Source organism: Emys orbicularis, chromosome 3 (genome assembly GCF_028017835.1).
Source record: "Emys orbicularis isolate rEmyOrb1 chromosome 3, rEmyOrb1.hap1, whole genome shotgun sequence".
NCBI lineage: Eukaryota > Metazoa > Chordata > Testudines > Emydidae > Emys > Emys orbicularis.
Window position 1 is genome coordinate 33,157,214 of NC_088685.1, and position 135,406 is coordinate 33,292,619.

General features: G+C 46.4%; 2 protein-coding genes across 4 annotated transcripts; one reads left to right on the forward strand and one right to left on the reverse strand.

Annotated features, from left to right (window-relative positions):
• Positions 1-24,724: 24,724 nt before the first annotated feature.
• CYS1 (cystin 1) lies at positions 24,725-66,245 on the forward strand. The gene is made up of 3 exons (XM_065400560.1): positions 24,725-25,126; positions 47,820-47,875; positions 66,140-66,245. Exons 1-3 carry the CDS (start codon positions 24,725-24,727, stop codon positions 66,243-66,245), a joined length of 564 nt encoding a protein of 187 aa, XP_065256632.1.
• A 5,151-nt stretch (positions 66,246-71,396) lies between these two features.
• Positions 71,397-90,128, reverse strand: KLF11 (KLF transcription factor 11). Of its 3 annotated transcripts, XR_010561299.1 has the most exons (5): positions 90,060-90,128; positions 86,908-87,168; positions 83,651-84,647; positions 80,694-81,122; positions 71,397-71,470 (listed from the first exon to the last, which is right to left on the reverse strand). XR_010561299.1 is itself a non-coding variant. In XM_065400987.1 (4 exons), the coding sequence occupies exons 1-4, from the start codon at positions 90,090-90,092 to the stop codon at positions 80,827-80,829; spliced, it is 1,587 nt and encodes a 528-aa protein (XP_065257059.1). In that variant the 5' UTR covers positions 90,093-90,128; the 3' UTR covers positions 80,642-80,826. The 3 variants fall into 3 exon arrangements, 2 of the variants coding, with proteins under 2 accessions (XP_065257059.1, XP_065257060.1); XM_065400987.1 differs by lacking the exon at positions 71,397-71,470 and having other exon boundaries at positions 80,642-81,122; XM_065400988.1 differs by lacking the exon at positions 71,397-71,470 and having other exon boundaries at positions 81,009-81,119; positions 83,647-84,647.
• Positions 90,129-135,406: the final 45,278 nt, after the last annotated feature.

A 135,406-nucleotide genomic window follows, 5' to 3' on the forward strand; every position in this document is an offset into this window, starting at 1 on the left:
AAGATGGCAGTTGTCTCTGTTACACACTCCCAGCTCAAAATGTAGTTATACCCTGTGTCTTCCAACATGTTTATGGAGATATGCCTATTTCATAGAACTGGAAGGAACCCTGAAAAGTCATCAAGTCCAGCCCCCTGCCTTCACTAGCAGGACCAAGTACTGATTTTGCCCCAGATCCCTCTAAGTTGCCCCCTCAAGGATTGAACTCACAACCCTGGGTTCAGCAAGCCAATGCTCAAACCACTGAGCCATCCCTCGCCCCATATACCCAGTGGGTTCCCCATCCTGACTGAGGACTCTGGGCACTACCTCAGTACTTCTGTTAATAATAAATGAACCATGGAATAAGAGAGCTACCCAGTGAGATTGCTTTGCTGTTTACATGTAAGAAAATGATGTCTATGTACAAGAGGTATTTTGGTCCTTTATGTGGAGTAAATGTAGCTTCCCCGTACCTGTTAAAATGTATTAGTCTTTTACTTACAAAAATTTCAATTCCTATTGTATATAAAGGTGACCTTAGCAGCATACATACCTAATAAAAGCACGCTGAGCAAAAATTATTACGTTATTCTTACACCTAAAATAATGAATTAAAATGACCTATTAAAAAAAGTCATTAATAATGGCAAGTAACATTTTTTTAAAATACATTATTTATTACGCATCGTGTGAAGAAGGCCAGATGCCAGTTTTAATTCAGATCAGTGGACAAGGTTATGCATTTAGAGAATACACACCCCTCAGATCTCACGTGGCATGCCCTTTGATGTCTTCTGGAGACTGATTATTGTTATCTACCCAAATCACTTTGCAGTTTGGTTCCGTCTTCCAGTGTGTTTACTTCTCTTCTAACTCCAGCCACATCAGCAAAATTGATCACCCTTTAATTTACATGAAAGAAACACCTCACAAAAGAAGACAAGTTAGCAGAGTTTGTTGTGCCGTAACCCAGACACATATTGTAGCCACATCCAATGGAGCCCTTCTTGAAGACTTACACCTGCTCAAGTGAAGGGGGGCGTCCATCTTTTGTTTCAATTGTATGTATCTCTCCATTGCAATGGAGGTAGCTCCATGGACCTGCTTGGTCACTGTATATGTTCTATGTGCTTTGGCCTCAACTTGAGAGGAGTGCTGTGTACACATTGCTTCTCGGCTCTCTATGAGCTGAGGGGTGAAAACATTAGTACTAAGTAACAACAATTGCTATTACTGAAATCTGGGGGAGCAGCAGAGAGTTAAAGATATCGTTAAACACAGAATTCATACAGCCACTTGTTTCTTGTGAGACATCTGATTGAGACTTTGTCTATCTAGAGCCGGATCTTCAGCAGGTGTAAAATGGTGTGGGTTCATTGACTTCAATGGAGCTATGCCAGTTTACACCAGCTATAGTTCTGTCCCCTGGATATTTATATCACATTCAGCACCCAGCTATCCATGTGAGAAAATGAACTCAGATCAAAACCTTTTTACTCAGGTACACGCCCATTAGACTTTTAGCAGCATAATTTTGATTTACAGTAAAGTATGGACGTTCTTTAATGCACATTCTTCAAATATTGAACATTCTGAAGAGTATGAACATTCTTCAGCATATGAACATTCCTCAAAGTCAGTGCATGAAACTGGTATCACAAAACTGTTGTGCTTGACTCCTACATCATTAAGATTATTAGCATTTTTATTTGTATGAAGGTAGCACTCAGAAGGCCCAGCTGAGACTGGGGCCTCACCATGCTAGGTGCTGTACACAAATATTCCTGCTCCAAAGAACTTACAAACAAAACAGATAAAAAATGGGGAAAAGAAATAGAGGTAAAGTGATTTGTCCAAGGTCACACACCAGGTCAGTGGCAGAGTAAGGAATAGAATCCAAGTCCTCTAACTCCCACTCCACTGGCTTATCCGTTAGACCATATTTCTTCTCAAATACCAATGACTATTCAGAAAAGTTTCTTTTAACCTATCTAACTATCCTATTCAGTTTAAAGCTGCCTGGGCATTAAATTGATTTATATTTATTACTTCATGTGTACAGGAGTACTAAATCACAACTTTTTACCTCAGTTATTATAATTATGTATCATAAACAAGATCATAAAGATTTAACAACAATTATACTATTATCTATTATCTTTACTAGTCTTCAGCTCTGCATCCTAATCTGCAAAAGTCTAATCACTCATCTCACCTGAAAGAACTAGATTTCTGTCCCCGTTTTAGCACTTCTTGATTAAATCACTGACTTTTTGTCTCTTGCTTGGTCCTCTGCATTTACTTTGCTTGAACTAAGGAGGTGCTGCATTTTTTGCACACATTTCCAGCCTGTCCCTCTTTCTTAGTTTTACTCCATAACCGTGGAATAAACACACTTGGTTGTTGAGGATCAACATTCTGTGAAACCGTTCCTTGTTCTATCGTAGGTTATATTGTAGACACATGCACATCTCCCATTAGCATTAAAGTGTTACATGTGGGCATTGAGACATTACCGCAATATCTATGAACCAAACCCTGTAGAAGGAGACAGTAATACTAGGACAATAATAATACATGGCATTTCTATAGGGTCTTTCATCTAAGGATCTCAAAGTGCTTTACAATCACTAATGAAGGCCTCACATGACCCCTATGAAGTGGTAAGACAAGAAGCTGAGTTCCCTTTATTCCTACTGCCTACCTACCAGGAGCCACCAAGTAATACTACACATTGCTACGCCCATCATGAGGAGAGACTGTCTCTCCCACACTGCCTTTGTGGCTATGGGAGTAAGACAAAGCCACTTCTGTGAAGTATAGTTTGATTAGAACAAGCTACAGGATTTCAGTTACTGTAAGCTCTTGGGGACAGAACCTGTGCTTACAAAGTACCTAGTAGCTTGTGGATGTGACCAGAAGTTTAATAATATAAGCACCATGAATGAGCAAAAATGAATTTTGGGCCAAAGCCAAATGTTTTCAGATAAAATGATACACTTGTTACAAAGAAGTGGAAATACTGCCTCTCACCCTGTATTCAGTCTATGGAATTCACAACCACAGGATTCCATATCAAATACTGTGTATGGAATTTAGGAAGGACATGATCGTTTTAGGCCCATTTTCATAATTGCAGCCACAGTGTGCAGGCAGTCTGATTACTATATTGCATGGTTCAGACCACATGTTGATCACCTGGCAGGGTTGGAAAGGAATTCTTCCACACAATGGAACTATGATAATTTACATCAACTGAGGATCTGCCCCAGGTCACACTGCAAGTCAGTGTCCTATATTACACCTAGTCAATTGCGCAATCATGTGCATGGGGTGACGTCAGTGGAGCCATCACAATTTACACCACCTGATGATCTACCCCTAAACGCTGTCTCTCACCACCTGTAAAATAGAGAGAAGACCTCACCTCCTGGGGTGTTGTGTGGATTAATTAGCTAATGTTTGAACAATGTTATTAATGAGTAAAGTGCTTTTAATGTTTATGGTTTATTTTTTGTAATTGATCAGAATGTCACGTACCAAGCTACAAAATGCTGTTGTCTCAGTTTGATAATATGTAAGCTGTAAATGGCACATCCAGAACTCATCAGATGAAACAATGAGGATGTTATGCCAACCTAATACTTGCACACTATGTTCCTACATATGAGTGTGCGTCTACAGCTCTTAGAAAAGGTTGCTGTGAAGTAACCATTTGAACACACACACACTGATCAGCAGGTAGCTTGCTGTTTGACAAATAAATGAACTACTATAATTCAAGAGATCAGCGGTCTGAATACAGGATTGGGTGCCGGGAACTACTACTTGTGTTTGAGGACAAATGATTAGCTGCCTTCTGAAGCTGAAATCAGTGTTTTTACAAGGATCGATCAACATGGTCAATGTTTCTATTATGTCATTTTAAATTACTTCTGTGATTCTCTCAGGGCCTGAACAAAAGACCACTGAAGTCAAGGGAAAGACTTCCCTTCACTTCAGAGGGTTTTAGAACAGGCCTTCTAGCTCCACCAGGTCATGGTAAATAAGTCAAAATGTCAGACTCAACCTAGGATCTCCTGAATGGCTTCCTGATATAAAGACCTCTCCACCATTTGAAATCCTCATCAAATAAATTTTAATCTAAGCTGTTTTATGGTGGATGGAAGGGAGAGGATGTTGGTTCTAAAGAACCTTAAATAGATTGTGTTTGAAAGGGCCAAATTCTTCCCAAATTCCAACCTATACTTTCTTCAAGTTACACCAGGAATGAATTTCAGCTTGTCAGAGGGCCAGCTGCCACCTGAGCTTTGACTCATGGCCTGGGATGGCTCTGTGGCACCCTGCCTCAGTTTCCCCCTTTGGACTCCTCAATGACTCACCAAAAGTCTTCTCTCTGTGCAGTAACAACCCTTCTTAGGATCTGGTTTTATTAGCAAGGAGTTAAAAATAAACACAAAATATCTTCCCCCTCAGCCTTAAGTTGGGCAGAGACCCTCCTCCTTGAGGTACTGTCCCAAAACTCCCTGCTGACTCAGGGTCTTCCCTGCAGGAGCCTTTCTCACTCTCCACCACAGCTTCCTCTTAAAGGGTCCAGTCCACCCTGTGACATAGCCCAATGTTATTATAGGTGGAGCATTAATCCCACCTGAGACTTTAGGGCACATTAGATAAAGAAATCTTCAGAACAAAAATTTGCTTTCTGTTGACTATTAGCTGACAGTTTGTTCAAGTGCCAACCTCTAGAAAGACTTGATGTTCATGTCCCATATTCCTGGAATTTGTTCCTAAATGTTAGGAGGGTTTATTCTGCAGACAACTCTTTAATTCAAAAGGTTGCAAGGGACTGATCCTCAGAGGCCCCATCCACACTATAGTTGAAACCATGCTAGCATCAGCTAAAGAATTACCAGGGTCCATGGTGAGAAGGGGCAAGGGCATGGATGAGGATTTTTGCAGAGCTGGAGTTGAGGCAGCATTGTCCATGGACAATGTTTCAGGGTTGGTGAGAGACAGATTTATACACATGGGACTTTGGGAGGAGAAAAGGGTTCGAAGTCAAGGATGACACCACAGTTCCGGAGAATGAAGACCCCCTGGAAGATGAGGGTCAAGGAGGAAGACAGAAGAGACGGAGCTGTGTCTGAGCATGAAGCTAAAGTAGAAAATGAGAAGGAAATCTGGCACATTTATTTTGCCACTACATTTTTCGGGGCGTCGGGGGGGGGGGGGGGAGGATCTTTTCTCCCTCTGATTCAATCCCAGTAGTAGTGCCTTATACCTTCTTTCCAGGGCTTTGCAACTGCATCTTTATTTGAAGGTAGCTGGGTACTCCAACTGCACCATTAAAGTCCATTCTTTGTATGCATCTCCTCCCCCAGATTTCAGACGCTATGTGCCACTGATCCCAAGACAGTTCGTTCTGTGCAGTTGACCCCCCTGGCAGCTGGAATTCTATCTGTATGAAGGCACCACATTCTTCCCCACTCAGGTTGCTATTTTCAGCACGGCCAGCCCTGACTTGCCCAATCAGTCTAGATCTCCTGCCAGACGTGAAACATCTTAATGATTATTCTTTGTGCTGGGACTGCCTCTTGCATCTGTCCTTCCTAATTTATGACAGCAGCAGAACATAGAGCCCAGTGATTGCACGCCCAGCTAGATCTGTGCTGGAGATTTAGCTGTTGGGTGGATGGCAGCCCGTTTGAAATTTGGCCAACAGTATAGTGCATACTAGGAGTGCTGGAAGGCTGGACTTCAACCTCCCCTGTAAATAAACATTACTTCCAGTAAGCTATTTTGTGATTCCTTCGTACATTCCTTTCAGGTTCCAGGATTTACAATCTGATTTGGAGAGTGGGTTCTGCACATTTTTGCTGTAATATTTTATTATTAACTAGCAATGGAGCTGAACCAGAATACAGAATTAAACTCCTTTGGGCTTGTAGGAAATTCAGATTAAGGCTCATCTCTGTTATTCATATAAGAAAAACAACTTACGGTTGTTACTCCTCCATCCTGCCCACACACCAATTGCAACCATCCTGGCAACAAGTGAGATTAATCCCCACTGATGCTAGCTTGGCCTCCCGGAATGGAGTGGGTAGGGTTTTGTCCTTGCATAACTAGTCTAAGGTGTTCGGATCCAGATCTGAACTTGAGGAGGTTTGGGTAGGCTGCCCTGGAGCTGGCCTCAGCCAAGACGTTTAGAGCTGCATCTGAACTTCCCCAGAGCTTGGGCCTGGTTTAGATCTAATGTATAGACGATGAGTCTGAGAAAAGTCGCATCCTGCCTGACACACGGGGCAGGGACTCTTTATTATTATTAAAAATACAGTAGTGCCTTACAGCCCAACCAAGATCCAGGCCCCATTGTGCTAGGCACTGTACACATACATAGTGAAAGACAGTCCCTGCCTTGATGAGCTTACAGTCTGAATAGGCAGACACAGAATTGCCCAAAGCCAAACAGCTGGTCAGTGGCAGACCTGGGAATAAACTGTAGGTCTTCTGACTCCCAGTCCAGTGCCCTATCCACTGGAGCACCTAGTTTCCCCTGTCTTCTCTGTTACGTTTCCATACAGTACCTGACCTTTAATCAGGGGCGCCAGAACAGGTGGGGTCAGGGGGCCATGGGCCTCCCACTTTTTACCAGCCGTAAGGGCGATCAATGGGGGGGCGTGGAGGCAGAGAGGAGTGAACAGGGGGCGGAGTCTTGGGGGAAGAGGCAGTGCAGGGGCGGGGCTGAGGGGGGAAGGGGTGGGGCCTGGGAGAAGGGGGCAGGAATGGGCCCGTGCCCCCCCCCCACACTTTTAGAGGGCTTCTGCCGCTCCTACCTTTGATTGGCATTGCTAAGTGGCACTGCGATTAAAAATACAAATAATAGTAACAATACAGATGTGAACATTCCCAAACTTGGAGGAGGCTCAAATTCTGTGCTCCAGTTCAGGCTCATCTCTGTCTATGCTTTCATAGCACACTCATGCCCATAGTATCTGAGTGCCACAGTGAGTGGACAGGGAAAACATACTGTTCCCCTATTGGCCAAAACCAGGCTTAAAAATGAGGTGTTGGTAGCACAATTTCTTCTGTAAGGCAGAAAGGGCCTTCCAGCCTGTAGGACCAAGACGTTGTAAAGAAAATATGTTCCTTTCACTTAAATCTTTGTCTAATAAAACTATTTTACCAATTATTTGTTTTTCACATCTGAAGACCAGCCTAGACAACAGCATGTCTGTTGGCATTTAGAGGAAATCACTCCTAGAGTTGCATGCTACTGCAAATCCAAAGGGCCAAACAGATTACTTCAATCAAATAGCTCGAGTCCATTACTGAGCTGAATAATGTATTGTAGTTTGCCTACAAGAAGATGCAAGTGATCCATTTGACAAGCCTCCTGGGAGAGATCTTACCCAAATGTTGTTAGTTAAACACATTGGGTATTAAAGTGAATAATTACCCAATTGCTATGGTGACAATCGTTTGCTTATTTAGCCACAGCGATTTGGCAGCAACTGCAAGGACGTGAAATGATTTTTATTTAAACTCACACACAGTGGGTAATACTTCTTAAATAGATACATGTTAAAGTGTAAAAGACATCTTGTGTGGCAACTGGTGAAATCCAGTGAATGTGTGAAATAGAGTAATTGATGGATTGCTGACATAATGATATTTTTATTAATACCTTACAATTAAGAGAAACATTGACTATTGCAGAAACATCTCCCAGTGTATGCAGTTAGTCTAGGTAACGGCATGCTCCTATCACTTTTACCCTTGTCCCTTCTCCATTTGTTTATTACACCTGCCTATTTTGTCTTGTCTTAAAAGAAGCCCACATCCTGCAGGCCCCAGGTTCCCACACAAGGACATCTTTGGGGCAAGGACCCAAAGAGTTTGTACTGAGTCCAACACAATGGGGTTAGAATTCTGAGGGGAGCCTTAGAACACTATGGGAATACAAATAGATAAGTGATCATTAAAACTGAAATATTTGGAATAATTCTGGGGGTGGGGGTGGGGGGAATCCCCTCTGTGTTCAGCACCTGAATGGTAGAAAAGCAAATATGTGCCCTTCAATATTAGGTTCAGCTGTGTTTCCAGTGGGCCAATACCTGTGGTGCTTGCTGTCTCTGTTGTTATTCAGGCAAACTCCCAGTTAGTTTTAGCTACACTGGCCAAAATGAGACCCCATAATTCACCAATGGTGCGGCTCCTCCAGCAGGAGCAAAAGTGGAAAATGTCATGTAGACAGGGCTTGGGCATTTTTACCACCATGTCGTCTAAGCCTGCACTGAATAGCATTAGATAATGTGGGGGTAGAAACACACAACAATCCATTGAGCTGTCTGCAACACAATACAGCTTCCACCATTTCTGCCACTGGTAGAGGTGTAGCGCGGTCAATTCCAGTTTCTATTTTTGTCAGTGCAGATGCAGCCATTGAGTTCAAAGGGGGACGCCTGAGTCAGGTCTGAGTATATAATAAAACCTAAGTAAGGACCTCAGAATCTGACCCATATTTAGGACATCAGCAGAGGAACAACCCATCTGCCCCCAATTTTTGGATCCAGCATTATGATGACAGCTGCACTACATGAGTGAGGTGTTTTAACCCTGCCTCTGTCAGCACAGAAATGAATGTGGTACAGGTCTCTATGCTCTGAAATCTCAGACTGTTCAGGAACAACTGGTGGATTGCTAAATACATGCTAAAAGGCCCATTTTACATGATAGTTTGTACACTGTGTAGATCAGACTTTACAAAAAAGTATTTCCTCTACACTTCTCTGTTATTAACCTGTACAGCAAGAGTTAATTCAGCCAGAAAAATGTGAAGCATTTCCCCTCAAGGAAAAGCCCGTGATTGCATGCTAAAAAGATGAATTCGATGCAACAGCTTCCCACTGCACCTGTTACTACAGATATGTAGTTCATTTCCCCCACACCCACCTCTTCCTTTGTAGTTAACAACATGATGGTAGTTCCTCCTTCACCCCAGTTTGAACTATTATTGGCTTATTGGACTGCCCCCAATCACCCAGCTCCTTCACATCCATTCCACCCAGGCATTTGCCTCCATCACAGAAGCTTCCTTTGCTTGTGCTTGAGGCCAGCTTGGCTCAGTTTATAACAAGGACCATACCTCTAAGCCTGCCATGGTCTGACTATGGACCAAAGACACAGGCCTTGTTTATACCAGAGAAGTGCACTGGTTTATTACATTGATTAAAAAGCCCATTGGTAAGTTACTAACACAAGTTAAACGTATCTAAGCAAGGGGTAAGTGCCTCCGTATTAGGGGTTTAACAAGATCCATTTCCCTAACATATACAAGACCTGATTCTGCTTCTGTAGACGTGGCAGGACTTTAACTGGAGCAGGCCCAAAATAAGGGACAAAAGAAAATCTAAGATCCCAGGAAGATTAAAGCTATTTGAAGTTACATTGTTAACACATTTACATTTCCCTCTAACCTCAGCTTCAGGACTCCATGGTAGCGAGGTAAATAATTTATAAGAACACCAAGTTTGCGATGAAGGTAAATGTAGGTATGAAACAAGAGGCTTCTCTCATAATGAAGAGACAATTGAGAAATGGGCTCAGCTTGCTTATGCTGTGACCTATAACAATCATTCATGTGACCACTTGACCTTTGGTCTCCTGCTAAACACAGCATCACAGAATCAATGGGGTCTGTCTAAATCAAGCTGGCGGAATCTGTGAGGTCATTTATTTGAGCCAGGTGGACTTGAGGTGATCAACAGGGATGTGGCATGCAAGGTTGAACTAACAAATGCGTACATAACTTCAGTCCAGTTCAAGAGATGGGAAATTAATTAGTACAGCTACTGTATGCAAAATCAGTGCTTCTGAAATTACCCTTAAAAAACAAACTCTCTCTAGCTACTTACAAGTTATCTAGCTAGCTACCCTCCTCAGAAAAATATCTGCATTCTTCCCAGTCGTTAATGGATGTTAAAATCACAACACTCCTGTGAGTATTATTCCCATTTTACAGATTAGGAACCACAACACAGGGTAGATTAAGTGACTTGCTCAGGGTCACACAATGAGTCTATGGTAGAGCCAGGAACTGAATGCAAGTCTCTGAAGTCATAGTTCAGGGCCTGATCCATTAGACCATGCTATGTAGCAGCCAGTAAAAGAGACGAGATGGAAAGAGATGAGGAAGTTGTATTCAAATCCAGTTAGGTTTAGAGCTTTAGGTTTATTCAAATCCAGATTTGACAGTGCTAAAATCTGTCTAAACTGTTCAACCCTAAATAGCTGAGATCTCATGAGATAACCTATTCCGATGACATTCTGGCCACCTTGAATAGTAAAAGTTTCATGAGATCAGCTGTTCTTGAGAGCTTTCAATCACTTCCAGCCTGGACCTGGGAAACAAACACCTTCCTCTCGGAGTGGGGGCTTGAATGGGGGGCACTTGGGTTCAAAGCTGCAGCTTTAGCCCATCTCTAAGTCCTGTTGATGTAAAATATGCCTGCATACAAGTCAGGCACCTAGAGTACTGTACAGTTTGTCTGCATTTCTCCAACTGTTTCTGAATTGTGCAGTGCTGACAGCTGTATGCTGGCAAGAGAGTCCAGCATCTCATAAAATGTGTAGTCTTAAGACCTCACACATAGAAGTGGCAATGAAAAGCCTTTATCTTACATTAGGAAAGGCCTATCATGTACTGTGCACCGCATCAGGGCTTTGTGCAGGGCCTTATTCACCATTTGGATATAATTTGTCAGACTTAAAAGGGAGACTCCGTGGAAAGTGTAGTCCAGCAGGACTAGATCAACTGCAGGGTCTGTTAGCACACAGCCTGATCATATGAGACATACCATATTCCGCCTACTTGAAAGCTGCCCGCCCAGTGCACTGTAAAGCTTGCCAAGGAGCCAGATGCTTTGCTGGCGGAAATACTTTCACAACTCGAGTCTTTGGGTCTTTCACAGCTCTCCCTCCCCTAGGAAGAAGGGAGAAAGAGATCGTGTTGAAGTGCATGAAATGTAAAACTCCACCTGGTTTGATTTTAGATCCCATCTTTTTAAACAAAACAAATCTCTTCTTTTAAAAAGCTGAGCCAAGGAAAAAATAAATGTTTAAAATGACATTGTGGGTGCAGTAATATCCAACCCATGCTGAAAGATACTGTAAAGACGATGCCTCAGCTGAATATCTGAAACTTCTCTGTACTAATTTATAAAGCAGTTTCTGCTGGAGTATTAAACCACAGCACTAGGTCAAATTCTAGCTCAAGTAATTATATTCTTAATCCTAGCTGTAGTTTTTCTTCACTTCCTGTTCTAAACCCTTTTGTAGGATTGCTTTTCAGTAAAAAAGACCTGATCTTGCAAGCTGCCAAGTGCCCTCAATTCCCATTGTCAATAAAAGATGGGAATGCTCAGCACCTTGCAGGATCAGACTCTAAGATTGCAGCACAAAAATATCAAAAGAAGTGCCGTAAATGTAATAATGATACTAACTCAAGAGTTCCTGGCTCCCAATCTTGTACTCACACCATTAGACCTCACACATCTCTCTCTCCCCCTACAGTTGTTTTTCTTGATTTAGCTCATAGCAATGAAGCCAACTCCTTTCCCTTTCTATAGCAGAATGATACTTGCTTTGCACTCAGGAACAGCTTTTTCTGTGCCTTGTATTTTATAACACAGCAGGTTGGGACAATGTTCAGAATCACAGGAAGTGAGAGATCATTGCATTCAGAGCGACATTCTAAAGTGCTTTGGAAATTACTGACTTACTTTAAAGGCAAAGTTGAATCTGATTTTCAGAAATACTTTGCACTCACAGCTTCAGCTGAAATCAACCGGATCTGAAAACCAGGCCCAAATGCCAAACCTCCTCCTTTTCTCAGGCAATCACTCCCTTATTTGAATGACGGTGAAGTTAGGGGCTGCCTTATGTACATACAAGTTAATACTAGAAAGGCAGATTAATAAATAAACCTTGGGCACTGAAGGATGACTCTAGTCGAGGCAGCTGGCAATAGGAAAGCCGAAGATTTTTCTGCTTACTCTGTGGGTTCTAAATCTTTTATTAAAGAACAGGGTGGGTGTTTGAGCTAAAAATGCCCCTTTTTAAAAATGACTATGTAAACTTTTTAATCTCTAATACCATTCAGTTGGCTATTTTCTATACTTATCTTTTAGTCTATGACAGCTAAACATTCTTGGTCAAATGACTCAGAAACTTGAAGAGAGGGGCATTTCAAGAAGAGAGTCTTAGGCCTTGGCTACACTTGCGAGTTACAGCGCTGTAAAGGCTCCCCCAGCGCTGTAACTCAATCCCCGTCCACACTGGCAAGGCATTTGCAGCGCTGTATCTCCGTGGTTGCAGCGCTGCATGTACTCCACCTCTCCGAGAGGAATAGCGTGTATTGCGCTGCCGCTGCAGCGCTGCGGCGCCAGTGTGGCCGCCCAATGCTCTGTGACTGGCCTCCAGAAGTATTCGGCAGTATCCCACAATGCCTGTTCTAGCCACTCTGTCATCAGTTCAAACTCTACTGCCCTGGCCTCAGGTAACCAACCATGTGACCCACCCTTTACATTCCCCGGGAATTTTAAAAATCCCCTTCCTGTTTGCTCAGCCAGGCGTGGCGTGGAGTGCTATCAGCAAATCTTTCCAGGTGACCATGCCTCCACGCGCCAAACGAGCCCCAGCATGGAGCAATGGCGAGTTGCTGGACCTCATCAGTGTTTGGGGGGAGGAAGCTGTACAGTCCCAGCTGCGCTCCAGCCGTAGGAATTACGATACCTTCGGGAAGGTATCAAAGGACATGATGGAAAGGGGCCATGACCAGGACGCCCTGCAGTGCAGGATTAAAGTGAAGGAGCTGCGGAGTGCCTACTGCAAAGCCCGCGACACAAACGGCCGCTTGGGTGCTCCCCCCGCGACCTGCCGATTCTACAAAGATGCGATACTTGGGGTTAACCCCACCTCCACTCCGAGCACCACCATGGACACTTCAGAGCCGGGGGGGGGGGATACGAGGAGGAAAACGGGAGTGAGGGTGATGGGCCGGATGGAGACACCCCGGAATCCCTGGAGCCATGCAGCCAGGAGCTCTTCTCGAGCCAGGAGGAAGGTAGCCAGTCGCAGCGGGCGGTACTTGGTGGAGGACAAACAGAAGAGCAGGTTCCCGGTAAGCGGGTTTTTTTTTCGGGAAGGAATTTTTTCAGTGTAGGCTCTTTGGGAGAGGAGGGTTAGGCATGCATGCCTAGATGCGGAATAGTGCATTGATGTGGTTTATCACATCGCGGTAATCGGCCTCGGTAATCTCCTCGAATGTCTCATCCAGAACGTGTGCAATGCGCTTGCGCAGGTTTATCGGGAGAGCCACCGTGGTCCTTGTCCCAGCCAGGCTAACGTGTCTGCGCCACTGTGCCGCGAGGGGCGGGGGGACCATTGCTGCACACAGGCAAGCTGCATATGGGCCAGGGCGGAAGCCGCATTGCAGTAGAAGACCCTCCCTTGCTTCCCAGGTCACCCTCAGCAGCGAGATATCGTCCAGGACAAACTCCTGTGGAAAATGTTGGGACAGTGTTCAGTGTAGGTGCCCCCTGAAGCTGTTGGCTCTCCCCAAGGCACAGGAACCCAGAGGACAGTGCAGCCCTGAAACAATCAGTCCCCCTTACTCACCATTTTGAGGCTCCCGTGGGATATGTGTGCTCTGTTTCGGACGGGAAAATTATGCTATTGTGTAGACCCTGTGTGTTTTCTACTCCTTAAGTGCGGGGGGAATCATTACTCTGTCTGGTATAAACAATGCTGCCTCTGTTAAATGTTGCATTTTGCCTATACAGCTGCATCAACCTTGAGACCTCAGCCGTCCCTCTTATCGCCTGCTCAGAGACTGCAAAGACTCAGGAAGAGACTGCGAAAAAGCAAAGAAGACATGCTGCAAGAAGTGATGCAGCAATCTATTAAAGAGAATGAGAAAGCACAGAACTGGAGGGAGAGAGAAAGCAGGATCCGCCAGGAAAACGCAGCGCACCAGCGGCAAAGCACGGAGCACCGGCAGCAAAGCACGGATCGGCTCATAAGCATCCTGGAGCGCCAAGCAGACGCTATCCAGGAGCTCGTAGCCATGCAGAAAGAGGAGCAGTACCGCAAACGCAAACGCCACCCCCCCCCCCCAGCCCTTATCCCAAAACTCTTTCCGTTGTGCCCCACTGTCACCTCCAACCCACTTTCCCCAACTTCCGTGTTCTTCACGCCACCCGCTGCCTCCAACACCAGTATCTTCACCACCCAGCCCTGAAAACCACGACCCTTACCCTCTGCACTCAACCCCCATCACCATGCAGTATAGCTGTCCTGAAGTGCAGCACTCACTGCACAGCACACCAGACAGGACATACGCGAATCTGTGATTGTACCGTTCCCCACTCTACCCCCTTGTTTCTTTTCAATAAATTTTTTTTTTCTTTTCAATAAATGGATTCTTTTGCTTTGAAAACATTCTTTATTATTGCATAAAGTAAAAGACTCCTTAGCCCAGGAAATAAACAGGCACTGCAAGTCTGCTTGTCTGCTTAGCAGACACTGATTCCTAAAGATTGGAACTACTGCACTTCACTCCCGTGCAGGGAACCAGATATCACTGCTGGTTTTCAGCCTCAAATTGCTCCCTCAAGGCATCCCTAATCCTTGCAACCCCGCGCTGGGCCCCTGTAACAGCCCTGCTCTCTGGCTGTGCAAATTCAGCCTCCAGGTGTTGAACCTCAGAGGTCCATGCCTGAGTGAAGCTTTCACCCTTCCCTTCACAAATATTATGGAGGGCACAGCACGCGGATATAACCGCGGGGATGCTGTTTTCGGCCAAGTCCAGCTTCCCATACAGAGATCGCCAGTGGGCCTTTAAACGGCCAAAGGCACACTCCACAGTCATTCGGCACCGGCTCAGCCTGCAGTTGAACCATTTCTTGCTGCTGTCAAGGCTCCCTGTGTAGGGTTTCATGAGCCACGGCATTAACGGGTAAGTGGGATCTCCAAGGATCACAATGGGCATTTCGACTTCCCCTACCGTGATCTTCCGCTCTGAGAAAAAAGTCCCGGCCTGCATCTTCCTGAACAGCCAAGTGTTCCGAAAGATGCGTGCGTCATGCACCTTTCCGGGACAGCCTGTGTTAATGTCAATGAAACGCCCACGGTGATCCACAAGCGCCTGGAGAACCATAGAGAAATACCCCTTCTGATTAACGTACTCGGGTCCTAGGTGGGGTGGTGCCACAATAGGAATGTGCGTCCCATCTATCGCCCCTCCACAGTTAGGGAACCCCATTTGTGCAAAGCCATCCACTATTTCCTGCACGTTACCCAGAGTCACGGTTCTTCTGAGTAGGATGCGATTAATGGCCTTGCAAACTTGCATCAACACGATTCCAACGGTCGACTTTCCCACTCCAAACTGGTTTGCAACCGACCGGTAGCTGTCTGGAGTTGCCAGCTTCCAGATTGCAATAGCCACCCGCTTCTCCACTGGCAGGGCAGCTCTCAATCTCGTGTCCTTGCGCCGCAGGGTGGGGGCGAGCTCCTCACACAGTCCCATGAAAGTGGCTTTTCTCATCCAAAAGTTCTGCAGCCACTGCTCGTCATCCCAGACTTCCATGACGATGTGATCCCACCACTCGGTACTTGTTTCCCAAGCCCAAAAGCGGCGTTCCACGGTGCTGAGCATGTCCGTGAATGCCAGAAGCAATTTCGTGTCATATGCGTTACGCGGCTCGATAGCATCGTCGGACTCCTCACCCTCACTCTCACTGTCACTTTGGATCTTAAGGAATAGTTCTACAGCCAAACGTGACGTGCTGGCGAGACTCATCAGCATACGCCTCAGCAGTTCGGACTCCATTTCCTGCAGACAGATCGCGCTGCACAGAAAACCTTGAAAGATGGCGCCAAAGGTGGACGGAAACAAAGGGATTTCTGGGATGCGAAGCGCTGCATCACAGGGCATTGGGACAGGGCCCAGAATCCCCCGCACCCATGCCCCCCTTCCCACAACCCAAGGCACCAGAATGGGAAAAGGTGCTCTGTGGGATAGCTGCCCATAATGCACCGCTCCCAATAGCGCTGCAATTGCCGCAAATGTGGCCACGACAGTGCACTGGGCAGCTGTCAGTGTGGACAGACTGCAGCGCTTTCCCTACTCGGCTGCACAAAGTCAGGTTTAACTCACAGCGCTGTACATCTGCAAGTGTAGCCAAGGCCTTAGTGAGCAACAAGAAGAGATTTCTTCTGAATCCTCTAATATCAAGGACATTTCCATTGTTTCCCAGTGTTGTTGATAAGAAAACCCCTTAACATTCCAGAGTTCCTGTACACTGATGGGCACCCAGAACTCATAAACCAGGCGTGCACAGTCTTTACTGGCATTCTGTTGAAAATACTGTAAGTAGCACAGAAGGAGAAGAATTTTACACTCACAAAGTGGCATTTCAGACTGAACTAGTTACCTGGGCACTGTCATGAGATAAGTCTCTTCCATGGATTGTCTGACTGAAAACATTCACCCTAGAAATCTTCTGGTGAAAACAAGTTCCTGAAAAAAACCCAGAATGGTGAATATTAACTTCCTTCCTAGCCTCTGACCTTGCCTGTGCAGAAGAGATCACACTTTACTGACAGACCCATTATGCTACTAAACAAGCAAACCCTTGTTACATTGTTCTGTGTTTGTGCAGCACCTAGCACAATGGGGTCCGGGTCCAGGACTGGGGCCTGTAGGTGCTATGATAATACAAATGATAATAGCGCGGTCCTGAGTGACATATCATTTTGGTGCCACAAACAGGTTGTGCTTTTTCCTTCTTCATGCTGCCAAAAGGCCAGCAGAGCTCAAAAGGTGCACCTGAGCCATGTGGTCCGGGACTCCTCAGGTGACAAAATCATGAGTGGTGTGGAGAAAGTGAATAAGGAAAAGTTATGTACTTGTTCCCATAATATAAGAACTAGGGGCCACCAAATGAAATTAATGGTCAGCAGGTTTAAAACAAATAAAAGGAAGTTCTTCTTCACACAGCGCACAGTCAATCTGTGGAACACCTTACCTGAGGAGGTTGTGAAGGCTAGGACTATAACAGGGTTTAAAAGAGAACTAGATAAATTCATGGAGGCTAAGTCCATTAATGGCTATTAGCCAGGATGGGTAAGGAATAGTGTCTCTAGCCTCTGTTTGTGAGAGGGTGGAGATGGATGGCAGGAGAGAGATCACTTGATCATTACCTGTTAGGTTCACTCCCTCTGGGGCACCTGGCATTGGCCACTGTTGGTAGACAGGATACTGGGCTGGATGGACCTTTGGTCTGACCCAGTATGGCCGTTCTTATGTTCTCATGATGTCTGCCTCTGAAAGCCCATGCCTGTCTTGCTTGCTCCCACCTGGCTTCCTTCCTTCCCTCCCGCCCCCACACACACTGGGAGAAGCTGCAGGGTCTGAGTAAAGTGCAGTGCTGCTGCAGACACAGCTGACCCTCATCCCTACTTTCTGCCTGGCCAGAGGGAGATCTGTGCAAAGAGGAGCCCCTCCAGGCATAGAGCCAAAGGCCATGATCTGTTGGAGTTAGAACTCCTGAATATGGCTCACAGGAAAGAGATGTGGGGCCAGATCCTGCTCCCCATACAAACCAATGGGAGTTTGACAACTGACTTCAATGGGGAGCAGGATCAAGCCCAAGAGATATCAATTTTATAGTCACCTTTTACTGCAACAGCACTTTATGCTTGGGATAGGGGATCTGATGCAGTCAGGACATCATTGGCCTAAGCAGTTGCCTTTTCTCTCTGCTCTCCTCACACCTGTCTGCAGGGAAACACTGGAAGCAGGGAGCTGAGGAGAGAGGAGGAGCAGCCAACCTGAGGGGAGCTGGTTATTATTTTAAAATAAAAACCCCCAGTCAGTGTTTTCCAATATGGAAGACTCCTATAACAGAGAGACGAGAGTCCTGCTGGCAGTCACAGTCCTCCGCTGCTCTGATAGGAGGTGTCTGGGGTAAATCCACCTTGTTTGACCCTCAAACCCTCTTACAAAACAATCCTGGCAATAAGATGGCACGGTGGCCATCTGTCCATCTGCTCATGTATTCTCCTTCATCATCTTGCTCTTCATTCCTGTAAGTCCAAAAGAGCCTGTTTGGCAAGTGCCACATTGACAATATAGTGGCGTTAGTGGTTTTGAGGAATCACAGCAAAATAAAACAGTCACTCCAAGGCTGATAGAAACTAGCTAGGTGCTTTGGGCACAAGGGAGTTAAGCGCTCACAGATATGGATATTGGGTTATAAGGGATTGTATTACTAGAAGAAACAAACATCAGATTTCAAGTGTGGCCTATAAGGTCAATCAATATATTAGCAATGGAATATAGGGAGAGATTTACAAAGGTGACTTAGATCAGTGGCTCTCAACCTTTCCAGACTCCTGTACCCCTTTCAGGAGTCTGATTTGTCTTGCATACCCCAAGTTTCACCTCACTTAAAAACTACTTTCTTACAACATCAGACATAAAAATACAATAGTGTCACAGCACACTATTACTGAAAATTGGTTACGTTCTCATTTTTACTGTATAATTATAAAATAAATCAATAGGAATATAAATATTGTACTTACATTTCAGTGTATAGTAGTATATAGAGCAGTATAAACAAGTCATTGTCTGTATGAAATTTTAGTTTGTACTGACCTCGCTAGTGAATTTTCTGTAGTCTGTTGTAAAACTAGGCAAATATCTAGATGAGTTGATGTACCCCCTGCAAGATCTCTGCGTACCCCTAGGGGTACACATATCCCTGTCTGAGAACCATTGACTTAGATGGTCAATTCTCATTGACTTTCACTGGCAGCTGGGTGCCCACCAGCCCTTTGTGCCTTTGAAAATCTACCCTTTAATTTTCAAGTCTTGGTAGAAAGAAAAAGAAAGTCTTTATGGAAAGGAACAGAGGGTCCTGTGGCACCTTTAAGACTAACAGAAGTATTGGGAGCATAAGCTTTCGTGGGTAAGAACCTCACCTCTTCAAGAGTTAGTCTTAAAGCTGCCACAGGACCCTCTGTTGCTTTTTACAGATTCAGACTAACACGGCTACCCCTCTGATACTTTATGGAAAGGAAATGTCACAGTATTCAGCAATTGCATGCAGCACTGCATTGAATTATTACTGTAGAATACTGAAATACTTTTTTGGCTGGAGCATTGTCATTTGCAACATAATAAGCAGCAAATGGATTCAAACTGTGACATATTTTAATCCCTTTTTACAGGTAGTTTACCTGCATAGGCATCCCATCCAAATGAATCTGAAAGCACTGCTCTAGAGTAAAGAGTAGGCTGTTTCCATAAGGGTAGCTAGGAAATGATCTGGGAGTTTTCAGTCTTTCAGAAAGCTGAGAAGGTCTCTAAATTAATAACTGCTGTGAGTTAGAAGATGCCTAATGTGAGTTTTACGAATGATCTGGGCCTGAACACAACGCCATTGCCAGCCTCAGAAGAGGAAGTTTAGCAGCGATCCCCTTTTTTGTGTGCCTATGTGTACATTCCAGCTGGAGAGAAAGAGAGAGAGTCAACAAACAGCAGCCCCGGCTTGGCGCGGCACTCACCCTGGCTGAAAAGATGGAGCAAAAGGAGGAATTTGCTCCCTTCTTCTTGTTAAAAGATTGAAAGACAGGTTTTGTCCCTGATCTCTGGGATGCCCTTCCACTCAGGGAGGAATGCACCCCGTTAGCACCACACAAAAAGAATTTCAATCCGCAGCCCTCAGGAGCCGGAGCAACAATTACGTTTGGAAAGGGACAGAAATGCTTCTTTACAGCAGGTCAATAAAATGGATCAAGAGAACACAGCTGAGCACAACATCCCAGCGAGTACACAGGGCAGGGGATCCTGGCAGTGTGTTTACGGAAGATAAAAGAACCAAGCAATGTCATTTACGGTATGTGTGGGCCCTGTCCTGCCTTTGGGCAGGGCATCCAAAACTCCCATGAGGCCAAATATCGGGTACTTTAATGACTCTTTACGCAGGTATAGGTGTCTTCCCTGAGAAAGGACTAAGTGAAAGTGGAGGGATGGATCCACAGCTAGTGTAAGTTGTCATGGTTCCACTGAAGTCAGTGAAGCTATGACAATGTTCATCAGACATCAGCTGGGGATCTGCCCCTGAGTAAGGACCTCAGGATTTGGCCCACTGACATTAACGGGAGGCCAGGCTGTTCAGCACCTCCCGGGATCAGAGCCCATGTGACTACAAACAAACACACACTGGTATTAAGCTATGAATTCACAATAACAGAGGAACAGGCCAATTGCATTATTTATTCATTCATTCACATTTGTGCTAGACTGTAGTGAAAAAGCACCCATCCATTGCGCTGGGTGCCCTTGAAAATCTTTTAAAAATACACTAGTAAACAAACAGCCATATCACTTACCCTAGATCAAACCAAGCGACGACATAAATTAATCCTCCTCCCTGCCCCAACAATGTTCAGCAGAGCCCCACACTACTATTATCTAGCCCACGTAATAGCCATCTTCCCATAGGCAAGGAGGGGAGGGAACCTGAATTTGGGTCCTGTAAAGCTGTGCTATGGAAAATCATGAATGTCAACGGAGAGTTCATACACCCCTGCTTATACTATTATAAAAGAAAGCTGTATTTACTATTTTCTGATGAAGTGGAGTAGCAGATCTGCTCTACGTCGTGACTTCAGATCATCTGTAGATCTTTTTCATCAACAGGAAGTTATATTCTTGAAGGACAGTTTAACTAGGAGCCCGATTCTTTAAAGCACAGCACAAATATAGTCTATTTATGTTACCTAGGATACTAAAAATTCTAAGCTTGACCTTGATCTGCCTGACTGGTAAGAGCTGGCCGTACTGGGTCAGACCAAAGGTCCATCCAGCCCAGTATCCTGTCTACCAACAGTGGCCAATGCCAGGTGCCCCAGAGGGAGTGAACCTAACAGGTAATGATCAAGTGATTTCTCTCCTGCCGTCCATCACCACCCTCTGACAGACAGAGGCTAGGGACACCATTCCTTACGCATCCTGGCTAATAGCCATCAATGGACTCATGGGAGTGGGTGGGTGAGGTTCTGTGGCCTGCAGTGTGCAGGTCAGATTCACTAGATGAACATGATGATCCTTCTTACCTTAAAGTCTATGAGTCTATGAGCAAAACACTCATGTGAGTCAATGGGTGTTTGGACAGAGGGAGAGCTGTAGGATTTGGCCACATAAATAGAGGTCTACTTTCTACAGCCTTATAATTTACACATTGACACAAGGTAGATCTTTCATTCTACTTCTATATTCTAAATAGAGATTTTATCAATGGAGATTAGCTATATTAGAGTTCCTTATGTTTGATCTCATGTGCAATGGATAATTTCATTTAAATTCATTTGGAGCTTCAGGTGCATAAAGATTGTAGAAACAAATCAAATTTAATTATAAGGAGGTTCAGTATTAGCTTTAACTATTCCATTATTGAATTTTCTTCTCCTTTTATGTTCCCTGCTACACCAGCATACATTCCAGATTACACTGGTTTCTATTTAGACTGATCTCCCTTATTCAGTTCTCTCCCACATTAGAGTATACATTGGGGGGAGGGAGGGCACTAAAAATAGTACCAAAAACTAATCTGAAGTTTTCAGTAACTAAACATCTACCTGATTATAAAAGACTTCCAAGACAGGAAGGCATCAATTAATACATGTTGCTGATAGTGCTTGGATGCTTATGTTTGTGTTATGAAGTCTATGTTTGGTTGTATGTGTTGTCTAATTAGACTGTAACTCTTCAGGGCAGGGATCAGCTTTTATTCTGTGGTTATAAACTGCCCAACACAATGGATCTCCAAGCCTGATTGGGGCTGGTAGGTGGTACTGGAATAATAATAATAATAACATGGAATTTTTTTCTTTTAATAATTAATGTTACTTACTGGTTTCTGATAATAGGATTTTGCTCAGGGTAAAGCTGTTTCAGGACAACAGTTTTCCTGAAAGTTCTACTATCAGATTTCTTAAATGGGATTTGTGACAGATTGCTGATGTGGCTGGGCCAAATTGTGAACTCCACTTTGGTTTTCTGAATGCCATTTTTGATTGAAGGACAGAGTGAAGGTTACACTTCGTATTGTAATCTCCAAGTTAGATTAAGACATCCAGTTTCAGTTGAAAACTAGGCTGATCCTGACAAGGTCAGTCTATTCCAGACACTGTTCTGATCACGCAGGGTTGTGGGACACCTCAGAGATAACAATGAGTGAGCTATCAACACTGAATGGCTCTTCACTACTGAAGCAGTGAGTTTTCTCCTGGTAGACCACTGACTTTGAATGACTTTCTACACAGAAGCCAATTGGCAGTGTCTCCGACAGCAGGGAAGCAGGGCTGGAGCCTGAAATTCCTCTCACTGAAGCACATGGGCAAAAACGGGACAGTGTTTTAAGAAGTGCGTGCATCTCTGAGCAAGGGATCAAACTATTACCACATGCAAGAAGATCAGACTAAGGAGAGAGAAGGTAGGAAGGGCTGCCCAGACTAAAGACACTGACCCAACCCAGGCCTCACAGCAGGGTCAGAACAGTTTAAGCAGAGTGAGTTCTGGATTTTGTTGTTTTTCAAAGATTCTGTAACTCTCTCATGTGTTTTATTAAGGCTATGTCTACACTAGCACTTTTGTCGGTAAAACTTTTTTCAGTCAGGGGTGTGTGAAAAAAACATAACCCTGACCAACATAAGTTTCACCAACAGAAGTGCAGGTGTGGACAGTGCTATATCGGTGAGAGACACTCTCCTGCTGACATAGTGACCACCGCTCACTGGGGTGGTTTAATTATGCCGACATGAAAACTCTCTCCCGCCAGCATAGAGCAGCTGCATGGGAGAATTTACAGTGGTGCAGCTGCAGCGGTTCAGCTCTGCCACTGTAAGGTCTGTAGTGTAGACATAGCCTAAGAGTAAAGTGTCTGTGGTTAAGAAATTCCTTTGCTAAGCCTGTGTTCCCTTGCTTTCCTGCCATGTTGGCCCTGAAGGGTTTAACTAGAAATCAGTTCCCAGAGCCAGGTGATCACTGGGAGGGAACATATCTAAATAATTGGGGATTCAGGAGAGCTGGGTCATTGGCCTGGAGGATAGAGGTAGCTGAACTGTGGGATCCCACTGCTCTTAAAGGGTGCCAAACTTGGGGTGTGCTCCTGGGAGTATGCCTGACAGACCCATAATGGGAACCATACCAGTCACTACCCAGACTCCGAGGGGCTTAGAAGCATGTGGGGCAGGATTTGGGTCTGTTTATTATGGACTGGTGTCCATCCAAAAGTGAGGATGGGGCCAGGTTGTAACAGGATTAGACATTGTTTTGTGTAGTGTAAGCCCATTTTTATACCAGTTCAGAGGAGCTGCTACTGAAAACCATTTTTCGTAATGGTCAATTTGCTAGGGCAGATCAGGCTTAAGAAGAATTTGTATGACTAGCCTATACACTATCCATCTGGAGATCTATAACAGCCATATGAAGCCAAAGTATGAGTTTTTGGCTAGATCGCATGCATCTGGGGTGTGAAACACAGCACATATTAAAAAAGGAGATAATATGAAACAATTTATTGTCCCCTTGAGAAATGTGAACCAAGGATCAATGCATATTTTGATTTGTAATTTATACTACATTCTTTTTATGAGTTACTGTGTGATCTTATTTTCTCAGCCTGTTTGGCTTTTTGGTAACTATCTGATTAACATTTTAGAAAGGGCCATTTCAAAAGAGCACAGTCCTTTCCTACAGTCCAAAATCCATAATTATTCTGAAATTAATCCGACCAGTGCCCTGGTTATGTTCAAGAGTCCAAATATGTTGTATAAATAGCTTGATTTTTGTCCTGCCCTTAAAGGAACTGAATTTGAAAGCATGAGAGAATATGAAAACATTGTGCTGGGGGAAGAGTGAAGAGGAAAGGGCTGTATTTCTCTGGACTAAACTGAAGTTTGAATCTAAAGGTTTTGCTTTGAGTTCTTCTCTCCTTTCACTTTACAGTCCAGGCTCGCTCTCTCTCTCTCTCTCTCTCACACACACACACACACACACGAAAATAAAAAAATAAAAATATCCATGTTTATTTGTCATAGTTTCCACCGACTAGACCCAACAGCAGATTGAAGTTGTGAGCACTGCTTTGTGGTATTTCCTTTTTTGAAGATTTTTTTTCCAGGCTGTTTTTGAACTGGCTCCATGTTCTCTCTCACTCACTCACACACACACACACACACACACACACACACTCACACACACACACACAAAATCCATGTTCAAACACACACAGACACACACACATTCACAGCGAGGTTACACCCAGTTGGTTCCTTCTCGAGGGTAAATTCTTGGGATTCGCAGCTTCCAAACAGCCGATTTCCTTTCCGTGCAGCTGGGAGGGCAGGTTCCCTGGCTGCTGCTCCTGTGCTCACTGGCTGCCACTACTGGACCTTCCCCAGGAGGAGTCAGTCGCTTCACTTCTAAGGAAAGGGGGAGGCAGAGAGGGGGGAGAGGGGATCCGGGATCAGCCTCTCCTGCCCCAGCAGCAGCCAGGATGCTCCGAGGCAGCGGCAGCAGCTGGCCTCTGGAATCCCGGCCAGGCGAGTCACCCCGTTAGGAGGCCCCGCCAGCACCCCGCGCCCGGGGGGCAGCAGCGGCAGCATGGGCAGCGGGAGCAGCAGGAGTAGGAGGAAGCGGAGCTGCAGCCCCGGCGCGGATCGTCCCGGCAGGTGGGGCAGAAGCAGCAGCGCCCCCAGCTGGCAGGGCGAGGAGGCCAAGGGGAGCCAGGCGCCCGCCCCCACGGAGCTGCCCAGCAGCAGCCTGCGGCGGCCGCAGCCGGGCGGGCCGGCGGAGGACTCGGACTGGGAGCTGCTGGAGGAGGTGCTGGCTGAGTGCGAGGAGCCGGGCGCGCTGCTCCCCACGGCCCGGGGTCCGGCTGCCCCCATCCCGGGCCCGCCCCGCCGGGGGCCCGCCGGGGACTCCTGGGCCGGCCACGACCGGCACCCAGGGGCGGTGGCAGCAGGGAGCGGCCGGGGCAGCGGTGCCGCCGGAGGGGACCAGCCGGTAAGTGACACCCCCACCCCGAAAGGGGGCGGGAGCGGAGCAGAGCGGAGCCCAGGCACCAAGAGGGAGGAGATACAGGGCCCAGCCAGCCCGGCCCCGGGCCCAAGTAACCCGTCCCGCTGGGGCCCATTGCCCAGGGATCCAGCCAGCCTGTCCCCCCGGGGCCCATCGCCCTGGGATCCAGCCAGCCCGTCCCCCCGGGGCCCATTGCCCAGGGATCCAGCCAGCCCGTCCCCCCGGGGCCCATCGCCCTGGGATCCAGCCAGCCCGTCCCCCCGGGGCCCATTGCCCAGGGATCCAGCCAGCCCGTCCCCCCGGGCCAAAGTAACCCATCCCGCCGGGACCCATCGCCCTGGGATCCAGCCAGCCAGCCTGTCCTCCCGGGGGCCCATTGCCCAGGGATCCAGCCAGCCCGTCCGCCTGGGGCCCATCGCCCTGGGATCCAGCCAGCCCGTCCACCTGGGGCCCATCGCCCTGGGATCCAGTCAGCCCGTCCCCCCGGGCCAAAGTAACCCATCCTGCCGGGGCCCATCGCCCTGGGATCCAGCCAGCCCGTCCACCTGGGGCCCATTGCCCAGGGATCCAGCCAGCCCGTCCCCCTGGGCCAAAGTAACCCATCCTGCCGGGGCCCATCGCCCTGGGATCCAGCCAGCCCGTCCCCCCGGGGCCCATTGCACAGGGATCCAGCCAGCCCGTCCGCCTGGGGCCCATCGCCCTGGGATCCAGCCAGCCCGTCCGCCTGGGGCCCATCGCCCTGGGATCCAGCCAGCCAGTCCCCCATCGCCCTGGGATCCAGCCAGCCCGTCCCCCAGGGGCCCATCGCCCTGGGATCCAGCCAGCCCATCCCCCAGGGGCCCATCACCCTGGGATCCAGCCACCCCATCCCTGGGCCAAAGTAACCCATCCCCCCAGGGGCACATCGCCCTGGGATCCAGCCAGTCCGTCTCCCAGGGGCCCATGGCCCTGGGATCCAGCCAGCCCGTCCACCTGGGGCCCATGGCCCTGGGATTCAGCCAGCCCGTCCCCGGGCCCAAGTAACCCATCCTGCCGGGGCTCAGCGCCCTGGGATCCAGCCAGCCCATCCCCCCGGGGGCCCATCGCCCTGGGATCCAGCCAGCCCGTCCGTTCCCCCGGGGGCCCATCGCCCTGGGATCCAGCAAGAGGTGCTAGAACAGTTTTTATAGTGGGGGTGCTGATGATGGAAACCATGGAAACCATAAGAACGTCCGTACTGGGTCAGACAAAAGGTCCATCTAGCCCAGTATCCTGTCTACGGACAGTGGCCAATGCCAGGTGCCCCAGAGGGAGTGGACCTAACAGGCACTGATCAAGTGATCTCTCTCCTGCCATCCATCTCCATCCTCTGACAAACAGAGGCTAGTGACACCATTCCTTACCCATCCTGGCTAATAGCCATTAATGGACTTAACCACCATTAATTTATCCAGTTCTCTTTTAAACGCTGTTATAGTCCTAGCCTTCACAACCTCCTCAGGCAAGGAGTTCCACAGGTTGACTGTGCACTGTGTGAAGAAGAACTTCCTTGTATTTGTTTTAAACCTGCTGCCTATTAATTTCATTTGGTGACCCCTAGTCTTGTATTATGGAAATAAGTAAATAACTTTTCCTTATCCACTTTCTCAACATCACTCATGATTTTATATACCTCTATCATATCCCCCCCTTAGTCTCCTCTTTTCCAAGCTGAAGAGTCCTAGCCTCTTTAATCTCTCCTCAGATGGGACCCATTCCAACCCCCTAATCATTTTAGTTGCCCTTTTCTGAACCTTTTCTAATGCCAGTATATCTTTTTTGAGATGAGGAGACCACATCTGTACGCAGTATTCAAGATGTGGGCGTACCATCGATTTATATAAGGGCAATAAGATATTCTCAGTCTTATTCTCTATCCCCTTTTTAATGATTCCTAACATCCTGTTTGCTTTTTTGACCGCCTCTGCACACTGCGTAGACATCTCCAGAGAACTATCCACGATGACTCCAAGGTCTTTTTCCTGACTTGTTGTAGCTAAATTAGCCCCCATCATATTGTATGTATAGTTGGGGTTATTTTTTCCAATGTGCATTACTTTACATTTATCCACATTAAATTTCATTTGCCATTTTGTTGCCCAATCACTTAGTTTTGTGAGATCTTTTTGAAGTTCGTCACAGTCTGCTTTGGTCTTAACTATCTTGAGCAGTTTAGTATCATCTACAAACTTTGACACCTCACTGTTTACCCCTTTCTCCAGATCATTTATTTATAACAAACCATGTATTTGGTGTTTGTTATATTATTTCAAAGCCAGGGGGTGCGGCAGCAGCCCTAGTTCCAGCACCATTGGATCCAGCCAGCCCGTCCATCCACGGCCCCAGGCAGCCAGAGCCAGTTCCTCCTGGGGCCCATCACCTTGGGGTCCAGCCAGCCTGTACCCACGGACCCCATGTAACCCATCCCCCTGGGATCCAGTCCCCAGTGCCCCAGCCAGCCCGTCTTCCCAGTTCCCCCTCTAACACGTCGTCCCAGGGTTCATGACCCTGGGATCCAGCCAGCCCAACTCCCCCAGGAGCTCACTCTACCCCACTGCCCTGGGGCCCATTGCCTGGGGGGAAAGCCAGCCCACCCCCCAGGCCCCAAGGCCGAAGGTTCCAGACAACCCATCCCGCCCCTGGTGTCCCCTCTGGCCCACCCCCCAGGGCCCCATCAACCCATGCCCTTGGGATCCAGTGAGCCCCATCCCTCCAGGATCCCATCTAACCCACTGCCCTGAGGATCCACCTAGCCCCATCCCTCACTTGGACTCCCATTCTAACCCAATGCCCTGGGATCCAGCCAACCTGCCCCCCTTGGAAGTCCCCCTATAACCTATCACCCAGCTAACCCATTTCCTTTGCAGGTCCCCTATCTATTTAATCTCTTCTGGGATTCCCAGCTAGCCTGCCTCCTTGGGAGGGGTGTCCCAGCCAGCCCAGTTCCCTGAGTTCAATGCAGAACCAGTTCCTATAACATCTGCAGATCAGCATCCCAAGCTATAGGGCTCTCCCCTTTCTATGGGGACATTTGCATAGCTTAATTCGCCCTTTCTTTTAATTTTATCCTTTTACTCCTAGTTGTAGCTCCTTCTCCATCTCTCTTAGGTGTTTATGCCCTTCCGCTAAAGTTGTGGGGTGAGCCCTTATATAGTTCTCTTTCCGTTGCCGGTTCTCTACTTAGGCCCTGTGTATGTTAGAAAAGTCTATCATTGTAATATCAGTCGATGTAGCCAGTGGTTTGCCAAGCTATAGCATAGTCGGTTCTTTTTATCTTTCCTGACAAATCATTCCCTGCAGCCCTTTTATCATTTCTGTTGCTCTTCCCCAAATTCCTTCTCTCTTTTAGGGGAAATATAATCATGAAAGGGTCATGCCAGTCTCAGTTTTCTGTGCTCCATTAAAAGGTTTTTTCCTCCTTCGATTAATTCCTTGTAAAAGAATCCCAGTGTCATTAAATAAAGCATACAGCACAGCTCACATTTTTTCCTTTGTTCAGTCATGTAAGCAATAGTTTTGAACCGGAACATATATATAGATACAGTACCTTTTAATGTTTGCCAGTTCACTGCAGTAACAATGGTACCATCTGAAAAAAACAGCAACCAACACCTCAGTCTTATTCTATACAGCAACTATTGAATTTTCTTGTGAATAGAGCTGAAATTAACTATCCTATCCAACAAAGACAACATTAACTTCAATTTCTGTATCACCTTAGTATGATACCAAGGGCACCAAGAACCGTGATCTGTTTGTTAGATGCTGCTCCTGCAGGAGGGACTACAAAAATTGTGGGAATACACTGATAGATTAAAAAATAGTAACAAATATTTAGAATTCAGAGGACTTTCCCCATCAGATGCCTAACAACTTTTAGGTTAGGCTAAATGGAAGCTTAAAGCCCTGACAGTCTCACTTTAAGATTATATTCGTATTTCCATTGTAAAACTCTATTTTTGCAAGGGATAATGATAACTTTGATATAATTTCCTAACAGAGTAATTATTTTGTCAACGATCACCGTGGGCACATTTAAAAACAAACAAACCTCAAAGCGAAGTCTTATTTAGACATCACGGAAAAATAGAGATTTAATATCCTTTCTTTGCTCTTATAACTCAAACACACTCAATTTTAAAATTAAGGCTTGATCCTAGAACCTTTACTCACATAAGTAATTCTCACTCATGAGCAATCCCATTGACTTCACTAATTAATCTTTACTCATGTAAGGGCTAGAGGATACGGCTCTCTATTTTTGTTCCAACATGTGCACTCAAATATTGGTGGTGGTGGTGTTTTTAAAAATAAGACAGCTCAGTTGAAATTTGGCTGTTATGTGTAGGCTTCTTTTTAAGTAACTACATTTTTAATATTCTGTATATTCTTATTTATAACATAAATTGGCAAACTACAGTAAGTCATGACAGGTAATGAACACGGTTACTTTTTTTATAAAAATAAACCAGAGAAAGTTAATCCATAAGAGTAGGTATTAGTAAAATGCTGAACTGACAAATCAATAAAGGTCCAAGAAATTAAGAATTAAGGCTGAAGTAGACATGTCTGAATTCATCTAATTAAGTGTAAGTGGATACAGCATATACTGATATGTGATACCATGCACTATTTTTAGCCTTTTACAAGATGCTGCTGAAACTCCTTGCAGGATTTATCTATCAAACCCAGTACCTTTCTGCCCTCTCCAACTCACTTTTGCCAGTACTCCTCTCCTTCACAGATATGCTCAAGTATTCTAAAGGTATTAGCCATTCACCTAATATCTTTTTCATATCTTTTCTATAATTTCTGGTATCCTGCCCTAGTGGCTATTCATATCAATTGGATATTTCACTTAAATATTAGTGAAGAATGTTGACATCTACACCATCATCATTAGGCTTCAGAGTTAGCACCACACTGAGATAAATCAGGGTCAGTTCACATCTCTCAAAGCACTAGTTTCAGGCTAACTCTTTACAGACTCACAATAGGCAAGATTCTGAGCCTCTGACTCATGATGAAACCTGCATGATGACAACACCTTGGAGAGTAAGGTGGTACTCAGGGTAGGAGAGGAGGGCACAGTCTGGCCCTAAGACAGGTCTGCATTGGTTCAAATGGAATACTTTTAAATTACAGCATACAGTCTGCAGAAAGTGAGGAGCCACAAGAAACATCCCAGTGGGTTGGAGGCACCCATGGACAGAGGCTTGTGCACCATTGGCTTAGAATAGTGGGGAGGCTAGGATACAACATGATCATCTACCATGACTTCAAAGATGTCAGCTTGTATCTACACCAGTGGAAAGAAGGGTTTTCAGTTATGTTAACCTAACTCAATTGAGCTAACACAATTGACAAAAGCACTCTCAACCCCCCCCCCCCCCCCCAGTCATTTGAAGAGAAACAAACAATTACAGGAACTTTGCAAAGAGAATTAACTCTCAGGTTAGGTCAGGGGTTTTTTCCTTTGCAACCTGGAGTGCTAAGCATTTTCATCTGAAATTTCAAAGCAGTTCTCATACATGGACTGGTATTATTCTGATTATAGAGATAGGGAAACTGAGGCTAGCAGCAGAGTTAGGAATAGAACCCAAATCTCCTGATTCTTATTCTTTTGGGACCCCTGGATCACTCTGACAGCAGTCACCATTCCTTTTTAAAAAAAACGAGGAGTCCTTGTGGCACCTTAGAGACTAATAAATTTGTTAGTCTCTGAGGTGCCACAAAGACTCCTCATTGTTTTTGCTGATACAGACTAACACGGCTTCCACTCTGAAACCATTCCTTTTTAAACTTCCATTTAATTTCAGCCACCCACTCACCCATCTAGAGCGTGAGTGATCACTCTTGTTTTTCTGTCTCACTTTTCTTTGCTCAGCTCAAAAAGAATATTTGTGGTTTTACAAAAGCTGCCATAGTACAGTACATGGTGGCAGCTCTCTATGGAAACCAGAAAGGACTGTGATGCCATGGCCTCATTAATCACGCTCCTGGCTTCCTAACATGGAAAATGTGCAAGCAATCTTTTTTTTTTTTAATAGCTTTCTGCAGTGTTATAGTAGCACCTACTTAATAGAGACATAAAGTGATTACATTACAGCACTGCATATGGGATGGTATAGTTAATGGTAGTATATAATACTTAGTAGTCATAGTCCAATGGATTGTAATGTACTTTTAGAAATCTGATTTGGTCCTTTTTACATTCAGATAAGTGCCCTTTCAGTAGATTTGTGTGAAACAGTGTCACCTTGTGGCTGGTTAGCTGAATCTTATTTATGCTCTGTATTTCGTATGGATAGTCCAAAGAGACCTTTTTCATTGCACACAGGTGTGTGCACACGTGTACACACACACTTTTTATAGCTACTTTTACATTGGCACTAAATAGTGTTCCTTTTCTTGTTGAAATACTTTTTAAAGTGGAAATAAACAATGTATTTTATTCAACACTATTAAATATCATTTTCAACATTTAAAAATTACTGTTAGTAGTCAAAAGTGCCCTCAAGTCAAGTCCTTCATTCCATGACCAATAGACTAGAAAACATACTGTAGGGAACAATCCTGCACTGGCAGGGAAATGGATTAGATGACCTAATAAATAGATCTTTTCCAGCTCTAACATCTGTGATTCTATTAACTCCTAGCTACAGCTGGGGGAATGATTGGATGGAAAATCCAAACAAACTGAGATTTTTTCAAACTGCGCAACTCCCCTTGTTAATTTCCAGAGTTGGATCTTGATGATCCCAAGCTGAACGTTTCACTTTTTTTGTGTGTGGATCACAAGCCACTAGTTTTAACACAAGTTTGCAGTTTGGCCAGTGGACAAGCAAACCGGCAGTTGTGTTATAATCTTAACTAAAAAGAACGCTGCTTTCAAAGAGCTTATGTCATCACAGCACAGCTGTGCTGCACTCAAACTGACAGCTGAGCAGAATGGCCACCAGGACGCAGAGGTGTTTTTTCTACCAACGTCACTTTCTGGTCTTTACAGAGAGTTTGGTTCACTTCGCTGCTTCTGTACTGTAAATGATTGCTGATCTAAAGCAAAAAAATGGAGGGTGGGGAGGAGGAGGTTTATCAGAAAAAGTTCTAGCTCTCAAACGTTTTAGAGGAAGGATTCTCTGGGAGCTCCCCATATTCTTCTTCATTTCCTAAGTGATGCTCCCGTCAGCATGTGTCGTAACACTCCTGGGTTGGCCACAGGATACTGCTGCAGACTGGTGAGATATGCCCCTCTCCAGGCCTTGAGTGCCTTACCTATTGCCTAGGATTCCATTCCACAATGTCACATCTGGTTACATACTAGGCCAAATTCGCCCCTGCAGTAACTATGCTGACTTCAGTGGAGTTTCACCGCAGGGATGAATCGGATCTACTGAGTTCTAATGATTTGTATCCCAGCCAAACTCAGCACCATGTGCCAAAACCTTCTTCCCAACTTGGAAATAGGATGGAAAGAAAACGAGGAGGAGGCTCTGCAGTCTGGCTGAGAATTAGAAAGAGGCTGAAAGCTGCATCACAAGATGCTGACATGACTTAATTTTTCACTTCACTGAAACAGGAGAGGTGCCAAACAACCCAGTGATTATTCATTTAGCTGCCGGACAGGGACCCACTGGTATTCAAGCCTTGTGCATCACATTAACCCACATAAAACATTAACGTAAGTTACCTGCTGCATGTGCACCATACAAATTACAACTAACATGAGCATACCTGGGGTGGAGTTAGATTTCATTCTATGTCTATTCCATGCCATACTCTGGGACATCTCATGCCGTGTGACCTGAACTACTGCTGAGATTGTTCCTTCTCCTGGTCACTCTGACCCTGTCATCTTGCCCATCTGGGATGAACTGAGAGCAGACAGAAGCATGGGCAGAGACCTGAAGGTGTAGACTATATTTTACCTTCCTCTCTTTTCTGTTTCCCAGAGCTTTTCTTGAGGCAGTAGATTACATAGTAGTAGATACCTATACTAATACGCATTTCTCTTCAGAAACAAGTGTTGCCGCTGAAAGAAGTCCTTACAGAAGGTAGCATAGGTGCTGGAACTAGGGGTGCTGGGGGAACTGCAGCACCCTCTGGCTTGAAGTGCTTTCCATTATATATACAGGGTTTACAGTTTGGTTCAATGGCTCTCAGCACCTCCACTATACAAATTGTTCCAGCACCCCTGGAAGGTAGGAGCTAATTTTGCATCGTGAAGCAGGTTTTACTAACCAGAGACAGTCCTGATGACTAATTAATTCTCTCTTCACGTACAGCTCGCAGTGTGGAGGAGTTAGCCACAGGGGGAAAAATCTGTTGTATAATTTAAACACACCCTTAAAACATCCAGCATCCTCCTGCCTAGAAAAGTGTTGGAAGCTGGGAATGTTGGCTACGTTCTCCCGGAGCTAAGAGCAGAGTCAAATGCCCCTAGAAGTGTATAGTCCCACTCAGTGCTCGTGATTGAGGCTATGCCTACACTGCACACCATACAGCTCTTCCACTATGGCAGGGAGCTCTCTTGCCAACAAAATAAAATCACCCCCCAACAAGGGGTGGTAGCTTTGTCTCCCACCGACAAAGCACTGTTCAGACTGGCACTTTTCATCGCTAAAGGGGGTTATTTTTTTCACACCCAAGTGACAAAAGTTTTACCAACGAAAGTGCAGTGTAGACATGGCCTAATACTGTCGTTGGAATGAAGTGCTCTTTGCCGCTTTACCACTGGGGGCGAGATTCATACCTGCTTGTGCAAGGAGCTGCACGCTCTCTGTCCACTGAGGGAGAGCAGGCTGCGTTTTCAGTACTGCCTTCTCACAGGCGTTACTGCATGGGATGCCAGCTTTGTGCTATTGTGGGGCAAGTCACAGGGTCCTTCTGCTCCCCATCCCTGAACAGTGCCGCCCATTCTTTGGGTGCTATGCTGGTCATCTGTAGTGGAGGGGATGATGTGATGTTAAGCACCCCTCTGGCAGAGTGTCTTCCTCCCGCCCTGCACCAGGAGTTCAGCGGGTGGCTCTGGCCCTTTGTCTCTAATGAGAATCTCCTGCACGCTAAGATCAGGGTATATTCCACAGCAGCAGAGACAGGAAAGGTTCTCCACTCTGAGACACAGCTTCCTGTCAGACCATGGGTGCCGACTCCATGGGTGCTCCGGGGCTCAAGCACCCACCAAAAAAAAATAGGAGGTGCTCAGCACCCGCAGGGCCAGATTAAACTTTTGTGGGCCCCTGTGCCTGGACTATGGCCCTGCCCCCAGCTCCACCCACACTCTGCCCTGAGGCCCCGCTTCTGCTCGGCCTCTTCCCCCCACCCGCCCAGAGGCCCTGCCTGTGCTCTGCCCTGAGGCCACACCCCCACTCGACCTCGACCTCTTCCACCCAAGGCCCCGCCCACTGCTCAAACTGGGGAGGCAGAGAGGAGAACCCACCAGCAAAAACAAAAGTCAGCACCTGGGTGTCTGACTGCTCCGTACACCATTCCCACCAATACCTTGTCCCTTTGGAGAGTCGGGGGGAGCAGGTTTCTCTTTTCTTCCATAAAATGTGTAGATGGTGCCAAAGTACCAGAGCAAATTCTCAATTTCTCCACACAACCCCGCCAATGGGCCTCTCGCTGACTCATGCGACTGCTTCGTATTAGTCTAAGAAGTCGTCTCAGGCCAAACAGAGCATTGCGAAAGAAAAATAAACAACCTTTCGGGCCTGTGTGAATGAAGCTGGGGCCAGATTTTTATAGATCTTTAGGCACTGAACTGCATCTTTAGGCACCTAAAAACCTTTACAAATCTAGTCCTTGGTTGCTAATGGACCAGTGCCACCATCACCCAATTGCCTACCTTGTAAACAGCCCTAACAGAGAGGCCAAGGATTTGCAAGGTCACAGGTACCAGACATCCAGCCCAGCCTTGAGGCAGTCATTACTCACAACTTGTCTGCACACACTTTTTTCACTAGCGTAACTAAATCAGTATAAAAAACAGCTGTCGTGAAGTCAGTGTAACCCCCTCGCATGGACACACCTATCAGTAGCGTAGCTGGGGGGGAGCAGGGCAGCGGCCGCTCCCCCACTGAGCACAAGTGGCGCCTTGTCAATTTCTTGGCGCCTTTTTAATTTTTACTCACCTGAAGGGAGCAGGGAGAGCGATCAAAAAAAAAAAAAAAAAAAAAAAGGCGCCACCCGCTGTGGCGCTTTTACTCACCCGGCGGCACTTCGGCGGCGGGACCTTCACTCGCTCCATGGGTCTTCGGCGGCGGGTCCTTCAGTGCCGCCGAAGACCCGGAGCGCCACCGGGTGAGTAAAAGCGCCGCAGCGGGTGGCGCCTTTTTTTTTTGATCGCTCCCCCTGTTCCCTCCACCTGGCTATGCCCCTGACAGCTATATCCACATAGAACTGCCTCCAGGCAAGGGGGATGCACAGATCTAACTGAATTGGGGTTGAGCTCAATTTAGTTAATTTGGTGCAAAACAGTATGTAGAGCAGCCCTTACTGAGCTGGAATTAAACAGGTGACTGAGGGTATTCTACACTACGGGATTAATCCGAATTTATATAATTCGAATTTGGAAAACAGATTGTATAAAGTCGAATGTATGCAACCACACTAAGCACATTAATTCGGCGGTGTGCGTCCATGTACCGGGGCTAGCGTCGATTTCTGGAGCGTTGCACTGTGGGTAGCTATCCCATAGCTATCCCATAGTTCCCGCAGTCTCCTCCGCCCATTGGAATTCTGGGTTGAGATCCCAATGCCTGATGGGGCCAAAAACATTGTCGCGGGTGGTTCTGGGTATATCCTCCCCCCTCTCCAGGAAGCAACGGCAGACAACTGTTTCGCGCCTTTTTCCTGGGTGAACAGTGCAGACGCCATACCACGGCAAGCATGGAGCCCGCTCAGCTCAAGACAGCAGTCATGAACATTGTAAATACCTCGCTCCTTATCGTGCAGTTTATGCTGAACAAGAACCTGCAAAACCAGGCGGCGAGGAGCAGGCTACGGCAGCGCGGCGGCAAGAGTGATGAGGATATGGACATGGAATTCTATCGAACCGCGGGACCCGGTGCTTTGGAGATCATGCTGTTAATGGGGCAGGTTATAGGCATGGAACGCCGATTCTGGGCCCGGGAAACAAGCACAGACTGGTGGGACCGCATAGTGTTGCAGGTGTGGGACGATTCCCAGTGGCTGCGAAACTTTCGCATGCGTAAGGGGACTTTCTTGGAACTTTGTGACTTGCTTTCCCCTGCCCTGAAGCGCCAGAATACCAAGATGAGAGCAGCCCTCACAGTTGAGAAGCGAGTGGCAATAGCCCTGTGGAAGCTTGCAACGCCATTCAGCTACCGGTCAGTCAGGAATCAATTTGGAGTGGGCAAATCTACTGTGGGGGCTGCTGTGATGCAAGTAGCCAAAGCAATCACTGAGGTGCTGCTACGAAAGCTAGTGACTCTGGGAGATGTGCAGGTCATAGTGGATGGCTTTGCTGCAATGGGATTCCCTAACGGTGGTGGGGCGATAGATGGAACCCACATCCCTATCTTGGCACCGGAGCACCAGGGTACCCAGTACATAAACCGCAAGGGGTACTTTTCAATGGTGCTGCAAGCACTTGTGGATCACAAGGGACGTTTCACCAACATCAACGTGGGCTGGCCGGGAAGGGTTCATGATGCTCGCGTCTTCAGGAACACTACTCTGTTTAAAGGGCTGCAGCAAGGGACTTACTTCCCAGACCAGAAAATAACCGTTGGGGATGTTGAAATGCCAATAGTTATTCTTGGGGACCCAGCCTACCCCTTAATGCCATGGCTCATGAAGCCATACACAGGCAGCCTGGACAGGAGTCAGGAGCTGTTTAACTACAGGCTGAGCAAGTGCAGAATGGTGGTAGAATGTGCATTTGGCCATTTAAAAGGTCGCTGGCGATCGTTACTGACTCGCTCAGACCTCAGCCAAACCAATCTCCCCATTGTTATTTCTGCTTGCTGTGTGCTCCACAATCTCTGTGAAAGTAAGGGGAGACCTTTATGGCAGGGTCGGAGGCTGAGGCAAATCGCCTGGCTGCTGATTACGCGCAGCCAGACACCAGGGCGATTAGAAGAGCACACCAGGAAGCGCTGTGCATCAGAGAAGCTTTGAAAACCAGTTTCATGACTGGCCAGGCTACAGTGTGAAATTTCTGTTTGTTTCTCCTTCATGAAAACCCGCCCCCTTTATTAACTCATTCATTCTCTATAAGGAACCCACCCTCCCCGTTCCCCCAGCTTTCTTTCAAAGGAAATAAAGTCACTATCGTTTAAAAATCATGTATTCTTTATTAAGTGATTATAAACATAGGGAGAGAACCAACAAGGTAATCTGGGTGAGGTTTGGGAGGAGGATAGGAGGGAAGTAAAAGGCCACTGAACAAATTCAATATAATGACAGCCTTTTGGTTGGGCTGTCCACTGGGGTGGAGTGGGAGGGTGCACGGAGCCTCCCCCCCCGCGTTCTTACACGTCTGGGTGAGGAGGATATGGAACATGGTGAGGGGGGAGGGAGGTTATACAGCGGCTGCAGCGGCACTCTGTCATCCTGCTGCCGTTCCTGAAGCTCCACCAGATGCCGGAGCATGTCCGTTTGCTCACGCAGCAGCCCCAGCGTTGCAGCCTGCCACCTCTCATCTCGAGCGTCCCTCATGACCTCACGTTCACTGGCATCTTTCCTAAATTTAGATACAGTGTCCTTCCACTCATTCAAATGAGCTCTTTCATTGCAGGTGCATTCCATTATTTCTGTGAACATGTCGTCTCGCGTCCTCTTTCTACGCCGCCTTATCTGAGATAGCCTTCGGGATGGAGGAGGGAGGCTTGAAAAATTTGCAGCTGCTGGAGGGAGGGTTGAAAGAAAGGAGAGAAGTTTTTAAAATGATACATTTTACAGAACAATGCTTATACTCTTTCATGGTGAAAAACGCTATTCACATTACATAGCACATGTGATTTCAGTACAAGGTCGCATTTTCCATCTTAATATTGAGTGCCTGTGGCTTTGGTGTTAGAGATCACAGACGCAGGTCCAGGCAACAGAATTCAGCTTGCATGCAGCCATGGTAAGCCATTGTCTTTCGGCTTCTGCGCCCTCCTTTCCCACATACCAAGCAAAGCCCGTTGACTGCTGCGGTTTTCCTGTTAACCTTCAGCAGCAGAAAACAAACTAACCCCCCCACCATCCAATTCTCTGGAATGATCGCTTTATCCCTCCCCCCACCGCGTGGCAGGTATCAGGGAAGATCCCTGCAGAAACCAAACTAACCCCCCCGTCCCCCCCCTCCCGCCATGAATTCTCTGGGATGATCGCTGTACCCCTCCCCCCACCGCGTGGCTGGTATCAGGGAAGATCCCTGCTAGCCAAACGCGAAAAGCTCAGGGCCAATTCCCCCCCTGCACTTGGCTAACTGCAGGGAAGGATTTCTTTTCAGCCACAGGCAAACAGCCCAGTAGGAACAGCCACCTCTGTCCCCTTAATTAAGTTCCCGTATTTCAACCAGGTTACCATGAGCGATATCACTCTCCTGAGGATTACACAGCAAGATAAAGAACGGATGTTGCTTGAATGCCAGCAAACACCGGGACCATATGCTGCCAGGCTTTGTCAGGCAATGATACCAGATTACTTGCTGCAAGCATGGCGTGGTCAAGTGTCCTACCATGGAGGACGAAATAAGGCTGCACTGCCCAGAAACCTTGTGGCAAGGCTTTTGGAGTACCTCCAGGAGAGCTTCATGGAGATGTCCCTGGAGGATTTCCGCTCCATCCCCGGACACCTTAACAGACTTTTCCAGTAGCTGTACTGGCCGCGAATGCATCCCAAGTCCTCAGGGCAAAGTAATAATTAAAAAACGCTTGCTTTTAAAACAAGTTTTATATTTTAAAAGGTAAACTCACCTGAGGTCCCTTCCATGGGGTCATGGTCTTGGATACTGGCTTGGGAGGGTTGGGAGGGTACTTCAGTCAGGTTGAGAAAAAGATCCTGGCTGTTGGGGAGAACGGAGTTCTGGGTGCTCTCTGCAAGCTCGTCCTCCTCCTCCTCTTCCCCATCCGCAGAATCCTCAGGTGTAGCTGATGAGACTATCCCTGACCCGGAATCCACGGTCACAGGTGGGGTAGTGGTGGCGGCCCCCCCCTAGAATTGCATGCAGCTCGGCGTAGAAGCGGCATGTCCGCGGCTCTGACCCGGAGCGACCGTTTGCCTCCTTTGTTTTTTGATAGGCTTGTCTGAGCTCCTTGACTTTCACGCGGCACTGATCTGAGTCTCTATTGTGGCCTCTCTCCATCATGCCCTTGGAGATTTTTTCAAAAGTTTTGGCATTTCGTCTTTTCGAACGAAGTTCTGCTAGCACTGAATCCTCTCCCCATATAGCGATCAGATCCAGTACCTCCCGTACGGTCCATGCTGGTGCTCTTTTTCGATTATCGGCCTGCATGGTTACCTGTGCTGATGAGCTGAGCTATCTGTGGTCACCTGTGCTCTCCACGCTGGGCAAACAGGAAATGAAATTCAAATTTTCCTGGGGCTTTTCCTGTCTACCTGGCCAGTGCATGCGAGTTCAGATTGCTGTCCAGAGCGGTCACAATGGTGCACTCTGGGACAGCTCCCGGAGGCCAATACCATCGAATTGCGGCCACACTAACCCTAATTCGAAATGACAAAATCGATTTTGGCGCTACTCCGCTCGTCGGGGTGGAGTACAGAAATCGATTTTAAGAGCCCTTTATTTCGAAATAAATGGCTCCGTTGTGTGGACGGGTACAGGGTTAATTCGATTAAACGCTGCTAAATCCGAATTAAAGTCATAGTGTAGACCAGGCCTGAGCGTATGTATGATTACACTGTAATCACGGCATGTGAGTGTAGCTCAAATAGCCATAATGCTAGCTGGGCTAATCTAGCTAGCTTGGGCACCGGAACAGTTGTGGCAGTGCCCGCTTCAGCGTGGGTTAGTCCTGTGAGTAAACTTCCCGTGCTTCTGTAGCTTCACTGTTCGGGTACCCAAGCTACCTAGATTAAGGGTATATCAACACTGCAAGTGCTGCAGTGTAGACACATACTACAGCGTGTCTACACTGCAGCACTGGGGGGAGGGATAGCTCAGTGGTTTGAGCATTGGCCTGCTAAACCCAGGGTTGTGAGTTCAATCCTTGAGGGGGCCACTTAGGGATCTGGGGCAAAAATCAGTACTTGGTCCTGCTAGTGAAGGCAGGGGGCTGGACTCGATGACCTTTCAAGGTCCCTTCCAGTTCTAGGAGATGGGATATCTCCATTAATTTATTTTAATTTATTATTTAGCGACAGAAAGGGTTGTTCCATCACTGTAGTAATTCCATCCCCTGGAGAGGTGGGCTCCCCTCGATCTAGCTGCATCTACAGAGGGGGTGAGTCGCCCTATGCCGCACAGGGCATGACATTTTTCACAGCCCTGAGCGATGTCGCTAGGTCAAGCTAATGTTTTAGGTGTAGACCAGGCCTAAAGCTAGCTCAGGTGTGTCTTCCTGCGCTGCAGTCACACCCACTGTAGGCATACGGCAATGTAAGGTGCTGCTCCCGATTAAGTAATCTCTCAAACTATCTGGGCCTGAAAAAGCCAAGCAAAGCTGAATTACAGGCTGTAAGCTGGGCAGGAGGCTTTAATGTTATGCTATTTCCCCCCCCCCCCCCCTTTGCAATTTCATTTTTCCAGGGAAAGTCTTTTCTTTTTCCTTCTCTGGAGACAAAGCTACTTTTTTCATTTTCCTGCCAAGAAAATGAAAGCCAAGGCCAAAGTCTGCTCACCTTATGCAGGTTTATCCATTTCGTGTCAGCTGGACCCTTCCCCTGAATCAGGTTAACTCCTGGGAATCAGGATTGGCCGATTCAGGACCATCATTTAAAAAATTTAAATTAAAAATTCAAATTGGCCTGGCTGGGTGTGAGTGTTATTGGAAGCCACCCTCCTGTGAGAGCAGGAAGACAGAAGGAATTGGGGGAAAGAAAGATGAAAAGGAAAACACTGGCCTTAGACATTGTTCTCAATAGCATAGCACATCTGGCGAGGCTGCTGAATTTTCATTTTATTACAAATCAGTGTCATTGAGCCTAAACAAACTCCCAGGTCTGATCATGCCTGAGTTTTAACTACATTCACATTTGACTGGCCTCTAACTCTGTGCTTTGTAAACCCCATGATTCAAACACCCCTGCCCCGCCCCCACTCACTCCATCCCCCCCTCCCTCCGTCGCTCACTCTCCCCCACTCTCACCGGGCTGGAGCAGGGGGTTGAGGTGTGGGAGGGGGGTGAGGGCTCTGGCTCGGGGTGCGGGCTCTGGCTCGGGGCTAGGGATGAGGGGTTTGGGGTGCAGGAAGGGGCTGTGGGCTGAGGCTGAGGGGTTCAAAGTGCGGTAGGGGGTGCAGGCTCCGGCTGGGGGTGTGGACTCTGGGGTGGGGCCAGGGATGAGGGATTTGGGGTGCAGGAAGGGGCTCTGGGCTGGGGCAGGGGGTTGCGGTGTGGGGACGGTGAGGGCTCCGGCTGGAGCTGTGGGCTCTGGGGTGGGGCCAGGGATGAGGGGTTTGGAGTGTAGGAGGGGGCTCAGGGTTGGGGAAAGGGCCTGGGGGGGGGGTGCAAGCTCCGAGAGGGAGTTTGGGTGCAGGAGGGGACTCTGGGCTGGGGCAGGGGGTTGGAATGCGGGAGGAGGTTCAGGATGCAGGGTCTTGGCAGCGCTTACCACAGGTCCCTTCAGCCCCTAGGTGCATGGGTGGCCAGGGAGGTTCTGCGCACTGCCCTCACACCTGCAGGTACTGCTCCTGCAGCTCCCATTGGTTGTGGTTCCCAGCCAATAGGAGCTGCAGAGCCAGTACTTGGGCAGGGGCAGTACGCGGAGCCTCCCTGGCCGCCCACGCATCTAGGGGCTGCAGGGACCTGGCAGCCGATTCCAGGAGCCATGCAGAGCTAAGGCAGGCAGGGAGCCTGCCTTAGCCCTGGGCCCCCGCTATGCTGCCGACCGGACTTCTAACGGCTGGCGCCGACCAGAGCCGCCACGGTCCCTTTTTGACTGGGTGTTCCAGTCAAAAAACAGACATCTGGCAACCCTAGGCCCGGGTGTTGTATTCCTGGGATCTGTGCATAGATAGGGCCCTTATGTGAAACAGTTGTGGGTCAGCTAGTTGTGTGGCAGCGCTTTCCTAGACCCCACAGAGATCTGCCTGGGGATAAAGAGCAGGTAGTGGGTGAGTAGGATCAGGGCAGGTGCAAGGAGGGTATTCATTGTCCCACTTGCCAGCCCTGCAGAGATTCTCCCAGATGGATACTACAGCCCAGTATTTCAGTGCCCACCCCCATCTCCTGGGGTGAGGGTCCCTCTTAAAGGCAGGGCTCAAGGAGCAGCTGCTAGTTTTGGAAGCCCTGTGCATTGATTGAAGTGACAACAGGGCACATGGGGAGGAATCACTAGAAACTCAGGCAGCTCAGAGAAACAGGGCCTCTGCTTCATTGGTTTTGACTCTCCCAGGATCCATGCAGATTCCTGGGGACCCCAGGATTTAGGTGCTGGCCCCACAGCCTGTTCCACAGGGGAACAAACCCTGCCCCGATCCATGCAGATTCCTGGGGACCCCAGGATTTAGGCGCTGGCCCCACAGCCTGTTCCACAGGGGAACAAACCCTGCCCCTTCCCACCCGACAGAACAAGTGGGAACCTTGTAGAGATTTCCTCCCCTTTGTCCTCTCTTGTAGGTTTCCTGTGGAGGGTGGGTCTCTAGTCCCTCTCTAATTAAAGAAAAGATGAACTGAGAATGGGAAACTCTCCCACACCCATTTTGTTTCTTGTCTCACTGAAAACATGAACATCAACGCAGCCTTCTTCCTGTAATCACTGTGCGATGAACACTCTGTAAGCAAATCTGCATAGTCAGTAACAAGGAAGGAAGTGCTTCCATTTAAAAAAAATAAATGAAAATGCACTGTAAGACCTTGGCTACACTTGCAGATGTACAGCGCTGTGAGTTAAACCTGACTTCGTGCAGCGGAGTAGGGAAAGCGCTGCAGTCTGTCCACACTGATAGCTGCCCAGAGCACTGTCTTGGCCACATTTGCGGCAATTGCAGCGCTATTGGGAGCTGTGCATTATGGGCACCTATCCCACAGAGCACCTCTTCCTATTCTGGCGCCGTGGGTTGTGGGAAGGGGGCGTGGGTGCCGGGCATTCTGGGTCCTGTCCCAATGCCCCGTGATGCATCGCTTCGCATCCCAGAAATCCCTTTGTTTCCGTCCACCTTTGGCGCCATCTTTCAATGGTTTCTGTGCAGCGCGATCTGTCTGCGGGAAATGGAGCCCGAACTGCTGAGGCGTATGCTGACTTATCTCGCCAGCACGTCACGTTTGGCTGTAGAACTATTCCTTAAGATCCAAAGTGACAGTGAGAGTGAGGAGTCCGAGTGGTGGGATCACATCGTCATGGAAGTCTGGGATGACGAGCAGTGGCTGCAGAACTTTTGGATGAGAAAAGCCACTTTCATGGGACTGTGTGAGGAGCTTGCCCCCACCCTGCGGTGCAAGGACACGAGATTGAGAGCTGCCCTGCTAGTGGAGAAGCGGATGGCTATTGCAGTCTGGAAGCTGGCAACTCCAGACATCTACCAGTCGGTCGCAAACCAGTTTGGAGTGGGAAAGTCAACCGTTGGAATCGTGTTGATGCAGGTTTGCAAGGCCATTAATCGCATCCTACTCAGAAGAACCGTGACTCTGGGTAACGTGCAGGACATAGTGGATGGCTTTGCACAAATGGGGTTCCCTAACTGTGGAGGGGCGATAGATGGGACGCACATTCCTATTCTGGCACCATCCCACCTAGGATCCGAGTACGTTAATCGGAAGGGGTATTTCTCTATGGTTCTCCAGGCGCTTGTGGATCACCGTGGGCGTTTCATTGACATTAACACAGGCTGGCCTGGAAAGGTGCATGACGCACGCATCTTTCGGAACACTTGGCTGTTCAGGACGATGCAGGCCGGGACTTTTTTCCCAGAGCGGAAGATCACGGTAGGGGAAGTTAAAATGCCCATTGTGATCCTTGGAGATCCCGCTTACCCGTTAATGCCGTGGCTCATGAAACCCTACACAGGAAGCCTTGACAGCAGCAAGGAACGGTTCAACTACAGGCTGAGCCGGTGCCGAATGACTGTGGAGTGTGCCTTTGGCCGTTTAAAGGCCCGCTGGCGATCTCTGTATGGGAAGCTGGACTTGGCCGAAAACAGCATCCCCGCGGTTATATCCGTGTGCTGTGCCCTCCATAATATTTGTGAAGGGAAGGGTGAAAGCTTCACTCAAGCATGGACCTCCGAGGTTCAACACCTGGAGGCTGAATTTGCACAGCCAGAGAGCAGGGCTGTTACAGGGGCCCAGCGCGGGGCTGCAAGGATTAGGGATGCCTTGAGGGAGCAATTTGAGGCTGAAAACCAGCAGTGATATCTGGTTCCCTGCACGGGAGTGAAGTGCAGTAGTTCCAATCTTTAGGAATCAATGTTTGCTAAGCAGACAAGCAGACTTGCAGTGCCTGTTTATTTCCTGGGCTAAGGAGTCTTTTACTTTATGCAATAATAAAGAATGTTTTCAAAGCAAAAGAATCCATTTATTGAAAAGAAAAAAAAATTATTTATTGAAAAGAAACAAGGGGGTGGAGTGGGGAACAGTACAATCACAGATTCGCGTATGTCCTGTCTGGTGTGCTGTGCAGTGAGTGCTGCACTTCAGGACAGCTATATTGCATGGTGATGGAGGTTGAGTGCAGAGGGTAAGGGTCGTGGTTTTCAGGGCTGGGTGGTGAAGATACTGGTGTTGGAGGCAGCGGGTGGCGTGAAGAACACGGAAGTTGGGGAAAGTGGGTTGGAGGTGACAGTGGGGCACAACGGAAAGAGTTTTGGGACAAGGGCTGTGGGGGGGGGGGTGGCGTTTGCGGTACTGCTCCTCTTTCTGCATGGCTACGAGCTCCTGGATAGCGTCTGCTTGGCGCTCCAGGATGCTTATGAGCCGATACGTGCTTTGCTGCCGGTGCTCCGTGCTTTGCCGCTGGTGCGCTGCGTTTTCCTGGCGGATCCTGCTTTCTCTCTCCCTCCAGTTCTGTGCTTTCTCATTCTCTTTAATAGATTGCCGCAACACTTCTTGCAGCATGTCTTCTTTGCTTTTTCGCGGTCTCTTCCTGAGTCTTTGCAGTCTCTGAGCAGGCGATAAGAGGGACGGCTGAGGTCTCAAGGTTGATGCAGCTGTATAGGCAAAATGCAACATTTAACAGAGGCAGCATTGTTTATACCAGACAGAGTAATGATTTCCCCCGCACTTAAGGAGTAGAAAACACACAGGGTCTACACAATAGCATAATTTTCCCGTCCGAAACAGAGCACACATATCCCACGGGAGCCTCAAAATGGTGAGTAAGGGGGACTGATTGTTTCAGGGCTGCACTGTCCTCTGGGTTTCTGTGCCTTGGGGAGAGCCAACATCTTCAGGGGGCACCTACACTGAACACTGTCCCAACATTTTCCACAGGAGTTTGTCCTGGACGATATCTCGCTGCTGAGGGTGACCTGGGAAGCAAGGGAGGGTCTTCTACTGCAATGCGGCTTCCGCCCTGGCCCATATGCAGCTTGCCTGTGTGCAGCAATGGTCCCCCCGCCCCTCGCGGCACAGTGGCGCGGACACGTTAGCCTGGCTGGGACAAGGACCACGGTGGCTCTCCCGATAAACCTGCGCAAGCGCATTGCACACGTTCTGGATGAGACATTCGAGGAGATTACCGAGGCCGATTACCGCGATGTGATAAACCACATCAATGCACTATTCCGCATCTAGGCATGCATGCCTAACCGTCCTCTCCCAAAGAGCCCGCACCGAAAAAATTCCTTCCCGAAAAAAATACCACTTACTGGGAACCTGCTCTTCTGTTTGTCCTCCACCAAGTACCGCCCGCTGCGACTGGCTACCTTCCTCCTGGCTCGAGAAGAGCTCCTGGCTGCATGGCTCCAGGGATTCTGGGGTGTCTCCATCCGGCCCACAACCATCACTCCCGTTTTCCTCCTCCTCCCCCCCCCCACCGGCTCTGAAGTGTCCATGGTGGTGCTTGGAGTGGAGGTGGGGTTAACCCCATGTATTGCATCCAGCTCTTTGTAGAATCGGCAGGTTGCAGGGGGAGCACCCGAGCGGCCGTTTGCGTCGCGGGCTTTGCGGTAGGCACTCCGCAGCTCCTTCACTTTAATCCTGCACTGCAGGGCATCCTGGTCATGGTCCCTTTCCATCATGTCTTTTGATACCTCCCCGAAGGTATCGTAATTCCTACGGCTGGAGTGCAGCTGGGACTGTACAGCTTCCTCCCCCCAAACACTGATGAGGTCCAGCAACTCGCCATTGCTCCATGCTGGGGCTTGCTTGGCGCGTGGAGGCATGGTCACCTGGAAAGATTCGCTGATAGCACTCCACACCACGCCGGGCTGAGCAAACAGGAAGGGGATTTTTAAAATTCCCGGGGAATGTAAAGGGTGGGTCACATGGTTGGTTACCTGAGGCCAGGGCAGTGGAGTTTGAACTGATGACCAGAGTAGCTAGAACAGGCATTGTGGGATACTGCCGAATACTTCTGGAGGCCAGTCACAGCACATGGGCGGCCACACCTGCGCCGCAGCGGCAGCGCAATACTCACTATTCCTCTCGGGGACGTGGAGTACATGCAGTGTTGCAACCACGGAGATACAGCACTGCAAATGCCTTGCCAGTGTGGACGGGGATTGAGTTACAGCGCTGGGGGCGGCTTTACAGCGCTGTAACTCGCAAGTGTAGCCAAGGCCTAAGACTGCAGCATTGCAGAGGGTGTTCTATACGACTCCTGCATTGCTTGGTTCCACCCTGCTCTCCACTTGCTCTTTGCAGTAACATCCCCAAAGCGTATATTAACCAGAGCTGGAAAACAAGGAGAAAAAATATTTGTAACTAGGATTTCCCCTCACTTGCATCCACTGTCCTTTTAAATTGCTTTTCATGAACATTTGTGTAAGTCAAGTTTCATCCTTTGACAGAAAATGAATGTTGGGCCTGGGCCAAGATTTCTAAGCGTCACAGATAAAGTCAGCTCTCAGCAAGACAGTCGGTGCCAGCAAGGGGCACAGCGATACCAACTCTCACTACAAGTGCCAGTTGTAGGAGCGATTCCTGGTTTGTACGTGGCCGGACGTGCTTCTCCTCAGGGACATGTTCAGACTAGTCAGCTGAGAAGAATCAGGGCAGCTTTCTTTTAACTTCTCTTTAATCACATCACCGCTCTAGGCCTCAATTTACCCATCTTTGAACTGGGCATTATAATGTTCACCTGTCTCACAGGGAAATTAGGAGGCTTAATTAGTTAATGTTTAATGATTTCAGATCTGCAGATCAAAGACACCCAGGCTCCTTAGATGCTGAAGGTGACCTAGTGAGACTTTTGTAACTTAAAAACAACAGGTCTGTTTCTTACACCTTGGGCACCTTGATTGCCTTTATTGAGGTTGCATAGAGTGCTAAGGCAGGGCCAATGTGGCTCTTCACATGCAAAGGTAGCTATATATTTGCAAATGTTTTATTTCATATATGACAACACTGCTCCGTTTATTCTTTTCTAGGCCTCCTTAACAAGAAGCACACAGGACCCAGAGAACAACAACTCCTCCGCCAGTGAGTAAGTAGCATATCAATGTGACGTTTGGCAGAAAGGCCCGTCTTCCTCTCACGTTACATCTTTAGCACCAGGGTGTGACAGTAGCAAATCACTTGATCACATATTGTGTGTCTCAGGGTAGAGAAGGCCCCTTCCTCTTCTGTACCCCACCACACGTCCCTTTGGAGCCCCCACACCTTCACTGCTGCTTCCCAAGTACCTCAGCTCTGAAGGAGCACAGATCTCAGAGTTTAAGGCCAGAAGGATACCAGATCATCTTGTCTGACCTCCTGTATGTCACAGGCCACCAACACCAGCCAGCACCTGCACACTAGATCCAACAAATGAAATGAGGCCAAAGTATCACAGCCCACAGGAGACTAGACTGTTGTGTGCCATAGGCAGAGAATAGGGTGGACCGAGGTGCACCAGTGCGCAAGGCCCTGCAATGGGAACCTCTGCAGGGAGGGCCTGAGGTGGGAGTAGAGGTTGTAATGGGTGCATGTGGAAGGGAGCAGAGATCAGCAGGAAGAGAAGACTATCCCTGCGTACCTCCTGGGTACACATGAGGAGGGCTCCTGTGCTGTGGATATCTGGAGGTCTGCAGGAAAGGGGAGTGGAGTCAGAAGAAATTCCATCCACACACTCGCCTGCACCCCCCAGGACACATTCCCTTAGGAGAGCCAGGCTTCAGCCGGAGCACAGCACGGAGTTTCAGTCCTGAACAGTCTTGGGTGCAGAGGAAGGGAGATGGGTCATGTGGACTTCAGAAGGTCCTCATCCTTAGGGCAGCAATCCATTGGACCTTCCAGCAGCTGGGCAGGGCTCTGGGGAGGAAGGGTGATCTAGGGAGTAGTGCACTAGACTGGGGCACAGGAGACGTGTTCAATTCCTGGCTCAATCACAGGCTTCCCATGTAATCGGAACAAGTCACTAAACCTCCAGTCTGTAAATGGGGTGATTATCACTGCTTTACACAGGAAAGGTTATGCTTCCAGACTTCCTGGATATATTCCATAAATGACTGGTTGTGAGGAGCTCAGATACTGCGATGACAAGGACCACACCAGTATCTGGCTAGAACAGGCCTAGGTACCCACAACACAGGTGCAGGAGTGCTGGGTGCCGCCATGCTACTCTTTTGTGCCCAGGGGGGATATTACTACTTGCACCAGTGCAGTCACACAGGGGCAAACTGCAGTGGCCCAGCTCTCTTGGGTTGATAAGGCTTGTGAGATAACTTCCCTTTCAACTGCACTCAGGTGAGCCGAGCTGCCCTCCTCTTCACGCTTCAGGGAGATTCCTTCCCTTTGGTTCACAGTCACACCGAGCAGACACAGAACGCAGTGGCCAATCAGCCTCTTCCATGGATTCGTGAAGGCTGGTTGATTAAAATGATGCATGTTTGTATAGCAGGAAAGGAAAGAAAATCTGAAACAGTATGTCCAGTAGCAAGAGCAATGGATCCCAGACTGCTCTCCTATGACTGCCTACAGGGAGGAGCACTGGGAACTGTAAGATTGACATGTGAATGGGGTACTGATGAAAGATTTTTAAAAAATCACCCTCTTACACCAAACAGTGACTCTCTTGTTTTTAAACAGCTTTGTCCCTCCAGAAGGAGGTGTAGATCAGTCTGAGTGAGAATTCTGGCGATCATGCTGTGACCTGTTAACCATAGACATCACTGATGGATGTGACATGAGAGCACACATGTTGGTGGCACAATCCTTCCTCCCTGCCAGCTCACTCCTTTGCTTTTGAGCCAGTAGGGAATTGAAATTGATGAGAATCCCACTTTCTGAGCAAGATGCTCATCAGCTCCAGTCCCTTGCCAGCTGACAAGAATGGTGGGCAGTGGTCATACAGGCAGGCACTTAGTGTAAAAAAAAAAAAAAAAAAAAACTCACCAACCCCTCTTCTGATATTTCCCAGCACCCTCATTGGCCTTTGCACCATGATTACAGTTATTCAGTTTTGTCCGGGAAGGGCTGCTGCTGAGCCTTTTGGTGAACTTGATCATGCCAAAAAGTGAGTCAAAAAATTCCCAAACAGACCAAAGCAGCTATAGGCTCTGGCTAATCCGCACCCCATCTTGAGCCTCTGTGAGGAACTTGCTTATCTTTGAAATGCAAAGGAACTAATTGAGATTCTAATATAGAAAGTGGGTCACCACTGGAAAATTCATACTCTCAAAGGAAAATCTGGAGAATATTTGGGAGGCCATCTGGATAAAAGTATCAGAGGGGTAGCCGTGTTCCTAGACACCACCGTACAAATAAGCGATGGCCACGTTAACACCACCCTATACGAAAACCCACCGACCGCTACGCCTACCTTCATGCCTCCAGCTTCCACCCCAGACACACCACACGATCCATCGTCTACAGCCAAGCACTGAGGTACAATCGCATCTGCTCCAACCCCTCAGACAGAGACCAACACCTACAAGATCTTCACCAAGCATTCTCAAAACTACGATACCCACACAAGGAAATAAAGAAACAAATCAACAGAGCCAGACGTGTACCCAGAAGCCTCCTGCTACAAGACAGGCCCCAAAAAGAAACCAACAGAACTCCACTGGCCATCACCTACAGTCCTCAGCTTAAACCTCTCCAACGCATCATCAGTGATCTACAACCCATCCTGGACAATGATCCCTCACTTTCACAGACCTTGGGAGGCAGGCCAGTCCTCGCCCACAGACAACCCGCCAACCTTAAGCATATTCTCACCAGCAACCACGCACCGCACCATAACAACTCTAACTCAGGAACCAACCCATGCAACAAACCTCGATGCCAACTCTGCCCACATATCTACACCAGCAACACCATCACAGGACCTAACCAGATCAGCTACAACATCACCGGCTCATTCACCTGCACGTCCACCAATGTTATATATGCCATCATATGCCAGCAATGCCCTTCTGCTATGTACATTGGCCAAACTGGACAGTCACTACGCAAGAGGATAAGTGGACACAAGTCAGATATCAGGAATGGCAATATACAAAAACCTGTAGGAGAACACTTCAACCTCCCTGGCCACACAATAGCAGATGTAAAGGTAGCCATCTTACAGCAAAAAAACTTCAGGACCAGACTACAAAGAGAAACTGCTGAGCTCCAGTTCATTTGCAAATTTGACACCATCAGATCAGGATTAAACAAAGACTGTGAATGGCTATCCAACTACAGAAGCAGTTTCTCCTCCCTTGGTGTTCACACCTCAACTACTAGCAGAGCACCTCACCCTCCCTGATTGAACTAACCTCGTTATCTCCATACTGATTTATACCTGCCTCTGGAGATTTCCATTACTTGCATCTGAAGAAGTGAGGTTCTTACCCACGAAAGCTTATGCTCCCAATACTTCTGTTAGTCTTAAAGGTGCCACAGGACCCTCTGTTGCTCATCTGGATAAAGGAGAGAGCAGGCTGGAGCCAGCTACAGGTCTACGATGAAGAACCAGAACCTTAAACTCATTTACACTAAGGCCACTTTGCTCTGCCAGTTTTAAGAGGTTTTAAAATGGGAGTAAATACAAACTTACTCCCACTTTACACTGTCTAAAGTGACCTTAGTGTAAATAACAGTCAGGACTATAGTCTTTAGCATCAAGAACTCTATGGGAACATCTACTAAACTAATCATTCTGACAACAGAATTTCAGTTTTTGGAAAAGTCAAACCAACTAAGTAATATTTAGTTCCTAGAGTGGTCTTATCTTTCACTGGATCAGATTCTGCTCCATCACACTGGTATAAATGGACCTTTGTGGAGTGACTCTGGATTTACATTGGTGTGCCTAAGAGCAGAATCAGCCCCAGGTGGACCGATTCAGGTCTATCACTGACAGAGCCAATCACTGAAGAAATAACAAAACCAATAAAACAAAAGGAGAAGAATGAAAAGAAGAAACAAGAAAAGTGGAAAAGCTAAAAAAAAAAAGAAAAAAAGAAGATGCAGCCTCATTTGCGGTATCCCTTCCTGAAAAGCAGCTCCACAAAGGCAGTAACTCTACTTTGGATGCTGTCCTGCATCACTCTGTACCCCATAACCACAGCTGTCAGAGATGAGATCCATCCAGATAGAGGCACATCCACAAAATAATGGAGTGAGTTGTGAGAACTTGTAGCCCTGGAGGCTTGAAGATCCAATCTTAACAGGGCAGACAACACCATAAGGCAGTCAGTGAAGAAGTGGACATTTCTTCTCCAGAGGGCCAGCAATGAACTGGTGTACATCTCACTCAGGCACGGCGGCACCAACATCCCTCAAATGGGTGATATATGTGACGTTGCGGTGATCACTCATGCCTTCCGACATGCCTGGACGCCATGGTGAGGAATATTGCAGCGAGTGCTATGCATGACGTCATCAGGAAGTGAATCACTAGGACCCCCTCCAACCAAGATGTTGCCACCTGCCTGAGCGGACCCCTGGAAGGCAACTTTGGAAGAGATGGGAGAGACTTTGCTTCACTTTGGACTCATGCCCGCAGTGCTACACAACGGCTGGAGAAGCATATTGGCTGCCACTGGACGTGGTGTGAAGAACGTTAGGAACTGGGAGTCCTGGTGCCACAGGTGAAGAATACAGAGCACACAATCATCACTCCGAGAGCTAGGTGATCTTGGATGGAATTGTAGTGCAGCTGCCAGGCTCTGGAATGGGACTTGCAACTACACAAGACATGAGGTAACATCTCATTGGCATAGCCGTACTTTTTGCATCACTTGTCCCGATTCCCATGGTGGATGGCTCCATGCAGCTGGATGCAGTTGAGCCAAGCCCTGTGGATGAATCTCCAGTCAGCAAATCGGGTGAAACTGTCCCTTGGGAGGTAGTGGTTGCTGGCATCCCACTTGCACGTCACTTTGAAGGCCCTGCCCTGGTCCGGCTTCTGTTTCAAGTTTTCCACATATTGGCAGCGGATGGCATCCTTCAGGGGAGGGACATCTATTTAGAACACATCACCGGACATTGGCAATACCAGGAGATGAGCTGGAGCGCCACTGAGAAGTGAAGTTGGGAAAGTAACTGAAATACTTTTCTGATGGATTGTATTTACTGAGGGTCAACCTAGCCTAAATTCTCAATTATTAAGGGACACTATACACTCATTGCTGTGTTTGCTTTCCACAAGCTACTCTTTACATAACTTTTTATGAGTGATGTACCTGAATATTTGGATGCTAATATTTTATCTGTATTGTTAAATTTATTAACCTTAATTTGGGATATTGCAGGTTATATACGATATGTATTTTATAACTTTTAAACCAAAAACTTTGTACTTTTGGATAATTTAAGCATTATGCCCAGATGTATAGGCACTCTTTCCTTAACCTGTGTATTAGATAATTTTAACATTAGCTTTAATAAAAATTTTAAATCAGTTTAGTATTTTAGACACCCTCTGTCAGGGCACTGTGACCTAGCAGCAGGATGGACCAGATGACCTAATATGTCTTTTCCTTTTCTAATTACTATGATCTTATGACCACCCCTAAAGCTTGTATTTCTAGTACAGTGTTTAAGCAAGGCATTGATTTGGTCCTGAGTCAGTAGTCACATTTGCTTTAAGAAGGAACTTTAATGATTTATTCTTTACTTTCCTATCCTCAGAAAAAGGATAAATCGGTCTTAAAAAATCCGAAGTTTCAATTCCAGATTTCCTGCTACGTCTTCTCTGCAGTGACCATCAACTCCGCACTGGACTGTGGCAAGGGTGTCACAGCAGGCAGTGACCCTCCTTAGTTCTGACAACACAAAGCAGAATCGTGGACGTTAAGGAAAAGGCCTTGTGGAGCCTCTAGTCCATCCCTCTGCTAGGGCAGGATTTCCCATGTTGTACATTGCCTAGCGCAGGGGTTGGCAACCTGCGGCACACGTGCCAAAGGCGGCACGCAAGCTGATTTTTACTGGCACATTGGCCGGGGTCCCGGCCGCCACCCCCACTCAGCCCGCTGCCGGCCTGGTGAATGGAACCCCAGGCGGCAGCGGGCTGAGTGGGGCCAGTAGCTGGGACCCCAACTAGCAGGAGCCGGCAGATGGAACCCCAGAACGGCGGCTGCTCAGCCCGCCGCCAGTCTGGGGTTCTGTCTGCCTGTAGTGTATTAAATTTCTCTCCGTAGGAATGTGCTACTTGCGGAGCACGAGGACTGACGGCCGTAAGTAGTACACCGTAGCACATTTCTATGGGGAGAAATTTAATACACTACACCCGGGTAGGGAAGGCTGTGCCTCCCCAAACAGCCCACCCCCTATCTGCCCCCTCCCACTTCCTGCCCTGCTCAGAACCCCCCACCCATCCAACCCCCCCTGCTCCTTGTCCCCTGACCGCCTCCTCCTGGGACCACCCCACCCCATCTGCCCCCCTGGGACCCCACCCCCCCCCAATCCAAGCCCCCCTGCTCCCTGTCCCCTGACTGCCCTGACCCCTATCCACACCCCCAAGCCCTGACAGGCCTCCCGGGACTCCCACGCCTATCCAACCACCCCTGTTCCCTTACCATGTCACTCAGAGCATCAGGACTGGCAGCCCTAAGTAGTACACCGTAAGTAGCACATTCCTATGGGGAGCAATTTAATACACTACACCCGGCCCCACTCAGCCCGCTGACGGTCTGGAGTTCTCAAAATACGTTCTTCCACCTCTTATCAAAAATTACTCTACAATTAACTTAAAAGCTTGGTTTGTATATTACAGTAATCGTTAAAAAAAATGTATAATGTTAATAAATACATAGGTTTGATGAAAGAGAGTAGTTGTACTTACGTGCCTGTGCTTAATTTGTGTTTTCGATGATTTACCTTCTAAAAAAAAAAAAAAAAAAAAAAAAAAAAATCTCACATGTCTCACACGCCCAGAAAGGGCATTTGCACCCCCAGGGGGTGCATTCATCCCAGGTTAAGAACCACTGCACTAAACTGATAAGATCTGCATTTTAATTTAATTTTAAATGAAGCTTCTTAAACATTTTAAAAACCTTGTTTACTTTACATACAACAATAGTTTAGTTATATAATATAGACTTAGAGAGAGAGGGACCTTCTAAAAACGTTAAAATGTATTACCGGCACGCGAAACCTTAAATTAGAGTGAATAAATGAAGACTCGGCACATCACTTCTGAAAGGTTGCCGACCCCTGACCTAGTGTGTTTCTCAAGCAGAGGAACTCCCGCCATTTTTCCTTGTGGGAGATTAATTCACAGCCTAATGCATCTTGATAACAGGAAATTTTCCTTGTTTTTAGTTTAACTTGTCCCGTCTCACATTGTATCCTATTTACTGTGTATCCTATGGCCTCTCCATAATTGTTCTTCCTCCTTGGCATTAACACCCTTAAAATAGATGTAGTCTCCTCTCCTGTTCCCCTTCTTCAGTTAAATTAAACATTTGCTTCTTTTCAGCTTCTCTCACTCAGTCAGTCCACTCTGCCCTGTAAGCATTTTTGTTGCTTTTCTCTAAACTCCCTCCATACTGTTAATATTTTCCTAGTAATGAGGTGGCTAGACATGAGCACAGTATTCCTGGTGGAGTTGCGCCTTTTTGTGCTGATCTGTTCCACTGCAAACTCCTATCTTGTATGTTGCACACTATTGGCCCTTTTCCTTTCTGCATTATTGCTTTCCAGTTTTCTCCCTCCCACTGAATAGCTGTGTTTTGAATTCTTTTCCCCCAGATGTGTTGACTTGCTATTTTCCAAATCAGTGGAGCCCACAGATGTTTGTACATTATGTACAGTGCATACCATTGGCAGGCGTGCCAATTGGAGGGGGGGAGGGAGGACACAGCTCCATGGGGGAGTGAAAAAGGGGTAGTTTGTCCCAGAGTGCCTGTTTGAGAGGGCCCCCAAGGTAAATGGCATTGTGACCTGGCACGGTTGTGAAGGAGGGCTGCAGGCCCAAGTTTCAGTGAGTGACTCCTGCCAGGCCAAAGCTGAGTGGCACTACGATCCCATTCGGCAGCTCACAATGCCTGGAGTGGTGAGCTGTGCCTGAGTTTGGGCTCAGGAGCCAAACCGTTGCTGAGGGGCAAATGTAGTTGTGTGTACCAGGTGAAACATTTCTGGTGCTTTCCCGTTCCAAGGCAGGAGGTATATTGGTTATCACTGCAACAAAATAGACTGAGCTCAGACAGTTACAATTCCTGATCCTCAGCCACCTAGCCCCAGGGTAAATTAGAGTAGCTGCACCACTAGTTACAGTTCGGGATCAACATAGTAGAGCTCTGCTTCAGCAGACCCAGTCCCACCCATGCCCTGCCCCCAAAATTCCCCTGACACCCCCCCTCTCTTGCTTAACATTGGGACTGGCTTAGGGTTACCATACGTCCGGTTTTTCCCGGACATGTCCGGCTTTTTGGTAATCAAACCCCCGTCCGGGGGGAATTGCCAAAAAGCCGAATATGTCCGGGAAAAATACCGCCGGCCGGGCACTTCCCCTCCCGCGGCTGCTGTGCTCCTCCCCTGACTCTTCGGCTCTGTTTAAGAGCCGAGCTGCCCGAGCGCTACCGGCTTCGGGCAGCCCCCTTGCCTCCGGACCCTGAGCCGCCGGCCGGGCACTTCCCCTCCCAGGCTCCGGGGGCGCAGGGTCCAGAGGCATGGGGGCTGCCCGAAGCCGGTAGCGCTCGGGCAGCTCGGCTCTTAAACAGAGCCAAAGAGTCAGGGGAGGAGCAGAGCAGCCGGAGCCCGGGAGGGGAAGTGCCCGGCCGGGGGCGCAGGGTCCGGAGGCATGGGGGCTGCCCGAAGCCCGAGCGCTACCGGCTTCACGGTTTGCCGGGCAGCCTCCAGACCCTGCGCCCCCGGCTGGGCGCTTCCCCTCCCAGGCTCCAGCTGTGCTGGGGAAGCGCCGGCCAGGGGCGCAGGGTCTGGAGGCTGCCCGGCAAACCGTGAAGCCGGTAGCGCTCGGGCAGCCCTTTTCGCGTGGCTGGGAGGGAGGAGGGGGAGTTAGGGCGGGGACTTTGGGGGAAGGGGCGGAGTTGGGGCCGGGAAGGGGCGGGGTTGGGGAGGGAAAGGGGCGGGGCCAGGGCCCCGTGGAGTGTCCTCTTTTTTTATTTTTTAAATATGGTAACCCTAGTAGCAGCCAGTCTAGGGTTGCCAGCTTTCTTCCACCCAAGAGTTCTCCTGTGCAGGGGGAATTCTCTACCAGCTAGCTCTGGCTATTTTAAGCAGCACAAAGTGGCCTTAGCAAACCAGAGAACTCAGACCTTTAGAGTAGAGTAATTTCTGAGGAACCATGTTCTATTTCTGCAGGACAGTATAGGTTTCATCCCTATTAAATTCTAGTGCACATTTCCATGAGAGTTGCGGGAAGAAAATAAAGGCTATGGGGCGGTTTGCTTTTTTCCAGCCATTGTCCTAGCCCATTAGCGTTACGCTCCGCCCTGTTCATTCATTCATGATTGTTTAAAAAGAAAAAGTTGACAGCTGATGTATTTTGCAGTATGTTGGATTTTTTATTTAGAGCGCCTCTCTCATCCTAAAGGTCACCGTGAAGACGAAGGCTGTGTCTACACTATCACTTATGGCAGCAAAACTTATGTTGCTCAGGGGTGTGAAAAAACACACCCTGAGCGACATATGTTTTGCTGGCATAAGTGGAAGCGTGCACAGCGCTATGTTGACAAGAGAGCTTCTACCACCGACGTAGCTATCGCCACTTGTTGGGGGTCAACAGGAGAGCTCTCTCCCATTGGCATAGAGCGGCTACATGAGAGACCTTCTAGTGGCGCAGCCTGCAGCGGTAGAGCTGGGCCGCTGTAAGGTCTCATGTAGATATAGCCTCAGACATCAGGAATAATTAGGAAAAAAAAGTTATGGAAACACTTATGGAAACAATGTTTTGTAGGTTTCGAAATGGAGTCTTGGAAATTTTGCCAAGGGCTGTTTCTTATCCATCATTCAACATTCCTATAAAACTAGCAGAGGGCTGGTCACATGATGAGCTATAATCAATAAATCAGATGCCAGTTGTGGGTTCAAGTCATATTTCTACATTTCCCTTTCCTATTATGAAGTATTTGGGCCCTGCACACTGCTTTTGAGTGTTACTCCCATCTCCTATTTACTATATGAAAAAAAAAAATCAAATCATTTCCTCTCTGTTAAAAGAAGGAAATTGAATGAAGGAATCAAGAGAAGATTCATTTGCTAAATACCTGTTGGTGCCAGTAGAACTTGCGGTTGAAGAAACTGTGCAAAGTAAATTAACTGCCTCTCAGGTAGGAAATTCACATGACATCTGCCACGCCAGTTGGCCTGTTTGAAAAAATAAAGCCATTGTTGACATCTGCAGTACCTGACATTTACACATCCAGATCAGGGCTTTTTTTTTTTTTTTTTTTTTTTTTCAAATGGACAACTAGACAGTGTGACAGACCCAGAGCAGTGGGGTACAGGAGTCTGGGAGAGGGCAAATATACTGGTCACTGGATGAGTAGTTTTCTGTTCCCTGAGTGACCAGAGCAGGGGCTGCACTAGAGTAATCAGGAACCTGCTAGAACCAGTTAAGGCAGGCAGGTTAATTAGGACACCTGGAGCCAATTAAGAAGAAGCTGCTAGAATCAATTAAGGCCGGCTAATCAGGGCACCTGGGTTTTAAAAGGAGCTCACTTCAGTTTGTGGTGTGAGTGTGAGGAGCTGGGAGCAAGAGGCGCAAGGAGCTGAGAGCGAGAGGGTGTGCTGCTGGAGGACTGAGGAGCACAAGCGTCATCAGACACCAGGAGGAAGGTCCTGTGGTGAGAATAAGGAAGGTGTTTGGAGGAGGCCATGGGGAAGTAGCCCAGGGAGTTGTAGCTGTCATGCAGCTGTTACAGGAGGCACTATAGACAGCTGCAGTCCACAGGGCCCTGGATGGAACCTGGAGTAGAGGGCGGGCCTGGGTTCCCCCAAAACCTCCCAATTGACCTGGACTGTGGGTTCTTCCAGAGGGGAAAGTCTCTGGGCTGTTCCCCAACCCACATGGTGAATCTCTGAGGCAAGAAAATCCGCCAGTAAGCGCAGGACCCACCAAGATAGAGGAGGAACTTTGTCACACTGGCATTAGAAGTGGGATCTTGGGGTGCACAGCGCGGCGGAAGGAGGGTGACTTAAAAAAAAAAGAGGGTTTATTTTTTTTTCACCACGATGGATGACGTAGTGCGGGCACTGATACAAGCTACGGCGGCCCAGCAGGAGGCTACCCGTGTCCAGGCAGCCGCCCAACAGGAGGCAGTGCGGCTGCAGCAAGAGACTAATCGCCTGCTGATGGACCAGGCTGCTCAAGACCGAGCTATGTTGCGGGAACTGGTAAACCAGATAAAGTCCCTTACAGAGCTGAATCGCGGCCATGATGGGACGCGGCTCATACGGGCCAGCCATTGGCTGCAGAAAATGACATGGGAGGATGATGTAGAGGCATACCTTCTGGCCTTTGAGAGGACAGCCCTACGGGAGGCCTGGCTTTGAGATCAGTGGTCTGGCATCCTTGCCCCATTCCTGTGTGGGGAGGCCCAGAAGGCCTACCATGATCTGCCTGAAGAGGCTGCGGCAGACTACCCCCAGCTGAAAGCAGAGATCCTGGCCAGATCTGGGGTAACGACAGCAGTGCGGGCCCAGCAGTATCACGGTTGGAGGTACCAGGAAGACAAAACCCCACGGTCCCAATTGTATGACTTCATCTATCTCGCACAAAAGTGGTTGCAAACAGAGTCCCGGAGTCCAGAAGAGATACTAGCGGTTCTGGTCATCGACCGATACATGAGGGGACTACCACCAGACCTTCGTGCCTGGGTAAGCCAGAACGAACCCTCCACCTATGACGAGGTTGTCGCCCTGGTAGAGAGGCAAAGGACAGCGAGGGAGCTGACCCGACCAGTTAAGGAAGAGGCACCCCGGGTTAAACTAGCAGCACCAAGCCCTAAAGTTCGGGTGACTGGGCCACCAGGAGGGCCCAGGTGGAAAAAGAGAGAGGCTGAAGGCCCATCAGAGGCCACAAAGAGTCGGAGCACTGAGGGAGAAGAGGATCGTGCTGTTAGACTGCCCAAACCAAGAGACCGGGGAACGCCTAGGGCTCCATACAGATGTTATGCCTGCGGGGAGTGGGGACACATAGCTGCACAGTGTCCCAATGTTGAGGCGCCTATGCAGTGTAACCTGGGGAACTGGGCAGATCCATGCTCCCTAATCCACCTTGTGGGGGGTCTCACTAACCCCACATATGTATACCAGACCAGTGAAACTAAATGGGGTAGGGACCACGGCACTGGTTGATTCGGGGAGTGCTATCATGCTTATCTCAGGGAAGCTCATGAAGCGTAGTCAGCTGCTGCAGGCTAAATGTACGGGGATAACATGTGTCCATGGGACAGTTAGTTACTACCCCACCATCCCAGTAAAAATTGAGATCCAAGGGAACACTACTGAGGTAGCAGCAGGTGTAGTCCCTAAACTCCCATACCCGGTACTCATAGAGAGGGACTTCCCAGGGTTTGGAAACTTATTCCCAGTAGGGGGATTGGAGAAAGATGGGGACCCTAAAATTGGTGAGGCATCCACAGCAGACTGTCAACCCCCAATCTTCTCTGAAATATCCCCAGATTTGTTCTCCACTCCCAGACAGGGTAGAAAGACAAAAAGGGAAAGAAGGGCAGCTAAGGCCTTGGGAACCCGAATACTGACCCAAAGCCAGAGGGTCGCTCTTGTAGGTAGGCGGACCCGCGCAGCGGAAAAGGAGGCCATGCAGGAGGGAGAAGCACCTGAGTCTGACCCCCACCCTAATGCTTCTGAACCAGTAGAGGCAACAGAGACTGGGCCCCTAGATCTTGGGCAGATTAGCCCCGGGAGAGGAAATTTTGGACGGGACCAGGCAGAAGACCCAAGGTACGACAACATTAGGAAGGAGGTGACTGAAATAGATGGGGTCCCCGTGGAAGGAAAAACCCAGGGACCAGGACCCTACTTCATAATGAAGAAGGATCTCTTATACCGGGTTGCACCAGTACAGGGGCAGAAGGTACAGCAGATCCTAGTACCTCAAAAACCAGAACGCTGTATTAAGTCTTGCTCATAGTCATCTTTTGGGGGGGCATTTGGGGGTAGAGAAGACCCTGGCATGAGTCCTACGACAGTTCTGGCCCGGAGTACATGAAGAAGTGCGGAGGTACTGTGCCTCCTGCCCGGAGTGTCAGCTGCACAGTCCCCGTCCCCACTTGAGGGCACCTTTAGTACCCCCTCCCATCATAGAGGTCCCCTTCGAGCGAATAGCCATGGACCTAGTGGGACCCCTGGAGAACACGGCTCGGGGTCACCAATATATACTTGTTGTTTTGGACTATGCTACTCGCTACCCAGAAGCCGTCCCCCTGCGGAACACGGCCTCTAAAACTATAGCCAAAGAGCTGGTGGGGATCTTTGCCCGAATGGGGCTACTGAAGGAGATATTAACCAACCAAGGAACCCCATTTATGTCGAAGCTAATGAAGGACCTCTGTACGCTGCTCCATATACAAACCCTGAGAACTTCAGTCTACCATCCGCAGACTGATGGGTTGGTAGAAAGGTTTAACCGAACCCTCAAGGCTATGATAAGGAAGGTGGTAAGTCGGGACGGGAAGGATTGGGACACGCTACTACCCTACCTTATGTTCGCTATCTGGGAGGTACCACAGGCCTCAACTGGGTTTTCCCCCTTCGAGTTATTATACGGGCGTCACCCCATGGCATACTAGATATCGCCAAAGAGATCTGGGAAGAGGAACCCAATGAGGGGAGAAATATAATAGAGCATGTAATGCAGATGCGAGACCGGATAGCCCGGGTTACCCCTATTGTACGGGAACATTTGGAGAAGGCACAGGAGGCCCAGCAAACCCATTACAATCGCCAGGCAAAAGTGCGACAGTTCCAACCAGGGGATCGGGTTATGGTATTGGTACCCACGGCAGAAAGCAAGCTTCTGGCCCAATGGCAGGGGCCCTATGAGGTGGTTGAACCCGTGGGGGAAGTAACCTACAAGGTGCAGCAGCCAGGACGCAGAAAACAAGAACAGATTTATCACGTTAACCTTCTGAAACCCTGGCATGCACAACGGTCCAAAAAGACCTAACCCAGGAAAACAAGCCTTCCAAACAGGTGAGAGTGTCTCCCGATTTAACACCAGACCAGAAGAATGAGGTGTCTGAGATGATCTTCCAGAACCAAGATGTGTTCTCGACAAAACCGGGTCGAACAACCGAGACATATCACCACATCGTCATGAACCCTGGGGCCAGAGTAACAATGAGGCCCTATCGGGTGCCAGTGGCAAAAAGGGAGGAAATAAAAGCAGAAGTAAAAAAAATGCTGGAGTTGGGGATCATCGAAGAATCCCACAGTCAGTGGTCCAGCCCAATCGTGCTGGTGCCCAAACCTGATGGCACCACAAGATTTTGCAACGACTTCCGGCGACTAAACGAAGTATCCCAGTTCGATGCGTACCCCATACCTCGCATAGATGAGCTAGTGGACCGTCTGGGTAATGCCCAGTACTTGACTACCCTATACCTGACAAAGGGGTACTGGCAGATTCCCCTTGCAGAAGACGCAAAGGAAAAAACTGCGTTCTCTACACCAGAGGGTCTTTTTCAATATACTGTCCTCCCTTTTGGACTACATGGGGCCCCAGCTACCTTCCAGCGCCTCATGGACAAGCTATTACGCCCACATAACAGTTATGCTGCTGCTTACTTGGACGATGTGGTCATTCATACCCCAGACTGGGAAACCCACCTGGAGAAGGTGGAGGCAGTCCTCGATACCTTCAGGCGAGCTGGCCTTACAGCAAACCCTGCCAAGTGTGCTGTAGGGTTTACAGAGGCCAAATATCTTGGCTATATTGTGGGAAAAGGTCTGGTAAAACCCCAAGTGAACAAGTTAGAGGCCATCCAAAATTGGCCCCGACCAAGTCGCAAGAAACAAGTCCAGGCGTTCCTAGGTGCGGTGGGGTATTACCGACGATTTATCCCCCACTTTGCAACAAGGGCAAGCCCCCTGACAGACCTAGTGAAAGCCCGTGGACCTGATCTGCTGAGATGGTCTGACGTAGCAGAGGAAGCATTCACAGACCTACGGACTGCCCTCTGCAGTAACCCCGTACTGATAGCCCCTGATTTCACCAAGGAGTTTATCCTGCAGACGGATGCACTGGAAGTAGGGTTGGGGGCCGTTCTATCACAGATGGTCGGGGAGGAGGAACACCCAATTCTATAACTCAGTCGGAAACTCCTTCCAAGGGAACAAAAATATGCAGTGGTGGAGAGAGAATGCCTCGCTGTAAAATGGGCCATGGAAACATTGCGCTACTACCTGCTCGGGTGCAGATTTGTCCTCGTGACCGACCATGCCCCTCTTCAACGGATGCAGCGGAACAAGGAGAAGAACACAAAGGTGACCAGATGGTTCTTATCCCTCCAACCTTTCCAGGTCCGTGTGCAACACAGAGCAGGGAGCCGTCATGGCAATGCCGATGGCTTGTCACGTGTGCGCTGTCTGGTGTCCCAAGCTGCCCAACCCCTTGGTGTTGAGCAGGGGGGAGGGATATGTGACAGACCCAGACCAGTGGGGTACAGGAGTCTGATAGAGGGCAAATATACTGGTCACTGGATGAGTAGTTTTCTGTTCCCTGAGTGACCAGAGCAGGGGCTGCACTAGAGTAATCAGGAACCTGCTAGAACCAGTTAAGGCAGGCAGGCTAATTAGGACACCTGGAGCCAATTAAGAAGAAGCTGCTAGAATCAATTAAGGCAGGCTAATCAGGGCACCTGGGTTTTAAAAAGGAGCTCACTTCAGTTTGTGGTGCGAGTGTGAGGAGCTGGGAGCAAGAGGCGCAAGGAGCTGAGAGCGAGAGGGTGTGCTGCTGGAGGACTGAGGAGCACAAGCGTCATCAGACACCAGGAGGAAGGTCCTGTGGTGAGAATAAGGAAGGTGTTTGGAGGAGGCCATGGGGAAGTAGCCCAGGGAGTTGTAGCGGTCATGCAGCTGTTACAGGAGGCACTATAGACAGCTGCAGTCCACAGGGCCCTGGGCTGGAACCTGGTGTAGAGGGCAGGCCCGGGTTCCCCCCAAACCTCCCAATTGACCTGGACTGTGGGTTCTTCCAGAGGGGAAGGTCTCTGGGCTGTTCCCCAACCCACATGGTGAATCTCTGAGGCAAGAAAATCCGCCAATAAGCGCAGGACCCACCAAGATAGAGGAGGAACTTTGTCACAACAGATAAGAATTTTTTATATTATAAGGACTGACCTACAATCAGTGCAATGCTGTGGGCAAAACTGCTCCAAAGCAATTACTGCAGGACTGTGATTGCCATCAGGTGTATGTCCCTTTCAGCGACACCAGGAATGAATTCTTGTACATAGCGAAGAACTCTGGTCTACCAATGAAAGCTATTGAAGTACGAAAACACTGAATCAGTAGAAGCTCCTGTTAGAGAAGAGTTCTCAGGGATCCTCACTTGCAGTTCCAATTCAGTTTGTTCCACACCTCTTCCTGTCCAGCATGTGAACTATCCGTATGGTTTCATCTGGCAAACATGCCCTCAGTTTTCCTCTGCAAAAGATGCTATCAGCAATGCAGGCCATTCGTCCCTGCTTTCACACCATTGACTTGGATTTACCAGTCCCACGTGTGTAAACTTATAGGCACTAGGTATCAAGTCCCATTTGCTGGGATGTAGTTGAAGCCTGGCTAGTTGGTATGAAAAACCTCTCTGCTTTCGTACCAAATACACAGGATATGAAGAAATCAGCTCTTTCCTGTTTGTTTTTTCTCCACAAACATCAAAAATAAACCCACTTCAGGGAAAGCGCTACAAAAACCCATTTCACTGAATGAAACACAGGGCCCAGCAATACCCACCTGCAGGTATTGTCAGAATTGGGAGCTCTGGAAAATTTTAGTTTAGTTTATTGAGAACAAAGTCTCTTGTGGATTAAACCATTTTACCCTTGTAGTGACATTCCTATGCAACACACCTCTGGCGGTAACGTAGGGTCACAGAAATAGTCGCTTCATACAGCATTGTACAAACATTTATGAACTAACATCCCCAGCACTGCTGTGGGCTAGGTACATATTATCCCTCATTGACAAATGAGAAAACTGAGGCACATAAGCAAATGGACTTGCCTGATGCCACAGAGGGAGATAATGTGAGAACAAGGATTAGAATACAGGATTTCTTGATTAATCCAGTATTGTTGACCCCAAGAGTTCAAAATCATGCAATTCTTTTTCAAAAGTCTTTTTATTTTACCACATGTGCACCGGCCCCCAGACAGCGTCCCACAGTACCTCCATGCCCCCAGGCCCCTAGCAAGTTCCTGTCTCTGGCCTGCAGGGAGGGGGCTCCCTGCGCTCTGGTAGGGGGCTGAGGCCACTACTCAGATAAAGAGGGCATGGGGGAAGAAGTTGTTTCTGCTGTGCTGAAACGTGCTCCTAGGCTCTGCCCCACACAGACACAAGCACCCATACTAGGGCCACAGGAATTGTGCCCCTGAATCATTGGGCTAACGCTGCATGCAATATTTGGGAAGACAGTTACTTCCGTATTCAATGATGTGTGTGCTGTTAAACACTATTAGCAAGATGGAGCTTCTTCTTTAGGGCCAAAGCTGGCCCCGTGTCCCCCTATGCTTTCTGGGGGCAAGAGGACACAGTGAGTACAAGATTGTGAGCACTCAAGAGAACACAAGCCTAGAGGCCCAGGGTCTTTCCCCTCCAACTCTCCATGGTTTCAAAAGTGTGTGTAGATCTGCAGCCTGGAGAAGCTCCAAGCTGCCTGCCCAACAGGCTGCTGTCTGCTCTGTGGAGTGGTAAAACAGGCCTACCTGGTAGAGTTAACTGTTTGTGGTAACTTTTGCAAGGTCAAAACCTCTCCACTGTTCTCCCACCCCTCCTAGCTCAGGCAGGAAAGGGCAGGAGTGAATTCTAGGATTGTCAGCGTACGTAACATGAACATTCCACTTCCGATTACACCAGCGAAAATCATTCCAGTTTCTTCTCGGTGCTTGTTTCAGAAATCACTGTTACCCAAAGCTCACTAATGAGCACCTCATGTCTTTGGTCAGAAAACTGAGGCCTGCTTACCATTATAGAATCCATGGTTCAGTAAGATGGGTGAGTTTGTTTTGACTTTTGCACACACAAATAATGCGGTTTCTCATTCCCTGTTAGAGATAAGGGGCTTACTATGTCTCACAGAGCTTGATTTTCCTTTACAGTAAAGATACTTTGTTGTCTCATCCTGCAGGTTTCCAGTCAGAAGTAACAAGAAGCCCGAGATGCAATCCCCCATATCGTACGATTACTCTGAAGAAGAGCTCATGGCGAGTATTGAACGAGAGTACTGCCGCTGAGAGCCAGTCCTGTACGATCATAGCTGACAGTGGCACATATGAGCAAGGGTTCTGCCAACAAAATAACCCCACACACAGTGAGATTGTTCTGAAGAAATGGAAAAGACAAGAATGAAATGAGAGAGAATGTTACCACTCAGGAGGCTGTTAGTATTGTAGGACTTCGAAGAACTCCTCTTTGGCAAGTGCTGAGCAAGAGCACTGATTAACGAAGGAACCCTCACTGACCAGTGAATAAAAGCAATGCGGTGGGGAAAAAATAAGATCTTATTACATTCCTCTTGTAAATTAATATTTAAAAGCCAGTTTCCAAGTAATACTTGTGTATGAAGTCTTAAATGTATTGTAAGGTTGAGATGTGCCATTCTGACAGAGTGATTTCAGTCAGAGAAGTGCAGCAAATCATTTGAATAAATACTTACTTGATAGGATATATCCAAAACGTACCTTTCCTGACACTTAGCTATGGGTCAAATTCAGACCTACGGTAAGCAGATTGCAACTCTATACACCAGGTCTGAATTTGCCCCCCCCCCCCATTTTTTTTTTTTTTTTTTTAAATATTCCACAATACAGAAAAAGGGAGGGAAGGGAATCAATCATTCCGAACTTAGGCTGCAGGATCTAACAGTTCAAATCCCAGTTCTCTGTCAAACAACAGGTGTGGGATCTGTTCTGATTGTGCATATGGCTCTGTTCCTTCTTGCTCCCCTTTTCCAAAGAGGCAGGGGATTGAAACTGTCAAGAGTCCGGTTGCCTTAAAGGGCAAGATTCTGGTCTAGTTCCTTACCTGCTGGCTTACAGAAATGGAAGCTACAGGGAAATCACAAGGACAGAATGACATGCACATACTGGTCCGTTGCCACATGTATGCGCCTGTTGGGTCACCCACTTTGAGATGGGCTTTAACATGATTGAAGAGCAGTAGTTCACAAATCAGCACTCCCGCATTGGAGTTAGATATAAAATACCACTTCTGGCTTACACAAGAATTTTCATTAGTGCTTAATTTAAAATTCACCACATTCATCACTAAGGATGGAAAAGTAAAACAAAAAATCCTATAAACCCGAAGACTTAGAGGTTTTCAGCATGATTGACGGTGAAGCCTTGTACTTTTAAATTAAGGTTTCTGTCTTTTTTGGGGGGGGGGGCGGCGGGGGGGAGCCTGATATCCTTGGAGTAGCTGCTTATTATCAGAATTAGAAAAAAATAACTTTTCTGTCCTCTGATGGAACATAACATGTCAGATGAAATCTCAAGGGCAAACGGATGAGGCACATGCTAATGGGAACTGTGGGATACACCTTAAGATTTCAAGGTTTGACTTTTCCTTTGTACTTTGGTGTATATTTCACAAATATCTATGTTCCACGTAATTCTCAATAAAAGGCAAAAGTATCAGTTTGAGAGAGACAGGGTGATCAATCCTCTGTCCCTCCAACTGTTATTTTTTCATGGAGATATCCAGTAGGATTTTTAATGAGTTATCACTGCATATGATTTTTTCTTCCTAATGAGGCATCTAGTTTTAGTTTTTCCTCCAGATTACATAATGAGGAACCTGTGGCTATCTCCAGGTTGTCATGTTCTCCTAGCCAATGTGGCAGAGCACAGATGTCTACATACTGGTTTATAGTCCTCCCCTGCTCAGTGCTTCTTCAGCACACTGATAGCCTTTTAATGAATCTTCCAAGAATATGAAGATAGTAGAGGCAAAGTGCATCTATAAGGGGATGTGCACAATTCTAGAAGGATGGAGAGGATCATGCAGATAGCACAAAACCCCCTACTGACCAGTTTGGATAAGAAACAGTGTTCCAAAAGACGTCCTGCTCATGTACTCAGATGGTGGGTATCATTGTGGTGTGAACCTTACATAGAGAAGGACAGAAAGGTTCCTGTTGGAGGTCTGGTGTGGTACCCAATCAGACGGAAGTTATACTTAGGGCATGTTTACATGGGGATGTTAGTGCTAATATGCTAAATAAGCTAAAATGTGACTTTAAAGTGCACTAGGTACTCAATTAGCTACTCCACACTAGCTCGCCATGTGGGGACACTGACTGCGCACTAAGAGAGCCCTCAGGCAGTTTAGCCAAAGTGCATTATGCTCCCGAGCACAAAGGCACTCAGTGCACAATATGAGTGCCTACACAGGGAGTTAATGAGTAGCTAGTGCGGGCTCCCCTCCACCCCCCACATGTCCGTACACCCTTAATAAGAGGGAAGGGGGGGATGAAAAAAAGAAAGGTAGCCTTTCAGAAAGCCATGTAAGTTTAAAGCCTAGGGCTCCCAGCACACTGGTTCTTGAATAGCTTGGTATATCCAGAAATATCCTGCTGTCAGTCAAAAGATATATGTGCAGTGGTTGGGGGAGGTAGTGTAACATTAGGAGTAGAACCACACACAAAAATAGAAAATATGGTAATAACTAGTGCTTGAGTAGAAACGACATATTCAATAATACTACCATGTCTGAAAATTACACAAAAGTAATTACATGAATTTATATGGCCAAGGTCAGTATTCTATTACATTGGCCAGAATTAAACAAAATTAATCTCCAATAACCTGCCATGATAGCAAGCAAAATTATATCAGAGTGAGAAGAATACATAGTGCATTTTTTGTAGAGAACAGAAAAAACATCTGAAAATTTCTAAATCTAGTAGCTGTACATACCCATGATGCTGCATGCATGGTGTGTCCCCTTTTTGTTCAGACACTAGCCAACTTTTAGATTTCTACGCTATCCAGGTTTCTTCCTTTAGATTGGGACTGTTCTTGGACACACAGGGCCAGATTCTAAGGGTGCCCAGTATGTGATAGGCACAGATGGGGGGAGGAAGGCACAGAGGAACTGGTTGTGGCTTTCTGGTTCTGGGGCCTGGCCTACTTTAGGATGATCACCAAGCTGCTTTAAACTATGGCAGCTGGCAGTGGCCTCCAGGGTTCATTTTACCAGCCATGAATAGCTGGATGAAAGTCCCCCTCTGGCCATACCCCAGTGTAACACTGGAGAGGCTGGAGAAGGGTGGCACCCCTGTCAGTTGGGCACCGCTCAGCTGGAATCCCAGGCTGGAGAAATCTACCAACTTTCCAGACCCTTTGAGCTGCCAGACCCTCCTGTTATACTGTGTAGGCAGGGAGATCACAGCCTCCTTCAGTATCTGAGACCTCCTCCTGTTCCAGGCTCTGCCTCGCTGAAGTCAGAGTTCAGTTTCTCTCCCTGCAGCTCTATTCAGTAACTGCTCCAGCTAAGAACGCTTTTCAGGTTGTCTTAAAGGAAAGACTGTGTTTTGGCAGTTTTATAGAAAGAGAAAATATTAAAATAAAAGGCACGAAAAAATAGACATCCCTGACTGATTATTAGGAAAAGTACCTGGAGGCTGGCAGTAGGCCTAAGGACTGAACATTGAAATCTAACCTGCCTGGCAAGAAGATTTATTTTCTCCCCATTAGCATTTGGGGGGACATCATACTTTAGTCCAGCCTGTTGTTCATAAGATGACAAAATTCATTCCTATTTTTAAAAAGCATCTAGTCTAGCCTGTTCCTAAACATATGGGACTGCACTGAGATACACCAGCTGAGTAGCCGGCCTGTCATTTCAGTCATTACCCTTCTACATGATATATACAGCCTAGTGTATTGGAGCAGGGCACGGTATTTAGTGCAAAAAAACTCTCAGTCCTCTCCAAACAAACAATAAAATATTTTCCACAATTTAGCATGGTATCTTCCCTCATCTAGAAGCAGCACGTAAATACTAAATTATACAAATACAGTATGTTCTGTACTTTGCACAAACTAACTACCTTATGTTTAGTGCCATGCTGGCTATTAGCCATTCTACAAACAGCCACTCCTTAAAAAACACCAAACCAAACCACTGTTGGTCAGAGGGTTAAGGAAAGGGTCACATTTTCCATGGTTACCACTTAAATAGATTACCAGCTCCAGCCACTTAGCTTTCACTGAGCGTGGTGTTAAAAAAAAAAAGTGAGCCTTCAGAGCATGCCATGCAAACTAAAAAAAAAAAAAATGATCATAAGAGATTTTTATATAAATATTAACCAAAAGGCAAATATCTTGGCTTCTGACCGACCATCTGTCTCGTGAAAAGCAGTCATGTGCAGAGGACAGCAGACCAAAAAAAAACTGAAGACATGGTCAGCAGCATGACAACCTAGCAGAAGGCAATTTGGAATTCACAAGATTTATTGGTTGGTCTGTAAAAAGATTAACACTGAAATGGGAAGAAATTTAAAAGCCTGAAAAGAATTCTTAGAAGTTAGTTAACTAGGCCAAAATCTTCCAAAAACAGAACAAAAGCCACTTTTATGCATACTCCATTTGCATCTACTCAACTCCTTATTTACGTGCAAATTGGGGTTTTGCAAATGCAGAACTGCACCTTTGAAGATATAATGCACAGAAATATTTTTTCTTAGCTGCTGATTGTTTTCCATGACATTACTACCATGATAGGAGCATACCTTGCCATTGAACAAGGAAAAGAAATAAAAAGGGTGTAGTCACAGTTGTAGCATTCTAGCCTTTCCTAGAGCATGCACGTACCTGTACAGAAAGGAGCACAAAGACAGCAAGACCTTCAGAGAGGAAACCACTGATTGCTTTATCTCCTGAAAACAACTAGAAAAAGTGGTTGCCTCTAGAGCAGTTTTAAGAAGGGAAACACCCTCTCATAGGCTGGCTATGGGCCAGCTGACCTTTTTACAGGGCTTTAAAAACTGGTTAGGGGGACAAACTCAGCTAGAAATTGAAGACTCAAAATGGGAGGAGCTGTGACTTAATGTGTGGGCAGGTGATGGGAAAGATTGATATGGAAATTGCCAAAAGCAAGCCATGAGGACCCACTTGCTTGTTACAAGCAGCAATATTTGCTCTGTATTTATCTATATGCTTGGTGCGGCAATAAACAGTCTTTGTTGGCAAACTAAAGTGTGTCTTCTGTACTCTGTTAATCAAGACTCACAGCTCTAATAATACAGCCTACAGTACAACCTCGCAGCTTTCACTCAGGTAGGTTAATCAGATGAAGGCTTTTCACAGCTAGTCTCCCTGTCCTCCCATCACCTGGTTCTCCACCTCAGAACTTCCAAAGCAGAAATAAGGATTATAATACCTGAGATGACTTCCTGACACAGACTCCTCAGGTGTGCCTGTCTCCATCAGGGTGGAACTCTGTCCTGGTGTTGCTATGTTACAGAAGACAATTAGAAAGTAGGAAAATTTTGTTTTTCACTGAAACCACTGCCACCAGTGTAGATCCAGCTTGAGTAGGAGTACCCTACCCAGGGGTGAGCCCATAGATGCCGACTCCATGGGTGCTCCAGAAAGCAATGGGTGTCTTAACTAGGCGCTCGGGTAGGATGTTGGTTTAGAGTGCAGTTATACTTTGAAGAGTTCATATGTAAAAAGTGACACCTTTACTCAGCAGATCTGCTTCCTGGGAGCCTTTTCATCTCTACTGACTACAGTAACAAAAGTAGGTTTTAACTGCTTTTTAATAACTGCTGTTATTCATAGAATCAACAGACCAGTAGAGAGGGAGCTAAATTCTATTCCTTCTTGTGCGGCATCACTGGAATTGCTGAGTAAACTCCCATCAGCTGCACTCTTATGGAAATCTATTTATGGCACAGGTGTCCTTGAAGGCGTAGGTCAAAGACAGTGGTCTGTCATGCTGACCTAACCTTTGTAACAGGTGATTATGTATGAGATAGAGAAAGCCCAATCAGGTTGAGTTTGCAGTTAAGAAAAAAATTATCATTCTACTTGTAAATTGAGCACATTTGATAGAGAGAAATTACTGACACACAACAAACATGGAAGGCCTCATGTAAAGAAAAAAAAAATGACCTCAGTTCAGCTTAGAGAGTAAATTTTCACTTTCAGGAACATATTCCCTGAGGGGCACTCCTCAAGTTGCAGCTCAGGGAGCCCAAGTTACTGAGGTCTGAAATCTGGACCCTTAGATAAGGGTCTAGATCAGAAAGTTGCAGATTTAATTAAAGGTATGATTTTATATTATTTAGTTAAACTAGTGCAAACCTTCTTTGCTTTAAAAGTCACTTATTCCAGTTCGAACTAATTCATTAGCTGCTTTAAACTAAACTGAAATAAGCCTGCTTTAAATCAAAGTAAGTGGCCAAGAGGGGTTTGCACCAGTTTCACTAAATCAGGAGGAGGACAATGAGGAGTTCTGTCAAACCTGTCAAAGAAGGCTTGAAATTGTACAAAAGCTCCTTGGGTCCCAATCCTTTTTCTCTCAGATCTGCTTAAGCTTCATCAGGGGACGTTTGAGTTCCAAGATTGAGGTCCCAGTTAAGCTAGAAACACCCTATGATATTGGACTATAACCTATGGACTAAATTCTAAAAGAACTCATTGCAACTACAAAGCTCACCATCTCTGCTATATATCTAAACCTCAAGAATTGAACTCATGTCTGTGTGTGTGTGTATATATATATATATTTTGATTGATCTTTTAAACCATACTCTCTTTTCTTTTTTAATAAATTTTAGTTTAGTTAATAAGAATTGGCTGTAAGCATGTGTTTGGGTAAGATCTGGAATATTCATTAACCTGAGAGGTAATGTGTCTGATCCTTTGAGAGTGGTAGAACCTTTTCTTTTATATGATGAAAAATATTTTCAGTAATCTTCATCATTCTTGACTTGGGTACCTGGGTGGAGGCCTGAGGCTGGGTTACTTTAAGGGAACTGTGTTGTTGACTTCTGGGCAACCAGTGAGGTACTATAGAAGCTGTTTTGTGCTGGTTTGGTAAATCTAAGTATTGAAAATATCCACCAGCTTTGGGGATTGTCTGCCCTATTCTTTGCAGTTAACCTAATTGAGTGACCTCAGCTGGCCCTCCTGGGACCCTGGTCACAGTATTTGTAAAACCTGGGGAAAAACAAAAACAAATAATCAAACAAGAAAACCCTGAACCCATAGAGGCTGTGCAGGGCATCAATTAAAGTGACCAAAATGATAAATGAGAACAACCTGCGAGTATTGGGGACTAATACATACTAAGCTGCAAAAGTTTGCAATGTATGACCAGACATCCTAATATTTTTTTCCAATCATTTCTATTAGACAGTCATTTTTTTCCATTAATGCAGTAGTAGAGAGTTCTCTAAGTCTGTCTGTGTATGAGGGAGGAATTGCAGATTTCCATTTTCTCAAAGTAACTTTTGGCCACTAAAATAGTGACTGCAATCCCATTTCTTAATCACTATAGGTTTTAACTGTAGACCAGGCTTTAGTTAAACTAGAGCAATTTTATGTGAAAATTTAAGATTATGAAGTCTGATTCTACACAAACATTGTGAAAACACAAGCCTTCCCCCCTTGTTAGAGGGAGCAGGCTTAGGGCAAGCTGTTACAAAGTCTGAGGAAAGAGTGGGAAGGTAGCTTCTTAAGGTCTAACCTGCCATTAAGACAATCCAGAAAGAAAAAAAGGGTGGGCACATTTGCCCAAGGGGAGTGTGATGGGGTGCCCACCCCTACAAGGCCTGGAGTGGTTAAAATGGCTAGGCAGGCCAATTAACTGCCCAGGCTACACCTGAGGAAGGAGACAGGGAGCAGGCCACAAACTGGAAATGGGCATAGCTGGGCAGGAACAGGAGGGGCCTGTATAAAGCCCAGGAGATGGGATACTGGGCTAGATGGACCATTGATCTGACCCAATATGGCCATTCTTACGTATGTGCACCACCCGACAGCAATCCCTCCCCCCCCAGCAAAAAGCAGCAAGAGGCTGCAAGGAAGTAGGCTGCAGCCACTCCCTGGGGGGAGAGAGCTTGTGCTGGCAGAAAGAGGGGGAAGCCAGATAAGTAGGAAGAAGCCCAGGGAAACACCAGCAAGGGGTAGGAGCATACAGACCTGGGCTGCTTGTTATAGGGTCACTGGGCTGGAACCCAGTGTAGAGGGCAAGTCTGGGTTCCCCTACCAGCCACTGGGAAGTGATGCAGGGCATTGGAGACACCTGCCAGACAGCTGATCCAGAAGGGTTTAGACTTCCCTGTAAGGGGAGGATCTCAGTGACTTGGCCTGAGGGCCAAACCACAAACAGGAAGCTGCAGGTCTGGGAAAGAGATGACAGGTAGACACACCGCCAAAGGCGGGCAGCACCTGGCAAGAGCTAATCCCCTGAGCTGCCCCGAGGAAGCACCATGTGCAATGAGTGGATCCGGTGACAGGAAGACTGAGAAAGGCATCAGGAAAAGCAGAAGAGTTCACACACACAAGAGGCTGAATTAATCATGGAGGAGACAGAGTTCTTGGGAAGGAGCCCTATTTCCATGAGATCTTTTCTTCTTCACGGTCTTCCTCCTCCAATGACTTGTGAGGAAAACCTGCTTTTTGCTGGGGGGGAGGGATTGCTGTCGGGTGGTGCACATACGTAAGAATGGCCATACTGGGTCAGATCAATGGTCCATCTAGCCTAGTATCCCATCTTCCAACAGGGGGGAGGTGCCAAATGCTTCAGAGGGAATGAACAGCACAGGACATTTTTATCAAGTGATCCATTCCCTGTCATCCAGGCCCAGCTTCTGGCAGTCAGAGGCTTAGGGACACCCAGAGCATGGGACTGTATCCCTGACTATTTTGGTTAATCGCCATTGATAGACTTATCCTCCATTAACTTATCTAATTCTTTTTTTAACCCAGTTATACTTTTGGCCTTCACAATAGCCCCTGCTGACAAGTTCCACAGGTTGACTGTGTGTTGTGGGAAAAAGTATTTCCTTATGTTTGTTTCAAACCAACTGCCTATTAATTTCATTGGGTGACCCCTGGTTCTTGTTATGTGAAGCGGAAAATAACACTTCCTTACTCACTTCCTCCACTTTATAGACTATCATATTCCACTTCCCCTCCCCTTACTTGTTCCTTTTCTAAGATGAACAGTCCGTCTTTTTAATCTCTCCTCATATAAAAGCTGTTCCATACCCCTAAATTGTTTTTGTTGCCGTTCTCTGTACTTTTTCCAGTTTTTGTTTTGTTTTTTTAGGTGGGGCAAGTAAAACAACACACAGTATTCAAGGTAAGGGCGTATCATGGAGTTATATAGTAGCATGATATTTGCGGTCTTATCTACCTACACAACAGTACAGCATTGCTCCTCTTCCCAAATTCAGGGCATGCTGCCAGCTGCAAGCGGCTAGGGCAATGGGTACAGACAGGTGTCATAGTAGAATGTTGCAGTGAAGAACTGAAGTAAGAACAAGGCCTCTATTTTCTTGCTTTAAACTTATTTTGTGGATTCTTGTTTGTTTCTACACTATTTGTTCTCTAGTCCAAGACAAAACCAGACTTTTTAAAGTGACTCAGCTAGAAATAAGTGTAGCTGCAATTTGGTTGGTGGGAAGGGCACAGTAGAGAAATAGCAGAAAAATTCTTCCACGATAGTGGACAACTCTTGCCTGACGGACCACTAAAGAAGATATGCCCAATTCAAGTTGCATCCATATCACAGAATAAGTGCATAGGGGAAGGAGAAACCAGTGACACTTCCGTACAGTCTTGGGATACTGGTTTCTTTCCACTGCTAAAGAAAATGGCACTAAAGTCCTTCTATTGGTTTAAATAGAAGAGCAACCTGCATCTAAATCTTTTGGACCAAATTTGGATATGTGCACTTACAGCAATGACCTCATGTGGAATTATGGAGGTGCACATTTTTTGTATCATTAGATTATCAGCATGACCCACACAAGGAGAATTTATTTATAAAAATCTAAGGGCTCCGATCAAATGGCTGTGGAGGGTCTTTCAAAACAGACACAATGACTAATTATGAACTGCACACCACTATACCAAGTGCACGAGAAGGGTTATGTAACAGTTAATAAATGGATGAAGCACTGGAAAAATCTAGAATAGGAAAAAGTAATCCTGTATTTGCAGAGAAATGCACTAGATGAACCAACACATCATCTGCCTAAATATATGCCAGATACCATTTTACTTTTACACATTCTTGAACAAGCTAAACGCTTTAAATACTTGTAAATCCGAAATTTGTGATTTAAAAATAAAGCCACATTACAGTTTTATTAAATAAGATAAAAAACAGTTACAAAAATGTGAAAATTTTAAAATTTATTTTGAAATATACTTATAGGCTCGCAGTAAAAAGACTGAACAAAATTGTGCAGGCATTAAAGTGCACTAGGACAGTTTACCTGGTCATGTTTAATCCACTAAGACTACTTCATTTTTCTGTTTCTACTCCCTTATACTGTGCAAGAAAAAGTTTCAAATTTTGACTTAGTTATTCAAGCACATTTACAAAAGTACTTTGCTTTCCTTGGGCCCAACAGTATGAGCACCCTCAAAACACCTCACAGGATATGTTCAGCCATAGCATTGGGTAAAATATTTCCGCTAATAGAAATTTCACCAAAAAATGCCTTTTTCAGATTGTCAAAAACTATTCCCGAATTTGGGTAAAATCTGACAAACAGTTTCAGCCAAAACACCTTGAAATTTGTGTGGGGAAAAGTCAAAACATTTCATTTCAATCATTTAGAAACATTTCTTTCTGACATTTTGCTTCAAAATGGCATTCCATTATCAAATTTGGCCAATTAAAAAAAAAAAAAAAAAAAAAAAAACACCAAAAGACCATCACTACAAAAGAGGGTGAAAAATACCCCAAAACTGCCAAATGAAAACAAAAACACTCATAACGAATATAAACACGAAAAGACTGTTCTGACTCTACCTGAAATGTTTCAGTCAATTGGAAATGAAAGTTTTCCAAGTTTCTGTTTGATTAAAAATTTCAAAAAATTGGCTTGGTTTGCCTCAAAAAAAAAAAAAAAAAAAAAAACTAACTTTTCAGTTCAGCACCCAAACCAAAAAAATCTATTATTTGCTCAGTTCTATTCAGCTATTTGCAGGCTCAGGTTCTAAATACTCACGGGTCTAATGCTCACACACAGTTCCTGCCAACTTCTAAGTGGCCCTAACTCCTAAGTAAATAGGAGATAGAGGTATTGCAAACAGGACGCAGGGACCATTGACAACTATGCTTGCACATTTATGGGCAGAATTTTATCCCATACTCTCCTGTGCATCTTTTTCTCTCTCTGACAAGCAAAAGAACAAGACCATCTACAAAATTACTTACAGGGTGTTTCAAAAACTGTTCTGCTACTGGGAAATATCAAAATATTCTGCCAAATTAAAAAAAATTAGTTTACCAAAATAGGTTTTGAAGTTGATATGTCATGTCTGGGTCAAGTAAAAAAGCCACACAGTCGCACTACAGTCCATAGGCAGATTTTTTTGCTCTTCTCTTCCCTAGAGCATGAAGAGCAGGGCTAATCTTTTTTTGCAATGGAATTAAGCTTGCATCCTAACTATCAGTACTCAAACACCACAAGAGTAACAGTCCAAGTATCCACTTTACCAAAAAGAGGAATTACAATGTAGCCCTTTGAAAAATAAATATTTGCATACATACAGCAATACACAAGATTACTCCTGGGGGAATTCTGCAAAATTTTGCATATTTTATTTGTCAAAGTATCATGCCGGGTGTTTTTTGAGCAGGGAGGGATTGTTAGGGAGCCTCCACCATGCAGACGCTGACTGACCCCCTAGCCCTTCTCAGTCAGACAGGCACATCTGCCCCCGTCCCCATGTGGCCCTGCGCCCCCACTCCATTCAGTCCTCGCCCCAATCTGTGCCCCCACTTGCCTTTCTGAACTCGTCTGTGACCTTTTCCCCAGCAGCCCATGCTGTCTGTCCCCCCATATCCTGTGCCTCCTGACCTGGCCCCACGGGCAGGACGCTGTGAGGAAGGCAGCCTCTCCTTCTTCCCTATCTGCAGCTGGGGCTGCTCCCGCACAGAAGCAGCTGCTCTCTGTTCTGGCGACACAACAGCCCCTTGTGGGCAAAAGGAGTAACTGCAGCACCTTCCCAGCATGTATTGTCTGCTGGAAAAAAATTCGGCAAAGCACATAAATTCTGTGCATGCACAGTGGGGCAGAATTCCCCCAGGAGTACCGATGATCAGCTGTGTCATAATAAATGTCAAATGAACAAGGATTGGACATTTTAAAGGATATGCACAAAAATTAAGTACACTGAGCGCAATGTTTCAATTTAGCATAATCTTAAAATTACCAATAACTATAACCAAAGGCATAAACACCTAGATATAGGAGTATATTCTGCTGTTACACATGCGCTTCACTGACTTCACATGAACTATAAACTGATTTCAGTGTGTTTGCACCAGTCCATATGTGCGCAGAATCAGACCAACATACTGCACCACAAAACAAAGTTTTCAGACTAATGAAGCAGTGCAACAAGCAGCACATTTCCAAATATTGATGTTTTATTCATCTGGAAATTTAGATATCTTCTCAAAAGCTCAATATTACTGACAGTTTCAATGTATTATTTGCTGGTAGTAGGAAAGTCCAATCATTTTACTTCAAATTGAAATACTGTTCCATATGGACACTCAGTGGATTTCAAAAAGTGTAATAGACTGAACTTAGCAAACCATTATTTTGCAAAATGGAAGAGAATCCAGCTCATGCTCCGTTAGTTGTGTTGACTGTGACAGGCTCATAAGAGCAAAGAGTAGCAAAAACATATTTTGTCAGTAAAGAGGGAGATGCAACTGAATGCACACACAAGAAGCAGATGACCTGGAGTATGAAAATGCCATTTTTATATTGTTACTTTTCAGATTACAACCACACTTTAAGGAGAAGGCTGTTCACGATAGGAAATTTAGACTCAAATGAAATAAATAAATAAGCTTAAGGCAAAGTCCTTATGAAGTTGTTAATGTTAAAAGATGTTTGCAATAGAAGCAGCCAAGTTGCACAAGGAATCAACCGACAGAACAGAAATATTTGGATTAAGGAAGGTACCACGCTAGTCAAAAGGCTATTTTTAATCTGTTCTATAGCCAATGATTCTGGGTACTAATGAAATGTCAGATGTTACACCAAGTCTGATCTCAGCACTACAGCAAACATCTTTGCTTGTTAATATATATAATGTGTGTGTGTGTGTGTGTTCTCTTCTTGACACAGAAGCTGAGTGATCTAGTTGTGCTACACACATTTAATTTTGTTAATCATACTATGCTACTAAAGAAAGTTACAACAGAGCAGTCCTGCAGCTGGCAATTTTGCAATTCATCTTAGTCATAACCTACTTTGATGGAAAAGAAAGTCCATTCAACAGGAAGAATATTTCATCTAATAGAGAAGAGTGGTTCTGCATGCAAAATAGCATGATGTATAAGGCCGTAAGAAGAGGCTCATCAGTTTAACAAAGTGGCTGTGTTTTAAATTAGACTTTGGGTGTGTGCTTTTGATACACAAACTGAAGTCTTGAATAGTTCATTACTAGGTGTGCAAGAGTCTAACCTAAACACTATATATAAAAAAAAAACTCTAACATTTTAAAAACAGAGAAATACAAATCAGAGATCCAGTTTACTACACGACAGCTGTTTTGTCACCATCTACCAGTTTTGTGTTTACAGTAGATTGCAACAGATTAGCATCAACAAGATTTAAGTAAAAATCTCTTAATGGTGGCAAAATTCTTCAGAAGCAGCTGTCCTTGTGCATCCACTTGAACAGTCTTGGCTCTCCAAACTTTGCTCAGTCAGAACAAAAACTAATCAGGAGTGTGTGTCTTTCAAGCTTCCACCTGAAGTCACAAGGATTTACCACAGCAAAGTTTATGAAACATGCTAAGTGCAATTTTTTCCTTCAAGGAACCTAATTCAATTAATTGTTGTGGATTTCAAGAAGCACACTTTTATTCCTGGAGTTTTCTTTTCTTTTTTTTTGTAAATGGCAACAGGCTTTTAAGTCCCACTCCTGCAATCTCATCTGAATGAAGGTCTGACTGTGCAAACTGATTGCTGGATCAGGGTCTAAATGTGTAGAGTTCCAAAACATTGTGAGTTAACCAAGTGTTTATATGTTTATAAAATGTTTTAATTAAGTTTCTTGCGGCTTAGTGAAAAGCAGTTTCCAAACAAAGGGTCTGATTTTGCATACTTTTACTTATGCAAGTAGTTTCAATGACGGCAGGCCAAGCCCTAGCTGAACAAATATAAAATATATTTTGTATAGAAAATACTAGTATATAAAACATTAAAAATCACTTGTTTTACCTTGTATCAAATATGAACAGCAATTGTTACTCAAATGAGTTTTGCTTTTAATACTCTAGTACCCAAATTGTTTCCAAAGAGTTCTGCTTTTCTGAAGTGCTGGTGACTGTGGATGCCCAAATGTCGAGGAAAAGAGGAACCGGAAAAAAAAAAAAAAAAGAGACACACACACACACACAATTGAATTCTCATATGATATCATCAGAACAGAGCCTAAACTGAATAAAATAATTACATACCTTTTTTCCGCCCTATTAAAGAGGCAAATATGAACAGAAATTAAGAAAACATCGTCAATTCGGTTTTAACCATTGTAGCTCTTCCTGACTTTTAGAAAGTTCAGAGAGCAGATTTTTTGTCCAACTAGCCCACTTAGGCAGAGGTTGGTATGGGTATGAGCATGTTCAATGCACCATCACTTTTAGGTTTCTCTGATGTAGCAATTCTGTTCAGTTTGTCAACCTGTGTCTGCCAACTGGGTATTTTCTTTGTAGTCATATGACGTCGGGCGTGTTTTGTCAAGTGATCACTGCGCATGAAACGACGGTCACACACGGGACAAGCAAACTTCTTCTCTCCAGTATGAGTTCTTCGGTGTCGAGAAAGTTCATCTGAGCGGGCAAACTTTTTGTCACAGCCTTCCCAGTTACAGCTGAAAGGTTTTTCTCCTGAATGGATATGGAGAAAAGCAAAACAAGGTTATTTTTACTGATAAAAAAGAAAATGGCTTTAAGAACTAATAATTTAGACTCCAGCCTTGCAGCCACTTAAGCACATATTTAACTTTAGGCCCACGAGTCCCATAAGATTAAGCATGAGCTTAAGTGGCTGCTGCATCGAGGTCTTAGACAATAGTACATTTATTGCTTTTGTTAGTTTTCTGATTCAACAACATTTTAAAAAAATGTTGCCAAACAATTCAGAGTTTAGGGGAGAATATTTTTGCATAAAGCTACAATATCTTTTGACCGTGAACTTTGAGAAATGAATCCCTCTACTAGAAGTCAGAGGCTGTGCCATGTCATTAGAAAGTACTATAATCTGAAAAAGTGTCTTGGATTTGATCTCAATGTCATAATAAAATGCTCAATTCTTCAAAAGAACACAGCAACTCAACTGCTAATAACAATTAAAAACATAATTACTAACATTTTGGATCATTTACTGAGTTATGTTTATCATTAGATTTGGCAGTTCATCAATTCCACCAAAAAGAAGTTACATTTTATTACTCATGTGGTGTGAAACAGAACTAATGTAAGGGATGATCCTGCATTCCTTTCACAAGCTAAAATTTCCAGTGGCTTCACAAGCATTTTGGATGCTCAAGGAACGTAAGCGTTTGCTCAGAGCTCTAACATCACCTTTGCTAGTTTCTGATTACTGTGTGTAATACTTACACAATTGTGCAATTTTAGAGCTATTCTAATAGCAAGTGATCTACTACCCACTTTTACCCAGCGATAAACATTTAATATCCAAAATATACTTACAGATAAATCTGAAAATGTGTGCTCCATTCCACAAGGAAGCACTAAAAAGAATTCTTACATATTAAGCGCTAAGTCCTTCCCCTATTGCACAAGTTAATCCACCTCTCTCTCAAAGCAGGAGTAACAGAGGGAAGGGTAGGTCAGCTATTGTTCCCCTGGCCTTCTGCAGGCTCTGTTCGCTAGTTAAGAATCACGGTTAGACCAGTGTGCTCCAGCTCCCCTGTACACATGCTGCAGTCATCATGTTAGAACGGATTCATACAGCTTCTTTTTGAACCAGAGGAAAGATGTTCTGTAAGATACACTGCCCTTATCCCTGGGCCATCCTGCACTGCACCAGGATAACTCAGGAATCCACTACACCAGCCATAATGGCTCTTCCACTCGCACACACACCCTAAAGAGCAACGAGGAAGGAGAGGATTCTACCTCTAGGTCAGAGATCCCAATCCTGTGGGGCGTGTTCCCCTGGGGGGCACCAAGAAACATTCAGGGGAGCACAGCTGGGACCAGGGTCAGCCCTGACGTGGGAGTGGGGTGGGGAATGGAGAGAGAGCACCACCCAGCTCCACACTTGGGCCTGGCCCCGGCTGCCAGCCCCGCGCCCGGGGCTCCGCTCCCAACCCCAGCTCCAGGGGCACAGACTGAGGTAAGGGGAGGACGCGAGGTAAAAAGTTTGGGACCACTGCTCTGGGTTCTAGTTTAGGGGAATATCTACTCCCTTAAAGTGTCTTTTTCAAAAAGTTATTCTTCCAATGAGGAATTTTAATAAAATAAATTGTCAGATTAAATGGAAATTAAAACCAGATTATGTGCTGAATATCCATAGAGTTAGACCAGGCTCAGGAGAGAATCAGGAAAGAAATACATCTTAAAATAATCTTCCCTGCCCCCTCCCTCCAAAATAAACAAATATAGCACTTTGACATCCTTCTAATAAGGACCCAGAATGCGTGACTTGCAGCAGACCAGGATTTCAGAAGGAAGAAAGGAATTATTAAAACATACTTGGTAAAAATATATTTCTGCCCTGATTGCTCCTCAAAGTCTGGTTAAAGACAGTCCACAAGTATTTGTTATGTTTAATTTTCATTTCAGTTTAACAATTCTATGCACATAGTGGTCACAAACTAAAGCCGATTGGTTTTATTTAACCAATAGTTAGTTCTATTATCCACCACAGTGGAACTCATTACAGCTCAGGACCTGGTGCTCATTCCTTTAGTGAAGTCAGAATGCTAAAAAACTGGGGGGAAAAATACATCTATCTTAACAGGTGTATAGAGTGGATTCTGTTATGTATAGCCTGATGAACCATAAAAAGACAAACACAAAAACTACCTGTAGGATGATGTGTCACAACACACCCTCCCCAAGAAAACTGGTTTATGTAATTCCTTCAGATCATATTAAATATAGCACAACTCAAGTTTAAAAAAAACATTTTGGACCAAGTTTTGCTTTAATTTACACTATGTGAAATTCTACTGATGTCAATGGAGTTAATCTGGGGTTTAAGTTACAGGGGGAAAAAATGGTCCCTTTTTTGTCTGTCCTCGAAGAATATCCTCTACTCTCCCACAATATATGGGAAGGTTTCTATGCCACCCACTTACCCCTCTCAGAATCAAAATGCAGAACAACATTCTTCCAACAATACAAGTGAATATTCTTGTAACAAAGGATTTGCCCTCCATACGCACCAGTGTGAGTACGAAGATGGGCTTTGAGGTGGGAACTTTTGAAGTAAGTTTTCCTACAGCCTGGGAAGTTGCAAACGTAATTTCTCCTTCTTGAGAAGTCCATTTGAGGTGCACAGCTTTGACCAGAAGCAATAAAAACTGGTGCAGGAGCAAGAGGCAATAACTTGGTGTTTCCAACAGTCATTACAGTTTGTTGGCACTGTGGTGTCTGTGCAACAGCAGTCTGTGGAAGAACCAACATAACAGTCCCCTGAGGCACAGAAGATCCCATGAGAACAGGCTGAGAAACTGGGGCTGTTTGGGGTAAAATAGGTTGGACAGTAGTTGCGACTGTCTGTGTAGGGGGTTTTATAAAGGCAGAAATCATACGTCTTTGCCTGTTAAAAGGGATCATTTGGCAGATGACTTGGGGGTTTGAAACAGGGGTAGGTAGCAGCTGGGTGGCTTTTTTCTGTAGGTAGTTGTCACAGTTCTTTGGTAAACAAGTCCGCGGTGAAACAGGCCGAATTGGCTGTTGCCCTTTATTGGTAGCATTACAACTGGAGTTGTGCAAATAAGGCTGATGTACTGGTGAAGTATCACTAATTAAACCATCAGCAGTATCCATGTCCTCTGAAACTCTGGAATGTCTTCGGTCTTGTGCTTCACACCAGTCTGTGGAAGTGCTGCAATTGCCTGAAGTTACCTTTGTTTTAACTTGCACAGCAGGAATGTGGGGGTAAGCAGAACTATCGCCCGTATGACGTATCACACTGGTTGCCATGGCCCTGCAAGCCTGAGGGGCAGGTGGCTCAGATATTGCTGACTTCCGACTGGACTGTCTCTCCATGTTTATGACAGATGGTTTGGCTATGGCAGACGCACAGTTTGTAGAGGTGACTACGCAAACAGATGTATTTGCCATGACTGTCCTTGGTTTGGAATAAGTGACTTGTGAAGAAAGGAGCATTGTAGTCGATGGCTCAACAAAATCAGGGCTGTGGGGTGGGGTCATACACTAGAAAAATAAAACAAAAATATACAAACATAAAAACCGTCAGGTGTTTTCACAGTGGTTATCAACCTTACTTTAAAAATAAAGAACATGTGATAAAGATCTAGAGTAGAATGAAGAGTCTAAAGAGCCGTATTTTAGGAAGCTCTGACTAAAACATTAACTTCTTATACAGTGGCTCTTCTGGAAAGTTCAAAAGCCCGCTAGTATCAAGTAAACAGTGACACAGCCGCAATACTGCATGTGTCAGCTCTTTAGGCTCCAACGCCCATTTTCACTCAGATAATGGCTGCGTCTATTAAAATGCTGTTCACTGTGCGCTGTTCTTAGAAAATAGGATAGCAATTCATAGTGACATTATACCTGCTTAATTGCAGGTTTGCAGAGACCTAAATCTTTTATTAATTATTATTCTGTCAGCTGGTAGCTCATCTTGGAATGGATATGTTTGGAACTGTTCTCCCCACTCTTCTTGAGCCACTTCTCCCTCTTCCCTCCACTGCTTCTGAGAATTTATGCCTCTTCCCTTCACTGCTCCAGAAGAGACCAGCCACTGTTGGGAGATGAGAATGTGACCTAAGAGGTCTATCAGCCAGTCATCACCCCTCTCAATCTTCCTCCTCCTTCTTCCTAGTTCATTTGCATAATAAAAGTCTATTGGGTAAAATGAATTCCTTAACATACTGAAAGAGTAAAACAAATTAGCTTTTCTTGGATATCAACTACAACAATACCTATATAAGAAACACAAGAACAGCTATACTGGGTCAGACCAAAGGTCCATCTAGCCCAGTATCCTATCTTCTGACTGTGGCCAATGCCAGGGGCTTCAGAGGGAACGAACAGAAAATCATCAAGTGATCCATTCCCAGGTACCTGAGAATCAACTGTCATCTGAAGTGGACCAGAACTTTGGAGAAATAATCAGCTGCACGTACAAACACACAGGCTATGGAAGTATCATTATGAAGCGACAAGTTTAATTTCAACTTGCTTTTATGCTTTATCACAGTGTCTAATAACATTTGTCCTACATTCCAAGGATTCTTTTTTGTATGATCTTTGCAGGTAAATCAATACAGAGTCTACTCCTAGGGGAATACTGCGCAATGCAGAATTTTGCAGAAATTAATGTTGTGCGCACAGAATTTCCTTTCCCCCCCCACAGAAATGGGCTGCAGTGCTGCTGGTCACCACTAGGCGTCACTGGACCCTGCAGAGCCCACCTCACACATAGAAAACACTGCCAGGGGAAGGAACGAGGGAGCTACAGGATTCCCGGCAGCTGCATTTCCCAGCATGCCCTAAGGGAAGGAGGCAGCGGAAACGCCACACAAGCCTGGGACTGAGCATCAGGCTGTTTCTCCCTCTGGATCCCTGGAGTCTGATGGGTAGGGGGGTGGCTGTCTGGGCTGGGGGAAGCCCTCAGCTGAGGTCTGGGGGGGGAGAGGGGCAGGTGTCTGGGCAAGGGCAGGCCCCGCAGCTGGTCTCTGGGGGGTAGGGGATTTGGGTGTATTGGCTGGGGCGAGGGGGTGCCGCAGCTGGGCTCTGGGTGGGAGGGGTAGTGGGTGTCTGGCCCCCCCAGCTGGGCGGGAAGAGGGGGCAGAGAAATAGGAACTGGGTTGTCATAGGGGTTTCTTTAACTCTCTACTGCTGGGGTAATTTTTTGTGTGCGTCTGTATTGTTACAGACATACTTGCTGACAGGTATTTTGAAATAAATTACCAAAGTAATTGAAACTGGCATGATTATGTAATGTTATTTTTGACAAATAAAACTGGCAGAATTTTGCAGAATTTTAAAATAGTGTGTGCAGAATTTTTATATTTCTAGTGCAGAATTCCCCCAAGAGTAAGAGTCACATGCAATCCTCTTACTCAAAGTACTAAGGAGAAACCTACAATAAACTATCCAAATAAGCTGCCCCTGGACATTAGTTAAAATGAACTCTTGATCAAAGTTTTTCTACTTGGATTTAAACAGGAAATCAAAACATTTTGTTTGTGTCATCACATCTATTACTGAAGAGATGACGGAATTATCCAAACTGAGAAATGTATACTTTACATGAAAATAGTAATTACATATATAGACAAGTTAGGGGGTAGACATTACTTTCGACAATAATCAGCATTTAAAAAACAAAGATACTGCTCTCTCCCCAAATACAACAAAATTATTCAATATAATGGGGATATAATAGTAATAATATAAAATTTATCTGTGGTCATACATATTCATTTTTAATTAGTTTTTTTCTTACCAGTGTAGACAAAAAGTGATAATCCTTTGGTAATTCAGAGGCAGCTTCTGCATGCATGGTGAAGTCACCTGAATCTGAGATGGGCGTAAGTGGCCTTATCTTTAATAGGTCACCTTTCTGTGATCTTTGACCCCAGGAGCTCATACAAACAAGCGCCTGGACTGCTTCTATGTCATTCTGCTCTAAGGTGCTACACGTAGACCTTTCGCTGTCATGACGCTGTCGTTCACGTATAGATTCATATATGTCCACAATGTCAACCTAAAGGCAATCGGATAATTAGCTGTTAGAACAAGTCGGAAAACAAAGTTACCACATATTGTTTGCTTATAATGAAGGTCACTTGAAACTCATCATATGCCCAATGCAAGATTTTTTTAAAAACCAATTCAGTTATTCAATATGCAAACCTTTCCCCTCCCCCTCCTATCAGAGTACATCTTATCTCCCCACTCCCAACCCAACTAGCCTTGCAGAAGAATGACTCACTGGAAAGGAATTGACACACGTAGCTTAAATTTCCAGACTAACTTTCTTGGATTATTGTTGTTCTGAGTAAACATGTTCTGCGCGCGCGCACACACACACACACACACACACACAAAGTGACTCCACACCCTGCTTTGTTTAGTGAGGGCCATTTTCTGGCTTGACCACAAGGGTTTTATTTAGCTTCAGTCTAATATTTACTGCCGTTTAGAAGAATGAGAAGGGCAGAGAGTCAAGGGTTCCCAAGTTCCAAACACAAGTCTGCTGCCTACTCCAGCTACGTCTACACTACAGCTTAGTAGGCATACCTTATGTTGCTCAGGGGTGTGAATGAATCACCAACCTGAGCGACATAAGTTACACCAACATAAGCACCAGTGTGGAGTTTCTCCCACCGATATAGCTTCTGCAGCTTGCAGGAGTGCTGGAGTAGTTAAGCCAAGGGCAGAGCTCTTTCCTGTTGGCTTAGAGCGGCTATACCTGCCTGTGCCATTGTAAACTCTCTAGTGTAGCCGTGCCCTCAGTGTATAAATTTGGCAAGTCATTTATCCCCCATATTACAGGTGGAGGAAATTGAGGCGGACAGATACATACATAGGAGGGCACTAAGAGCACCATATGAACATCCAGTTGTCAATGATAAAGCACTATGTAAGAGGTAGATACTATTATTAGGGCATTTGGGGATGGGAGAGGAACCCAAACATCAATTTGTTTTCATAAGCAAATATTGCATTATTGTACTTTTCGGGGGCTAAAAATTCTCATTTTTCCTTCAGTGAAAACGTACACAAGTTTTGCAAATGTTCAGTGTGTGTGCTGTAATGACCCCAGCAGCCACATGTTGTTGCTCTAACACTTATATTCACTTTCCCCCACATAAAATGAGTGATAACAAAAGGGTCCACTCCTCCACTTCTTGCACACCCAAAACTCTAAACAAAATCAATTAGAATTCCGAGTGTGTGAGGAAAGCAGAATCCGGCCTTTCTTTAGATTATAAACTGGTAGGGACAATGTTTAGATACTGCAGTGATAAGTCCTACTCAAAAAACCTAAAACAGATTAGATGGCATTGGGTGAAATTATGGCCCCACTGAAAGTCAATGAGACCTTGCCATTGACTTCACTAGGTCCATAGTGCCAAGCAGATATACAACTGTGTACATAATACATAGTATTTATTACACGTGTGTGGCAGATACATTAAGCACAATGGATCTGAAAAGCAGACATTTATCAAATCCATAGAGTATTCATCCACCTGACAAATCATCCCAGATTTAAAGGAAGCCTCAGGGTTAAAAAAAAAAATAATAATCCAATTTAAAGAGTCCTTAAATAGACTAACTGCTCTGAAAATTTTAGAAAAAAATCCCACAGGTCTTGAAAAATCATCTAATCACTTTATATAATCCTTTGATTACAATATGAACAGTAAAAACCACCAAGCAGAACCACTGTGCTGGGCACCGGGCAAACATATGAAGACACAGGAGCTGGTGACAGCGCCTTCCAAGTCTCCGCGCTCAATCCAATAAATAGCTTCCCAAAGTCCTCCATCAACACCAAAAAGAGGTTACGCTCCACGAGGGTGATTTCCTCGAAAAGGGCTGTGCTCATAAAATAAAGTCTGGGTGAAACTCACACCGGCGCCGAGAGGAGCCCGACAGCTTGTCCTGAGATCACCCCGCGCGCGGCGCACAGGCACTGCACAGGAAGTCGGCGCCTGCAAACAGCGGGCGAGCTGGCAGGCGGCCCCAGCTGCTGTGCGTCTGCCGGAGCAGCAGCAGCGCCACGGGACGGGAGATCCCCGGGGCCAGGCCCTGAGTGTTTATTTTCAGGTGGGGCCGATCCTCACCAGTCTCGTTTGCTCGCTCAACAGGCGAAGCGGGACTGCGGCCGCCTGCTCAGCGTGACGGAGCCCCGGAGCCGAGCCCAGCGGGTTGGGAGGAGGGAAAGCCCCACCCCCAGAGGGGAGGGGATGGCGGGGTTTCTCCCCACCCCGCGGGGCCCGCAGCCGCCGCCCACTCCCAATATAACTCCGGGGCAATGTGATGCATCAAAATAGCCCTGCGAACGCGCGCGGGCGCCGAGCTGCAGCGGAGCCCGGGCGGGAAGGAGGGGGCTGGGGGTGCACAGCGCAGACAGCGACCGAGCTGCCATGCCCGCCCCGCCCTGGGCCGGGCAGCTGCAGCGGGCCTCCCTCGGGTGCACGTACCGCGCCGTGGGTCAGCCTCGCCCCCTGCCCCACGCCGACGGCAGGGGGGCGACCACAGGGGGTGACCCCCGCCCGGCCAGGGCGCTGGGAAGGGGAGGCCGGGCTCACAGGAAACCCACGCGCACATTCGCTCCCGTGTCCCTCCCGGGGCCAGCAGCGCGGGCCACAGACGCCCCCACCCCAGGGCACGCACCGCCCGCCCCGGGGCCAAGCTATGGCGAGCGGGCTTAGCGCCCCTGGCAGCAGGTGCCCGGCTTGCTGCCTCCAGCGCCCCAAGGGGGGAGCCCCGCTTCTGGGGCGGGCGCCCATCACCCTGGCGTCTGGGCACGGGAAAGCCATGGGGGAGAGCGGCTGGGCAGCCGGCCCCTCAGTGCCCCCCTCTCCGCCAGCAGCCCCCCACCCCACAAAGCAGCCCAGGGCAGCGCCGGCCGGGGGTACTCACAGCGGGGGCATCTCCCCTCTCCGAGCCGGGCATGGCGAGGCTCCTGCAGGCAGCAGCGATGTGACAAAGGCAGCAGCCAGCGCCGCCTCCACCTCCCCCGCCCGCGGGGCCGGCCGCGCAGCAGCCCCGGCGCGGGCGGGGGGAAACACACCAGATACTCCGTGCACCAGGCGAACGGGGGAGGAAGGAGCGGGCAGCTCCCCACCAATCGCAGCCCGGCCTGGCCCGCGTCGGACCAATAGGCGGCCTCGGCCGGCGTGATCGGGGCGTGCAGCCTGCCTGATAGCAGGAAGGACTCAGCGTGGGCATGTTGGCGGCTGTGGCTCAGTCTGAGCCACCCGCTGGAAACTAGGGGAAAGGTCAGCACGGGAAAGGGGGGCGGGACCGCTTGTCACTGAGCGGCGGCCAGCCAGGGAATGCCTGCGCGCGGGGGTGTGTCTGAGAGCTGCTGCGAGCTCCAAATCCCTCCCGTCCCAGCCAGGGAACCAGGCTCCAGACAGTGAGTGTGAAAGGGACTACTTCTCCCCGAGCCAGCGCAGAGTACAGTCACCAGACATGCACAACTCACTGCACCCTCTCCCCAATCCAGCACACAGTGCACCCCCCAAAATATACACACCCTCACTGCACCCTCTCCCCAATCCAGCACAGAATGCACCCCCCAAATATGCACACCTCACTGCACCCTCTCCCCAATCCAGCACAGAATGCACCCCCCAAATATACACACCTCACTGCACCGTCTCCCCAATCCAGCACAGAATGCACCCCCCAAATATACACACCTCATTGCACCCTCTCCCCAATCCAGCACAGAATGCACCCCCAAATATACACAGCACATTGCACCCCTCAATCTCCCAAATGTACACAATACAATGCACCTTCTTCCCAAGCCAGGAGAGTGTACCCCCAAATATACACAGCAATATGCCCCCCAATATACACATCACAATGCACCATTCCCCTCCCCAGTCCAGCACAGTGCATCCCCAAATATACACAACACCACAATAGACCGTCTTTCCTCCCCAGTCCACCCCCTAAATATACACAGCAATGCACCCCACCCCTCTGCAATCTTGCACAGAATGCACCTCCCAAATATACACAACAGAATATAGACCTCCTCCCCTTCCCAATCCAGCACAGAAGGGACCCCCATCCTCAAACCCAGCAATCCTGAACAATGCATTTTAGCTCTTCCCCTCTCACTTCATAACAGTAGAAATCCCATGAAGGAAAGAATGCACCATGGAGCCCTGCTTTAGTTGGGGGCCTTTGGACGCTACTACAATATAAATAACAATATGAAAAATGCATATATCATCTAGGGCATCATGCCCCATATCTAGAACAGCATAGAAATACCACCTAGAAAAGAACTGCTAGAACATACATTCAACTTAGCAAGTGTCAAAATGGGCCAGGCTGTGTTGGGTCGGTGATCCACTACTCTTTTTGATACTCTCTTTTTTTGGGTACCATCTTATTCTCCAGAATTTCTGCTTTCATTTAAATAAAAAAAGTCTATCTTTAACCATTTATAGTTGCAAACTAAAGTAAAGTAAGTGACCCTGTCTCCCTGAATTTGTAGTCTGAAGTAATAGCTTCAGTGCCTGCAAATTGCCACTGTTCATTCATTCCCATAGGGCATCGGTTTAGATCTTAATTACAATAATTTAAATGTCAGTGTTAACTCTTTAGAGAGACAAGGTGGGTGAAGTAATAGCTGTTGTTAGACCAACTTCTGCTGGTGTGAGACACAAGCTTTTGAGCTTACACAGAGCTCTTCTTCAGGTCTGGGAAAGGTACAGTGTGTCACAGCAAAATATAAGATGGAACAGATTTCCCAGACCTAAACAAGAGCTCTGTCTGTGTAAGCTCAAAAGCTTCTCTCTCACCAACAGAAGTTGGTCCAATAACAGATGAGCTAAGATCAAGTGTAGGTAGTCTCTTGGTCTATCCAAGGCCGTGATCAAGTGTCTTGATGTTTTGGTCTTTTGGCCTCGAGATGAAAACCTTGCCTTTGTTTCAGGGACCTTGAAGTGAAAAAATTCTCTAAGTTACCTCACCCACTTTGTGTCTCTAATATTCTTGGATCCACACAGCTACAACAACAGTGCATACAATAGTAATAGTATTAACTCTTTCACAGCTGATCAAAGCATGTAATAAAGGAGAGGGAGGGTCATTTTCAGAACTGCCCTGTCTGCACTGAGTAACCCAAGCAGTTGGCACCAGGGACAGTACCACTACTTATTTTTAACCCTTCTCCAAGGGGACAGGTGGCAAGCATTGTTCCTCACAGCCCCTTGTTCCTGAAGGACAGCAAGGGCTCCCACTTTCCCCAGCACCCCAGAGGAAGCAGCAGTGCTGGCAAGGGGCCACCCAGTGGAGCTGGAAAGCCCCTTCTTCCCCCTGGATTGATGGCAGAGGTTCCATTGCCTCTACTGTGGGGTTTGGGAGACATGAGGGGACACCTAGCGCCAACGTTAGCTACTAGTTTGACTCAGCCACATTGATATCACTACAGTATTGCCAACCCCAAATGTTCAAAAGTCATGAGTCAGGCCCCACAAAAATCATGAAATTGGCTCAGAAATCATGAGATTTTCAAAATTAGTACATTGAGGGGTTTTTCTTTACCTTTGGATTTTTGAGCCCTTAGGGTATGTCTACACTGCAATTACACACCCACAGCTAGCCCATGCCAGCTGACTCAAGCTAAGGGGCTTGAGCTAAGGAGCTGTTTATTGTGGTGTAGATGCTCCCTCTTGGGCTGCAGCCCAGGCTCTGGGACTCTCCCACCTCACAGGGTTCTTGAGCCCAGGCCTCAACCTGAGCCCAAACATCTACACTGCAATTAAACAGCCCCACAGCCCAAGCCCCGCGTGCACAAGGCAGCTGGATGTCTAATTGCCATGTAGGCATACACACAGGGGTACATGTAGGTCACATTTTCAAGCTTTTCTTCACAGCCAAGAGGGCTAGAAACTTCCCACATTTTTACCTGCTTCTTCTATCACAACTTTTCAGAAATCTGGCCTTTCCTCTCCAAATGGCTTAAATGTTTGTCCACACCTTGGCCTCCAGTCTTGGTTACTGCAACCTCCTCCTCTCAAGCCTCCTTGATATCAATATCTCTTCCTTCCAGTCCAGCCAAAATACAAGTTAAAAGGATTTTCCTCACCATTTTATGAGACTGCACTACTTGCCTCTTTGAATCTCTCCCAACTGCCTGTTACATCAAATTTAACCTCTTCATTCTCATCTGAAGAATCTGTACAACTTTGCCCCAGCCTACACCTCAGATCTGATTATCTGTTATGTTTCCCCTTGTTTCCTTCTCTCTCCCAATGATTTCAGCTCTGTCATCCTTTCATTTCCTTCCCATCTCCATGCCTTCTTCTCTGCCATTTTATATGTAGGGAACAACTTCCTAGTCCCTGTGCATCAGCCTCTACATTTGCATTCATATGCCTAATGTCTTGGTTACAGGGCTAACTGCACCTTTGACCCCTTCTCTGGTCTTCCTGAAGTATCCCAGTATTGCTGGCACATTATGGCATATTCTAGCGACACCATCAGAGGACCTAACCACATCAGCCACACCATCAGGGATTCATTCACCTGCACATCTACTAAATGTGATATATGCCATCATGTGCCAGCAATGCCCCTCTGCCATGTACATTGGCCAAACTGGACAGTCTCTACGTAAAAGAATAAATGGACACAAATCGGACATCAGGAATGGTAACATACAAAAGCCAGTAGGAGAACACTTCAATCTTCCTGGACATTCTATAACAGATTTAAAAGTAGCCATACTTGAACAAAAAAAACTTCAGAAACAGACTTCAAACAGAAACTGCAGAACTAAAATTCATTTGCAAATTTAACACCATTAATTTGGGCTTGAATAGGGACAGGGAGTGGCTGGCTCACTACAAAAGCAACTTTGCCTCTCCTGGAATTGACACCTCCTCATCAATTATTGGGAGTGGATTACATCCACCCTGATTGAATTGGCCCTGTCAACACTGGTTCTCCACTTGTGGGGTAACTCCCTTCTCTTCAGGTGTCAGTATAATAATGCCTGCATCTGTAATTTTCACTCCATGCATCTGAAGAAGTGGTTTTTTTACCCACGAAAGTTTGTGCCCAAATAAATCTGTTAGTCTTTAAGGTGCCACCGGACTCCTTGTTGTTTTAGTAAGAACAAAGCATAACATGGGTAAAAAAGGGTTTTAAAATAACAAGAGGTCTATATGCACACGTATGTTGCCTGGGGAAGTTCTATGGCCTGTGTTATACAAGAGGTCAGACTAGATGATCATAATGGTCCCATCTGGCCTTAGAACCTATGAATCTATGAAACCTAAGGCCTTCCACCCCAGGGGGGAGCCTAGGAAGGCCTAGCTTCCTCAGACACCCCAGTGGGTTTCTGTGAGTGTCAAGCTGTCCCTTCTCTTTCCCCCCACCCCTACAAATCCTTTGTCTATTTTGTCAGGCTTTTTGGTTCTCTTTATAAGCTGGGATCCCCTCCCTTGACAAGCTAGTCCAGTGAGCTCAGCATCAGAGGTAGGACATCAAAGTGAATGGCTCTTGCATTGTCTCTTCAGTGTTGGCAGGGCTATCTGAAGCCATTGCACTCTTCCTTGCAATCAGCCTCTTCTTGAATTAACCCTTTCTTTCATACATTAAATTCCCTTACAACAATCATCTGAACATATAGTCGTCATACATTTTAATAGAGCAGACCCATGTCCTTCCCATCTCATAAAGCCTTGCTTCTTCTGCAAAGCCCACCTTTGCTAACGCACGTCAGCCATCTCCATCAGTTAAAAAAATGATGGTCAGAGACCAAGATAAAACTAAATAATAATAATAAAATAATTGTAATAATAATAATGAAAAAATAAATAAATTGCCACCTTCCTTTTAGTTTCCCAATGCGTTCAATCTTACTTGTGCCTCTTGAACTAAAAATGCCTTTGGTCAAGAACTGTCTTTTTATTTATATTTTGTACAGGCCAAATACATCAACCATGCTTAAAAACAATAAACAATAATATTAATACACACAAAAACTAAGTTAAAAGACCATTATTAAGATTGCAAAGTCAATCACTCAAAAGTTAGGACATGCCAAAATTAAAGCTGACTGTACAATCTTAATACAGCTCTCTGTGAAATTTTCCAAAAAAAGACAGTCTGAGGCATGGATAATTTCAGCCCAAATTGTTAAAGTTTGGCAAAGTTATAAGCAACTGAAAATAGAGTCTTATAATGCGCAGTGTCAGGCAATCTTAATAATAGTGTCTCTACCACCTGTAATAATTACTCACCTGATGAGATTTTGCAGGTGAAGTAGATTGGCAAAGTGTATCAAATGTCCTAAGAAAGACAGCAGAAGGAAGAATTTTGAGGCCAACAGTGCACAGGTACAGCGCTGAATCTGTTTTTATGCCCTCTGCCAGCCGTCCGGGCAATAAGCCTCCAGCCAGTATCCACTCCAGCCAGTATCCACACACTAACTCCGTTTTCACGACTGGCATTAACTGCTGATTCTTCTGATTCACAGCCCAAGGACGAACAAGTGAGAAATATTGGGAAAGTAAACCAAAAAGAGGAGTCTTTTAAAAAAAGAGAAAGAGAAAACAATGTGCTGCACTCTTGAATAAGTGTGGGTGGAACGCAATTAGAACTTATTTGGTGCTCTGATAACACAATCACTAGCCTTAAAGTCATTGGGGGTGGGGGTAGGGTGAACCAGATGTCCCGTTTTTAAAGGGACAGTCCCGTTTTTTGGGACTTTTTCTTATATAGGCGCCTATTACCCCGCACCCTCTGTCCCATTTTTTTACAGTTGCTATCGGGTAACCCTAGGTGGGGGGAAGTTAGCTATTAGGATATTTTTAACTGGAATTTTGTACATTAGTTTTATAATGTTTTATCTTCAGTGGTTCATGAACACCATTTGGATGTGTTCATCCTGGTATAAGCACAGTTGTATGGTGTAATAGTACACCATAGAACTGTGCTTATACCTGCAGATTCTGGGACTTCTGAAGCACCTATTCCATAATGCCCAGCATTGTTGCTGGAAGTGGGGTCTTTTGGGTAATTTTTAACTGCAAAGTATTGCATTTTGAGCGATGGAATTAGGAACCAGGATAGCTAACCGTCTGTGTCTTGCTACACTGTGGAGAAATTGTTGATTGCACTGGCTGTGCTAGAGATGATCTAAAGATGTTGGCTGAGTTTTTCAAAGCTGCCTAAAGAATTGCCATTAAAACTGCTGGGAATTTTGTGTCCAAATCCTTTAGGTGGCTTTGTTATAACCAGCTGAGCCAACGAATGCTGAAAAACACCTGACCGGATGTTTTGTGTGGATACTAGGAATGCATATGTGTTGCAATGCTTTGTTGCAACATCTCTTCACCTAGAGCAAACATATCCAGAGATCTGTAAGTGCAGTGGCAAAGACATATGTAATAAATTTATCTTAAAGGAACTCCTTGAACTTGAAATCTAGTCATTTAAAAAAATAGTTAAAAGTCATTTCAGGAACACTTGGTTCTGAGCCCTCCCCTGCCTCTGGCCAATTTTTGTGGTTTTAAATTTCAACATACCCATTTTTAAAAGAACATTTCTGTATCTCATGGTGTTATGTGAAAAATCCACACAAACAAAAAAGGAAAAGTAACTGAATAACTACATAGAGGATTGAGTGAAAAGTCCATAATGCACAAAATAAACTGGAAAAATAAAGAAAATAATTTCTCTAATGACTTTCATTTATAGTGAAATAGATTCAAACAGTAGTAGGGAAACATTTCAGATAAAAGTCTGATTAAGTTGGCAGCGTCGTTTAAATATGTTTTTGTGGTTTAATGATTACATTTTTTATTCTATTTGGCCAATACTTTACTTTCTACTCAATAGCTTTTACCTAAATACGTTTCATTGTAGGTCTTGGGATTTCACATGGGAGGGACTATTCAAGTAACATCTTACCAAAGGTTTGTCTCAAAGATACTAGTTGGGAATCAACTAGTGGTGGCTTAAATGACATTAATGAGAGCCTTGGAGGGAGAGGGAAATGGGAAGTTGGCAGCAGTTGTTGAGCATCATCATCTCTTCCATCTGTTATTGTAAGGGCTGGCAAAGGGAATTGGCTAAATGGTTAGATATGACTGGAACAAGGATAATTACATTGGTTTTGAGCAGAATACAAGATATGTTTCTCAAATGTAAACCTAATGGTATCTGTATATTGAACAGAGCATGAGGGAATCCCCAAATGTTCATGGTGACTTTTCACACTTGGGGTGAAATCCTGGCCCCACTGAAGTGTGGCTGGGGTTTCACGCCTAGATTTCAAGTGACTAAGTGTTAGGACCCACTGAGAGTGACACCAGCCCTATGGGGGTAACCTGGGTGCAGTGATCCACTGTCAGAAATTCCACTCCGGGCAGGCAGGGGCAGCGCCAGCCTCTTCATGGTGGGTGGCTGAGGTGAGCTAGACAGAAAATTGGGGGGGGGCTGCAGCCCCCTCAGCAGGAGGCCCTGCCCCTCTGAATGGCCTTGCCCCCTGCTCCTCCTCAGGTAAGTTCCAGCCCCATCTCCTTCCCTCCCACCCCCCAAGGCTCCACCCCATGGCCCGGGCTGTGGCTGACTGCTCCTCAGCTCCTCAGCTCCTCCCCACCCTTTTACTGCTCATAGCTGGTACAGCCACCAGGGTGGGGGGACCCGCCTCCGGGGCTGGCAGAGCCCTTGGGGAGCAGCAACCGTGGGTGGAGGGGATCAGAAGTCCGGGCAGGAGCAGGTCAGTCCAGGCTGCTGTGGGGAGCCCCTGGACCCTGCACCTGGGGGGCTGCTCTTGGACCTGCCAGCCCCCCACCTGGGCTTACTCCTGTGCTGCTGCTGACAGCAGCACTGCCACCTTCAGAGCTGGGCACCCAGCCAGCAGCCACCACTCTCTCTGCTCTGCCTTCACAGCTGGGTGGCTGCTACCAGGTGGCTGGGGGCAGGGGGTAAGGCAATTTTTGGGGTGGCTATAGCCCCTGCAAGCCCCCTCCAGTGCCGCCCCTGAGGGTAGGAGACTGAACTGGAGCTAAGTGGCTGCTCTACTGGAGGAGTCTAGCTGGGTACACGACTACCTAACACAATTTGAAACCACATCTATAGTCAGTGCTGTGTGTTGTTGCAGAACATGCCAACTAGCCTGACTGAAAAATAAAGCATCACTTTTTTCCTAGACTGGCCAAGGCCTTAGAGGGGAGTGGAACCCACTACTCTGACAGGAAGGGGATGTAGCTGGAGTGGCTAAGGGACTGCTGATACTGTGTAGCCCCTAATCAGCTACTACCAGTGGGGCAGCCTGTAAAGCCCCCTGTAAAGCCCCTGAATGATGGGTGGCAAACAGGGGATAGTCTTATTCATACATGAACTGCCTTTTTCACACCGATTTTTGGAAGAAAACAGCCATTCCTCAAGTTTTTGTGGGAACCAAAGCCCCATTGCTCAAATGTTTATGCATGGTCTGGTTTCTGTGAGCCTCATTTTCAACCCTATAAAGACTATAATGTAGAAAAGGTGGAGATGTTCAATAAATGTCTCTGTTCTGTATTTGGGGAAAAAAACCAAATGAGGCAGTCTCACCATATGGGCATCAGAGCACTCTTTCCATTCCACTAGTATCTCTGGAGGATGTTAAACAGAAGTTACTAAAGTTACACATTTTAAAATCAGCAGGTCCCGATAACTTGCATCTAAAAGTTTTTAAAGAGCTGGCTGAGGAATTCCCTGTTCATTTTCAATAAGTCTTGGAGCACTGGGGAAGTTCTAGAAGACTAGAAGAAAGATAATGTTGTACCAGTTTTTAAAAAGGGTAAGTGGGATGACTCGGGTAATTATTGGCCTGTTAGCCTAAGGCAAGATAATGGAGCAGATGATCCCAGGCAAGATAATGGAGCAGATGACACAGGACTTGATTAATAAAGAACAAAAGGAGGGTAATGTAATTAATGCAAATCAAAATGGGTTTATGGAAAATAGATCCTGTCACACTAACTTGATATATTTTTCTGATGAGATTACAAGCTTGGTTGATGAAGGAAATAGTGGTGATATAATATACTTAAACTTCTGTAAGGCATTTGAGTTGGTACGGTACAACATTTTGATTAAAAAACTAGAACAATATAAAATTAAATGGATGAAAACTGGCTAACTGATAGGTCTCAAAATGTAATTATAAACGGGGAATGGTCATCAAGCGGGTCAGTTTCCAGTGGAGTCCCACAGGGATCAGTTCTTGGTCCTACACGTTTAACATCTTTATCAATGACTTGGAAGAAAACATAAAATCACTAATAAAGGCTGCAGATGACAAAGATTGGGAGAGTGGTAAATAATGAAGAGGACAGGTGGCTGATTCAAAGCCATCTGCATCTCTTGGTAAACTGGACGCAAGCAAACAATATATGTTTTAATATGATCAAATGTAAATTTATACATCTGGGAACAAAAAAAACATTAGTCATACTTACAGGATGTGGGACTCTATCCTGGGAAGCAGTGACTTTGAAAAACATTTAAGGGTCATGGTAGCTAACCAGTTGATCGTGAGCTCCCAGCATGATGATGTGGCCAGAAGAGCTAACGTGATCCTGGGATGCATAAACAGGGAATCTGGAGTAGGAGCAAAGTGATCGTTTTACCTCTGTATTTGGCACTGGTGTGACTGCTGTGGGAATACTGTTTCCAGTTCTGGTTCCCACAATTCAAGAAGAATGGTAATAAATTGGAGAGAGTTCAAAGAAGTGCCATGGGAATGATTAAAGGATTTGAAAACATGCCTTATAGTGATAGACTCAAAGAGCTCATTCTATTTAATTTAACAAAGAGAAGGTTATGCAGTGACTTGATCACAGTCTATAAGTACCTACATGGGGAACAAATATTTAATAATGGGTTCTTCAGTCTAGCAGAGAAAGGTATAATGCAATCCAATGGCTGGAAGTTGAATCTAGACAAATTCAAACTGGAAATAAGGCATACATTTATAATGGTGAGTAATTAATCATTGAAACAACTTACCAAGGGTCATGATGGATTCTCCATACTGTTTGTCTCAAAGATCTGCTCCAGAAATTATTTTGGGAAAGTTCTATGGCCTGCATTATACAGAAGGTCAAACAAAATGATTACACTGGTTCCTTCTGGCCTTAGAATCAATGAATCTATGAAACCCAAAGTTAATTAATAAAAATAAAGTTTCCCCTCTTCCTCATCATTGCTTTAAACCGACAATTATCTATCGAGGTGCTTATATGACCCTCACCTGACTGGTATCAGAGCACTTTAAGTAATTTTTCTTCACAACGCCGGTAAGGAAGAATTATTATATTGATTGTATAGCTGGGGAAATTGAAGCATCAAGCGATTAAGTCACTTGCTCAAGGTCACACAGGAAGTCGGTGGCAGAACCAGCAACTGAACCCAGATAGCCTCAATCCAGTGCTTAACCACAACACCTCTGCAGTTTCCTGTCTCAATTCCCAATCTTCATATCCTCCTTCCAGGCTGTATTAAGACAAATGTTAAATAGCATTAATCTAAACTTGTTTCTCTTTACTTCTGCTTCTTCCTCCTGACTTTCACATTAGTATCAGCCCAACAAGTTCAGTGCCAAGTATCTCACGGCATTCCCTAAATTCAGGGGTTTCTCCAAATGACAGATAATTGCACTGGAACAGCAGAACAGGAGAAGTACAAAATCAAAAATCAAACTAGGATTTCTAAACCAGGCATTGATACATCACTTGCGATGAATCCTAATTTAACTCAAACTCTTGGCAAACATTTGGAAGCAAAGCTCTCTTTGTTAAAGATAGGCATTGTTTATCTTTGTTTAGAAACTGAAATAAATAAATAAAATATCCAGTCACTTCAGCTGAAGGTTGAGAAAGCTCACATTCCAGTTATCTAGCATTTTAGAAAGGCAGAGAAGACTATATGCTTGAATATTTTGAAGAAAAAATACAAATGAAGGGGGGGGGAATCAAAGAGCAAAAAAGTGCATGAACTCCCCCACCCTCTCCTTTTGCAGATCACTTTTAAGGGAACCCAAATAAGAAACAAAAACCAGAAGAAAGAGAGAGAGAGAGAGAGCGCGCGCGCTCTGGACTGAATGACAATAATGTTATACTGAAACTATTTGCATAATGTTTACCAGAAGTTAAAAATAGACAAAAGCAATTGTCTTGAGTATAACTCTAGGGTTAGGACATGCAAACTGACAGAAGCAGCTGGTCTACCAGCATACTGCATAAGGTCATCTACCTGCTGTAGCAATGTATTGCATGAAAGATTTAATCAACAATTAGATATTTAGATAAATTTGTGTACCTCTAATCATAAGCCATGTGCAACAGAGCTATCACTAGAGATTAAAAATATATCAAAAGTCAAGCAAAAGATTCTGATATAGATGTGGATGTTTCTGTTTGTTTATTGTCTCTTTGTATGCTGTAAGGATGGAGGAAGCTAAGAAAGTCATTGAAGTCTCTAGATTTGCAAGCAATACTAAGTTTTCTGGTCTGATACTGAAGCCAAATAAATAAATTCATAGATTCCAAGGCCAGAAGGGACCACTGTGATCATCAAGTCTGACCTCCTACATACACAGGCCATAGAACTCCCACAAAATAATTCCTATATTTTAGAAAAAAAAAACCAATCTTGATGTAATAATTGCTAGTGATAGAGAAGTTTCAGAGTAGCAGCCGTGTTAGTCTGTATCCGCAAAAATAACAGGAGTACTTGTGGCACCTTAGAGACTAACAAATTTATTAGAGCATAAGCTTTCGTGGGCTACAACCCACTTCTTCGGATGCATAAGTGGGTTGTAGCCCACGAAAGCTTATGCTCTAATAAATTTGTTAGTCTCTAAGGTGCCACAAGTACTCCTGTTATTTTAGTGATAGAGAATCCACCACAACCCTGGGTAAATTGTTCCAAGGGTTAATTACCCTCACTTAAAATTTTATGCCTTAATTTTCCAGTCTGAATTTTACTATCATCAACTTCGAGCCATTGGATCATGTTACACCTTTGCTAGATTAAACAGCCGGTTATCAAATATTTGTTCCCCATGTAGGTACTTAATAACATAAGAATGGACATACTGGGTCAGACCAATGGTACATCTAGCCCAGTATTCCGGCAGTGGCCAGTGCCAGATGCTTCAGAGGGAATTAACAGAACAGGGCAATTTACTGAGTGATCCATTCCCTGTCAGTCAATCCCAACTTCTGGCAATCAGCGATTTAGGGACACCCAGAGTATGGGGTGGCGTACCTTACAATAGTGGCTAATAGCTATTGATAGAGCTATCCTCCATGAATGTATCTAATTATTTTTTTAACCCAGTTATACTTTTGGCCTTTACAACAGCCCCTGCCAACAAGTTCCACAGGTTGAATATGCATTGTGGGAAGAAGTACTTCCTTATGTTTGTTTTAAGCCAACTGCCTATTAATTTCATTGTGTGACCTCTTGTTCTTGTGTTATATAATAAACTAACTTGGAGAAAGGTCATATAGATCAGGGGTCGGCAACCTTCAGCACATGGCCCATCAGGGTAATCCACTGGCAGGCCATGAGACATTTTGTTTATGTTGACCATCCGCAGGCACGGCCCCCCGCAGCTCCCAGTGGCTGCGGTTCACCGTGCCTAGCCAATGGGAGCTGCGGTAAGCGGTGGCCAGCACGTCCCTGCGGCCCGCACCACTTCCCGCAGCTCCCATTGGCCAGGAACGGCAAACTGCGGCAACTGGGAGCTGTGGGCGGCCGTGCCTGCAGACGGTCAATGTAAACAAAATGTCTTGCGGCCCGCCAGCGGATTACCCTGATGGGCTGTGTGCCGAAGGTTGTCGACCCCGATATAGATAATACCAAGACTAAATGTAAAGGTAGGATGAATCTGCTTAAAAGTATTACTGGGAACAATTGGAGTGCAGATACAAACGTTGTTAATGGTGCATAGGGCATTAATAAAACCAGTTATATATTATGGATGCCAAGCCTTTAAATTAGCTTCTAAATCAATATTTAAAAAAGTAGAGCTGATCCAAGCCTAAGCTCTGTGAATCTCATGTGGAGTAAATATTATGACTGTTATGTGTGCTGCAGGTAGCAACTGGAGAAATGCCTATAAATTTAAGGATGAAATTGTTAAACTTAACCTTTTGGGCAAAGGTTAATGGAAATAATTAAGATAAGTGCACACAGGTGCACTTCTGAGTCTGAACCCTAGGTCCTCACTGACCAAGGACAACCACTGTGGGGTATTATGAGGGAGCAGAGAGAGGCACAGTAAAGGAACTTTTGGTTGCAGAACATAAGGCAGAAAACACTGCCCCACACTCTGGGGTGGATGTCCTGCTCATGGTTTTATGTTTATGAATCCTGCTTATGGCATTTTCCCTAATTAATGTTTGGTGACTTCTCTCCTTTCATTAAAAGTTTCTTTCCTACACTCAAACTCTGTGTTTGGGAGAGGGGAAGTATTGCTTCTTAGAGGCGTCGAAGGGTGCTGTGTAATTTTCCCAGGTTACTAGGTAGGGGCTCAAGCCGGTTCTTTGTTGTATTGTTGAAAAGGAACCCCTAGATATTGAACCTGGTTGCTGCCAATTCCACCTGGCAGAAAGGTTACACTTAATAGCGATGATAGCAGAAGTGAAATAACTATATTTAGAGTGCTAACAGGTTACCATGACCTGAATGGTAATTTATATATACTAAACAAACAAAAGATGGGTTGTGTGACACATTCAAAGTCCAAGAAACAGTTGAGCATCTGCTGAGGCAATGCAGGGAGTATTACACAGAAAGAAAGATTCTTTATGAAGAAGTGAGACGCCTCAAGATGAAAGAATACAATCTGAAAGGATTGGTGAGAGTGCCAGGAAAGTGGGGTAGCATTAAGTAAGCATTACTGCACTTTCTTAAGGACACACGACGGGGTGAGAGGATACCGATTTTTGCTTATGCAAAAACTGTGGTAGGGTAGTCATCGCCTCAAAGAGGCTGCTGCACCATAAAACGACAGGGGGAAAAAGAAAGAAAAGAAGTATCCTGAGGGGGAAGTCTGTAGTCACTTCCTGGGAGATGGGAGGTGTGTTTGGGGCGATGGAGTCTGGCAAGAAGACAAAGAAAGGGATAGTCTATGGTTACTCCCTGGGAGGAGAGAGTTTGGGTTGTTAAACCCAGAGAAGGACGCCAGAGAATAGAGCAGGGGAATAGGAAGGAGTCCAGGGAAATAGCAGCAGGGTCTGGGAGCAAGCAGACCACAGTTGCTAGACAAAGTCCCTGGACTGGAACCCAGAGTAGTGGGTAGGCCTGGGTTCCCCTACCAGTTGCTTGGGATGTGGCATAGGACATGGCCTTGGAGCAGAAGACTGTCTGGAACTGCATGTGGACAGCTGACCCCTTGGGACTTTGATACCCCAGAGAGGGAGGACTGTACAGTGACCTGGCTGGAGGGCTGAATCACAAAGAAGGAGTTCCTGGAGGGCGAGGAGAGACGTGCTGTGAGCAACCACCAGAAGGGGGGCATCAGACCTGATTGGAGCTAGTCCCAAGACATGGTCACAAGGAGGCGCCGCAGTGGTGAGTGGACCCTGTTATACATCCCTTTCAGAAAGCAAAGGTTGAGATCGCTTTGGAAACCTTCCAATAAACTTCACCCTTGCTAGAGGGAGGGAGTCATAGAAACTGCAAGAAAGTGAGCAGTAGAGTGAAGATGGCTTTTGGGACATGGCAGCATCAGAGAAGAAAGGGAAGCTGGTCGTCGAAGAGAGTGAGAGGTGCAGGAATTAGGGCTGCAGAATGGGCTGGGCTGGGTGAGAAGGCTAAGGAAGCAGCTAAGAGGATCCCATGAGAAATATCAGAGAAGACCATGGGAGTAGTTGGGAAGGCATTGGGGAGCATCCCAGTCCTCCAGGGAATAGCCAGTGTCAGAGCGGTCTCTGAATTTAAAACCAGAGCCCAAGCCACAGAGTTCTGGTCTAACTTGAAGGTAAGGGCCTGTGCGGGCACAGCTCTGAGGGTTAATAAAGATAGATCCCAAAGGACCACTTTGCCTTCCCCTGTTCCTTAAATGTTCCTGTTTATATATACTATTCCACCCAGCAACATCCCGGAGAGGGAAATGCCATAGAAGTGCTGAGAGAGATAAATGGAGCAGCTGACAATAAATAAGAGGAAAAAGGAATTCAAACAATGTACACTCCACCCTCATTGTCATGTCATTTTTTGGAGCTCTGCTGAAAGGGAGCCCTTATTTATCATTTGGGGACATCAAATAACATAGTGAATGTTTCTGAATCCCAAGTCTGGCCTCAGACCACTAAACCCTCCTCCCTCTTCCCCCACCCCTTTGTGAGAAATATGTATGCCATTTCCTTAGGAGGAGAGTAGGGATGGACAGTGATGGATTAATCCTTTCTGTTGCCCTAGGACAGGAATGCTGTCCCTTCATCCCACCCCTCCTAAAATTAGAAAGTAAAAATATTGCCCCTCTTTTCCCTTCGCTATGGCCTCTGTCGGGTGGAAGCATTGAATTTAACAAACCAGCAAAATGGCAAGCGTAGAACAAATGAATTGAACACAGTGTCCAAGTGATCAGAATACAGCCAGTGTGTCATTGTGAAATATATGTCCAAGTCTCATAAAAATTCAAAGAGAAAAATGTTTTTAAAAGTCACCTGTATACCCCTGCTCCAGTTTATTTTGACCACTGGATTCTAGCAAAATAAACCTGTGCCACCATTTTTTTTCTTTTGTCCCCCCAGACATGCATGTTTCTTCTAACACCTGGAAAAGAAAGAGTGATTTAATTCAAAACCTTTCTGAAACCTAGTAATATCCAATGGCAATGGTCTCATTGCTCTTTACAGAGCATGGTGTATGCGCCAATGAGTTCTTTGATGGCTGCTGAGTCCGATGCGTGAGTGACAGTCCCATCCACAGGTAGGGCACACCCACAAACTAGCAGTGCTCTGTGTGACACCCTGGCACCCAATATTCACCACTGTTGTACAAAGTATGTTGTGTTGAGGCATCATTCTAGAAGTCTTGATCTGCTAGACATTAATATTTCGTTGAAATACAAGGTATTGTTGTATGTGAAGTTATGAAGTTTGGCTATGTATGTGTTACCGAAACATGTTGTGAGGTTGAAAACACCCACAAGCAGCCTTTCCGGTACAACAGTAAAAAGGCCAAACAATGTTAATGGCTTATTGAGGAAATGCACACAAGCACAAGGATTACCCCAGGAACTGTGTACAATAGAAACCTCTCAGAGATAGCACTACACAATGGGAACTGTTTGACCCAGGTCATGGCAAAAGAGCTTTCCAGCAGGTGGGAAGAAGATATAAAAGGGGGACAATGACATCATGAGGATACCTCACTCTCCCTGCAACAACACACCTGGAAACACCTGAGGGGCAAGGACTGAACTCTGGGAAGTGATGGTCCCAGGCTAGAAGGATCTTTAGCCTGTGTATGAAAACCTGGGAAAGCTAAGGCAGCTTGTGCCTTAAGAGTCTGCCAGCCTGTTTATCACTCAGGGTGAGAATTTGCTAGTTTATATCCTACCTCTCTAGTGTGTTAAGCTCAGTTTGCGGTTTTTGTTTATTTACTAAGGTAATCTGCTTTGATCTGTTTGCTATCACTTAAAATCTATCTTTTGTAGTTAAATAAACTTGTTTTTGTTTTCTCTAAAACCAGTTTGTGGAATTCATAACTGAGGGGCAAAAAGCTGTGTATATCTTCCTCCACATTGAGGGAGGGGGCAGATTTCATGAGCTTACGCTGTATAGTTCTCTGTGCAGCGCAAGACGATACAATTTGGGGTTTACACTCCAGACAGGGTGTGCACTTGGGTGCTGGGCAAATCTCTAGCTGAAGCGTTCCCATGCAGTGCTGATTTCAATGTCTGTGTCTTTCTGCAGCTGGGTGTGTCCCTACCTGCGTATGTGCGCTACAGGAGGCTTGAGGGCCTGGCTCAGCGAGACAGTGTAAGGGAGCCCAGGCTGGTGGAACAGGCGGGCTCACTGGTACCCCAGTACATCAGGTGGCACCCTAGGGTGGGGGGTTGAAATCCGTCATACTCTGAATCCGAGCAACAGATTCTTTCCTCCTCTAATGCCGGTCATAACAAAGCTTGATCCAGTCCACCTTACAATGCCTCGCTCCATCTACAAGCTGACTCCTCCAACAAGAGCAGTATTCTGCACTCCTTTCCCAATCATCCACAGAGTTTCCAAAGGATACTAAATCATCTTTGCACACATCCTGAAACCTGCACAGCAGTCTGCCTCTCTTTCTAGACCCTTCACGAGCTTCAGAGTACAGCACATTCTTTGGGATCCTGTAGTCCGGCATTCGATTGACATGTCCAAGCCACCTTTTCTTCCCATGAAAGTTCCCATGAATGACATACCAGCACAATTTAACACTTCCACATTTGTCACCCTGTCTTGCCATATTATTCGAAGAATTTTATGCAAGCATCGGATATGAAAACTGTTTAGTCTTTTGGTATGTTTGGCATAAGTCGTCCATGTTTCTGAGCCATATAGAAGAGTGGATAAAACACGTTTCATAAATATGGATTTTCACTTTAGTTGACAATTTGTTATTGTTCCAGGCTCTGTCTTGCAAAAGACCAAAGTTCCTGTTGCTTTACCGATTCTACTAGTAAGCTCAGCATCAGGAGCTACATTGCTGGTAACAGTAGAGCCAAGGTAGCAAAATTAGTCAACAACATTTAGACGAATACCATCTAAGGTGATATCTGGAACTGGTTTTGAAGAGTCTTGGTGCATGATAATAGATTTCTTCAAGTGTATTGCTTGCCCAAATATTTTGCATGAATCAGAGAACTTGGTAATAAGATGTTGTAGGGCATCAATGCTATGAGCCACAAGGGCTGCATCATCTGCAAACAACAGGTCCCTTATGATGATCTCCTTCACCTTCGTCTGAGCTCTGAACCTTCCAATGTTAAACAAACCTCCAGCATGTCTAGTGCTAAAATAGACACCATCTCGAACATCATGGAACACGTATTGAAGCAGGAATGAGAAGTAAATATTAAACAATGTAGGAGCCAGTACACAACCCTGCTTCACTCCATTGTTGATATTAAATGAGTCAGACTCTTGGTTTTCATACATTACAGTTGTCTTCATGCTATCGTGTAAGCATTTCACAAGCCTTTTCAGAACAATATAAAGCCCTGATGACTAACTGTGTCAAAGGCTTTTGTTAAGTCTATAAAAGCCATGTACAGTGGAATATGCTTCTCTCTGCATTTTTCCTGCAGTTGTCTTACAGAGAAGACCATGTCTATGGTGACCTTTGAGCAGAAGCCACATTGGCTCTTGGGATATATTCTCTCAGCTAAAGTTTGAAGTCTAGCTAAAGATTTTTCCCACTATGTGAAGAAGAGATATACCTCTGTGGTTATTACAATCACTTCTGTCTTTGTTTTAGTAAAGTAGGATGAAACAAGCATCCTTAAAATCTCGCAGAACAGTTTCTTCCTTCCAACAGAGTAGCAACACTTCATGCAATCTTTGCACCAAGTCTTTGAACATTTGTAGATTTCAGCAGGTAAACAGTCAGTCCTAAAGCTTTGTTGTTGGGAATCTTTTTGATGCTTTGTTCAAGTTCCTCCAGGGTAGGTTTGGCATCCAGCAAAGTCATAACTTCAAACCCAGGCAATCGTTGGTCTACTACAGACTCCCTTGAATATCTCATTCTATAGTGCTCAATCCACCTCTCCAGTTGCTTCCCTTTATCAGTTATAATATTGCCATCCAGAGCTTTCAGTGGAGCTGTTTCGTTCTTTATCGGCCCAATGGCTGTTCTGATGCCCTCACACAACCATCTACTGTTACATGCGTCAGCTGCCTGTTGGATGTTGTCACAGAGACACAGCCAAAATTCTTGAGCACACCTCCTGAAATCTATTTGAATGAACAATATTATAAAAACAAACAACTATAGACTTTGATTTCTCTATCAGAGAGCATGTGCATCTCATTGCTCAAAGAAGGATTAGAAAACTCTAAAAGCATCCGAAGAAGTGAGGTTTTTACCCACGAAAGCTTATGCCCAAATAAATCTGTTAGTCTTTAAGGTGCCACCAGACTCCTTGTTGTTTTTGTAGATACAGACTAACACGGCTACCCCCTGATTCTAAAAGTATTGATTCATCAAGGTAAGAAGCTACAGATGGGATGGACCACTGTTAGAATAGGCCACTTAGCCACAATTAGCCCATATCTCCAAATGTTCAAAGATGGTTGTCTCTAAAAAGCAACACCTGAATATAAAGTACTTCTCTCTTGTTTTGCCAGTTTGCCTGGCTCATTACACTTTAATTGTCCTTAATGTTGACAATATAAATAGAAATCAATTCATTAGTGCAACCAGCTGTTAAATTGTTTCTTTCAAGGCAGAATTTATTATTCAGCTTCTCAGCCCAAAATGAATTTCTCTTGAAAAGTTTCCCCCACCCATACAACATATCTCTATATACAGATTTAATGTTTAAGTGAATACTAGTGTGTATGAAAAACACAGTAGTGAGACTTCTGAAGGCTGAAGTTACTGTTGGCTGCAGCAGAGAAGTAACAATGTAATCTTCCATGTGCTGTCCTAACAATAGGTCTCAACCTCAGTCTGAGCACATGGTATTTCATTCTCCAAACAAATTCAGTTCTTGGCCTTTCAGGTTCCACTGCCAAAGCGGTTGTGATGCCAGAAGTTATCGGGTGGGTGTTTTTGAATGTGGACTTGTTTTCTAGGACTTGATCTGAAGCCACCAATTCATTTCACATAGCCCACCTAACAGCCACAACTATGGTAAGTAGCTTCTTGGGTTGGCTTTAGGGTGACCAGATAGCAAGTGTAAAAAATCAGGATGGGGGTAGGGGGTAATAGGTGCCTATATAAGAAAAAGCCCCAAAATCGGGACTGTCCCTATAAAATCGGGACACTGTCGTCAGGGCCGGCTCTGGCTTTTTTGCCGCCCAAAGCAAAAAACGCCCGGCTGGCTGGAGCAGCAAGGGGGGGGGGGAGAACAAACCAGCCGGCCGGAGCAGCAAAGGGGGGGGGGCGGGAAACAAACCTGCCCCCAGCCAGGGGGGTGGGGGAGACAACAAACCGGCCGGAGCGGCAAAAGGGGGGGTCGAGGGGGGCCCGGGAAACAAACCTGCCCCCGGCTGGAGTGGTGAAGGGGAAGCGGGGAGAACAAACCGGCTGGCTGGAGCAGCAAAGGGGGGGGTGGACAAACCGGCCGGCCGGAGCAGCAAAGGGGGGGGGAACAAACCTGCCCCCGGCCGGAGCGGCAGGCGGAGGGGACGACAAACTGGCCCGCCTGCCGGAGCGGCGAAGGAAAGAAAAAATAAAAACAAACAAAAAATACCTGCGGGGCGGTGGGAGCGTTGGTGCAGGAGGACTCCCAGCCCTGCAGACCCCGGGCAGCGGAGTGCGCACCCCGGCTAGCGGGAGGGGGGGGGGAGAGAAGGGGGGTGGCCAGGGCTTCCTTAAGTGGGGCACTTGCCACGCAGCCCCTCCCGCTGCGCCGCCTGCCGGGAGGGCTCCGCGCCGCTCCGTTCGGCAGGCAGGGAAGGACGCGGGTTGCCCTACCGGGCTTGATGCAGGGTGCTCCCCTCCTCCGCCCCCTACAGGGCAGCGGGAGCAGTAAACCAAAAAGAAAAAACCTGCAGGGGCGACCAAAGCGGTGAAGAACAAAACAAAACAAAAACAAAAACAAAAAAAGGGATTAGATGGAATGCCGCCCTTTGAAATCTGCCGCCCCAAGCACGAGCTTGCTCGGCTGGTGCCTGGAGCCGGCCCTGACTGTCGTTATATTCAAACCAGTGACCTAGGAGTGAAAAACCCTGAAATCCAGTATCAATTCCTTGTGTCATCCAAGAAACTAACATTATATTTTCATATGGATGTGAACATCATACAAATATTGTGGGGGTTTTGTGTGTATGGTGCCTAGCATAATGGGGTCCAGATCTTTGGTTGGTGTTCCAGGTGCTGCCACAATACAAATAAATAATAAAATAAAATAATAATAATGAGACAAGGTGGGTGAAGTAATATCTTCTATTGGACCAACTTCTGTCATTGAGAGACAAGCTTTCGAGCTACACAGAGCTCTTCTTCAGGTCACCAACTTGCCTCTCTAATGTCTTGGGACTGCCATGGCTACAACCACACTGAATACAATAATAATAACAACAATCATTTAATACTTGTCTGCCCCTGCTACTTTCCCCACAGTGACTCCTTCTCTTATCTCCTGATTTAGTGACAATGGAACATGGATGCCAATACAAACATCTTAAAGTTTAACAAGAATAAAAATGAAACACTATTTATTTACTGTCCTGCTCAAATGCAGCTGTCTTCATCTTTTTCAGTTTCTCTGTATAGTACTGACATTACTTTTGTTTATCCTAACTAAAGCCTGAGCATATTTTACCCCATATGCTGTATTAAATCTTAAACAAACAACACTGACAGATTTCCCCTCTCTTTTTGGCTATCTCAGGACTTGCTTGGGCATGTTTCATGCTACATACAAAGACACTGATTCATCCCAATTTGTCCTTCACTGCTTACTACCAATTTTTGATGTACACTTTACCTAAAGGTGCATTGCGTAGTGTCAGAATTGTGTCCTGTATCACTGGGGCTGAGCCCTGGTACCAGGGTTGCCATTAAAACTTTACATCTGAAGTGATTCTGGTTACAGAAGCTCTTATCTGAAAGATAAGAAGATACCAGGGTTACTGCAGACTGCTGCAGCAGTAAAGGTTGAGTTTTAAATGTTCCTGCTGCTCCACTACCCCTAAGTCTACCACTGTCTTTTATATCAACATTGTACCCAGTAGTTTGGACAACTTGTTGTCACTCATGGAGCCCAATGCATGCTCAGGAACATCTGAGAATATGTCTAGCTCATAGTGTACTGGAATTAGTGCTCTGCTCAGAATTCCTACCTGAAGGGAGACTGAAAGCTCAAGTCTCTGCCCCTTCCATTTTGATGTGTGGTAAATGCTCTAGGATTGATATGATGTCAGTTGCATGGTCTCTTGTAGGTTGGCTGACAGGAAATGCATTCCCAACTCCCATTTTACAGCTGCCCAGTGAGGACCTGGTTACTGTTTGAGAAATATGGCTAAAATGAGTTTGAGCTTTGTTTGAGCTGGGTTATTCAGTAAGGTAGCTGCTACAGTGTAGACGGGACTTCAACACTAGAGTTCAAACCATGTTAGTCAAAGCCATATTGAAAAATGGTTCTTGCTTGAAAGGCACTAGCACTGTTTCGAACCCTAGGATAAGATTGTGTCTACACAAAGAAATTTTATCAAATTGATTTGTATTGGTTCTACATGCCTAGTGTTTGTTGCATTTGTTTGTTGCATATTATCTCACAGTAGATTGAAAGCTATTTTAGGGCACAGACTGTGTCCTCCTGTATGTTGGTACAGCACCTAGTGTAATGAGGGCCCAAACCAGCTGAGACCTCTGGGTGTTAACAGAATACAAATAATAAGTAAAATACTAATAGAAGTATATGGAAACAATTATATGTCCATGGAAATGGCTGGTGGGGATAGGCTGGCCAGGAGATACCGTCCACAGCCATCTCATCCCTTCCTTCAACAGGAGGGCATCAGATTTATTTTAAGCAGGCCGGGATTAAATCAGTGACTCTCAACCGCTTTCATGCAGTGAACTTATACTACAACAGAAACAATTCCTTCCCCATCCACTTCTCTCCCCCAACGGACATCAACCCATAAAAAAAGGGAGGCTGTAAGAAATCATGGATTAGGTCACCTCCCCTTTCCACAGAATCCAAGTTGCAGCCATTACATTGAGGGAGGGTATGTTCTCCCTGTGAACAGAACTTCCATTCACCGTGGAGCCAGCACAACTTACAGTAGCAATAGCTAGTGAGACATTCAGGTGTGTGTCAGGGGGAGAATGGGTGTACAGGTCTGTAAAGGCCCGGACTCACCCCTGCAGCACCTCCTGCTGGTTACTCCGGGGAATCAGTTCAATCCAGCCTCCGGAGCGCCCTCTGCAGGCCGGTGATCCGCCTGTCCTCTTCTGGCACCCGTGTCCCTCCCAGGACCCGGTGCCCCTATTACATCAATAAAAGTGTTGTCATAGAGACTGAAGGGCTCAGAGCATTGATATATCTCGAGTGGTAGCTCAGAGCCTCCACCGAGATCAGCAGTGACTGTAAAGAGTAACCCTCTGGTGACTGTTTGGTGGCAGCTGTGAAATGAGTTTGGAGAGCTCAGTTCTCAGGGAAGCAGCCACTTCCCAAAAGCCACCACCCCAAAGCTATTGTTACTAATTGGCTACTGTGTCATCAGAAAGGATGTGGATGGCTGTGTAGGCTAACCTGCCCCAGCTCCTGGGAGAAGGGGGGACCTCTCCAGTTCAGTGTTGAGTCACCCTGATGGGGCAGGGTTGCTCCTGCCAATTGTACACAGGCAATGGTTTATATGGATGCTAAGGATACACAGCTATACTTTGGTGCTTCCGCAACAGGCTCCAGGTTACTTTCTCTCTGATTTAATTTTAGTGACTGTCGTGGGATGCCAATTCAAACACCATAGGGCCAAAATCATCCTTGGTGTAAAAGGGTGCAACTCTGCCGAGGACAGTTGCTTATCGGAGGGCTGAATTTGGTCCTTCATCTTGTTTGGTCTGTTTGGCTGTCACTGAGCTCACGGCTCTCTAAACCGTGGGTGTGTTTGATCCCAGGTTCTTATCTGCTTTTTGTTTAGTTGTCTTTGGCCTGTTTCCTGGTCAAGGTTCATATGTGCTCAAAAAGCTGGGCAATTCATCCTTCCCACATGAGTTATTGCAAGGAAACTTACACAGGCCATTTGTTTTGACACCCATTTTAGTTTGTTCAAAATCCTAGCAAGTCCTGCTCTCTCACATTACACAGAATGCCTGTGGATCACTGCATGGTGGGATCAGCATCCAGACTCGGTGCACAGGTAAAAACACACAGCGTTCTCCCCACTTCCCAGTTTTTCCCACAGCATTAAACAATCTCAGACGATGGTAGTGAGCACACTCAGGGCGGTCTCCCCAACATCCCTCCTTAGAAATGGGCTCTTCTTGGCTGAACAAAGAGGTCTCTCAACCTGTTCCAAGAACCACGATGGAAAATTGCCTTTCTTGTTCTTATGGGTCAGGTGTACAACACCCAGACCACTTTAAGCCTTGTGTCCCTCTCTCCATTTTTCACATCCTGTTGGGCGATGCTTGGCTACCTACTACCTCATTGGTGTTCTGATCCTGTTGTCTGCCCCGCCACCCCACTAATGATTCCTTTCCCCTTCTCCTCCTGTCCATGTGTGACTGGGGTCCTAGTGGGGGGCAGCTGTGGTCACTCAATTAGGGTGAACTGCAAAGAATGGGGCAATCCCCAAAAAGCTGGTGGATATTCCAATACCAAGCCAGCATAAAACAGCTTCTTTAATACCTTACTGGTTACTCAGAAGTCCAAATGACACAGTTCCCTTAAAGTGATCCAGCCTCAGGCCTCCATCCAGGTACCTAAGCCAAATATGATGATTTCTGAAAATCTTATTTCATCATATAAAAGAAAAGGTTCTATCAATCCCAAAGGATCACACACACAATCTCCCAGGTTATTGAATATTCCAGCTCTAACCCAAATACACGCTACAGCCAATTCTTATTAACTAAACTAAAATGTATTAAAAAACAAAAGAGCGAGAGTATGGTTAAAAGATCAATATATGTACAGATATGAGTTCAATTCTTAAGATTCAGATTCATAGCAGAGATCGTGAGCTTTGTAGTTGCAAAGAGTTCTTTCAGAAATAGTCCATAGATTATAGTCCAGTGTTTATATTGCAGTTAGAACTGGGATCTCAGTCCTTGTGACTTACGCTTCTCGTGCATGAAACCTTAAGCAGATCTGAGATGAAAAGAATCAGGACTCAAGGATCTTTTATACAATTTCATGTCCTCTTTGACAAGTTGGAATTCCTCTGGGAACTAAAGGTAATTAGGATGACTTTGAAGGAGCTCCATCACCCATACTTAGCTATACGAATTAACATAAGGCAATTGACTTGTTCCTCCACCATTCACAGATTATTTGCTATACATTTCAAAGAGAGATGAATACAGAGCTATCCCATGTTTACAATTCATTTAAATGCTAGGATGTTCTTTTGATCTCTGAATTATCAGAATATAGCATAGACAGGGACTGTTGATTACATTGTTTACTGTTACCCATATACATGTAAATATGCAAAACCACAAACATTATCGCCCCACATGTCTTTAAGGGTTGAATTTGAGCCATTTATTTTGCAGGATGTTTAACCCTTTCTAGCCATGTGTCACACTGTGAATGCCCCAGCGTCCCTCCTGCATTCCGTATTCTCCCCACAAAGTCCTAGTTGTCTTGCTCTTCTCTGCTCCACTTCCCCTAGCCTTCAAGCTTCCCATCATTCTCTCTCTTTTCTGCTCTCCTAGTTCTATGGGGGTAGAGAAATTAACATCACTTTGTTCTTCCACTGCTCCCCCCAGCCCTAGGAATGTTTCCCCCTCTCGGCTTTCTTATAGCAGAAATTTAAAGCTAAGAAGGAGCCACACCAAAAATAATCATCTTCCACTGCAGCTGAAAAGGACAATGGCAAGCATGAAGGGAGCTGAAAAACCTCAAGGAGGCACTATGCCAGGGAAGTCCCTTTGGAGAATGCGAGAGCAAAGAGGCTATGCTGAGGACAGCGGGGACAGGACAGAAAGTCTAAGAAAAACTCTGTCCTCAGAACCTCATGGAAAACGTCAGCTACAACATGTGTCCTCCCACTCCATGCAGATCTCCCTTCCGTTGAGATGAGAACACGTGTGTAAGATCTACAACTGTAGGGAGAACACATTGTTGATGCTAAGATCTACCATGTGGCTCTAAAGCAGAATTTTGCTTAGTGTTTATTAAAAAGGCCTTGAGTCCATCTGAGCTTGTGTTTCTTAAGTCACCCTTGCAGTGCACAAGACAGTGGTGATTATAAGGTGATTTGGTCCCTTCCACACAGACAATACCACAAACTGTTCATTGACCGGCTGAATTTTGGCCCTTAAAATTCTATGAGCATTAACTAATCTTCAATTTCTTGTTTTAGTGACAACCAAACCTGCCTGTTAACACTGATGCGTTACAGTTTAAAAATAATAAACTCTGTGACTATTTACCGCTTCTGGTGCTTGGCTGCATTAATCTTGGAGTCCCTTTGGATAGCATTGAGCCTACTCCTGCCCATACAACCTGCCCCCTGGTCACATTTACTTCATTGTTACATCTCCAATAAACAACTCTGTCAGATTTTTCTTAGGACTGCTTGTGGGGCAAAATCCAGATGTGCTCAAAAACATGTTGATTTATCCCAATTCAAACTTCACATCTACTACATCATATGATTGCAGTGCAAGCTTGCTGTGGCCATATTACTCCCCCCTACCCCCACTAACAGAGGTTTCACCCAGCTTGTTCAAAACACTGGGGTTCAGATTGTAATGCTGGGGGTGGGGGACATCACACTGCCGCATTGAAGCTGTTGGGCGTGATAGGCACCTTCCATTCTGGCTAAAATGAGGGAATAATTAAATGCTCCTTTGTTTAGGGAAAGCTAACACAATGGAAAACCACCACCAGAGCACAAGCAAGCCTGGGTAATGGCATTTCCCAGGCGTCTGATAAAAAACATAGGTGCAGGGGATTTGATTTGATTGCAGGTGTGTGAGAGTGAGCAGAAACACCACAGAAGCACACACAGGAGACAGCAAGGAAGCCTGACACACACCCAGAGAAGCACGTGTAATGTGACTCTGAGAAAAGGCCACGAGAGAGGGAGAGCGCTTTTGGGAAGAGTGCTGACTGGAAAGAGACGTGGAACTGTGAGCAAAGAAACTGTCTCCTGTTTAAGCCCTACTGTGTTCAGGTGAACAAGACTTTATGTACATTCTTTGTAAATAAACAGGATTGCATCAAAGACATACATAACTCCATGATCATTTTTCTCCTCTTAAAAGACATAACCCACAAGACCCCAAATTTGGTTAACAACATGGGTCAAAAGGGGTAACAATCTCTTTATACGAACCAAAAGATCCACTTCAGCTTGGTTCTCAGAAACCTCAGTGAAGAGATGGCAAAATTCTTCTTATTGCCTGAAAGCACTGGGCCTGGATCATTTGTAGAGGGGATCAGTACAAACCATAAAACCGTAAGTGGTGCTTTTTGCACTACTTTCCTGTACAGCACTATTTTTATATGCACTAACTCATGATAGAGATTCTGACAGATTTCCCAGCTTCTAATTTCACACCAGCACTCTGGCAACTGTTGGTTACATGAAAACGTGATATGAGGACAATATTACAAAAGGACAAATTTAAAAAACAACAACAATGCAGTTTAATATGATGGGTTACCTCCACCTCACTTCCTCTCCCTGGGTACAGGACTTGACATACGTAAGCACGGTTTCTCCCTTTGTTACATGTAGTTCCCTCCACTCTAATTTCTCATGGCTCTATCTTTTTTGGGTGCTTGTGGTTCCTACCCACACCCAATTTTAAAGTGAGAAATGTAATCATCAAATCACCCAACACATTGCCAAATGAGATGGGCAGTAACCAAGCAGGGTATTTCTTTGGTCAGAAGAGCCTCTGTAAACCATTTGGGACAGATTTTGATACTCTTACTCATAAGTTCCTTACTTTACTAGTGTCCCATTATCAATGAGCTCACTTGTGGAGTAAGGTGTTTCTGAATGTGAGTGACATTATCAGAAGCAAGCTCTCCGATACAGCTAGCAGGAAGAGTCACTTTGAAGACTAAGAACTGTGACAGACAGCTCTGGAGCACAGTTTGAGACTCCCTGCCGCAGGCCACACGATGTCTTTCTCCTGATGCCAATGAGAATAAGATGTAGGCACCACTGAGTGAAATCTATGGCTTGTGTTATGCAGTTGGTCAGCCCCCATAATCAGAATGGCCCCTTCTGGCCTTCACATCCATGAAGACTGCATAGAGCAAAAGCGGTATGTGGCCTCTGAGTCACAAGATGAGCTACTATTTGACAGCCCAAAACAGCTTACAAAATAGTCCAGAAGAAACAATAAAATACAATGAACTGGGCGGAGCTCCCCTGGGGATCACCAGTGATCACGGTCAGGACTCAACATGGTTAGTGATACGCCACCAGGGCCGGCTCCAGGCACCAGCATTCCAAGCAGATTGCTTGGGGCGGCAATCTGCAAGGGACGGCAGTCCATGTGTTTTTGCCGCCCCAAGCAGAGCGCCGAATTGCCGCCGCGGACGGCGGGGGCAGTTTGTGTGCCGTTAGGGCGGCATGCGTGTTTCCGCGGCGGCGGAAATTTGGCGGCAGCTTCTATGTTCAGCTGCCCGCGGCGGCAATTCGGCGGCTTCTGTCTTCCGGCTGAAGACAGAAGCTGCTGCCGAATTGCCGCCACCACGGAAACGCGCGTGCCGCCCTAACGGCACACGGACTGCCCCCGCCGTCCGGGGCGGCAATTCGGCGCTCTGCTTGGGGCGGCAAAAACAGTATAGCCGGCCCTGTATGCCACACAGCTAGTTTGCACTGTTCGCTTTTTCATACCCTTTGCTTTTTCCTCCACCTTGAAGTGGTTAACATTTTCTCCAGGATCCTCCCCTTCTCCTTGCAACCAGGGGGCATAGTAAATGCTGTGGGGAAACATGTTCTGGAAACATGGCTTCCCCTTAGTGCAGCACTGTCATCTCCATTACGTCGCACAATTGCAAGGTGCCGGGCGTCACGATGGGATTGTTCATGACATCATCCATTCACTGACCACACAAACCTGACACCATCAAATGTGGGGGGTTTTGCATGGTGCCTCCAGCTCTCACATCACCTCTGAAAATAAAGCACAGAAATTAATCAAGGTGGGAAGAGGTGGGGTGGGGCCGTGGGGGAAGGGGTGGAGTAGGGGCGGGGCAGGGCCTGGGGCTGAGCAGAGGTTGAGCACCCCTGGGGAAAATTAGAAGCTGGCTTGAGGTCCACAAAATTTTTTAAATCAAAATGGGGGTCCTTGGGCTGCTAAAGTTTGAGAACCGCTGTTGTAATCCATTATTCTGAACAGCATCTAGTGCAATATTTATTACCTTGGCTTCAAGTTACGTCCCAAAACCAATGAGCAGCATATTCAAGAATGATCCTACTATTTTCATAACATAGTTACAGGAAACATGGAGTGAATTACTCTGCAGGCTGAAATAGGAAAACTATACTGGCTGGCAGGTCTGTTGGATAGCTCAGGCACTCCAAGCTAAGCTTTCCAGATGCAGAGACACGAGAGAGTTACAAATAAAAGGGTCACAGGTCAAATGTGACATGTGACTCCTGTAAATGCTACCAAAGCAAATGTACTGAGTCTATAGCTTGAAAGTAGGGGAAAGGTCAAAGCAAAGAGCTGAACGGCCATGCTGTCTCAATAGCAGCCCAGTAGAAATGAACCTGAGAACAGGGAAGGCTGTGTCTAACAAAAGGGGAGGTGGTTTTGAATGATAACTGGCAGGCTTTGGAAGTGAAGTCAGCAGGCTCGGTGTTCTGAGCCCTGCAAATACGTGCTGTACGTTCTATGAGGTGTTGTCTTGAAAAACGGGTCAAACATACAGCCCAGCGTCTGGATACTTAATGTAAACATAAAACGGGATACATTCTGCCTCTGCTGGGGCGGGAGTAATTTATCTCCTGCAGCACTGGGACTCGAGTGACATGAACAAAACAGGAACTTAATGTTTCCACCACCACTACTTAAAAAGGGGGTTTGGTTTCAAAAGGCCTGTTTGTTCTATCAGATTGCAGGGGTATTATTTCTGATGCAATGTAACTACTATACGCCTACCTGATGTCACCCAGGGATGGGTGCCAGAGCAGAGATTTCCTGCTGTTTAGAAACTGGAACTGCAGACTTTTGTGGCTGATACACTAGGCCAGGGGTGGCCAGCCTGTGGCTCCGGAGCCACATGCGGCTCTTCAGAAGTTCATATGCAGCTCCTTGTACAGGCACCGACTCCGGGGCTGGAGCTACAGGCCCCAACTTTCCAATGTGCCGAGGGGGGGGTGCTCACTGCTCAACCCCTGGCTCTGCTACATGCCCTGCCCCCACTCCATCCCTTCCTGCCCCCTCCCCATAGCCTGCGGTGCCCTCGCTTTTCCCCCCTCACCCCCAGAGCCTCCTGCACGCCACGAAACAGATGATGGGGAGGGAAGGAAAGGCGCTGATTGGCAGTGCTGCTGGTGGATGGGAGGCGCTGGGAGTGGGGGGGAGCTGATGAGGGGGCTGCTGACTTATTACTGTGGCTCTTTGGCAATGTACATTGGTAAATTCTGGCTCCTTCTCAGGCTCAGGTTGGCCACCCCTGCACTAGGCGGTCTCTCTCCCCTACAAAAATGGTGAGTCTTGGCCCCCACCATTACATGCCTCCCATTCAGTGAATGATCTAATTCGCAGCAGAGCACAAACTGATCCCAGGCTGAGGTTTGGAATAGCTCATATGCCACTGATAGGAACTGAATGGTAGGCACTGGCTGGTACATCTTAGGCCAGTAAACTATGACAAATTGGGCCAGATCATCAGCTGATTTCAGTGGAGCGATGCTGAGGAACAACCCCATTGACTTCAGCATCACTTGCCAATTTACACCAGCTTGGGATCTGGCCCATTTAATTCAGAGGAGCTCTGCCGATTTGTGCCGGTTTGGGATCTGGCAAGTAGATTCAGCAGAGAGGCAGCACGTATTAGTGGATTGTGCATGGGACTAGGTACCACACACCCCTGCCCTTGTCACTGACTCACCGCTGGCCTAGAACAAGTCACTTGAGCCAAAATTTTCAAGCACAGGGGCCTAAAGATAGTCACCTAAATCCATGTTTATGCACCTGATTTTCTGAAGCATTGAGCACCCAAAGTCAACGGCAGCTGTGGGTGCTCAGCATGTCAAAATCAGGCAATTTATCTAGGTGCCTAAAACATGGATTTAGGACCCCACATTTGAAAAGTTTAGCCTTCCTCCCATGCAGGAAATACATCTTACTTCCCTCTCACATAGGGCTGTTGCGAAGGCTTGCTTAGATGATGCTTTTACAGGGCTTTGAAGATATAGAAGTAAACTCTCTTAGTTACACCCCTTCAATGCCATGGAAGTGAACAGAGTTGCACTGGTGTAGTCAGGCTGTACAGTGCTATATAAATGCTAAGAGATTCTCATGGCTATCCCCAAAGCCTGGGAACCACGGTGCTAGAAGAGAAAAGGGAAAAGAGGACTATGTTATAATGCTGCCTTCTGTGATAGGTCCACTCCCCAGACTAACCAGTAACCGGAGTGTGGGATTCTCAGGGAAGGCTGAGTTTGGTCTGGGATGTGGTTTATGTTAAATTAAGTTGGTTTGATTTTACAGGTGCTACAATAAAACCTCTTGGGAGCACGTTGAAGCTTCCTGCAGCTTTTGGCAGTTTTTTGTTTGTTGGGGAGGGGAGTGGAAATTGTGAGGGTTTGGGGTTTTTTTTGACAGCCTCAAGCACCCACCTTACAAAGTGCCTGGCATAGGCAGAGCCCCATTGGTGCTAGTGGGGCTCAATGCACCACACAAATAGACTCCTATGTATGTACATTGCAGGTTGGGATCTAGGGCAAGTACAAAACCTCAGCAGAGTCAATAGTATAGAATTCCTCTAAAAGCCCAATTTTCTGCCATTTTGGCTTTCTTGTGGTCTGTGTTCTTCATAGCAAAATGTGACTGTTCTGTTCTCATTACAAAAATAAAACTCTCAAGCCCAGCAATATGTCCAATATCCTCCTTACTATATGTTGCATGAGATGCTTTCTAATTACTTTGGTATGCAGCCAGGAGAAAAGTGCAATAGCTTGAAAGAGTTCCCAGGAGTGAAAGAAGCTGTTTTCCACCAGTTGGCTTACCCTAGTCACATACCGTTACTTAGGCTGCTTCTCACTCCCCGGTTGTTTTCTTTCCCCTCATTTGTTTGGTTTGGTTTTAATCAAATCTGTAAGTAAAACCAGTTGATATCATATAAAAAACTCACTTTCTTTCCTGGCACTTTGTGTTTCTGCCTAATACATAGACATTTGGAAGGGGAAAAAAAGAAGGAACAACAGAGATAGGCCCAAATTAAAACCCTGGATCCAAACTCTCTGGGACTTTGGATCCAGACTTTGTGGCTTGGACCCATTTCTAGTTAATGTCCAGGGTGATAGGAGCTGGGAATTTTTCAGAGTTCATGGGGAGCTGGCTCAGCCCTGAAAGCAGGGGAGGAAATGTGTCATTCTCCAACAGTCAATCCTCTGGCTGAGTAAAGCCATGTTGATGGGCTCTAAAGGGAGACTTAGGCAGTCCTCCTAGGCTGCCTAGAAACTGGGAAGTGTGTTTGGATGCATCTTTATAGCTTAGCCAGGCCACCAGTTTAGTATCTGGGCATTAAAACATAACATCAATAACTCTATAATTTCAGTGCTCTGATTTAAACCTACAAATTCAGGTAAATTCAGAGCTAAACTAAGACCACCGCCCTTCCTGCAAATCCTTTCACTGTCTCTTTTTCTGCATCATGTTCAAGCTCACCATTCTCATTTTCCCGGCACCGCCACCACCCCTGTTTCGTCCTTCAGCCCATTTCCTCCAGCTCTTACTCCTTATGCTCAGACTCTCTCCTGACTGCTCTGTCTCTCTCTTTGACTCCCAGCCTTTCGTCTTCTTTAGTACCCCGCACTATGTTTGGAACAACCTCCCGACCACCCCCACCTCCTATGCAATACTGCCTTGAAACCACATTTGGCCGAGCTGCTCTCTCTCTCTCTCGTGCACGCTGGGTCTTGGGTTTGGTTTTTCTGCACCAATGTAGCTGCACTGGTGCAAGGCTCTTGCGTAGTGCTGATGAGCTGCACTGGTATAAAAAGTGCCTTATGCCAGAGTAATGCATCTACTAAAAGTCTGCACCGAGTCAGCTGCACCCATGTAGCTGAAAAAGCCCCAATGTAGACAAGGGGTAACATTTCAAAAGCACCTAACCTTAATTCTGCCATTGCCTAATTTTTGAGTGCTTGATGTTGCAACCTTAATAGGTCACTTGTAACATAACTGTTTGTGTTTCGAGCTATGGCCACACAACATTCTGCAGTTGTAGTGTACTGTACTGTACTTCCTCTGCCCCCTAGAACTTCTTATCTAGAGGCACAACCAGGTCCAATACAAACACAGAGATTGGTGTGCTCATTGTAGGCGGAAGACATCATGAAACAGTTGAGCTAGCTGTGTTCAGACTGAGACTCGGGAATCTCAGGTTCCATTCCAGGCTCTAGAGGGGCATGTGCTCTACGGCTCAGATTCTTCTGCCTCTTCCACCCAAGCTTGACCTCTTCTGCCCCATCCCTTCCAACCTGTCCCCATTCCAGTCCTGTGTCTCCCCAATCTCTGGTTCCTCATCCCAGTTGCATTCTCCTTGCTTACTTGTCCCAATCTCCACTCCTCAAGCTTTGCAGCCCAGTCCCACTGTCCTGGCCCAGCCACTCCCACTTCCCCGTACCATGAGTCCTTGTCCCCAGTCTTCTTACCCAGCCACTCCCAACTGCTCCCTCCCAGCTCCACATCTGATTGCTCTCTCCCCGATCACTAAGAAGTGACCACATCCTGAGAAACAACAGTTTTGCCCATCTCCTCTGAGTGGGGTGTAGTTTTCGAAGCAGTGGAAAGTTACCAAACACAGAACAAAGAAAGCAGCCAGATGACCAAGAGGGGTTTAACTAAGGAAGCACAGGAACAGAGGACTGTACCTAGAGGGCATGGTGTCCCTCCCTGATGGACTGAGAGGGGGACCGCGACCGCCCCCTGGTGGGCAGAACCAGGATATCCGCAACCCCCGTGCAGAGGGGCGGGACAGGAACCGGAACTATAAAAGGCTGGCCTTGCAGCTCAGTTGGAGTAGAGCTGTCTCTACTCCAACTGAGTAGTGTCATCTCCCCCTTGTTGCTGGAGTCCGGACCTGACAAAGGCCGCTATACTGCCAGAAACCCGGAGGGACTGCCGGAGCTGCCAGACACCGGGGACACCGAGGAGCTGTTGGGGCTGCCACTCACTGTTTATCCCAGCGAGACCGATGACAAGCCAGGTACCCCTGGACTGGGAGGATAGGAAGGAGCCCAGGGAAGCTGAATAGGGTTCAGCTGTGTTACTCACTGCAAGCTGGCAGCGTGTTGCGGCCAGATTTCCCTGCTGACCCAGTGGCAGGTCTGCCACTGTTAGGGCCCTGGGCTGGGACACAGTGGAGCGGTGGGCCTGTGAACCCTACCGCCTCCTGCCACCCCACCATCAGGAGTGGCAGCCTCCCCACCTTTAGGCCAGGAGGCCTGCATTGCTTTGATGCCCGCCTGAGCTAGGACACCAGATGGTTTAGCTGCCTCTCTCACCAGAGACTGCCTACTGCTCTGCCTGCCTGCAAGCCAGAGCCATTAACTGATTACGCTCCTGCCCTGATTGAGGGAGTGGTACCTAGACTTGTTGCTGCCCCGCCCGACTGTGGGCCAGAAGCATTAAGTGTGCTGTCTTGCTCCGGCTGAGAGCTGGGGCTAGGGTGACCAGACAGCAAATGTGAAAAATCGGGACAGGGAGTGGGGGGTAATAGGAGCCTATATAAGAAAAAGACCCAAAAATCGGGACTGTCCCTATAAAATCGGGACATCTGGTCACCCTAGCTGGGGCTCTCAGACCCAATTGTTGCCTGGCCTGGCCTGCAGGCTTAGACCTATTGATCATTCACTGTCAGCTAATTCTCCCCCTGAAGAGAGTCACGCTAGGAGCATTGCAGTGAGAGGGTGTGGCCTTCCTCTCTGACGGACAGGGAGGGGACCGTGACGGGACCGTGACGGTCTTACAAGGACGGCGAGCAGAGCTTGAGCTAGTGCTTGTATGTCTAGCCGTGTTGGGAAGCACACCCCCAGCTGCAGCAGAGACACCCTGGGAGAGGACGTGTTTAAGGAGGGGGAAGTCTAAAGGGTCCATCTAAGCAACTGGATAGTGGGCTCCAGGTGGGGTGCGCAACAACGTGTCTGCCCCCCAAGAGTGCGCCTAGGAACCCCCAACTGGGGCAGTGGCCGGCTGCTGTTCAGACTCTGACGACTTACAGCATCCAGGGACCAAGGCTTGGGTCCCCCCTCACAGCAGTCTGCTAAGCAACCTGCAGGAGACACCCAACCACATCTCCGACATGGGTCAGTGGAAGAGCTTGGCTCACAGATGAACACAGGGTCACGATAAGGCACCGGCTGCACTGTAACTCCCATGAGGCACTGCAGCCGTTCAGGTGAATGCAGATGAGTGTCAAACTGAGCCAAAATAAAGCGTCCCAATGGTTCAGCAATGTCTCCACTCGGAATGTTCCACGGCACAAAACATTCACTGCTTGAACTTTTTGCCCTGATTCAGGATGAAAACAAACGTTGAAATTCCAGTTTTCAAGCCTCTCTTGTAATAAACAATTGCATTTGGCTTTGGTACATTGCCCTATCGTAAACGTATTTCAATAGTGCCAAGATTTCACCAGGCCCAGAATACCCTTTGTGGCATGCACCCTACACCTTTCATACATGTAATTAAACTGGTTCTCATTTGGCGCCCTCTCTGTCTCTTTCTCATTAGGTTTTTTATATGGGATACTAATGCTGCATTGTATCGATCACGGCACTGTCATCCACTGATACGAGCAGTACGCATGCAAGGTTTGGGGCTCTACCAAGATCAAAAGTCCATGAGAACAGGCCCAAACTTCTGCTTTTGGAAGCCGTTCCACCCACTCCCTGCTGTGGCCTCACCAACCATGCCCTGCTGAACTTGCTCTCCCCTGACCCATTCCCTCACCATTAGGCCTCTATCTTCCTTCCTCTGGGTCTTCTTGGGGACTAGCTCCTGCAATGTCTCCCCTCCCCCCCCCCCCCCCCCAGCACCAGGGAGCAGAGACCCTTGCAAGGGTTTCTGGGATTCATTGTGCAGAAGGCAGCAGCAGAGGCTGAAGAAGGGGAATGGCACAGCTCACTCATGGGGCCAAGTGCTTGTGGGACTCTTGCCAGCTCTCCCCCGCGCCCCCCCACACACACACACCACCTAAAGTCTCCTTAGGGAAGGAGAAGCCTTACCTGGCAACCCTAAGAAGATGGCTGTGGGAGAAATGGCCAATGAAAATCCTAGGACTAAGGGGAGACGTTGGAGATCTTAATGCATACCCTGAAGAGATTTAGGGCCAAGTGAGTGGGGGGGGGGCCAGGCCCTAACAGTCCTGACCATTATTTATATTGCAGGACTATGCTGGGCCTGAAGTACCAGGTCCATTAGCTCCTCACAGTCTCTGTGCCAGTCTCTGAAACACTTGCTCCTGCCTCTTCTGAAAAGCTTTATCTATGCAGCCAGTTCTCCAGGCACCAGCATCTCTTCCATCCGTCATCCCCCTCCTCCTTCTCATTTGCATTTGTAAATATAGGTTGCACATTTCTCCTAACAACCTGAATAAATATAGTGTGCATGGGCTGGGCTCAGCACAACTAGACACGTACGTCGAAGTCAGGGACTCCCTAAAGCTGCACTGCTCTGCAGATAAGAGGTTTGCCTGCTTGACCCCTCTCTGACATGCCCGTGGATTAACATGCATGTGCAAGAGACACCCTCTCGGCCAACACTGGGGATGGAATCAGAGACCTCTACAGCTAAAGGCACAACTTGCTTGAGGTTAAGCTAAAGAGCTGGGCTCTACAGCTAGGAGTTGTAATTGACTCATCATCTCCTCTGTGCATCAGGCACAACGAGTCACACATGGATGTAAACATGATCCAGTATGCCCTTGGGAACATGGCATCTATATAGAATCATAGAAGAGTTGGGTTGGAAGAGACCTCAGGAGGTCATCTATTCCAATCCCCTGCTCAAAGCAGGACCAAACAACCCCAACTCAATCATCCCATACAGCTCATCTGTGCCTTCCCTTGCATGAACGCTCCCATATCTTCTGGGAGTGCCTAGGGCCAGCCTTTGAAAAAGCTGGCCAGAACTGAGTGACGTTGCAAGAGAGGGGTGAGGGATAAACAACCCTTTGCCTCGGAAAGGAGCGGAGAGAAAAAAAACCAGCAACACAGAGACCATTATTGTGTCTTATTTATCCATCACTGGGCGCTCTGCAGTGCCGAAGAGACGCATTCCCTGCCCTGAAGAGTTTGGAGTCTGGGTTTAGACAGAACCTCGTAAGTGACAACTGATGAAGGAAGAGCAAGGGCTGCAGTTAAGATCATAGGATTGTTTGTTTACCAATGTGTGTCTCTTGCTGGCAAAGACGGGGTTGAGGGAGTGGCCCTTGCAGTGAGCACTGGAGTTGATCCAGGGCAGGAAATCGAATCGGTAGGTTTGAGAGAAAGCAAGAGGCAAGTGCGCTCATCAGCATACAGGTCAAAGTCCCCAAGCATGAGGGGTGGGGTGGGGAGGAGAGTCAGCAGTGAAGGAGGAAGGAGGGGGAGCAGGGAGGAGCTGGGTAGTGGCAGACAACAGCAATGCTAGGAGACAGGAGCGGTGACAGCAGGTAGCTCCAAGGAGATAATTAAATACACACAAGAGACTCATCATAACTGGTTATTAGATCACTTGAGTTTTTCCTTTCACCAGATCTAAGAGTCTGATCTCTGCAGGCAAAGCAGCAGAACGAATAAAGGGAACAAAGAGCCTGCATGAGAAGAGGGTGACTGGGGATAAAGCAAGGGAAGAAAACCACATTGCAGCTATGTCACACAGCCTCTCACTCCAACTTGTGGCCAAACAACACTGAATCATCAGCTTTCAACCCTAACAACGGGCAACCAGCCAGTCCATTCATGCCATCCCTACAACCCACAGGAGAACACACACCTTCTGCATGATCAGGCAGGGTGGCAGCCAACAGCTAACTGGGCCACCTGACCCTCCCCGCAAAGCACAACAAGTACAGCCTAATGCCGGGAAAGCAGAAACAGCTCAAGCCAAGAGCCAGCTCTGAATTTGCACAAAGCTCAGAAGTGTTTGGCTGAAATCACAATACATGAAATGCATTCGGCTCTTTAAATCACTCCCAACAAGGAGCCATGCTAGAGGGTGTTTCATCCCTTGGAGCTCCCCTGGGAGAAAGCATATTGACTCAGGCCCCTCTTTGCACATTGCCTCTAAGCAGCTGGCTGTTGACAAAGCTGAACAGCAGGAACACAGATGGAGATGTCCCACAGGGGAAAATAAACCAAGCACCTGATAAATCTGGTGATACGAGGGCTAAGGTAAAAGGCAAGAGCTTTTCAGCATTTGTTCTCATTGCTGTTTTAATGATTTACTTTTGGTCTTGGGGCACTGACCTTACCTTGGTCATGGCAGGGGCTTTTGGAACAGCATGTCTAAATCAGTCCTCCTTCCCCATGGCTGATATGTAAATTTCTTGTGACTTGTACGGAATGTGAACAACAGTGGAAGTGGGGTCAAATAGTTTGAGCAGGGGGCTGGGAATCAGGGCACCCGGGTTCTACGCCCAGCTCTGTCAGTTGCTCGCTGTCACGTCTATCCAATGATCCAGTCCTTTGTAAAGAGCTTTGAGACAGTGGCGTAGCTAGGAGCGGAAATTTGGGTGGACGGGCAATGACAGACTCTGCTAGCTCAGCTTCTCCCCCGCCGCCACGCCCTCTGCCTAGCCCTGGTGCCCCTGGGCACAGGGCTTCACCTACCAAGCTGGGCACACACCTGGGGCAGTGCAGAAAATGGCAAGGCAGAGCTGCCGGAGCATAGCTTTCTGAAGGGCGGGTGCATAGCTCCCTCCTGGATTTCAGCTGCCCAAGCGATGCTAAGCTGCAGTCTACCCAGGCCCACCCATGGCTATACCCCTGCTTTGAGAACTTTGGAGTTAAGACATCACCAAACCTGTTAGCACAAAGAATTATTACAGTGTCTTTGAAGGTAAGTTAAGCCATGGAGAGCCTAGAGACCTGCCTGGCCCCAGGAGTGATCTCCTGGACTTTATTTATTACTGTTTGCAAGGTCCATGCAATTCTTTTTTTAAATAAAGAGTAAAATTAAAGGTGGCATATTGCTGGGAGAATCCCAACAATATCCTTGTCTGGGGCCGGCCTTTCAAGCCAGAGCCCAAGGTAGTACTCCTAGCTCTGTGGTGACAAACAGGTGAACCACCCAATTCTTGGGCACAAACTCTCTCCCCCACCCCCAGAGGTGACCACAATCCAAGGGCTCAAGTAACTCTCCTGGGTAGCTGTGGCTGGAGATATGTATGGGCTTCATCAGTCTCTCTTCTGAGCACTCCCTTTGTCTCCATCCATTCCAGACTTGCACCTTCTTTCCCACCACCCCACCTACTTGAAACAACCTCCCAGGGAATGTACACGCAGTCCCACTACTCTCCTCGCTCAGATGCCTGAACACCTACCTTTTCCATGGAGCGGTTGAGCTGGAGGGACTGGGACCACCCTGCACTTCCTAGTGTAGCACTCGGCTTTGCATGGAGTTCTCTTGCCTTTATACATTTGGGGCTAGAATTACTACTGGCACAAGTGGATGCAACTCTGTTGAAACGACTGGAGTCAGATTCCTCGGCCAACTTGGCTTATTGTGCCAGACTGGTAGCTCCAGGAGCAGCTAACTGTTGGGCACACGGTGTTGCACCCCCCACCCCCACCTGTGCTGACAGTGCTACAGAGTCAGTCATAGACCATGCATTACACCTGCTATTCAAAGCCAGCACTGGCTTCCAGGTGCAAATCAAGCTGCATGAGCCCCATGTGATTTGGGTCCTGGATTCCTTTCAGATTGCCTTTCCCTTCTGTAACATCATGGCTGTTGAGATCAGCTAGGTGTGAACTCCAATTCAATCTCAGTGCAGGACCCTCTACTCTATAGTTGTTTTTTTCCCCTTCTTCAACATGTTGGTCAAACAGAAGGCTAAGTTCATTGACCTACAGGGCAGAGCACAGCTCATCTGTTGATTCAGGCGATTGCCCGAAAAGATTGAGGATAGAGGAGGAGTATTGGAGTTCAGTAGAGTGGACATTGGGCACCGGATTGTTTTCTTTGGTATATTTGTACACACACCCAGAGACTGTGTGATGGGCATATTTTATATATTGCAAAATAACTCAAGCTTAATCTGCTGAGCATGCCATCAATTCACAAACCGTGTGCACAGGCAAAGAAATCAATCGGACAATGGAAATATAGCCCTGTACAAACAAGAAACCACAAAAAACACTGAAGGCAAATATTTAAATTACCAAAAATAAAATTTAAAAGATCTGAAATACCTTTCACTGCACCATAAGTGATGCATCTAATGACCAGGCCAGGGAAAGAGCTGTCACGATGACCTTTCTGCCAGGAGCCTGACAGCCTCTGGGGCAGATTTAGAATTCAGATTTCACGTTTAAAAAAAAAAAAAAAGATTGAAGTCAAAGCAGCAGCCACCCCTCTGTTATAAAGCTCAAGCTCACCTCTCCGAGAGGTAACTCAGAGCCTGCTGTAGGCGGACTGGTTGAAAAGTACACGTTCTGAATCTCTAGGAGTTGATTTACCTTCACATCAGCTCCATCAGGCCTCTCCTTTGCACATAAGAGGATTAGCCCCACAACCAAACTTTTTTTTCCCCATTAGAGAGAGAGTGTGACTAAACTGCCAGACTGACATCTTTGGAGAATGAAATGACAAAAAGAGCACAGGCAATAGCAGTGCCAGCTTTTCCACAACAATCTCACAAGAGCTGGTTTGTTAACAGTTCCAACTGTGGTTGTTTGGTTTGGGTTTTTTTCAAATGGGTCCTGAGATCAAACCTATTTCACGAAGGCCAATGCCATACGTGGTAAGTTTTGGACACCACCACCATAGGCTGAATTTGATCTAGCCACCCTAGATGAAAGGCTCTGCATCCACTAAACTGCTCAGTTCCCCCATCCATAGCAATTGCAGTCTTCACAGACTGGGCATATCACTGCAGGCAGTGGCACTCTGCCACTGAGGGCTGGCTTGCAATGGAACCAATGCAAATTGGCTCAACCCTGGTGCATGCAGGGTTTCATGACTCTGCATCTCCCAACACACTTGTGTGTACACGTACACACACACACTCACTCACTCAGTAGGGTCTTACTATGCCCCAGAATGCAGCAGGTCAAGGCCAGGGATGCTGATCCGCTGGCCCTTAAGCAGGGCCGGCTCAGGCTTTTTTGCCGCCCCAAGCGGCGAAGGAAAAAACAAAACCAAACAAACCTGTGCCACCTCATTCCTCGGCAGCAATTCGGCGGCGGGTCCTTTGGTCCGAGAGGGACCTGCTGCCGAAGACCCAGACGTGCCGCCCCTTCCCATTGGCCGCCCCAAGCACCTGCTTTGTGCGCTGGTGTCTGGTGCCGGCCCTGCCCTTAAGGGGGCAGGGATACAAGTGATACAGACACTGCTATAGCGGAGACATTCTGCCAGCTATGCTGCTCCTCCCCAATGGGAGCCCTGTGTACCCAGGAGCCTCTTTTCCACCAGGAGAAGCGCTGAGTTCCAATTCTGCTAAGGCTGTGCTTTAACCTGGTAGCCATGGGAAAGAGGGGTCCTGGCTGTAAAAAAGTAAAATGTCTTCCAAACAAGTAAACAGGTTACCAGAGAAAAGTCAGCTGCCTCCCCAAGAGCTACTGCAGCACCAGCAGTATTCCAGCTTCTCTCAAAGCTGCTGTTTATAGATTTAAAAAATTAGTAATTTTGCAAGGCCCACCCACTACTGCACAGAGAAACAGGAGCATTCTTTACAAATAGCCTTCACTGCAGCAGCACTGGGAGGAAACACACACAGCAAGGTAATTCTGAATCCATAGTTGCAGACAAGAGCTGGAGACACTGCTGGAGTCCAATAGAAGGAGAGGCGCATTTGGGGGAGTGGCAGTGGGTTATAGAGCCTTTTGCCTGTGCGCTCACCTTGTCTGAAACGAGCACTGAGCAGGTTTGTATTGACCACAGCAGATTGTGATAGGAGCTTGGTGCTCACCAGGGACAGGTCAGGTGCTCATGTCACAAAAGCCAAATCCCCCCCACCGGCACCTTCATTAGTAGAATCAGCCGAGTCACTATAGGCTGAGAAGTGTGGCAGGTCGGGGTGGGGGAGCTTGTGCTGCCATCCCCCCTACTGTACCTCTTCTGTGGCTAAGCAGAGATCTTCACGCTCCAGCCCACAGTCTGGCACTACTTTTCACTAGCACTAAAATAAATAAAATAAACCCCACCACCCTGCAAAAAAACCCTTGAGTTTAATCCCCCCCCCTGGACAAGATAAGGAAGGATCCACTCATTCAGCTACTTACCTGTAGTTCTACACTGGCTTCTGTCAGCTCCCTTAGGAAAGCCCATGGTACCCAGTTCCAGCTAAAAGCAGGGAGAGGCGGATCCCTTGAGAACTGGAGTGACGGGTGATGCCCAGTGTTCCATTCAGGGCTACTGTAACGTCTCCAGCTGGACAGAATTACGTTTGCAGAGGTACCAAACTGTAAACAATGAGCCGACTGTGTTTACCGAAGGGCAATCAGGCTATGCAAATTGGTGCTTATGATGCAGCAGCTCTTCCCATTTTTTTTTTTTTTTTAAAGTACATATTGCCTTCGGGGACAGGCTGAGAGTTTAGAAAATGCTTTCTATACGACAAGAGGTTATGCTGAAAGAAACATCTTCTGAACTTTTTTTAAACCTCTCAATCAATTAAAGAACTAGAATATTAGTGACAGCAGAACTCCACAGTCATTAGATTAGAAGAACAATGGGTGAAATCCTGACTCTATTGAAACCAATGGGAGTTTTGCCGTTAATTTCAGTGGAGCCGCCCAATGATCCTTTACCTTAATAACTGTCAAAACATGCATGCGTACGCGCACACACGCATACACTTTCTCAAGTGATCTATTTGGCTTGAAACTAATTAATATTAACACAGTTTTGGTGTTTGCTATGAGGAGATAAAAACAAAGCAAAGGATGTCTCTGTTGGTTGATATCTGTAAGGGAAATGAGGAGGCAAGGTTTTTTGTTTGTTTGTTTTGTTTTAAAATAGCAGAAGGGAGGCTAAAGTTTGTTAATTACATGAGAGAGTCTGAATTAGAAATGGACATATAAAATTTAATAGCTTTGGTTTAAAATACATCTTCAATTATACAATTAAAAAAACAGTAGGCAAGACCAAAAACTCCAGTTTGATAAAACATACAACGTTGCTATTATTATAAGACCCGTTTCCCAGAGTATTTTATAGTGGAAAACAATCCCTAATTTAAGTCACATACTTCATTAAGATAACAGTAATAAGAAATACCATTCATATCAAGTCTACATCTACAAATGATCTAAATCTACTTCCCTAGCCCTAGACTGATTCTGTAATAAAACTTCCACTTCCAATAAAAATGAATATAAATTTGTATTTCTACGTGAGTGTACAAGAATTCCCTCGCCACAGTAACATTTCCCCCCTGAATTCATAAATGGAAGCCCAAATTGCAGTAAATTCAGAGAAACTTGGAGTACAGCAGACTTCTGTTTTTTTCTTAAAACCAGGATGTGCTTAGGAGAGATTACACATTGGGTGCAGTCTCATCAATATGCCCACGGCATTACAGGCATGTTTCTCTTTCAGGGTTCAGTCTTACAGGCTGTCTGCAGTCTGCAAAAGCACTGAGCACTCAATGTTTGCTGAACACCTGTACAGAGAGATTTTCACACAGCATGGAATATGGAGCGCTCAGTAGGTCAGCAGATCTCTGTCCCTGCACCAAATTGATCACTGAGAAGTAATGGAGGGGAAGCAGGCCTGGTGCTGGAAGACGGGGGAATAGTCAGAGTAAAGGCTATGATACAATGCATAGCAGCAATTTTAAATATTTTTTAATATTAAATATTTTACTATTTAACAGTGTTTCAGTCACAGGCAGCCACAGCTCAGTTTCTCTTCTCACAGATACAGGCTTGATGCTTCATGATGAACACTGAGCATGGTCTGCTTGCAGCCTGCAGGACCCACTCCCCCTACACCTTCTTGGATTGCGAGCATTGTGCTACATGGCCCTACTGGTGGTTTGGGCCTTAATCTCTCAATCCTTCTCTATTCACCTGCAGGATCAAGTTCGCAGAATCATAGGGACTGCCAGACTGGATCAGCGTAGTGGCCCATCTAGTCCAATATCTTGTCTCTGACAGTAGCCAGCACCAGATTCAGGAGGTGGTGTGAGAAAGCCTGGAGCAGGCAGTTACAGAATAGCTGGCCATAGGGAAAACTTCTTCATAAACCCAAGAGGTTGGCTTTTCCCCCGGAAGCACAAACCCACAGCTCCTCTTAGGTTCAAGACAGAATACACAATCTCACTACAGGTACAGAATAGGAGTAACAGCCATTGTAGAACTTTATTTGGTAGTGTACAATACAAGCCTAACCCACCACACCTCACTGTACAGAGCGGTCTGCTGTATAGTAGGGATCATTCCTTCTGCTTAGGAAAATCCTCTTTAAACAAGTCATCTCTGTGCGTGCTATGAATATACAACGTGCACTCAGGTTTGGCGCATACTAGGTTTTTAAATAACTGTTTGCCTGTATATAGTATCCTTTTAGGGAGGCTTCATTGCATATATTCACTGTATATACATGAACACCATATTTTTATATATATTATATATGACTCATATGTACACATTTACAAACCTTCAAAAATATATTGCACTTATATACAATACAGCTTCATGTCAAATGAGTTCACACAGTAACTTAGGTAAGTTCTTCATGAGCAAGGCAGTTTTACATTCCCCAAACTATTATACAAGTGATTTCAGCAACATGCCCTGTTCAGCAGTAAACATTCTTGAGTCTAGTCTCCCATATCCACCTGCAGCTCCCATTAGCATGAATGGGAGCTATGCAGCTGCATCTAGCAGAGAGCAGTCCAATAAGACATCATTAGCTGATAGGCTCACATGAATATTTAATAGATAAATAGAAGTTAGAATATCACCACTATTTCAAGGTTTCTCTCCCCATCCCCATTTGCTAATGTTTTGTACATAAATATTATTTAATTCCTGATATCT

Excerpts from the sequence above, each read along its gene's own strand:
- CYS1 (XM_065400560.1), top strand. The coding sequence starts at position 24,725 with ATGGGCAGCGGGAGCAGCAGGAGTAGGAGGAAGCGGAGCTGCAGCCCC. Across the intron at positions 25,127-47,819 it reads CCGCCGGAGGGGACCAGCCG|GCCTCCTTAACAAGAAGCAC; the intron begins GTAAGTGACACC and ends ATTCTTTTCTAG. Across the intron at positions 47,876-66,139 it reads AACAACTCCTCCGCCAGTGA|GTTTCCAGTCAGAAGTAACA; the intron begins GTAAGTAGCATA and ends CTCATCCTGCAG.
- KLF11 (XM_065400987.1), bottom strand. The coding sequence starts at position 90,092 with ATGCCCGGCTCGGAGAGGGGAGATGCCCCCGCT. Across the intron at positions 87,169-90,059 it reads AGAGGGGAGATGCCCCCGCT|GTTGACATTGTGGACATATA; the intron begins GTGAGTACCCCC and ends GATTGCCTTTAG. Across the intron at positions 84,648-86,907 it reads ATCACTTTTTGTCTACACTG|TGTATGACCCCACCCCACAG; the intron begins GTAAGAAAAAAA and ends TTATTTTTCTAG.